Raw genomic sequence first — 140,616 nt, forward strand, 5'->3', positions numbered from 1 at the left:
TCACCGTGAGCGACACAGTTGCAAAGCTGATCAGGGTTGGTTTCCTGATACAATGTGGCATCATCCGTCCCTCTATAGGTGCTCATGTCCCACCACCAATGTCCCCAGCTTCCCTCCCACCCGCCCCCCCCCCACCTCTATGGACAAGCCTTTTATTTATTTATTAATTATTTATTTATTTATTGCTTTTTGGGTCACACCCGGCAATGCACAGGGGTCACTCCTGGCTCTACACTCAGGAATTATCCCTGGAGGTGCTCAGGGGACCATATGGGATGCTGGGAATCAAACCCGGGTCGGCTGCGTGCATGGCAAACACCCTCCCCGCTGTGCTATCACTCCAGCCCCTGGACAAGCCTTTTATAACGTGGCTCACACTGGTGGTTGTTTGGCAGGGGGGAGGAGATTGGGGGGAGTCCCCCATTATTGGTCTCATTGTCTCCCTTTTGCTGATGGACTCTCATCCGTGTCCAGGGCTGAGGACTCGGCCGGGTCACACTGTGTGCTCAGCTCCTACCGCAGAGAAGGTCCGGGAACGGCGGGCGCTGCTCTTGCTCCTTCATCCATTCAGCACAGAGCTTCGAGGGGGCCCCTTTCTCTGTCAGGCCCTGTTCTCTGCCTGGGGTGGCGGGGGGTGGGGAGGGGGAGAGGGGGTGCATCCATGAATCAAAGCAACACAAATTCCTACCCCGAGAAGCAGCGGGCCTGGGAGCGGAGAGACAGACAATGAACATCCTAAATAAGCAAATTGTGTGTTGGAAGGTGATAAGCTCTGTGAAGACCAAGGAGGCAAGAGAGGAAGGGGTCGGCGGGCGGGGGGGCCGCGGTTTCCCAGGGCGTGCTTGGGCCGAAAAAGATGACATTTGAGCAGAGTTATTAAAAAATGGTGCAGGGGGGAGGCCTGCAGATATCTGGGGGAAGGTTGTTCCCAGCGGAGGGAATAATTGTGGGAAGAACTATTAGGAGGGGCTGAAGGGGCTTGTCTGTCTCCCAGATGGCCAGAGGTCCGCAGAGGAGGGGCCTGAGGGAAGGTGGCGAGGGCTTTATTGGGACACCTTTTACCCTTTACCTCCAATAAAGCGCAGTGATTCTTTCTTTTTTGGGGGGAGGGTCATGCCCGGCAATGCACAGGGGTTCCTCCTGGCTCTGCACTCAGGAATCACTCCTGGCGGTGCTCGGGGGACCCTACGGGATGCTGGGAATCGAACCCGGGTCTGCGCGTGCAAGGCAAACGCTCTACCCGCTGTGCTATCGCTCCAGCCACAAGCGCAGTGATTCTTGGTCAGGGCAGAGCCAAGGAGTCGCCCTCATTATCCAGGTTGAGAACATTTATTTTCCCCACTGCAGAAGGCGCCCTCAAGCTAGCGTTTGCAGTGAAACATCACTCCCACAGCGGGCCCCCCGGGACAGGCACTAATCTCCTCTCAGCAGCCGTAGACCACCCATGTCTAGACTTTCTGCCTCACCCCTGTGGGCTTTGCTGCACCTGGCTTCTTTCCTGGGGCCCGGCGGGGTGAGGATGTGTCCAGTGTTGACACCAGCGCCTCTTCATGACTGAGTCGTATTCCTAGGGTGGATGTGCCGTGATCGGTTTCTCCACTTACCCATTGGCTTCCACTCCGGGCCAACTTTGAATCAAGCTGCTGGGAACATTTGCTCCAGTGTCTTTCTCTGGACCTGTATTTTCATTTCTCGTGGTAGATGCCTATAAGTGGAATTATTTGATCGTGTGGTACCTGTAGCGTTAATGTTTGCTTTGTTTTGTTGGGCTCGTACCCAGCAGTGCTCGGGACTGCGCTGGGCTTGGGGCTTGGGGGGAGGGGCTCACTCCTGGCAATGCTCTGGGGACCACATGTCGAGTCTCCTGCATGCAGAGGGTTCAGCCTACTGAAAGATTTCTCTAGCCCAAGTTTAACATTTTTGCTTGTTTTGGGTACCCGATGGTGCTCAGGTCTTACTCCTGGTTTCTGTGCTTGGGGGTCCCTCCTAGTGATGCTGGGGGACCATCTGCTATGCCGGTTATTGACCCTGATTGTCACTGGGCTCAGAGCTACGGCTAGGCAAGTGCTTTACCTCCTGGGTTATTTCTCCAGTCCTTGCTTTGCTTATTTTTTTGTGGGGTGAACTCAAGGACTACTCCTGGCTCTGTGCTCAGGGATCACTCCTGGCAGTGTTTGAGGTATCAGGGCTGGAGTGATAGCACAGCGGGTAGGACGTTTGCCTTGCATGTGGCCGACATGGCCGACTTGAGTTCGATTCCTCCGCCCCTCTCGGAGAGACCGGCAAGCTACCGAGAGTATCTCGCCTGCATGGCAGAGCCTGGCAAGCTCCCCGTGACGTATTTGATATGCCAAACACAGTAACAAGCATCACAATGGAGACGTTACTGGGCCCACACGAGCAAATCGATGAACAACGGGAGGACAGTGTCAGTGCTGAGGTATCAGGGATTTAACCAGGTTTGCAGCTGAAATGGCCACACGCAAGGCACGAGCCTTCCCCGTTATACTACCCCTCCAGACCCCGTCTAACTTTTATTTGTTGGGGCGGGATGGGGCACACACCTGACTCCGTGCTCAGGGATCACTCCTCGCAGTGCTCAGAGGGCCACATGCAGTTCCAGGGACTGACCGAGGGTCGACCACGTGCCGTGACTCCCGGGCTTTCTCTTCAGCACCTCTTTCGTTCCCATTTAACTTTCAAAGGAAACTTCTAAATTGTTTTCCAAATGGGCTGCTGTGTGTCGAATAAGGCTCCACTGAAGCCAGGATGGAAAGGGAGAGACCAGTTGTTTAATTAACATAATCAATTAAATAACCCCCCTGGACCCCAGGGGAAGGGAGTTAGTTTAGGCCCGCCACCAAAGAACCTCACTCACCGAGGCCCGAGGCCAGGCAGCCCCAGCTGCAAACGCCTTTTCCAGCACCGTGAGGGAGTCGCACCTACCTCCCCTCCACCCCTACCCCCCACCTCCTCTCCCTCCGCCCCCACCCTGCCCAATCCCCAGCCGGCTTCCACGCAGCCAAAGCATGAAAATTTCCAGTTTGAGAAGATTCCACATCAGGCATGACCAGTTGGAAGTTCGGAACCCTCTCCCCGCGGGGAGAGCACCAAATTTTCATTGCAATTAAAACTCCTTTGAAATCGGGTCCAAGGAAAATGCAGAGGAAAAAGCTTTTGAGATGAGGGGGAAATGGTCGTCTTAGCAATTACTGTGTGTGGTTCCACCCAGGCTACTTCTCCTCCCCGCTCTTGGTGGCTGCGGGGCTGCCGGTGGACCCTGCCCCACCCCCCACTCGGCTTGCAAGACCCACCCCCCCACCCTCCCTGAGTCTCCGTCCTCCCTTTGCTCTTGCATCTGTCTCCTGTCCCCGGCTTCTGCCAGACCTGGATGTCCATTGTCACTGTCACTTCCTGAGTGCCCTCTTCTCCCCGCACGACTTGTCGGCCACCAGATTCCCTCTTGGGACCCCCCTCCCAGTCCCATCCCAGCCTTCCTTCTCTCTCCGTCCCGCAGAGATCTTGCCCTGTCTCTCTGCACAGCTCACTGAGCTCCAAGCACAGTGCTCTCCCAATGCCGGGGTTGGGGAATGAGCAGGGATGGCGGAGTCGGGCTTCATTTCACTCCTTCCCTCCCCCACCCCCTCAGATCTTTCCGGAGCCATTTCGGCAAGCCAGGCACCCTCGCGCGTGGAGCCCCCGGGGTTAGCGTGCTCTGTGCTGAGAAACAGGAAGTTGGGTTTTTCAGACCAGCCCTTTGGCTGAAAAGAGCTAAGAATGCTAGATAAAATGGAAACGGCATCTTATTAAAGCATCAAAGAGCTGACAAGTAAGCTCTTTGTAAGGAATTACCAGGAATTATTAGGTCAAAACTGAAGGGAAAACAGAAGCCGGGGAAGGGAGAGAGCATCGGATCTGCCTTTGTCCCGAGGGCCCTCGCTGATCTCCGGCATTTTTGGATTTGTTTTTTGATGATCTCACAGAGAGGCCCGGGGTTTGGAAATCAAAGCCTGTGGTCGGCAAGAAAGGGGCCATTAAGTGGGAGACCCCCGGGCTGGAAGGAATGGGAACCCGGACGCTTCACTTTGGGGTGGGAGGGCAGGGTGAGCCACGGAACTCCCCGTCTGGACTGAGGACAGTTTCCTGTCCCATCCCGTGTGCCTGGAACATCCTCCTGAGTCTGTCGAAAGCAGCCAACCCCTGCCTGGGAGTGGGCCAGAGCCAAATGCCGATCTCCTTTTGCGGGAAAATACCTTTATTTGGAGCTTGACATTCTGAGCACAGTAGCCAACGTCGAAGATAACCAGACAGGCCAGGAAACAATGCAAATGAGGGGCGTGCCAGAGGCCAGCCGGCCAGCCGATGACCGCCCTGGCGGGGAGACTGACATCAGCATTCTCATCCAGGATGCAGGTGTCCTCCTTACCCCCCCCTGAGGGAGTCCCGGCCTGGCCTCAGTTTCCTTTGCTTCTCAGCAGTTTTCAGCGTGCTGACCTCCTGATTTCCACAGTGACCACAGCCTCTTGGCTGGCCTCCAGCCTCGCTGCCAGCTCCTTCTCCGGTCCTTCCGCCACCTTCTCTTCTGCTTTGTCTAGGATGTGGTCTTCTAGACCGTTCTGTTCAACTGCCTGTCACCCCTCTCCTTTTGTAGGTTCTGTGCATGGCTCGAATGTCACGTTCTTGGTTTTGTTTTCATTTTTGCTTTTTGGGTCACACCCGGCGATGCTCAGGGGTTCCTCCTGGCTCTACACTCAGGAAATACTCCTGGCGGTACTTGGGGGACCCTATGGGATGCCGGGGATCGAACCCAGGTCAGCCGTGTGCAAGGCAAATGCCCTCCCTGCAGGACTATCGCTCCAGCCCTGAATGTCATGTTCTTTTTTTTTTATATATATTTTGTAATTTTTAGTTTTATTTTTTGCTTTGTGGGTCACACCCAGCAACCCCAGGGCTACTCCTGGCTCTGCAGTCAGGAATTAACCCTGGCAGTGCTTGGGGGAATCATATGGGATGCTGGGAATCGAACCCGGGTTGGCCACATTCAAGGCAAACGCCCTACCTGCTGTGCTATCACTCCAGCCCTGAATGTCACGTTCTTAAAGAGGAACTCTTGAGCCAGAGCAGTGGGACAGGGGTTAAGTCACTTGCCTTGCCCACATCAAATCCCGAGCATCCCCTTGGTCCCCTTAGTGTGGCCAGGAGTGATCCCCGAGCAGGGAGAGCCAGGACTCAGTCCCAGCCCTGCTGTCTGTGTGACCCAGTTCATCTCCCCAGCCCCCAAAAGAAAGAACTCTTCTGCCGTCCCCACTCTTTCCTCCCCGGAGTTTCACCATATGGTAAATGTCACATTAATCTTAGGTGAACCCCCAGATCAAAGGCTCATTTTGAACCCCTGGATCAAATCAGAAGTTTCCTGGAGATGATGCAAAGTGGTGTAGAGAGTTTCTTTTTTGTTTGTTTGTTTGTTTGCTTTTTGGGTCACACCCCGTGATGCATAGGGGTTACTTCTGGCTCATACATTCAGGAATTACTCCTGGCGGTGCTCAGGGGACCCTATGGGATGCCGGGAATTGAATTCGGGTTGGCCACATGCAAGGCAAACACCCTACCCACTGTGCTATCACTCCAGCGCCAGAGTTTCTTTTCTTTTTCTTTCTTTTTTTATTAATGTAGAAGTACTGCTATTTATTCAGCCACTGATTAGCTGATTGAATTGGGCATGAACTCCACCTCCACCTTATTTTTCATTTTTTATAATTTTAGTTATTGAATCACCGTGAGAGCAGTTACAAAGTTTTCGGGTTTAAGTCTCGCTCATACAATGAAACACCCGTACCTTCACCAGTGCCCATTCTCCACCACCAAAAACCCCGGTATACCCCCCTCCCAAACCCTCCCCCTATCTGTGGGGCAGATGATTTCCACATTACTCTCTCTCTCTACTTTGATTACATTCAATATTTTAACACCAGACCCACCATTATTATTTGGAATTTTACCCCAACACTAAGATCTGCTGAAAAGGAAACAGTAGACAATTTGTTTTCTATTGCTCGTTAAGAATAACATATGATGTTGTGTGGCTGCAGTAGGGGCCATACAATTTTGAAATTCCGAAATTTTAACACTTAAATCTGGAGGGATTTTTGCCAAAACCTGCTGAGTTCCGAGATTTGTTCCTGAGTCTCTGGGATCATGACCGTTAAGCAGCTTGATCAGGAGCCAGAGAGGCCGTTCATGGGTGGCGACTTGGAGTCTCATTGGGACGGGGAGGAAAGGGCCGGCTCCACACCCATCCAGTGAGGCCCCGCGTGGCTCATCACTGAGGGCCCAAACCTGACTGTCCAATGGCCTCTGGAAGATGGCAGCCACCAAGCCACCTAGGGGGAGCAGGCAGAGGAACAGCACCCTTTCCCCCCTGGGGTGGCTTGACGACTGTAACCTACTGCGGGTCCGGATGCATTTCTGCCAAAAGCCACTGGATTCCGAGATTTGTTTCTGAGTCTCTGGGATCATGGCCATTAAACGGCTTGATCAGGAGCCAGAGAGGCTGTTCGTGGGCGGTGACTTGGAGTCTCGTTGTGATTGGAAGGAAAGGGCAGGCTCCACACCCATCCCGTGAGGCCCCATGTGTCTTGTCACTGCGGGCCCAAACCTGACTGTCCCGTGGCCTCTGGAGGATGGCAGCCAGTGGGCCACCAGGGGGAACAGACCAAGGCACAAAACCTATTCCCACCTGGGTTGGCCCAGCACCAGTAACCTACTGCAGAGACCGGACGCATTTCTGCCAAAAGCTGCTGGGTTTCGAGATTTGTTTCTGAGTCTCTGGGATCATGGCCGTTAAGCAGTTCGATCAGGAACCAGAGAGGCCATGCCTCCAATTATATAGCTGAGCCCGAGGTGGTTTGTGGGTGTGTCTCCCACATACCTAACTTTTGGCTGTTTACTTTCTTGGTAAACTTTGCCCCAAGATTTTGGGGTCTGGCCAAAGGCACAGCAGCAATTTTGGGGTATCTGGAAGACTGAAGGCGCCATCAGGCTGCTGATGCACTCGCCTCACAGGTACAGATTGACCTGCTGGCAGCACCATGCCCCCAAGGAGTTTCTTTTTTTAAAAAAAATAATTATTTATTTGGTTTTGGGGTCACATCCAACTGTGCTCAGGGCTAACTCTTGGTTCTGTCCTTAAGGATCACTCCCTGTCAGTGCTCGGGAAACCATATGGGATGGCGGAGACCAAACCTGGGTCATCAGTGGGCAAAGCAAGCGCCCTGCCCCCTGGACTACCCCTCCAGCCTGCGGGGTTCTTAGGAAGTAAAGACTTAACCGTTGCTTGTCTAGTGGAGGACTGTCTAACACAACTTCCTCTTTGGCCTGCTGGCCAGGCCGCTGATGGACACAGATACCGTTTCTTGCATGAGGCGGGAGCCGGCCAGAGTGAGGGAGAAGAGTCTGTCTCTGGACACGCTGTTTGGGATTTCTCAGCGGCATCTAAGCGGGGTTGAGGCAAAGTCAGGAGAGGGGCGGTCAGCGTAGAGTTGACAGTTCATTGTCACCATCCTCATAGGTGAGTCTGGGATAGTCTAGGAAGAGGGGGAGGAGTTTCCAGCGGAAGCAGCTGGAAAGGAGGCGCGGACGGCCTGGGAGCCCAGTGTCTGGTGTGGTGGGTGCACCTGGGGCAGCAGATGGAGATTGGGGGGCATCCACCCCAGCATCGGGGCAGGAAGTCAGAGGGCTGGGAGCGGGAGAGCGACACAGGCACCCTGACGACTGGCCTCTGTTCAGCCACGGCCCCCAGGTCCATCAGCACCTTCAAGAATGAAAATATCGAGTAATCAAGATGCCCAGACTCAGAGTTGGAAAGGAGGAAAGTTCATTGGAACGTAGAAGAGAAAGGAAAACGCACTCCCCGGTGTAGGACTACTTAACTAGGGCTCTTTTGGGGGTGGGGGTGGGGGTGGTTATCGGGAAACTGGGTCTTTGTGTTACAGAGAATGTGGGGAAGTTAAAGAGAAGGGTTTTCCTGTAGATCCTTTTAAATGAAAACTGGGCCCTTGGCAAGTGTTAGGGGATGCCAAGATCTAACAGATGCTGGTCTGGCCTTTTGCCTTAGGTATTTCCCATTATTATTATTATTATTATTATTAATTTTTATTGAATCACTGTGAGATAGGCTCTTACGAAGCTGTTCATGATTAGATTTCAGTTCGACAGTGTTCCAACACCTGTCCGTCCACCAGTGCACATTTCACTACCCCCCTAGCCTGCCTCTATCGAAGACACTTTTCTTCTCTCCCTCTCTCTCTCCCTCTCTCTCCCTCCCTCCATTCCTCCCTCCCACCCTCTCTCTCTCTCTTCCCCTCTCCCTTCTTCCCTCTCGCTCTCCCTCTCTCTCCCTTCCTCTTTCTCCCCCCTCCCTCCTTCCCTCCCTCCCTCCCTCCCTCCTTCCATTTCCCTCCCTCCTTCCCTCTCTCTCTCCCTCCCTCCCTCCCTTCCTCCCTCCTACCCTCCCCCTCTCTCCCCCCTCCCTTCTTCCCTCCCACTCTCCCTCTCTCTCTCCCTTCCTCTTTCTCCCCCCTCCCTCCTTCCCTCCCTCCCTCCCTCCCTCCTTCCATTTCCCTCCCTCCTTCCCTCTCTCTCTCCCTCCCTCCCTCCCTTCCTCCCTCCTACCCTCCCCCTCTCTCCCCCCTCCCTTCTTCCCTCCCGCTCTCCCTCTCTCTCTCCCTTCCTCTTTCTCCCCTCCCTCCCTCCTTTCCTCCATCCCTCTCTCCCCCTCTCCCTCCCACTCCTTCTCTCTCTCTTCCTCTCCCTCTCCTTCCTTCTCTCCCTCCCTCCCTTCCTCCCTCCCACCCTCCCTCTCTCTCTCCCTCTCCCTCCTTCTCTCCCTCCCTCCCTTCCTCCCTCCCACCCTCCCCCTCTCTCCCCCTCTCCCTTCTTCCCTCCCGCTCTCCCTCTCTCTCTCCCTTCCTCTTTCTCCCCTCCCTCTCTCCTTTCCTCCATCCCTCTCTCCCCCTCTCCCTCCCACTCCTTCTCTCTCTCTTCCTCTCCCTCTCCTTCCTTCTCTCCCTCCCTCCCTTCCTCCCTCCCACCCTCCCTCTCTCTCTCCCTCCTCTCTCTCCCCCTCCTTCCCTCCCTCCCTCTCTCTGTCCTTTTGGGCACTGTGGTCATTGTGGTTTGCCCTACAGGGGTATTTCCCATTATCTTAGCCTCCCGGTGAGCCTAAGCTCTGGGCCAGAATTTTACGTTGGACAATTGTTCACTCTTGTTTTTTTTATCAGAGGGAGCCCAGGAATTCGCAGGAAGCCCAAAACATAGGATGGGGCCACCAGAAACGGGGCTGCTCCCAGTCTCTAACTTCCTCTTCCCAGGGTACCATCAGCTTTGCGGGAGTTTCGCGCTTCAGGGACAGGCCCGGGGGCTGTGGGGGGCGCGTGTGCCGCTTCTCGGAGGCCAGGGAAGGGGGGATGGAGGGCCCTGGCGAGGCGGGAGAAGGGAGCAGCCCCGTGGGCACTGTCTTACCCGGGCCCGCCCTGGGCACCGTCCTCGGACCTGGGGTGGGGACGTTTTCTCCACGCACAGGCGGGAATAGGAGTTGGGCTCAGTGTGTCCCCCATCTCTTAAATGCGGGTAATGACAGAGCCGAGCCCCAGGGTGGGGCGGGCTCCGGGCCTGCCACGGCTGCCGTAATGGACGAGGCGCGGGGCTAATGGCCAGTGGGAAGCGGCTCACGCAGCACTGCAGTTATTACCTTTCCTTCCGCCCTCACTTGTGGGTAATAATCATCAAACCTCACCTGGTTACAGCACTTGACTTTTTTCCAGAGGCTTCCAGGGCTGATGAGCGTCTCTTCCCGCTTTTCCACCAGCCTGGGAGGATTTGTTTTTCCCCATTCCGCAGAGGGGACACTGAGGCCCAGAGAGGGGAGGAGCCTGGCCCCAGGTCACACAGCAGGAGCCACCGTGAGATCCAACTCTCACCGCCCCCTGACCCCAGCTCCTCCTTCTTCCTTAGAGCCGAAGGGCCCTGGCTCAGGCCCCTAGAACATCACACCTCTTTTTTTTTCTTTTTGGGTCACACCCAGCGATGCTCAGGGGTTACTCCTGGCTCTGCACTCAGGAATGACTCCTGGCAGTGCTCAGGGGACCCTGCGGGATGCTGAGCATCGAACCCGGGTCAGCCGCATGCAAGGCAAACGCCCTCCCTACTGTGCTATCGCTCCAGCCCCCCCCCACCCCGTCGCACCCCTTTATACCCGTTTTCTCCATTCCCTGGGAAGGGAAGGGACCCCGGTGGCCAGCTCCTGTGGCCTCAAATGCAGGAAGGAACGGGTTCAGCGTGGCACCGGGCACCAGGCCCGACTTGCTTTCTCGTCCCAGCCTGAGACAGAGATGGGGGGGGGGAGACCTCGTCATTCTGCTCCGTCGCTTCCTGGGAGGGAGGAGAAAGCAAAACCGGGACCGGAGCCATAGCACAGCGGGGAGGGCGTTTGCCTTGCACGCATCTGACCCAGGTTCGATTCCCAGCATCCCATAGGGTTCCCGAACACCCCCAGGAGTCATTCCTGAGTGCAGAGCCAGGAGCAACCCCTGTGCATTGTCGGGTGTGACCCAGAAAGCAAAAAACAAAAAGAAAAAAAGCAAAACCTCCCCCCTGCAGCCTTGGTGTCCGGTGTCTGCTACCCCGGCTGAGAACAGCTTGTGTCTGGATGGGGGTGGTGTGGCCCATGGGCCCGGCCTGCAGACCCCCAGCCTGGAGGACAAGGGCCCACGAGAGAGAGATGGTCTTCCCGGGCCCTTTTCCGTCCGTTCCCAGGAGCAACCGTAAGGCAGTGCGCGTGGCTGCCGGCCGCCACTGAGCCATCTGGGCCCCAGACATGCCGCCCAGCCCCTTCCCTCCGGCTGCCCTCCGCCCGGCCCCTGCTGTGCCCGCGCTCACACTGTTCCTTTCTCCTCTGAGACTGCAGTTCCCTGTGACTGGCAGCACCTGCCCCCTGGACTCTGGACGGTGAGCCCCTTCTTCTCTGAGAGGCTCAGCCTGGGGGAGGGGACTCCTACCTTCTCTGCCCCCAACCCCGTCTCGGGCACCTGCTCCACACCGATCTCCAAGGATCCGGGACCCGGGGTTGGTGATAAGGAAGAGGGAGGGGCTGGAGCGATAGTACAGCAGGGAGGGCGTTTGCCTTGCATGTGGCCGACCCGGGTTCGATTCCCGGCTTCCCATATGGTTCCCCAAGCACCACCAGGAGTGATTCCTGAGTGCAGAGCCTGGAGCAACCCCTGAGCATCGCCGGGTGTGACCCCAAAAGCAGAAAAAAAGAAAAAAAAGGAAGAGGGGAGGCACTCGCCAGAGTGGGCTGGGGGCGGGTATATGCCGAGCTCTGCAGCAAGGACACGTGACAGTCCCCCACCCCCACCCCATCCCGGGAGCACCGTACCGTACGCTCAGTTTGCTTTCCTCTTGGCTTCCTCCACCTGCTCGGTCGTCCAAGAGCCAGCCGGGCAGGATGGCGAGGAGCAGATGGAGAGGGCACAGGGCCTGTGTGACCTTGGGCAGGTCGCCGGACCTCTCTGGGCCTCTCCTCCGCACAGTGCTGGTAGACCTGCTTTGTGGGGTTCGTCAGGCCGGGAAGTAGCCGAAGGATGAGACGCTCAGAGGAGGGGCCCGCCCGGGGGCAGTGGGCTCCTTTTCCTTCACTGTTCCCATTCGTTTAGGGGTCGGTGACAGAAGGCGTGTGCTCAAACTTAGCCCCTGTGGGCCCTGGGGCAATTCAGCTCCTTGGCGCCCCAGAGGGTTTCCCAGGCGGGAGGAATGGGGAGGAGGCGGGTACGGGCGGGCATGGGGGGCGTCTGAGGAACGAGCCAGCAGAGCGGGGCATGGAGCAGGGCCGGTGGGCACAGGGAGGAAGCAAGTGGACGGGAGAGTGGCCAGCGTCACGGAGCACCATGGAGCAGAGGGGAGTGAGGACGGGCTTCCAGCACTGTGGTTGCCCAGCCTGGCCTTCTGGCCAGAGTCATATCCAGTCCGTGTCCAGGAAGTCTCCCTGGGCATCACTGAGTTCTCTGTGAGCACCCCAACAGCAGAGGGTGGGCCTGAGCCTCTCCCCAGAAGCAGAGTTTGGGGGAGCAGGCCGGCCCAGAGAGCTCAAGAGTCCAGCCCAAGGGACTGGAGCGATAGCACAGCGGGGAGGGCGTTTGCCTTGCACGTGGCCAACCCAGGTTCGATTCCCAGCATCCCATATGGTCCCCTGAGCACCGCCAGGAGTAATTCCTGAGCGCAGAGCCAGGAGTAACCCCTGTGCATCGCCGGGTGTGACCCAAAAAGAAAAAAAAAATTAAAGTCCAGCCCGAGAGGCAACTGCACCTAAGGACGGGTGACCCTGGCAGTTGACCTCAAACTCCTCAGCCCCAATGAGGCCCCTAGAAACGGGGGTGATGGTGATGCTAGTATTGTCTCCAGCGATTTGGAGCAGAAAGGGGTCAGCACAGAGATTGTCCTGGTCACCGAAGCCCTGTGGCTGGGGACACCCCTGATGCGGCCTCTCCCCTCGCCCCCCCCTCCTCCCAAAGGAAGCAACTGCACCGGAGTCCAGCCCCCAGGCCCCAGCCGGCGCCTCCTAGGAGCTCGCCATGGTTACCAGCTGCCCGGGAGAGGCCATAAATCCCCAGCCCCGGGTGGCGGGAGGAGGGACCCGCGCGTGGGGCGGAAGGGGGGCAGCTAAGTGGAATTGAATCTTGTTTAAGGAGGAGGCCCACGCCTCCCCGGGCCTGTAATTTACTGCGAGGTTGACAAGATGAAAGCAGAATTTTCAGCGGCATAATCGCAGGACCTCGGGGAGCCGCGGGAGTGAGCCGCCAGGCGGGCGGGCGGGCGGTGCAGCCTGGCGTTAAGGCCCGCCGTGGCGTGACAGCGGCAGGTGGCAGCCCCGGGCACACACGCGGGAGCGGGGCCGGGGCCTGGTGGGCTGAGCCCTGAGCTCGGGCTGCGTCTCGTGGGCTGTCAGCCGCGGAGCGAAGGTCGGGCCCTGGGTTTTCTGCAAGAGATTTTGATGGAGTGGTGTGCATGGCGGGGGCGGGGGGGGGGGGCAAGACCAGGTGGCCCTGGAGGTGGCCCTGGAGGATTCCCCTGGGGACTTGCTCTGTCCACCCCAGAGCGTGTCCCCTGGAGGCCTGGCTGAGACCGAGGCTCACAGCACTTGTCCTGAACCGCAGCCTTCAGGCCACCCCACTGCGAGCACTTCCCGGGGAGTCCCCGGGCCTCCGCTGAGATTACAGCCAAATCCATCTTCTTCCTCGGCAGGGCCCTGCCATGGGGGTCCCTTCTGTTCTCCTCAATTATCCTCCTGCTGGCAGAGTTCCATCCCCGGGTTCCCAGAGATCTGAGCCTCAGGCCTTTCCCAGGCAGGGGGCTTGTCATATTCCATTTTTTAATTTGGGGCTTTTAGGTTTGGGGCCCACACGCGGCACTGTGGCTTACTCCTGGCGCTGAGCTCAGGGATCACGCTGGCCGTGCTGTGGGGGGAAGTCTTGTATTGGTGCTGGGGATCAACTGGGGGTCAGCCTCGTGCAGGGCAAATGCTGTAACCATGGTCTGTCTCTCAGGCTCGGGACTGTGTTTGGAACAAGCCCCCTGCTGGGTTTGGAGTGGGGGTTGGGCCACACCCAGCAGTTCAGGGCTGACTCCTGGCTCTGTGCTCAGGGCTGACTCCCGGCTCCGTCCCCATGGCTGATTCCTGTGCTTAGGGCCGACTCCTCGCTCTATGCTCAGGGCTGACTCCCGGCTCTGTGCTCAGGACTGACTACCGGCTTCGTCCTCATGGCTGATTCCTGGGTTTGTGCTCAGGGCTGACTCCTTGCTCTGTGCTCAGGGCTGACTCCCGGCTCCATCCTCATGGCTGATTCCTGTGCTCAGGGCTGACTCCTGGCTCTGTGCTCGGGGCTGACTCCTCGCTCTGTGCTCAGGGCTGACTCCTGGCTCTGTGCACAGGGCCTTCTCCTGGCAGCGTGGAGGAGATTGGGGTGCTGAGTATCGACCCCCCAGTCAGCCGTGCGCAAGGCAAGCGCCTTCCAGCTATACCATTGCCCTGCCTCCGCCCCTGCCCCCCGCTCTTGCTGCATTGCCAGTGTGACCCGGGACCTCTGCTGGGCCTGGCCACAGCAATTTGACTTTCCGCTGGGCACGGGAGAGCGGGCAGCGTGGTGCCCAAGGTGACCTAGCAGGGGCGTCAAAGCCCCGCGCCAGCCCGGAGAGCTTCTTCCTGTCCGCCACAGAGGGACGGATCCTTAATGTCAGCTGCTCAGGCTGCAATAAAAATTAACTGCCCTGAATATGGGCATCATCAAGACAGTCCCTGCATGACGGGAGGGACCGAGGGGCGCTGCGGCCACGTCCAGACGGCCCCACGTGGACTCTGTGCAGGGTTCTCGCCAGAGAGGAACCCCCCGCCCAGGGTCTGCTCTGCAGGGTCCCTGTTGCTCAGTACAGAAGGGGACCCGGAAGAGACACGGGGACACTTCCCTTTCCCTGGCTCCTGCCCTTGTCGCCCCGCAAATGGCCCCACTAGGGCTGCCTCTGTTCTCACCCCCCACGGGAAGGAGGCGTCTCACCATCTGGTAACTGTGTGTGGGGGGGAGGGGGTCGCCGCTTCCCCTCTGTAGACTTGCAGGGAACACCTGCTGGGGACCCCAGTTCCTTCCCCCACTGGGACCCTGCCCACCGCCAAGCTTTAGCAGTTGGCATCTGGGGGAGCCCTTCACCAAGAATATGGGGGAGTGGGACAGGTGGAGGGGGGTACATGTGGAGGAGGAGCTGGGTCAGGTGTGTGTGATGGGAATCGAGGTAGTAGCAGACAGAGCCATGGGAGACAGTGAGGACAAACAGGGGGAGGAGAAGATGTGAGGGGAGGGAGGGACTGGCTAGAAGGAAGAGCAAGAGAAAGGAGGTGAGAGAAGGAAAGGGAGAATAAGTAGAATGGATTTTCAGACCTATATCCTAGTGGAGTACTACACAGCAGTGAACAAAACCCAGCTCCAAACGAGAGGTGGAAGGGACACACAGTCTGATTCCATCTGCCTCACCTCGCGTCCAGGAACCAGTGTGAGTGAAGACAGGCATGAGAGCGGGTTACTTTGAGATCCGGACTCAGGGAAGCAGAGGGCTCCAGGCTGGAGGGATGCCAAGGGGCGGGGGGGGGGGGATGCAACTCTGGGATCCGGCACTGAACCCGGGGCGTCATTTTCCAATTATTTGTTCGACTCTGCGTGTGTGGCTTGGACACTCGGCGGCGGCGTGCATGTTAAGTGTCTCCATTTGAACGGATTACCCGGAAAGTTGAGAAAAACAGGAGGAGGGGAGGGGGGAGGAGGCAGCTCGGACGTGCGAGGCGCAAGGCCTCCTGGGGCTCTGCTTGGCTGGCACCACGGCGGGGCCCTGCCCCCCATCCGGCCGCGTTTGTAAAATGGAATAAATATTGACACGGCCAGGATGGTATTCAATTTGTCCTGATCACTGGGCTGCGGTGAGTTCTGACAGGGTGCGGTGTGAAACAGCAGCTCGAGATGTAATTTCTACTGTCAACATGATGTACAACGAGCTCTGCCGGCGGCACGGCGGGCGGGGGCCGGGGCCGGAGCCAGGTGCGGGCTGGGGGGCACCTGGGGCGGGTGCCCCCGGCAGGTAAGCAGAGGACAGCCCCCATGGGTGCACGCGGGTCCGCAGCGTTACGAGCTCATCCCGAAGGCCTTGAGACCTGGGGAGGTGGGGGCTGGGGGCACCCAGTTCAGGTCTGGAGCCAAAGGGAGTCGTGGAGTCGTGTCCCACCCAGCTGCCCCCAAGCACCTCTTCCTCCCTGCCCCCCCACCCCCGCCCACCGCAGCCTACGGACCCACCTGAGCCGGCTGTGTGACCTTGGATGAGTGCCTCAACCTCTCTGCGCGCCGCCCTTTCCTCTGTCCTAGAAACGCTAAGGAGCGTTTCCTGAAGGATTCACTTTCCATCTGGAAAGTGCCCTACCTCAGACGGAAACACGGGTCTCCTTGTGATTAGCTAATCGCATGGCACCCAGCCTGGCACCCGGGAAAAAAGCCCTGGGACTCTTTTCCGTCGTTAGCCTCAGTGACTCAGTGCGCGCCCAGCCCAGGCCTGTCTCCCGCCCTTTGACCCCATGCGTGGTTCTCGGGGATGAAACTGCTGTGCCGACCAAGCCCGTGTGTTGTCTGGCCTGAGTCCTCGGACCCCGGGTTTCCCGTCGCGGTGAGAGGCCGGCGGGAAGAGAGTGGGCTCACGGCAACCGCAGCAGCAAGGCCAGGCGCGGAAAGTGCTAGAAGGGCCCGGCTCTGGGAAGGACGCTGGGGAAGGGGCCCCCCGCACGCAGGACTCGGCCCCGGGCGTCCTGCCCCGGTGCCCACGTCTTGCCCTCACCGGGGCCCGGTCCATTTGGCTTCTGGAGTCTGCCCAGCCGGCTGCGCACAGCCGGCCAGCGCTTCCCATCACGCCAAGCCCGAGCCTCGCCCTGCCCACCTCCCCACTCCCCCTCCCCCTGCCCTGCTCTCCCCTCCCCTCCCCTCCCCCCCTCCTCCTCCCCTCCCCCTCCCTCTCCTGCCTCACCCTGCCCTTCCCCTCCTCGCCCTCCCCCTTGCTCTCTCCTCCCCCTTCCCCCCCCTCCCCAGGCCCTGCTCCAGGTGCCATTTCATCTCCCCACTAAGCTCTCCCAGGCCTTTCCTCTGCACCAGAGGCCTCAGCCAAGCTCTCGGGGTTCCCCGTAGGTCACCTCCAACCCTGGAACCCAAGAACCGTCATGCCCCCTCCCCCCTCCCCTGCCCCTGTCACGTGGCTCTGCATGTTCTCACTTGCTTCCCTCTCAGCTCAGAGCCCCCTTCCTCGGCACTGACCCAAAGGGGAACCCCCACCGTGGGCCGCAGCCTGTGTTCAGTCAGGGTCCCCGTGCTTGCTCTTTGGGGGTCTCGTGAGATTCCTGGATGCGTGGATGGATTGTGGCCCTGACACATGCGCGCGCGAGCGCGCGCGCACACACACACACACACGCGTGCACAGACATGCAGGGTGGGGCCAGGCCGTGCGGGGGACAGAGGCCAGCGTAGAGCAGTGTGGGGAGCAGGTGGTAGCACCCCCTGATCTGCCGTGCTCCATCCAGGTGCTCCCTCTGGGCACTGCGGGGGGACCCCCGAGAACCAGGGAGGAGCCACAAAGGTGCCCTCGCTGGCCAGCGGGGACCGAGCTGAGGGAGAGGCAGTCGGCAGTGGGGCCTCCTGGAGGAGTAGTGGACACGGGCCAGCCCCGAGAAGGGCCCCAGGAACCAAAGGCCAAAGGCAGGAAGGTGTCTCGGGGGAGGCCCCTCTACCTGCCCCCAGGGAAGATGGGAACTGGTCAGGTGACAGCCAGGTGGGTGGCGCCACCACCAGGTAAGACAGACCACAGGTGGGGGGGACCTGCCCAGAGTACGGCTCTTCACACCTCGTTTTTCCTGCTGATGGATCTTGGGCAACACTCGTGACCCCTTTGGCCCCCAGTTTCTGCATGTGTCAGTGGGGGCGGGTGCTGGCAGCCCCCGCAAGGACTTGCCTGGGGGTTGCCGGGACGAGAAAGCTCTTCCTTCTTAGACACAGTGCCAAGACCCAGGCTGGGGCTTCGTCGGGGCGAGAGGAAGCTGAGGAGGTGGATCGGGAAGAAGCTTCCAGAAGGCGCTGAATGAAGGCCCCTCTGGATATCTGCGGCCAGTGTGGCCGGGCAGGCGGGTGGACAGACTGGAGGGGGACCATCATGTCTGTGAAATGTGTCGCTCCCAGTCCTGCTGGTCCGTCTCCCCTCAACCCTCCGCCTTTGCTTCTACGGGAGATGGCCCAGCTCAAAGCCCGGAAGCTTCTGCCGCCCTCTGACCCAGAGACATCATAGTGTCCTCCAGGGGCCCAGGAGCAAGGCAGGCCCGCGTGCAGGGGCCGATCTGAACGTGGGGTGCAGGACACTGTGTGTGTGTGTGTGTGGCGGCATCCGTGATGCAACGTGTGCGGGCAGTCAGGGATCCAGGCTCAGTTGCTGCCCTCTGCTTTAGGACCCTACCTGCCCCCCACCTGGGGAGCTTTCCGGAAATATGAGCAGCCCAGGCGGTTGGCTCTGTGGGGGCGGGGGGCCTGGGGTGTGGAGGGGGAGCGCCAGGCTGGGAGAGATCATCCCCCCGGGGGAGGCCCTCCGGCTCTGTGTCAGCCAAATACCAAGCGCTCTGGGCTCCCGATCCAGTCGGCCCAGTGCCCTGGGGACCTGGCTGGGCAGATGGAGCCACCAGCCAGACACGGCTCCCGCGGGTGGCCCCCGAGCCAGCTGGGCGGCCGACGAGGACGCCCATCTGCCAAGTGCGTGTGCAGAGCGCAAGGAGTGAATGAATGAATTCAGAAGTGAATGAACAGGGGCTGGAGCGATCGCACAGCGGGGAGGGTGTTTATCTTGCACACGGCCAACCCGGTTCGATTCTCAGCATCCCATAGGGTCCCCCGAGCACCGCCAGGAGTGATTCCTAAGTGCAGAGCCAGGAGCAACCCCTTAGAACTGCCAGGCGTGGCCCAAAAATAAGCAGCAAAATAATTATTTTTTAGTTTAAAAAATAAATGAATAGGGGCTGGAGCGATGGCACAGTGGGCAGGGCGTTTCCTTGTACGCGGCTGACCCAGGTTTGATTCCCAGCATCCCATAGGGTCCCCCTGAGCACCGCCAGGAGTAATTCCTGAGTGCATGAGCCAGGAGTAACCCCTGAGCATCGCCGGGTGTGACCCAAAAAGCAAAAAAAAAAAACTTAATCACTTAATCACTTAACTTCCCATTACTCGTCCATTTGCTCGAATGGGCGCCAGTAACGTCTCCATTTGTCCCTGTCGTGTGCTAGTGTAGCCCAATGGCATCTGTTCGCTCCGGGAACATGAAGGGCCTCAAACCGGTCGTTCATGATCTTGACGAAGAAGTCTGACCATCTGGTAGGTGGGCGGGCCACGCGGTCTTTTGACATCCCGTGGAATCCAGTCGGTAACAGCTCTAGTCCAACGGTCGTCTTTAAATCTCATTACGTGACCAGCCCATCTGATTTTGGACACCTTGGCAAATGAGACAGCGTCCCTGATTCTTGATCATCGACGGATGGTCAGAACTCCGGATTCGTTCTCTCATTTGAGTGAAACGTGATATTCCAAGCATAGCTCTTTCTATTCAAAAACAAAAAACAAAACAAAAAAAAAAACAGAAGTGAATGAACAGACCAGCCAGGGAGTTTCTTCCTGCGGTAACCCACACACAGGCACCAGCCTGACACGGGAGCCGGAGGGGCCCCAGCCGCGCTCGGCCCGTCTTCCTGCTTCTGGGAAATGTTTTAGCCACAGTCTCGCAGCAGCTTGTGCATGGACGCGTGAATGCGTGAGGGACCAATGGACAATACCTGTGCGCCACTCTGACCTGGCCACGGGACTTTGCTTCTGTTTGGTTGGTTGGCTGGTTTGGGGACACACTCAGAAGTGCTCAGGGGGGCTGGAGCAATTGCACAGTGGGTAGGGCGTTTGCCTTGCACGTGGCCAACCTGGGTTCAATTCCCAGCATCACATATGTCCCCTGAGCACCTGAGCACAGCCAGGAGTAATTCCTGAGTGCAGAGCCAGGAGCAACCCCTGAACATCTCTGGGTGTGACCCAAAAAGAAAAAAAAAAGTGCTCAGGGCTTACTCCTGATTCTGTGTTCAGGGTCATTCCAGGCGTCCATAGGCAGCTCCAGGGATCAAATCAGAGTCGGCTGAGTGCAAGGCAAGCCCCTCACTCCCGAACCATCTCTCCAGCCCCAAACTGCTTTGTGCATTTAAGTGTCTCTGAGTATTTTCCAGGTGGCCCAAACCTGTAGCGATCCTACCCGTCATTGGCGTCACATTCACGCGCATCCGCCAGGGACCCTTCGCACACATTTATTTCGTCCTCATTTAGCGCTCGCCTTGGGAGGGAAACGCAGCCGACCCTATTTTTTTTTTCTCCCATGAGAAAACCGAGGGTCAGAGAACGCAGCAAATCATCCAGATCAGACAGGCAATAAAACAAAGGAATGCAGATTCAAGGCCAGCCCCGACTTGGAGGAGCTCCGTGTTCTTAGGGCCCGTGATGTGAAACCCCGGCCCAGCTGTAAGCATTAGCAGGAGTCTCAGGAGCTTGGGGGCCAAACTGGGTGAGGAGCTTCCCCAGGCGCTGTCCTCTGGGCTCACTGTGTCCAGGGAAGCCAGGGAACAAACGGGGACAGGAAGGAAAGAAGCCCGTCCTCCGCCCCAGGGAGACGCCAGATAATGACAAGAGCCTGGAGCAGGCAGCTGGCAGGCCACCCCCTTGGCAGCCACAGTCCCAGGGCACTGAGAACCCCAGCAAGGAGATGCCCAGATTCTGCAAGGACACAAGGTGGGCATTGGCAGTGAGGCCCAGAGCCACAGCAAACCAGCAAGGCTGGCAGCTCCTGGATGAGGAGGGAACACAGAGAGGTCACTCAAGTAGCTCCCAAATCAGAGACATCCTCTCCCGAGCCCTTCAGCCCGCATCTCTGGCTTGGCTCTCCGTTGGAAAGCAGGGGAGGAACGGGAGAAGGAAGCGGCCTGGCCTCTGCCCGCCAGGCCTGTGACGACATCACAGCTGACACCACAACAGGAAGACCCAGCTCTGAAAGCTTTCAAAGGGAAAGGCTGAGAGTGTGGAGAAAGTAGAGTTTAATCTCCAGTGCCTGCAGAGCCTTCAGCAACGGCGCAGAGGCTGCTGATAGATTCAGCTTTCCTTGCAGGTGCCTCTGGTTTCTTGGCGTGCCTCTCCTCGTGGCCCCAAAATGGCTGCTGTTGCTCCAGCTAGTACAGCTAGTTTAAAAAAAAAAAAGTTTCTCCCAGTGGCTCTTTAGAAAAAGCAAAAGTGTTTTCTCCAAGGGCTGGAGCGATAGCACAGCAGTAGGGCGTTTGCCTTGCACACAGCCAACATGGCCAACCCGAGTTCGATTCCTCTGCCCCTCTCGGAGAGCCCGGCAAGCTACCGAGAGTATCTCGCCCGCACGGCAGAGCCTGGCAAGCTACCTGTGATGTGTTCGATATGCCGAACACAGTAACAACAAAGTCTCCAATGGAGACATTACTGGGCCCGCTCGAGCAAATTGGTGAACAACGGGAGGACTGTGACCATTTTCTCCAAAGCTTCCTAGCAGATCAGGATCACGATCATCCTATTGTTCGTCGATTGCCTGTCGTTGCAGGCCCCAGTAACGTCTCCTTCATCCTAGCCCTGAGATTTTTTTAAAAAGTGCCTTATTCAAGGCTCTTTCAGGGTTAGGAGAATGAGACCCATCATTGTTACTGGTATTTGGCATATTGGGTACGCCACGGGGAGTTTGCCAGACTCTGTCGTGTGGGCAGGTTACATTCGGTAGCTTGCCAGGTTGTCCAAAGTAAGAATGAGATAATAAGATGTCGCGCTGGCCACAAATGCGGCTGCATGCTTCCTGGAGCTGGGTTTTGTAGTCTCTGGGTCTTGGCCATTGATGGGATTACACGGCGCCAGGGGGTCAGTTGGTGGGTGTGACCCCCGCCTACTGGAAGATGGAGGTTCTGGGTGGAGGATGCTCAGCCCCGATCTGAGCAGGCTTGGAGATCTCAGCCCCAGGACCCACAGATATCCCTCTATAGTCCATTGATCAAACAAGTCTCGGGATATTTTTTTAGGCCAATCATTGGTAAAGAGAGAATGACCCATTATTATTTTTTTTGAAGTAAAACAAATTTTATTTGGAGGGTTTTAAGGTGTGGAGGGAGAGAGAGGGGGAGAGAAAAAGAGGGAGAGAGAGAGGGAGAGGGAGGGAAAGACAGGGAGGGTGAGAGAGAGGAAGAGAGAGAAGAAGAAAGAGAGAGAGAGAGGGAGAGAGAGAGAAATGCACGCAAGAGAGAACGCAGGCTTCCCCAAGGGCGGAGAGAGCCCCTACACACATCCTAGCATTAGACACGAAAGCATGAAAGTCCACATCTCAAGAGCGAAGACGCGGGCGACCCATGTGCTCGGCCACATGGGCACGAGTAGCACATGGACACCTCGGGCAGCATCTGTGCCGAGAATGACCCATTATTGGTTTAGACTAATCACTGTTCACAGGGGCAGCACTGAGCACGTGACCTGGCTGAGGGCAAGTGAATATTGAAACCAAATTAAAACAAGGCAGCAGGAAGGTGGCGGAATGGGGACCCTCCTGCCAAGCTTTTATATTTGCCGCCCCCGTGGACCAGGGAGCCCTGCGAGACCGCGGGGGTCGGGGGCTGGGAAAATGGGGAAAACAAACCATCAACAGTCCCTGGGGGTGTGGCTGGGGGGTTGCTGTCACTCACAGTCCCGGGACTCCACACACTCTCCTCCCTCTCTCTCCGGAAGCCACCCCAGGCTGGCCCTTGCACCCTCCACCCCAGGCCGGCCCCTGCGCCCTCCACTCCATGGCGAGGGTCTCATCATGCCGCTACCAGGCTCCGCGTGGCTAAATTCAAACCCGTCAGTTCAGAGGAGGGGTAGCATAGCGGGTAGGGCGTTTGCCATGCACGCGTCCGACCCGGGTTCGACTCCTCTGTCCCTCTCAGAGAGCCCTGCACGCTACTGAAGAGTATCCCGCCCACCCGCATGGCAGAACCTGGCAAGCTCCCCGATATAGGGCAAACACAGTCACAACAAGTCTCACAATAGAGCCCTTACTGGTGCCCGCGTGAACAAATCGGTGAACAATGGGAGGACAGTGCTACATTGCTACAATTCAGAGCCCAAGTGTGATGGGCGGATCTGTAGGCTGGCAACATTGTTACAGTCTGATCCGGAGGGAAGGGGACTGGACGGGTGAGCAGGATCAGCAGGGTAGCAAGACCAGCCCGCCCCACGCCTGCAGGCACCTCGCGCCTCGGCTCTTCTTCCTGAGCCCCGGCCGCCTCAGCCCTTGGGTGGGGGGGGGGCTTCCTGCCCTGCTCCCCATCTCTGCCTTCCAGGGTGCTGCAGGCTTCTCCGAGCACCCAGCCCAGTCCACGGTGGGCTCTAACTCCCAGTCAGATCCCGCCTTGTGCCTACCCGCCCCTGCTCCCCCTCAGCCCACCCCATCTTCACCCTGCAGGGGCGACTCAGTGGCCCCAGCCCGGTGGCTTGAAGGCGGCACAGCGGGGGCTTTTGTGTCTCTGCCGGAAGAAGCCCCTAGTTCCGAGGGTACAGCCTCGGGCGGGGCTTCCCTGCACTTCTCCCTCCTTGCACCCCGTTTCTGACGGGTCAGCACAAACGGCCGCTCTGCCTCTCCTCCCAGCGCCTCCGCTGAGCCCACTGGGCCCAAGCCACCTTCGCAGTTTGCTGAGCTCTTGAAACAGACCCTCCCTACCCCGCCCCCGCCTCCCGCCTCGGACTCCAACAGAAGGGCCAGCCAGGGCCATCACCTAAAACCGAAGTCAGCTCCCGCTCCTTCTGCCCTCCTTCTCAGGGCTGCATCTCACACACCCACAGACCCAAGGGGGACCCCTTCCCCCCTGTATTTACGCTGCGTCTCCTGCTCACCCACCCCCTGCAGCAGGACTCCACGTCAAGAACCCAGGGCCCGTGTGCGGTCTCCTGCACACAAGATGGACTGACCACAGGGCCTTTGCACATACTGTCCCTCCTACTGCGTGTTCTCCCCTTCCTCTCTCCTTTCCTGGGTTTCAGATCCCTGTTCAAACTGCAACCTGGGGAGAGGTCCCTGGGCAGCTTGTACAAATGTTCATTAACAATCAGAAGGAGGAGCACATCCCCTCCTCCTCTTCCGGTACTTCCCGAGTCCTGTTCCCAGCTTTGTTTTCTTCCATAGCACAGTCTGGACTTGTTTCTTTTTATGGGTTGGGGTCTTGCTAGTTCCCCAGCAGCGCTTAGGGATGACTCCCGTTCTCTCTCACTCCTGGCAGTGCTTGACAGACCCTGCCGTGCCAGGAATCGAACCCAGGCCTCCTGCCTCCAAAGAACGCTGGGGTTGGGTTACTCTGTGCCCCCTGGGCGAAGTCGGTCTCCTCCCTACACCCAGACCGTCTCCTCCCCGTGCCTACACCAGCACAGAGTGGGGACTCACGGAGACCAGTGGAGTAAACGTGCCCCGGAGACACGCATGGGTGCACCCAGGCTGATGCCCGTGATCTAAACACCATCTTGTGCTCAGGGGCCACACCCACATTCATTGCATTCATTGTGTGTGTGGTGGGGGGCACAGTAGGCACGGGTTCAAGGCTTATGGGAGGTAAAGCTAGAGAACGGACCGACCCGGCTGAGGCCCGGCTTCTTATTGAAATGAAACGAGTGTGTGGTAGGTGGCAGAGGCCAGCCAGGCACGTGCCTTGGTGGGTCCCTGCGGAGCTGAGGGCCACGCCTACCTGTCTAGAGGGCTCGGACGCAGCTTGGACCCTGTCGATGGCGCCTGCCCGGGAGAAGCGTCTGGAACAGCTCGGGGAGGAAGGAGGGGAGGAAGGAGGCCGCCGTCCACCCAGCGGCTCTGGCTGGGCTGTGCAGAGCGGCAAAGGGTTGGCGGGCAGCCTGGGCACGGGGCCAACGTCCCCAGGGAGGACCCGGCGGGCTGAGGCCTGAAGGCTCTGCAGGGCGAGAGGGGGAGGGGCTGTGAGCACCGGAATAGGAGTGCACACTGGGCCCAAGACACAGGCAGGGACCCCAGGTCACAGCCAGCCCTTCCTGCCGAGTGTGTCCCTCTGCTCACGGGGCCTGCCAGCCAGGGGGAAGGATCCAGGCCCGGTTTCACACTTCTCTGGACCCTGAGTATTCCATGTGGCTTAAAACATATTTGGGGGGCTGGAGCGATAGCACAGCGGGTAGGGCGTTTGCCTTGCATGCGGCAGACCCGGGTTCGATTCCCAGCATCCCATGTGGTCCCCTGAGCACCGCCAGGAGTCATTCCTGAGTGCAGAGCCAGGAGGAACCCCTGTGCATCGCCAAGTGAGACCCAAAGAGCAAAAAAAAAAAAAAGAAAGAAAAGAAAAGAAAAAGACATATTTGGACCCACCTCTGTCTAAAGACAGTTTGGGAGTAATTGAGCCATGGCTGCAGTGCTGTTCGGGGGGGGGGGCAGCGGTGCTTGGGGGACCCTATGCAGTGGCCAGAGACCGAACCAGGGGCCAGCCAGAGCGTGCCAGGCCAGCACCTTACCCTGGCTCTAGCGGGATTCGGCCTCGGACCTGAGAACGCTCTCTCTCCCCCAGCACCCCCAAATTCCTGCTGATGGCAGCATTTCTTGCACTTGACCCTCAAGCCTCCCTCCTCCGGGCCGCCGGGTTTGGCCCTCCGAAAGGTGCACGCGGTGGATTGCTTCGGAGCTGTCGGCATCTCCCGGGGCTGCTCAAACCTCCCCCGCCTCTTCTGCACACGCAGAATCCAACGGAAATGGCTTCCACCGCCGCTGCCACAGTCACCATGCCCTCCCCGACTCTCACTTAATTTTGCGCCACCCACCGGCTCTGTGTCACCCGCGGTGGCTCTTGGCCTTCCCTCCGCTGATCCGGCCTCTGGACCTTTGCACGGGTTGCTTCCCGCCTTGGTTCCCCCCCCCCCTTCCTCCTTCCCGATCTGCCAAATGTCACCTCCTCCGGGACGCCCTCCCTCGGACCCGCGCAGGAACAGGCGCCGCCAACCTTCGCCCTTCTCTTTCCTCCTCCTCGCTCCTGCCCGACTCTGCCTTTCTCCTTCCGGTCTCTCTCCCTGAAATTACATCGTCGATTTCATTCCTTTGTTACCAGAAGGTCAGCAGCTCCGCCAGGCCCCCCGACTTTATTTTGTTTATCGGTCCCCCCATCCGCCCCCCCCCCCAGTGCTCGGCGCACGGGCTGGCATCATCGGGGAGGCGCTGGTCAACATCGGCGGAGAGAGTAAATAACTAGAAGCATCTCGCTCCCCCTGAGGTAGACCCGCGCGGCTGATTACATCTCGCTGTCTTAGACATGGTTGTCAGGGGCTGCGTGTTGACTGAATGAATGAAGGGCGCCGCTCGGCCTCCACGTAGTAAAGGCTCGTGTTTGCCGAGTGGGCCATCGCCTCCCCGCAGCCTCCCCAATCCCGTCCGAGGGGGCGAGCAAGTGAGCACTAGAAGAGAGACAGAGGGGGAGGAAGAGGTCGGAGAGAGAGAGAGAGAGAGAGAAGAGAGAGAGAGAGAGAGAGAGAGAGAGAGAGAGAGAGAGAGAGAGAGAGCAACAGCTGGCTGCGTGCAGGCAGCACTCGGGTCCCTTGTGCCCCTCACAGAGGATCCCGGGAACCCCGGGAGTCTCCCCCTTCCCGCCCCTCACGCTGCATCCCTGCCAGACTGTGCAGGGAGGGGGTGGGGGGATGGGGGGGGTGGGTGTGCCTGGAACTGCCGGGGCATCTATTGGTCCCCGCCGCGGCTGCAGGGAATTCATAAGCTCCAGGAAATGAAGGCTTCGGCGCGACGCTCCCTCCTCCTCACCCATAACTCCAGCCTCATTACGACCAGCCGGGCCGTGATGTGGGGAATCGAAGCCGGACCCCAGAGGCAGCAGCAGCACCGGCAGATGACAGCGCGGGGCCACGGGGCGGTGGGGGGCGGGGGGGCAGGATGTGCTGGCACATGCCCTGGCTCCCGCAAGAGGGGCAGGTGCCCAAGTGGCCACTGCTGCCCCCTGCTCTGCCCGGGGATTGGGGGTAGCCACTCCTTCCTGCTTCCCTGAAACACTTTTTTTTTTTTTTTTGCTTTTTGAGTCACACCTGACGATGCACAGGGGTTACTCCTGGCTCTGAACTCGGGAATTACCCCTGGCGGTGCTCAGGGGACCACATGGGATGCTGGGAATCGAACCTGGGTCGGCCGCGTGCAAGGCAAACGCCCTCCCTGCTGTGATATCTCTCCAGCCCCCTGAAACGCAGTTTTAACCCCACTCACTGTCCCTCCCACCCGTCGACCCCATCACTCCCTTCCCGAAAGTTAAGAGATTCTGGGGCCGGAGCGAGGGGTCAGCGGGAAAGGTGCTTGCTTAATGCGCAGATGACCTGGGTTCGAGCCCCTGAACGCCGCCAGGAGGGATTCCTGAGTGCAGAGCCAGGAGGAACCCCTGAGCATGCCGAGGGGGGAAGGTGGGGGAACCCAAAACCAAACGAATGAGCCACACTAATGGGGAGGAGCACTGGGAGTCAGAGACCAGAAACGGCAGGAGAACCGACGCTCACATATGACTGCCTGAGTCCCAGCTGCGGCCCGTGTGTGTGTGTCTGTGTGTGTCTATGTGTGGTGAAGGGGAGCTGTGGGGTGGCAGGGGGTGGCACGGCGCCATCCCGGGTTTGACTCCCGCCAACACATGGGCCCCCTGCATTGCGTGCGCAGCCCTGGGGACCCCCCACATCACCGGAGGGGGGCGTCTGAGTAATCCCACACAGCAGCGGACCCTCTGGGCCTCATCTCAAGCCGCGGGCTCAACCGGCTGGGAATCCCCAGTGGCTCCCAGGCCTCCTGAACACCCCCTTGGGAGCCCCCCAAAGGCCTAAGAGTTTCCCTCCACTGCCCTCAAAGGAGGTACTCTGCATTTCTCCTACACGGCCTGCAGGGGGAGCTATCTGGGGCCAGGGCAGACCCCGGACATCCTGTGCCTGGCCCAACTCCCAACATTGGCCAGGTTACCCCAGCCTGCCGGCCTGCGTCCTCTCCAGCCCATACGCCCAGAGGCCTCCCCCTCCAGGGAGCAGCCTGGGTCCCTCTCCTTGGCCCCTGGGCGCCCTGCCTCCCCACGCCCTGTGGGGCTGGGCTAGTGCGCCCCCTCTTGTAGCCGTGGCCACCGGCCATGGAGCTGGTGGCTGGGGTCTGCGGTGCCCTGTGGACAGCAGTCTGCCCTCCCGACCACCCCACATCTGGCTCCGTGGGGGGCGGGGCTCAACAGGGCCGCCGGGTGGGGGGGAGAAGGGGGACTGCTCTGGGGGCAGTGCCACAGCCCCCCCCCCCCAGGTCCCTTCTCTCGCCAGTGCCTGGAACTCCTCCGTTGGAGTGGCGGCATCGCCGTCCCCTGTAAACACCCACATTAAACCATTATTCATCATTATGGCTTGAGTAGGAGTTAGGCCCTCGGATTCTTTCTTGCTGAAAGCAGGAGCCGATGGAGGGAGGGAAGCAGAGATGGATTGATCTGGGCGGCGCTGGTCGGGGCAGTGTGGGGAGGAACTGGCTCCCGGGCTCCTGGGAGGGAGGGTTTTGGGGTGCGGGGAGTCGGGGGAGGGGGACGGAGGGACAGGGAGGCAAGCTGGGGGGGGGGGGATGGCCCCTAGCCCAGCACTCTGGGACATGAGTGTCCCGTCCCTAAGAGGGGCTGGCAGGTGACTCCTGGGGCCCTTCCTATGCCGGACCCCTCTGTGGCCTGGGCTGACCAGGCTGGGAGCTGCTTGAAGACCCTTCTAGAAGGCTCTGCCTCTTGCTGGCGTGGGGGCTTGTGAGCTAGGAGCCGGAGAAGGGCCCAGCCCCCAGAGGGAGAGGATGGAGAGGATGCAGAGGAAATGGTCAGCCTGGTCCTGGGGTAAGGGCCAGGGGCAACCGGAAATTGAGGTCTGGACAGGCAGGACCATGGCGGGTGGGCACTGTCCTCTCCTGCGCCCCAGGACACACAGCCCAGCACCCTGGGCGGTGGGGGGGAGGTGTTAATACCTAGGGGAGGAGTGGGGGGGGACTCGGTGGCGCACCCGGCCCCTAGGACCCCCTCCGATGCTCTGACGGCCCTCGTTTCTCTCCCGCAGGCCCCTGCTCTGGACTGCCCGCGACCCCCGAGGACCAGCCCGACCCCCGCTGCCCGGGAGGCTCGGGAGCTGCAGAGGTGACCGAGGAGCGGCGGCGGCGGCGGCGGCGGCGCGCGGGGGGCGCGGGCGGGGACCCCGGGGGGCCGCCCATGCCCCGGGTGCGGCCGCGCCCCCTCCCCGTGCAGCCGCGCGCCCCCGCGCGCCCCGCCAGGCGGCCGCGGGCCTGTCCGGGTGCCCCGTCGGGGGCCGCGCGCCGGCGGCGGCCGCGCTGAGGCCACCATGTGAGCCGCCACCCCCGGGCGCCCCCGCTCCGTGCTCCTGGACCCCGGCCCCGCGCAGGCCAAGCATGAGGCCCCGGGGGCTCCGGGCCGCGCTGCTGCTGCTGCTGGGTCACCTGTGGGCAGCGGCGACGCCCGCGCCCTCGCCCGCGCCGACGGGGTCCGGGGCGCAGCAGGAGGACGGCGGCGCGCTGGGCCCCGGGCGCGTGAAACGGGGCTGGGTGTGGAACCAGTTCTTCGTGGTGGAGGAGTACACGGGCACAGAGCCGCTGTACGTGGGCAAGGTAACGTGGCACCCCGGGGCCAGCCTGCTTGGGGCCCCGCGGACCTACCTGAGTGGCCCCTGCCGCCCAATCCCCATCCCTGCGCCTCCTCCCCCCACACACCCCTCTCCAGGGCTTCTAAGCACCAGCTCTGCGCTGCCATTTCTGGGGTCCCCGCCCCGCCAGGGAGGAGGGTTTGGGGACCAGCCTCATCCATCTCCTTGCCCGAGGTGCCCAGCGTGCAGCCCGGTCCGTTCCTCAGTGGTTTCCCCCGAGTTCCATCCCATTTCCTGCCCAGATCTGGCTCCCGTCAGCCCCCACTCGGGAACACGCTCCCCACAGCATCCCTGGTCCCTTGGCGCAGTCCTCCGTCCCCAGCCCCAGGGCGTTTTCTTCTCCGTCCTTCTACCGAGTCCGTTAGACTCACACTCAAGTCTGGGGGGCGGAGGGGGAGGGAAGCTGCCCTTGGCCACACCCGGACAGGCCCCTCCCGAGCCTCCCACGGGTGTCCTGACCCCCGCTCGGCTGGCCCGCCCGGCATTTAATCCCCTGTGTGTTTGTTATGCCGTCAGCCCAGGTCTTTCCTATTAGGCCGTGGTTGTTTGGCGTGGCGTGAACTCCCGGGTGCCGGCACAGACACAGCTCACAGGCTGTTCAGTCATTAAATGAGTCACCGGATGGGTGAAGGAATGAATGAAGCCACTGGCTCAGACTCTGAGGAAGCGCTGTCAATCTTGCCTCAGCTCTGCGCCTGCGGGGGGTTAGGGATGGGGGGGTTAGGGACGGGCAGCCCCCCTGAGCTCCTTGTGGGCCCAGGTAGCTCCAGACAGGTGGTGGGGAGAGAGAGAGCGAGAGCGAGTGAGCGAGAGAGAGAGAGAGAGAGAGAGAGAGAGAGAGAGAGAGAGTGTGTCTTTGTTCTCCAGGGGTCCCCAGAATGGTTGGGGACCCGGAGCTTAAAGGCTTCATATGTCAGCGCCAGGCCCTGTGAAGGCACTGAATAGATGGCTAGCTCCGTAGGAGAAGGAACTTCTGAGCTGGGTTTTGATGTATCTGTAGGAGTTCCTGGGGCTGGTGAGAAGAGGGCCTAAGGCAAGAGGAGGCTGGAGAGCTCAGAGACCTGTTGGCAGTGGTGCGAAAGGAGGCGGGTGGAGGTGGGGGGAGCAGGACACTGAACTCTGCTTCTCCTGAAGCCTGCCGACTTTCCAGGAGATCTTGGAGAACAGAGACGGAGGAGACAAACCCTGCAGCTCCCTGGGCACTTCAGGAAGTCAGAGCAAACTGCGCTGGGGAGAATCGGGAATAAGCACGGTTGATGGAGAGAGCGGGGGCCACCCTCTGGGCGCAGAGAGAGAGAGCCCAGGGCCAAGGCCTTCTGTGTAGCCCACTGGATTTGATCCCCGGCACCCCGTATGGTCACCCCAGCCGTGCCAAGGCGTTACTCCTGAGCACAGAGCACTGAGCACTGCTGAGGATGGAGATCCTCCCAATCCCAGCCCCACCCCCCCCAAAAAAAACACATTTCCTTTGGGATTTCCTTGGGCCCAATATACTCCTCCTGGGTTCCTGGCCACTGTAGGCATCCATGGAGCTGGTTAAGCAAGCATGTGCTGGTTAGCGCTCAGAGAGGTTCCTGTTCATATTCCAGGTCGCCCAGCAGGCTGACGGCAGAGCCGAAGCTCCACGTTCTCATTCATGGCACTGGGAGGGCATGGATGGGGGTTGGGGGGAGATGGGGAGGGTGCAGGATGACCAGTGCAGCTGGGCAGTCGCGAAGGGCAGAGACACCCGGAACACAGGCTTTGGGGCCAGATGCACGCAGGTTCGAGTCCTGGTTCCCCCGCCCCAGTCACCGCCTGGCCTTCAGCTAGCTACTTCCCTTCCCAAGGCCTCGGAGTCCTCATCCTGGGTAGCGAGGCCGGGAGGGGCTGGGGGCTGGCATGGCGGGGGGCGGGGGTGGCAGAGATCATGACTGGGAGGCTGGCGTGGGGGGCAACACAGGCCTTGCCTGTGAGAGACCCCTGGTGACCCCGGCATCGCAGGCCATCCCCCCAGCACCACGTGATTCCCCCCCTGAGCTGCATGTCTTTGACAGACCCCTTGGCCCCCACACAGGCCACCAGGAACGATGCTGTGGCACCCTCAGCACTGAGCCCCAAGTTTTTGGAAATGGGGCCTAAGAGTACCACTCCGCCTGGCTGCGGTGAGCCCCGGAAAGCAAGTGCGGGCAGAACGTCAGCACGTGCTGGGGGCCAGGGGTGTTGGTTGCTTCTGCCTCGGCTCCATCAGAGACCCTTGACCCTCAGCTGCAAAGAGCCGATGGGCGTCGAAGGCTGCAGGCGAGGGCAGGCAAGGCGGCTCGATCAGGATTCGAACCCGTGTGGGCTAGCTGCCAGCCCCAGCCTGGTTCCCCAGACTTCTCTGGGCCTCCGGGTCCGAGAGAAGGCTGGGTTCCCGGAAAGCCCTGAACACCAGCACGGGAGGACAGAGCCGATGTCCGCTCCCGGGGCACCACCTCTGGGACCACCTCAGGGCCCACATGGGGCCGCCCAGACCCAGATGCTTCCGTTTCATCTGCGCCCGCCCAGCCCTGAGCATCCCAACAGCTGGAGTCCAACCCCGCCCCAAATGGACCATGGCCATCTTCTTGGGCCATTGTCGGCAGCAGGAGGACCCTAGTATGTCCCTTCATTTCTAAGGAAACTGAGGCATGGCGCCCTGTGGGGGGTGGGGACAGTAATAGCCCCAGGGGCAGCGCTGGCCCTGTGGGATGGCAGGGTCCTTGCACTTCGGTCCCACTGGGCTCCCAGCTGGGTCCCAGTCCAAGGATCTCTCTTGTCTTCACGGAGACCTCTGAGCACCCTGGTCTGTCTCCCCGTCCCAGGTCCCTGGCTCTCTCTGTCTCTGACTCTCTGTCTGTCTCTGTCTCTGTCTCTGTCTCTGTCTCTCTGTATCTGTATCTCTCTGTCATTCTGTCTGTCTCTGCCCCCCCCCCCCCGCCCACCCGGGGCCCTGTCAGGGGAGCAAACTGCCTGTGCTTGGATATTGCAAGCAGCAGGTTCTCCTTCTGACCTCGGGTGCTTTGTGCCTCGGTTCCTCTGCCTGTTGAGTCAGGCTGGAACTGGCACTTCCCCTGTTAGCAGATGTGAAGAAGCCGGAAGACGTCTGGCTCCTGGCTTCTGCTAGGCCAATATTCCCGTCCATTCCTCTAGGCACTGCCTGATGTTTTCACCATCCTCACACCCAGGCACCCTTATCTCCCACCCCGAGCTCTGCTGGGCAAACGGGCGACCTCATTTCTCCAAGCCAAAGCCGGGGCATAAGAGAGAGTTTGGGCTCTTTTTGTCTTGTGGGGCGGCATCTGTGGTGTGGGGGTTTGAACCCGAGCCGGTGGGACACAGGTCCTGTGCTGGCTCTCCAAACCAAGTTTGGGCTTGTGAAAACCTGCTCGTCTGCTTCCCCATGGAGGCCCGTGTGTGTGTGTGTGTGTGTGTGTGTGTGTGTGTGTGTGTGTGTGTGTGTAAGGGGTGCGTGTGTGTACCCAGCACGCAGATGCATGACCCACGTTTGCAGACACCCCCCCCCCCCCATACACACACACCCTACGCTCTCTCTCTGGACATTAGGAAAGACTTCATGGTTTCAGTTAATTCATGGCTTCCCGGTCCCCTGCCCCAGGGAGCCACTGGGAGCATCCGTCCTTGTCGAATTCCAAAGGTAGCTTAGCAACGGCACCGTCGTCGCCGAGTGAACCCTTGCCCAGCGGTCACTTCCTTTACCACCGCCTCCGTCATCACTCTCCACCAGCCTCCAGTTGGCACTCAGAGACCCGTTGTGTCCCTCCGTGGTCGGCACTGCACCCTGGGCAGCCTGGCCTCCCCCAGACGGCCGCTCCTCACCTTCCAGCACAACCCACCCCCCTCCCACCCACCCCTCCAGCCCAGCTCCGATATTTCCATACAATCTGGGTACTTGGGCTAATCCCTTTTCCAAACTGTAATTTCCCCCGAGGCTGCTGTCAGCTGCTGTGGATTTTGTAGGATTTTTAATTTTTTCTTAAAAGATAGAATTATGGGGTCAGCACTTATGGCCAGCTCCTGTGGGCGGTGAGATCTATTTTAGATATACGGCAGGCTTAAAGCAGGGAGGAGAGCAGATTTAATTAAGTTGCTAATATTTAAAGAAAATTGATGAACTCCCAGTTTACGAGGAGCACGGGCGTGAGCCGACACCCCCCCCCCCGCACCCCCCTCATTTTGGGGAGGTTCTTGGTTTGATTTGCTTTCTGTTTAAATCCCGGACTCATTTTATTTGTGTAGTACCACTGTCCGTTTAATTGTCTTTAATAAGGAAAACGTACCTCTGCTCGCATTTAATTTTGATTTAATTAGGAGGAAGTAATTAATGGCCTCGTAAATCCCGTTTTTCAGCCCCCTGGGATGGGGATCCATCATTCTTGTGTTTTCCGTGTTGTTTATAATCAAAGGCTGAGCGCGGGGAGGGGCCGGTGTTCGTTCAGAATCCCCGGAGAGCGTCGTGTGACCGCCTGACGCTAGGTAGGGGCGGCCCGCCCTGGGCCTCAGTGTGCCAGTCTGCACACTGGGGAGAGCATGGTCTCAGGTTGGAGAGTCGAGTAGAAGGTGTCAGTCCTAGAGTGGCCCCGTGTCTGTCTCCCCTTGTGATGTTGCTGTACCTGAGGCTTCACAGAGCGGCCGGATCTGTCAGAAATCCCCACAGACAGCCCAGGAATTCTAATGACTATTGTATTTTTTTTATTATTCATTTATGCAAGATGTTTGGTGCTGTTCCCCGGGCTGGAGGCTGGGGAGATGAAAACCGACAGCCATATGCTTGGTCCTCAAGGAGCGCATAATCTCCCAGCCCTATGTGTGTGCACATGCGCCTACGGACACACGCACGCATGCACGCTTAGGCACCCCCACGCTCAAATGCGCCTGCATACGCACTCGCGCACACAGGCTGTACACGTGTGAGTGCACACACACATGCTTGCATATACATACACGTCACACACTCACATGTGCACACACTTGTGTGTACACACTTTTGCACACACATGCACACACATACACGCACGCACTTCACACACCTGTATACACGTGTGTGCACACATGTTTGCGCACACGTACATGCATGTACGCGCGTGCACACTCACGCGTGCACACACATTCACACACTCATGTGTGCGCACACCTGTGTGTACACACTTTTGCACGCACATGCAGGCACATACGCACACACACGCATTTCACACACCTGTATACACGCGTGTGCACACATGTCCGCGCACACGCACATGCATGTATATGCGTGCACACTCACACGCGTGCACACACGTGCGCACACGCATGCGCGCACATGCACACACATTCACACACTCACGTGTGCACACACGTGCGTGTACACACATTTGCATGCACGTGCAGGCACATACGCACACATGCACGCACTTCACACACGTGTCTATATGTGTGTGCGCACATGTTTGTGCACACACGCATATACATGGCATGTACATGCACACACACTCATACACATGCACACACACATGCACACATACTTGCATACACATACACACACACACACACACACATCTCATTTTCTCTGTCTTTTCCATGCAGACATTTTCAGGGAACCAAGAATGTGTCAGGCCTGGGGAGATCAGACAGAAGAGAAAAGTCTTTGTCCATCCCTGCCCCCCCCAGGCCCACAACAGCTGGGGACACTGAGCAGTGTGTGTGGTGCAGAGAGGTGGGCTCCTGGGGCAGGGACACAGAACAGGAGGAGGACTCTTCATTCCAACGAGAGGGCATCTGAGAGGACTGCCCGGAGGAGGAAGCAGGGGAGCTTGAGAGATGGCTGAGACCGCACGCAGTTGCTCCAATGGGCCAGGATTTGAGCCTGTCTTTGTTTCCCTCGGGAAATGGGGTGGGGGGGGGGCTAGGCGAGGTGACCCGGTCTCCCTCCTCCCGTGTCCAGGCCAGGAAGGGAAATGCCGCTGGGCCGATGACTGTGAGAGCCTTCCGCGTCCCCAGCCCAGTTGTGGACAAGAGCACTGAGGCCTGGGAAGGCAGGGCTGAGCCGCAGTCCCGGCCAGCCCTGCAGCCGTACCCGAGGTCCCCAAGCCGAAAGCCCTGGTTCATGGCCAGAAGCCAGAACGCAGCTGGCCAGGGCCACCCCACGCCCCCTTCTTCCCTCCGCACGAGCCGCAGAGCCCCAGAGGCTGCCAGGGACACCCTGGCACTGCGGAGCCCCCCAGCTGGGCCCTTCTGGTCTACCTGAAAAGGGGGGCACAGCCCACGGGGACCCGAGAAGGCGTCCAGGACACGCCAGCGCCTCCCTCTAGCCTCCTTCCTAGCAGAGTCTAGAAAAATCTCTCCCTGGGTGGAGCCCCAGGTATGCGGCTCCCTACCCCAGCTGCCCGCAATAAATCTCAAGTTCCCGCCTCCACTTGGCTGTGTCCCCCGGGGACCTCCCTCCCTGTGCACTCAGAGGGGCAGCGGTGACGTCACCGCCGGGTTCTGCTCCTTCCTGCGGGCGCCTCATCGATGATCCCTGCCCTGGGTCTGAGCTAATGTCCCTGCAGTGGGTCTCTACAGGCTGCTTAGCTGGGCCCACCTGTGCCCTGGGGGCTGGGTTGGGTTGGGGTGGGGGGACCCAGTCTGATTCCTCAGGTGGGAAAACAGATTCAGAGAGGCCAGATGTGGGGTGGGGGCTGGAGTGATAGCACAGTGGGGAGGGTGTTTGCCTTGCGCACGGCCAACCCGGGTTCGATCACAGCATCCCATATGGTCCTCCAAACAGTGCTAGGAGTGATCTCTGCGTGCAGAGCCAGGAGTAAGCCCTAAGCACTGTTGGGTGTGGCCCCCAAACGAGGGAGAGACAGAGAGACAAAGAGAGACAGAAACAGAGACAGAGAGCGAGAGAAAGAGAGACAGAGACAGAAACAGAGAGAGACAGAGACAAAGACAGAGAGGGACAAACAGAAAGAGAGAGAGAGAGAGAGAGAGAGAGAGAGGAAGAGAGAAGGGGAACAAGCCCCCCACCACACTGGCACACTGGTGAGTGCCTCAATGTTCTTATCTGGGAAATGGGAATTGCCGGTGTTTCACAGAGCAGTGCTGGCGGCCGGCAGGGTCCAGCCAGGAATGGTGTCTGTGCTGACCCACGGTTCGGAAGCGCTTGCCCATGAAAGTCCAGGACTCCGGGGACGAGCCGGCAGAGGGACCCCGAGAGGAAGCCCGCCAGCCGCCTCCTCTCCCCTGCCCGCCGGGCAAAGGTGGCGTCAAGGCTCAAACAGCGACCTGGAGGCCCGTCTCCTCGTCCCGCACCGCCTGTGATTCAGGACCGACGTCTTGAGATAATTTTATTGGGGGCATTAAACTGAGTTATGAGGTTTTTACAATCCAGCCACTTATGAGAAATCTATTAACAGTAACTGGACAGGAAGAAGGCTTCTCCGTGGAGCCCAGGACGGGCATTAATTGGGGCAATCTATAACAGGACGGGGACCCGGGAAGGTTCCACCAGACGCCTCCATTTACTCCCCGCAATTTCTGCTGAGAATCAGCAGACTCGCCAAAAAGAGAGAGATGCCCATTAATCGGCTAATGAAATATGAAAATGTTTATGGGCCATTCAATCTTCCGAATGGCACTTCTATAATCCACCTTTCAGACACCGAGTTCCACCCGCAGAATTTATACCCGAGCTGCTCCTGCGGGGACGTGGGTGGGCTTGCGTCGTCCCCCGACGTGACGGTTCGTAGGGTCCCCAGCTCCTGAGGCGGGGTGGGGGACTCGGGGAGCCCCAGTGACTGTCCCCTCCATAGTCTGTCTCTGCGGCGGCAGCTTAGGCAGGAGCAGGGACCCGCCCAAGGTCCCGGGCTTCTTCCCGAACCCCATCCTCCGCCCGGACGCCCCTCTCTGCTGGGAGAAGAACACTCCGGGGTTTCTGACTGCGGAAATGACCATCCTGCTGGGCCCTGCCCAGAGCCCCGATGCAGGGCAGAGAGCCGGGGGGCCCAGTGCCTCCCAGGCCTGGCTTTGGCCCTGCCCACTCCCAGCTGGGGCACAGTCCGAGGACCACCAGGACAGGCGTCTTTTTTGGATGCTCGTGGTTCTCTGGCCCTGCTGGTTTTCAGCACACCGGGGTGGTACTACCAGTTATAAAGGAGGAATAGTCTCTTCCTGGGACGCACCCTTCCCTCCCCTCCCCTCCCCTTCCCCCTCCTCTCCTCTTTTCTCCCCTCCCCTTTCCTTCCCTCCCCTCTTTTCTCCCCTCCCCTCCCCTCCCCTCCCCTCCTGTTCTCGCTGCAGCACCTTCCGCCCCAGCAGCTAAATGTGCTCAGCTGGGTGGGGGACACAGCTACCCAGGTACTGCTCCGTGGGTGTGGCCAGATGTTGGCGGTTCAATTCCTCGTCCAGTGGCCCTGGGCAGCCGGCAGGGCCTTAGGTGAGGTTCGACCTCCTCCCCCACTTCCCACTGCTGCTCCGGGCAGGGACAAGGCCTGGGCAGAGAACCCCCCCCCCGGGAGGCCATGCTGGGGTCCCCCGTGCTGGGCTGTGATGGATGATGGCACAGGCCACGTAGGAACAAACCATGCACCAGTCGGATCCTCCGTGGGAAAGCAGGGACACAGACTCCAGGGCGAGCATCTGCCTGGCGGGTGGGGCCTGGGTTTGATTCCCGGCACTGCACCGTCCTGATGGCCCCAGGTACTGTTGGACCCACTGCTGAGCGTGATCCCAGCACCTCTCTGAGCACGGATGGAGACCTGCCCCCCCACCAACCCCCCACCACAGTAAATAATGAAAAAGAGAAAACGGGAAGATGTGTACAGAGGATTCTAGGATCTTCCTCCCTCCCTCCCTCCCTCCCTCCCTCCCTCCCTCCCTCCCTCCCTCCCTCCCTTCCTTCTTCTCTCCCTCGTTCTCTTTGGTCTTGTCACACAGGGCAATGCTCAGGGCTTTTTCCTGGCTCTGCACTCAGGAATCACTCCTGGCAGTGCTAGCGGGACCATATGGGATGCCGGGGATTGACCCTGAGTACACCACGTGCAAGGCAAATCCCCCGTTTACCCACTGCATATCTCCAGTTCTCTTTGCTTCGTTTCTTCCTTCTCTCTCTCTTTTTTGGGGGGGAGGGGGGCTTTTTGGGTCATAACCAGTGATGCTCAGGGGTTAATCCTGGCTCTGCACTCAGGAATCACTCATGGTGCTCAGGGGACCACATGGGATGCTGGGGATTGAACCCGGGTCAGGCAAGTGCAGGGCAAACACCCTACCTGCTGTATTATAGCTCTGGCCCCTTCTCTTTCTTTCCTTCTCTCTCTCTCTCTCTCTCTCTCTCTCTCTCTCTCTCTCTCTTTCACTCCCAGCACTGCTCAGGGCTTACTCCCGGCTCTGAGCTCAGGGATCACTCCTGGTGGGCTCCGGGAACCATATGTGGTGCCAGAGATCAAAACCAAGTCGCCTGCGTGTATGACAAGTGCCCTTCCCCCGTCCTGTCTCTGACCCGTCCCGAGGGTCTTCCCAGGAGGCCCCTAAACCAGGCAGGTCTGTGAGTTGCTTAGCAGAGCACCCGGCACCAAGTAGTGTCTTCAACGTGCATTTCCTCTGCTCCCATCCCTGCTGGGCCCTCAGGAGGCGAGAGACCAGCCCAGCCTCTGGGCGCTGAGAGCCTCCTGGCCCTGCAGCTTGGAGCCGTGTTTGGACCCGGCCTGCCAGATCCACGGTGAAGCCTGTCCTTGCTTGCGTGCAAAGGGCCTGTGGAAGGTCCCCAGTTGAGGGATGGTTTCCTGGGCTGAGATAATCGGAGAGCGAGCCTGTGTGTGTGTGTGTGTGTGTGTGTGTGTGTGTGTGTGTGTGTGTGTGTGTGTGGCAGCAGAGGGCCTGTCCCAGAGAGCTTTGGGGTGTGTTGGCATTTGGCTGGGCCTGACTGCATGTGTAGACTTGGGGAGGGCAGAGGGGTCAGGTTGGGGTGCGGGACCAGGTCAAGGGCCGTGGGAGAATTGGGGGGCACAGGAGGTGTGTATCCTCTGCCTGGAGAGGCTGCGGCTTTGTTGGGAGGAGGGAAGGTGAGACCCAGGACAGATCGGGCTGGACCGGGCGGGGGCTAACCCGGCCTTGTCTCCACGGGAGGATGGGCAGCAGGGCCTGTGCTTAGGAGCCCCCTGGGGTCACTGCCCCCTCACCCTCCACCCTCAGACCAGCCGCCCTCCCCGCCCCAGCCCCCCTCCCCGCCTCCCCTCTGCCCCAGCCCCTCACCTGCTGCCCCTCCGCCCCCCAGATCCACTCGGACTCGGACGAGGGCGATGGGGCCATCAAATACACCATCTCGGGCGAGGGCGCCGGCACCATCTTCCTCATCGATGAGCTGACGGGCGACATCCACGCCATGGAGCGGCTGGACCGGGAGCAGAAGCCCCTGTACACGCTGCGGGCGCAGGCCCGGGACCGTGCCACCGACCGCCTGCTGGAGCCCGAGTCCGAGTTCGTCATCAAGGTGCAGGACATCAACGACAGCGAGCCCCGCTTCCTGCACGGCCCCTACATCGGCAGCGTGGCCGAGCTGTCCCCCACAGGTGGGCGGCGGGGAGGGGGGGACGCGGTGGGAGGAGGGATCCGGGAATGGGGACACTGCAGGGAGGGCAGGGGTTGCTATGGGAGGAGGGGGTGGGGGGAGGGGTCGCTGCCGGAGGAGAGACAGGAGCCGAGGCCTGGCACAGAGGGTCCAGCTGGAAGTTCAGAGGTCCCCGCGGGTCTGACACTGACCTGAACGCAGCTCGCTGCACCCCTGACGCAGGCAGACGGCTGACGTCCTCCACGTGCGGCGCCCCCAACTCCCCACGGATGTCGTAGCCACCTACAGGCTCTGCCGGATGCAGCCTCTGACCGATCCCTGCCCCTGGACAAGGCCCCCCACCCCAAGCCTGTGTCCAGGTACAGCTATGGACACAGGCCCTGCCACAACCAGATTAGGCAGGACGGGACACAATGGGAGCAAACCAAGCCCCTGTATGGACATGGCCAGGTGGGGCGGCCACCCCTGGTACAGACATGGCACCAGGGGGAAGGGGGATGTTCTGACCACTTCCGTCCCCCCCTCCCAGAGGAAGCCTCAGCTTACCCAGGCCTGGACCCCTGGGGACACAGCTCCGGGACAGTGGGGCCTGGTGCTGGTGTGGTTGTATCAAGCTGCGGGTGCAAAGCCCCAAGTCCATGGGCGAGAGAGCCCGTCTGCCACCACCCACACCCGCAGGAGGGCCTGGTGCTGTCCAAGCCCACATCCCCAGCAGTGGGGGGGCCCCCTGGAGCTGGCAGTGGGGTGAGCCTGCTTTCAGTCCGGAGACATTGGGACCGATGTAGCCAGGGCTGGTAGAAGCTGGAGCCGGGGTGAGGGCCTTGGCGATCCGATGGTCTTGGCCCCGGGCCCCTGTGGCCAGGCTGGGCAGGAGCAGGGTCCGGCTGCCGAAACACCGGCCCGGGGCTCAGCGCCGCCTCTCGGGGCCTCTCAGCTACAGGCTGGGGTCCAGAACTCTTGGCTTGCTTGGGGGCGGGACATCGTCAAGCTCAGCTTCCCCAGACGGGCCCAGTGGGGCAGGTTGGGGGTCGTGAGCACGGAGGTGGGGATGGGGGAGGGCAGAGAAAAACGGTGGGTGTGAGGAATGGTTCCAGAATGGCAGCGTGGCCGTGCTTGGGGAGCACTGAGTCACCCCTGGACCTGATGCCAGGAGTGCTCCCCAGAGCAATGCCAGGGGTGCTCCTGAGAGTACTGCCAGGGGTGCCCCCCAAGTACTGCCAGGAGTGCTCCTCAGAGCCATGCCAGGAGTGGGTAAATGTGGGTAAGCGTGTAAACACTGAGCAGGCATGCACACGCATGCACCCACCCACTGGCCGGAGGGTCTGAGCAGGGACGGGTGTGCCCGCGGACCCACGCAATGAGAGCTAGAGAGTTGGGCTCTTCTGAAGGGCGCCTGGTCTGCAGAGCGGAAGCGTTGCTGTGTTTTAGGGGTGCCATGCTGCTAGCACGCCACCCCGTTCCCAGCCGAAGCGCCGGGACCCCCTCCTTCCCCTCCCCCACCCCACCCCCAGCTCCGTGGCCTGCGTGTGAGGGCTTGTTGGCCACTGGACCCTGCCCGTCCCTTTGCGCTGAGTCCTCCTTCCCAGCCGGCGCGGGATCCGTTAGTGTTTGTCTTTCTCCTTACGGCTTATTCTCTGCGCGTCAGCCCCTCCCGTTTCATCCGCATCCGAGCGGAAGGCGAGGTTGTGTCTTTCCTTTGAGCCGAGTGTCTCAGGCCAGTGGCTCTCTGCCCCGTCTCCTGCCCGGCTGTCCCTCTGAGGTGGGCGCGGGGTGTGGCTGAGACGGCCCTGCAGTGATCCTCGCATGAGCCCAGCACTTCACACACACAACACACTCCGCCTGCGCGACCGTGTGCACTCGCTCACAGACACGCGTGAGCCCTGCTGTGTGCGCGCCCCGGGCCACCGCGGGGAGAGGCGGGCGGGCCGCCCCTTCTCACAGGAGGCTCCTGGTTGAGGGGGAAATGAGTAGGTCTTTAAATAGACGGCTGTTCAGGGGGGTCTTCTCAGAGGAGAAGCCCCTGACACTGAGCGCGGAAGGACCCCTGGGGAGGCAGAGGCTGAGAGGGGAAGCTGAGAGGGGGGCCGTGCCGGACAGATATGCACGCCAGAGTTGGGGTGGGGGGGCACCTTTCTGCACTGAGCTAACTGGGAAGTCAGACTTCTGTTTGGAAACTGGCATGAGGTCCAGGGGTGACTCAGAGGGCCAGAGCACAGGCTTCACATACCAGAGCCCCACTTCAATTCCTGATTCTATGAGCTTCCCCCCCCCCACTGCCAGGAGTGCTTCCCAAGCACTGCCAGGAGTGCTCCCCAGAGCACTGCCAGGAGTGCACCCCAAGCAGTTCCAGGAGTGCTCCCCAAGCACTGCCCGGAGTGCTCCTGAGTACTGCCAGGGGTACTCCCCAAGTACAGCCAGGAGTGCTCCTCAGAGCAATGCCAGGAGTGCTCCCCTACCACTGCCAGGAGTGCACCTGAGAGTACTTCCAGGAGTGCTCCCCAAGCACTTGCAGGAGTGCTCCCCAGACCAATGCCAGGAGTGCTCCTCAAGCACTACCAGGAGTGATCCCCAGAGCGATGCCAGGAGTGATGCCCCATCACTGCCAGGAGTGTACCTGAGAGTACTTCCAGGAGTGCTCCCCAATCACTGGCAGGGGTGCTTCCCAGAGCAATGCCAGGAGTGCTCCCCAAGCACTACCAGTAGTGATCCCCAGAGCAATGCCAGGAGTGATCCCCTACCACTGCCAGGAGTACTGCCGAGAGCACTGCCAGGGGTGCTCCCTAAGCATTGCCAGGAGTGTTCCCCAAGCACTGCCATGAGTGCTCCCCCCAATCAGATTCACTCAAAAGAATGCCAGGATCAGATTTTTTTTTTTATTAGTGGAACACCATGAGGTACAGTTGTAGATTTACAATTTTTGTGCTTAGGTTTCAATTATACAATGATCAGATACCCATCCCTCCACCAGTGCCCATTTTCCACCACCATGGATAATGTCCCCCCCCACCCCCATCCCCCCATCCCCCCCTGCCTCTGTGGCAGGGCAATCCCCTGTGTTCTCTCTCTCCTTTTGGGTGTTGTGGTCTGCAAAAGAGGCATTGAGTGGCAAACATGTTCAGTCCATAGTCCACTTTCGACATGCATCTCCCCTCCCTCCTGGGAGGGACCACCAAACACCCTTTATTTGGTGTTCCCTTCTCTATCTGAGCTGCCCTTTCCTCTAGAATTTCCGACTGGCCACTAAGCTATGGAGTAATCCTCCTGGTGCTGATCTCAGTTATTCTTGGGTATTAATCTCATATCTTGTTACTTTATATCCCCCAGATGAATGCAATCTTTCTATGTCTATCCCTCTCTTTCTGACTCATTTCGCTTAGCATGATACTTTCCATGTTGTACCACTTGTATGTAAATTTCATGACTTCATCTTTTCTAACAGCTACATAGTACTCCATTGTGTAGATGTACCAAAGTTTCTTTAACCAGTCCTCTGTTCTTGGGCACTCAGGTTTCTTCCAGTTTCTGGCTATTGTAAAGAGTGCTGCAATGAACAAACAAGTGCAGATGTCACTTCGACTATATATTTTTGCCTCTCTGGGATATATTCCCAGGAGTGGTATTGCTGGGTCAAATGGGAGCTCAATTTCTAATTTTTTGAGAATCGTCCATACTGTTTTCCAGAAGGGCTGAACCAGTGGACATTCCCACCAACAGTGAAGGAGTGTCCCTTTCTCGCCACATCCACGCCAGCATCGGTTGCTTTTGTTCTTTTGAATGTGGGCCAGTCTCTGAGGTGTGAGATGGTATCTCATTGTGGTTTTGATCTGCATCTCCCTGATGATTAATGATGTAGAGCATTTTCTCATGTGCTTTTTTGCCATTCGGATTTCTTCTTCGAGAAAGTTTCTGTTCATTTCATTGCCCCATTTTTGGATGGGGTTGGATGTTTTCTTCTTGTGGAGTTTAACCAGTATTTTGTATATCCTGGATATCAGCCCCTTGTCAGATGTGTATTCGGCGAATATCCTTTCCCATTCTGTAGACTGTCTTTTTATTTTGGTCACTGTTTCTTTGGAGGTGCAGAAGCTTCTTAGTTTAAGATAGTCCCATTTATCTATCTCTGTTTTCACTTGCTCGGCCAGTGGCGTGGCATCTTTGAAGATACCATTAGCTTCAATGTCATGGAGGGTTTTGCCAACTTTGTCTTCAATGTACCTTATGGTTTCTGGTCTGATGTTGAGGTCTTTAATCCATTTTGATCTTACTTTTGTACACGGTGTTAGGCAGAGTTCTGAGCCCATTTTTTTGCATGTAGCCATCCAGTGATGCCAGCACAATTTGTTAAAGAGGCTTTCCTTACTCCACTTCACATTACTTGCACCTTTATCAAAGATTAGATGATCATATGATTGAGGGGAGATGTCAGTGTATTCAACCCTGTTCCATTGGTCTGCAGTTCTGCCTTTGTTCCAGTACCATGCTGTTTTAATTATTACTGCTTTGTAGTACAGTTTGAAGTTCGGGAGGTTGATTCCTCCCATTTTCTTTTTCCCAAGAATTGCTTTAGCTATTCGTGGGGGCTTATTGTTCCATATAAATTTCAGGAGTGTTTGCTCCATTTCTTTGAAGAATGTCATGGGTATCTTTATAGGGATTGCATTGAATTTATACAATGCTTTCAGTAGTATTGCCATTTTGACAATGTTAAGTCTCCCGACCCATGAGCAGGGGATATCTTTCCATTTCCTCATGTCCTCTTTTATTTCCTGAAGTAGCGTTTTGTAGTTTTCTTTGTACAGGTCCTTTACTTCCTTAGTTAAGCTGATGCCAGGATCAGATTTGATGTAGTTGGGCACCATATTCCGTGCAGATTAGACAGGCAGGGAGGCAGGGGCAGGAGCAGGGGCCGGTTGAGTCATCTCTGGCTCTGGCCCCGGCAGGCCAGGAACTTGGGATGAGGCGGCACCGGCAGGGGCCTGGGAAGGGGTCGCCTTTGGGGTGTGTTTTGAAAATGGAGGCTGAAAGCACTCTCTAATGTGGTGGGTGTGGGGTGGCGGGGAGGGATTCGGGGAGGCCCGTCACGGCCTGGACCTGGTGATTAAGTAGATGGAATGTCCATTTACTGGGGCGGAAGCGGCCAGCGGGGGCGGCAGCAGAGCGGGTGGGGGGCAGAGGGAGCTCGGAGCTGTCCCCAATTACACAGCCGCGCGGGCACCCCAGAACGCGGCTCCGTGCCGAGCTCCCACAGAAGCTCGGGGGCAGCAGAGACTGGGGGGGGTGTTGTTGGGGGTGGGAACCTTTGGGTTTCAAGGCCCCAAGCGCACTTTGAAGTCAGATCTGCACACAGAGAACGGGCTCAGCAGGGCAGGGATGTGTCCAGGGTCCCAGAGCAAACCGGGGCGGCTCGGGCCCCTGCTCCCCAAGCCCAGAAGCCCCCGACTCTCTCATTTGAGCCCTGACCCAAGAAGGGGCGGGCCTGCTTCCCACCCTGCCCTGAACAACCTTCATATCCCCACCAGGGAAAGGCCAGGAACCAGTGGGAGATAAAGCAGGGTGGGACTCGGGGGCTGGAGCGATAGCACAGAGGGGAGGGCGTTTGCCTTGCACGTGGCCGACCCAGGTTCAATCCCCCGCATCCCATAGGATCCCCTGAGAAACGCCAGGAGTAATTCCTGACTGCAGAGCCAGGAGGAACCCCTGAGCATTGCCAGGTGTGACCCAAAAAGCAAAAAAAAAAAAAAAGGCAGGGTGTGACTGACAGTCTGGTGGCTTGCATTCTAGAATGTTCTCTGGGTGTCTGGCTGTCAGGGATGAGAAGTATGGGCGGGCTGCCTGGGGGCTCCAGTGAGGGTTGCTCATTGCCGTTGGAGCATTGCTCCGTTGCTGCCTCTCTGAAGAGTGGGAGGGCCGGTGGACAGCGGCAGAGAAGGCACAGACCCTCCGTGAGGCTGGAGTGGCGAGGTCCTCCTGGCAGAGCTGGGCAGCCTTAGGCCCGGAGAAAGGAGGGGCTCGTTCAGGCTCCCCCAGAGAGTGGAGGGGTCTGAGCCGGCCCTCCCCCTTGCTTCAGGAGCCCTGGCCCCGCCCTCACCCACCCCTGCCTTCCCCCTCCACTCCCCCCTCCCAGAGCCTCAAATTTCCACATCCCATTCGGGAAAGAATCGGCCACACGGTGTGGCCACGCCGGGGAGGTCAGGCCCGGGCCGGGAGGCGGCAGAAACGGCGGAAACGGAATCCGCTGCGTACGGCCAAGTCCCCTCTGAAGTGGGAGGCTGTCCACGGGGCTCGGAGGACTCCAGGCAGCTTTGAAAATCAGCCCCAATTACAGCTGATCTGGGCTGGGGGGCAGGGGGCGGGGCCTGGGCCACCCAGGAGATCAGAGGGAGCAGGGACGCTACTTGGGACATGAAAGGCCGCGGCTCGGGCAAATTAGACCACTCGGAGCTTAAAAGGGAAGGAAGTGAGCCGGGGGCTCCGAGGAGCAGGCCTACTCCGGAGGGAGGGAGGGGCACGCGCCGGACCCCGGACCCGCAGCCAGCCGTCGGGAAGCAGAGCTGAGAGCCGAGAGCGAGTCTGTGTGCCAGACCCACGCTCTGTAGAATCGGGGAGCTGGGACTTCCACGGGGGGCACACGGGGAGGCCTCTCTCTGTCCCGGAAAGGCCAGAGCCGCCAAGGCTGGCCGGGTTCCAGGGACTGAAGAGAACCGGCAGCCCGGGGAACACAGTGTGCAAGTTTAATTGTGGCTCCACATTACCTGGAGGGCTTGTTAAGACACAGATGGCCGTCCCTGCCTAGGGGTTCTGATTCAGAGGTCTCAGCTATTAGAAATATTTGCATTTCTAACGTATTTCCAGCTGCCGCTTGCTTAAGGGCTTCCCACTGAGAACCACGGAGGTGGAAGTCTGGTCTGGGTCTAGGGTACAGCCAGTGCAAAGGTCCTGGGGTGTGGAGTGTTGGAGGAGTCGCAAGGAGGTCTGTGCCGGAGAGGCGGGGGGGGGGGGGGGACGGGTTTGGTGGGGGCTGCATAATCTCTCCAGGAGGCAGTTTCTATCATGCAGACAAGAGGGCACGGTGGCCTGGGTTTCTGGGGGCAGCGGGGAGATACCAAAAAATGGGACAGATGTCAAAGATAGAACAAAAAAAAAAAAACGGTGAGGGATTGGATGTGGAGAGTGAGGGAGACAAGACAGGGATGATGCTAAATGTTTCTGAGCAACTGGGTAGATGGAGCCGCTGTTGCTGAGATGAGGGATGTTCGGGAAGGGCCAGTTTGCAGCACAAAATTAAGAATCCATTAGAGGCCGAGTTAGGAGTGAGATGTCAGGGCCGAGACATGGCTCAGAGGGTGCGCGAGCGTGCCCTGCATACAGGAGCCAGGAGCACCCTGGGAGGAGCGGCCCTCCCCCCACTGTGCCTGGGGTAGCCCCAGGGCCCTGCCAGGTATACTCCCCCCTCTCCCCGAAAAAAAGAGTAAGATTTCAGGCTGGGGAGAGAGTTCAAGCGAGGTCCTGAGTTTCAGCCCCTCAGCACAAGCCCTTGAACAGTGCTGGAGCAGCTGCACTAAAACCCAAATCAGGAACGATCAGGCCAGGAATGATCTAGTATCACGGGGCGGGTGTTTGCCTTGCCCCCAGCCAACCCGGGTTCGATCCCCGGCATCCCATATGGTTCCCCCGAGCACCGCCAGGAGTCATTCCTGAGTGCAGAGCCAGGAGGAACCCCTGCGCATCGCTGGGTGTGACCCAAAAAAAGCAATTAATAAATAAAATAAAAACCCAAAAGAAATGAGTCCAGGGGCCAGGGAGACAGAGCAGCCGGAAGCCAGGCCCTGCTTTGCGTGTGCCTGACCCCACAGGGACCCCCGGAAGTCCCCACAGCAAGTATCACCAGGTGTGGCCCTCGTGGTTTTCAACACCCGGGGCCCAGTCTCATTCCCCGGGGGGCCCCTGAACCCCCATGTAAGAGAGACAGACAAACAGACAGACGGAGAGTGAGAGTGAGATAGTAGGAGGAGTAAGAGTGAGTGAGAATGAGGGAGAGTGAAAGAGAGGGAGAGGGGCTGGAACCGTAGCACAACGGGGAGGGCGTTTGCCTTGCACACGGCCGGCCCGGGTTTGATTCCCAGCATCCCAGATGGTCCCCCGAGCACCGCCAGGAGTCATTCCTGAGTGCCGAGCCAGGAGCAACCCCTGTGCATCGCCGGGTGTGACCCAAAACGAAAATAAATAAATAAATAAATAAATAAATAAATAAGGTAAGGTAAGGTAAAGGCCCTCCCGTTGATCATCGATTTGCTTGAGCGGGCCCAGTAACGTCTCCATTGGAGACTTTGTTGTTACTGTGTCTGGCAAGCTACCGAGAGTATTCAATATGCCAGACACAGTAACAACAAAGTCTCCAAATAAATAAATAAATAAGTTTTTTTTAAAAAAGAGAGAGAAAGGGAGAGAGACAGACAATGAAAGTAAAAGAGAGAGACTGAGACTCAGTGAGAGAGAGGAGTAAAAAGTGAGTGAAAGTGATTGAGAGTGAAAGAAAGGGAGAGAGAGGGAGAGAGGGAGAGGGAGATCTCCCAAGGTGCCCGCCCGCCTAGCCCCGGGGCACACTGGCAGGCTGCCTCTGAAGGGTAAGGGTGAGGTGGGGTGAGGCTCCCTGCAGCTTGGGGAGGCCCCTCTGCTCGGCGCTGGGTGACACCCTCAAGGCCTGGGTGGGCTCCGGAGGGAGAAGGAGCCCATCGCCGCGTGCCGTAAGGGGGTCAGTCCTCATCTCTCCGGCTCTAGACAGCGGCCAGCAGACAGCAAGCTGTTGACCCACGTCCAGTTCAACCCCACCTACTTATTTATGCCAGCTGTGTCCACGGCGTTCGACTTGGCACTGTCGAGGGACAGAAATGAGAACTTCAATCCGGTGCCTCATCTATTAGCCGCTGCCTTATTCTGGGCACCACGGGGGACGTAAAGATAAGTAATTGAATTAGATCCACAAATGTTTATTAGCACCCATTATAGACAAGGCCTCCGGGGGACTTGGCTCTGAGGGCTTGCAGAGATGAGTCACCAGCTTAGCAATATATATTAACACCTACTTTATATATGTGTGTGTATATATTTGCATGTGTGTATATATATACACACACACACATATATCCTCCAAGGGATTAGAAAAGTAAGTAGCTATTTGTGGGGGGCTGGAAAGATAGTTCAGTGGGTAAAGTTCTTGCCCACACGGCTGACCTGGGTTTGATCCCTGGCACCACCCCAAGTGGCCCCCTGAGCCCTGCCAGGACTGATCCCTGAACGCAAAGGCAGGAGTAAGCGTTGACTACCACTGGGTTTGCCAAAAACAAAAGACACGGTGCAAGAAACATTTATCAGCACCTACTATGTGCAGGAGCGTACAAATCGGATGGAGAGCCGCCCTGGTGTGGAGCGCAGTTTCCTCTCTGCGGTCAGATCGACTGGGAGCGACTGTTGGCTGGGCCATGCAGGGAAGGAATCCAGTGTGACGGGGGGGGGGGGGGGGGGTGTCCCTTTCAGCCTCAGCAGAAAAGAATGCCGCAATCAATTAGTGATGTCTGCCGTGAGCAAAGGCAGCGGAGGGCGGTGGTGTGTGTGCCCGGGAGGGTTGGCACTGCTCGGCTGATCGGGGTTCGACAGACCCGGGTGAGCACGTCCCCGTGTGGGAAGAATCTGTGAGCAATGGATCAGGCCGTTTGTCGGGCAGCCTGCAGTCCTTGGGAGAGTCACTAAGTAATAGCTCTCAGCCAGGCCTGCGCTCACGGGGCTGTTTGTCTTTATCCGCACAGTCCTGGAGAATAAGCAGGTCAGGCACTACTGTCCTCATTTTCCAGGGGAAGAGATTGGGGGGGTGGGGGGAGAGAGAGAGAGAGGGAAAGAGAGGGAGAGGGAGAGAGAGAGGGCAAGGGAGGGAGGGAGAGAGGCCAGGGGCCCTGTCACCAGACCCCAGATCTGGAGCCGGGTGCCAAGCTCCTGGCCTCAGTGCTCTTGAGAATCAGCCACCACGCTGGCCTGTGTTCCCTCGGGACTTCACACCCCTCAGGTCATTTCGTCCCCCCTGGAACTCTCTGAGGCTCTGTTCACCCCCTGTTTGACTGCTGAGGACATTGAGGTGGTCGTGACGGGACAGGAACGGCAGCTGGGAACAGGCGCGGTCCGCTTCCTCAGTCGGGGCCTTGCGGGGACAGAGAGGAACGGAGGAGGACGGAAGGACGGAAGGAGGCCACGCACGCCCCCGGGGCCTCGTTTGGGGTGGGCAGGAGGAGCCGGGGGCCGGGGGCCATCCTCTGCACGGCTGGAGAGAGTACAGCTCAGCAGCCTTTGGGCCCGGCCAGGAATCAATTGCTGGCCTCTGCTGAGACGACTTCTAAAGATGTTTTTAATTAAAGTCCGGGAAGATCTATAGGTGCAATATCTCCTCGCCTGGAACAGCACCGGCGCTCCCGGACTGGGGAGCGGGGGGCAGGACACCGAGAGCGGAGGGGGCCGAGAAGCAGAGGCCCATGGCCCCGGAGATGGCCTGGTGGCCCGGGGCATGTAGACGGGGAGGCGTGGTCCCTGCCAGCCTCCGTCAGTAAGTCACTCAACCAGCCCAAGCATCATCTCCAGCCGGGCCCGACACCCACCTGACGGGAGGCACAGGGTGGACAGCGGCCCCTCCCACCCCCCCGGGCTCTGGCACAGGGTGGGTGCTCCGTAGATGGTGGGGAACCATCTGAGCTGAATTATCCACAATCCGTCCCTTTGCTTTCTGCAACAGGCAAGCAGAGCTGGCCGTGCAGATTCTAAAAATATCGCCATCCCGGACACACCAGGTGACCTGAGGAGTCCCCGGGGGAAGCCCCGTGTCGGTGTGTGAAGGGGATCCCATTCTGGCTGATTGGGGGTGTCTCAGGCTCCCCCCCATACACTGGGGTGCCCGCTGGGGAATTCTACAGCTGGGATCCAAGAGGGCGTGTGGGCTGTGGGGAGAAAGGGGTTCTGAGCCCCGTGCAAACTCTGCACAAGTGTGTTTGCCCCAGGAAGTGGCCCTTGGCCCAGGGGGCCAGAAGTGTCCTTTCTTCTTGCACCCCGCCCATCCCTCATCCATCCACCCTCTCATTGTTTTCAGAGTGTCTCTGGGGGGGGGGGGTCTCTGCTCCTGGGTTTGATTTGGATTTTTATTTTGAGGGGGGACCACCCCCACAGATGCTCAGGGGTGACTCCTGGCTCTGCACTCAGGAATACCCCACCTCCTGAGCCAGGGGGACTGAATGTGACACCGGGAATCAAACCCCAGTGGGCTACATACAAGGCAAGCACCCTAACCACTGCACTATCTCTCCGGCCCCTCTGTGCCTGTTTAACTCAGCTTCCGGGCTTGCTCTCCCTCTTCCTGTCTCTGCTCTGTGCCCCACTTCCTGTCTCTCGGATTTTTGGCCTCTCTGAGCTGCCTCTCTGGCCTCGTTTCTCCCGCTTGAATATCTGAATATCTGTTTCCCCACTTGATCTTGCTGACTCTCTGTCCCTCTGTCCCTCGTCTCTCTGACCCATTTTCTGGCCCATCTCTCTTGGCCACCTTCTCTGTCCCTTGCCATGGGACCGACCCACTCCTCTTCTCCTCCTCTGTCCTGTGCACCCCCCCAGCCCTGAGCATCCACGGTCCCCCGCCTCCTGCATCTCATCCATCAGCATTCTCTGGCCCGGAGTCTCCGCCGGAAGCGAGGTCCAGGCCGGACCAGCACCCCCCCGCGGCCTAAGTGCTGGTCTCGGAGGGCGCAGGGGCCGGCTTGAGCAGGGCCATGTTTCCGGTGTAATCTGAAGATTTGCAGGACGCGACAAGTGGTTTTTAATTTTTAATAGAATGCATTCTGTGCAGTGCTGGCAGCAGCAGGGGGTGGGACTCGATGTTTTTTTCTTTTTCTTTTTTTTTTTTTATAAATGTTTGAGAAGCCAAATGGGAGCCGAGGGTTTTCCCAGGCCCAGCGGGGCGGCAAGGGGAGGTGGGAGAGAGGAAGAATGGTAATTACAAACATCTTCATAATAATGACACTTGGTCACCTAGGTGGCCAACCCTCCAGAGCAGCCTCCTTCCGCTCATTAAGGCCTCTCCTTCATGGGGGACGCAGGGAGGAGGAAGGGCCCGTCTCCACTCTCCAGGAGGGAAACCGAGGCACAGTCCAGTCCGCTGGAGAGCTGGCCTTCACGGCTGGGCTACCCCTCCCCGAGTCAGCTGGGGCTCCCTGGCACCTCGCTGCACCCCAGGTTAGAACAGGAAGGGTGGGGGCTGGAGCAGTAGCACAGCGGGTAGGGCGTTTGCCCTGCATGTGGCTGACCCGGGTTCGATTCCCAGCATCCCACAGGGTCCCCTGAGCACCGCCAGGAGTAATTCCTGAGTGCATGAGCCAGGAGGAACCCCTGTGCATGGCCAGGTGTGACCCAAAAAGAAAAAAAAAACAGGAAGGGTGTACCTTACACTTCCGGCTCCTTGAGGTGCCGTGTCAGAGGCCCAGATAAGGGCTGGGTAGGAGACACGTGGTCTTGCCTGTGTTTGATCCAACCCCAGCACTGCCCGAATAAATCAGCCATGTCAGAAAAAAAAATACAGAGATGTTGACTGTGCAATTCTTCCCTGCCCCCCCCCGAGACACACACACACACACACACACACACACACACACACACACACTGGTACTCGAGAGCCTGGACTCTTAGTTCAGGGGTCCAGGCTCTCGAGTACCAGTACTCAGGGTACTAAGTACTCCGGTGTTAAGTACTCGGATACTAAGGGACCTGGCCTCCCAACAATACTGAGGCCCCCTGCGCGCCTGGCTTCCCCAGCCCAGGCCCCCACCCTCTCTGACCCCGCCCCCCATCAGCATGGCTCAGAGGCAGGGCAGGACTGTCCACATGGCTGAAGGTTACTGATGAGGAGACAGACGGGACAGGGAAAGGCTTGATTGACAGCACAGAACGAGGCAGTGACAACCTTGAGACCAGCCTCTCCTTTGGGGGCATCCAGCTCCTTGGTGGTTTGGCCCGGGAGAAGTCCAACTGGCTCGGTGGCCCCATCTCTCTGGGGTGTCGCATGGCATGCCACCTTCACATCTTTCCCTCCCTCGTGACGCCGTCTTGGGATCCTCGCGGTGCCGCTCTGTGACTCAGTTCCCTCCGGAGTTCAAGCCGGGGTTGGGTCTGAAGCGCTCCTTCCTCATAAGCTGGAGACACGCTTCAGAATTGTTGCAGGAGCTTGGGGGGGGGGGAAATGCCCTTGTGGGTCCTGCGCCCCCAGGGACTCCCCTGGAGCGGGTCTGATCCAGGGCTGAGCGTCGGTTTGGTTTGAAAGCTCCTCGGAGATTCGGGTAGTGCAGCCAGGTGGGGAGCCCCCGGCGCTGAGCTCTCGGAGGACCAGCCCCTCCCACGGCGACACTCCACACAAGCGCTGGGCTCCGAGGGCATCTGACAGGCCTCCCTCTCCAGCCTGGGTGGAAGGCGTTAATGCCGCGAGCAGGGCAGGAAGCACCGGGACAGCAGATGACTCATCCCCTGGAAGGCTGAGCATGAACAGCTCTGGAGGGAGAGAGAAAACCAAACCAGCCCCTGGCTGCTCTCAGACTCGCCCGCCCTGTCCCTTCTCTGGTTCTTGCCACTCTCTCTTGCCTGTCTCCTCATCCTCATCCTCATTCTCATTCTCATTCCTCCTCCTCCTCCTCCTCCTCCTCCTCTTCCCCTCCTCCTGCTCCTCCTCTTCCCCTCCTCCTCTTTCTCTCCATCCTCCTCTTTTCCTCCTCCTCCTCTTCCTCCTCCTTCTCATCCTTGTCCTCGTCCTGCTCATCCTCCTCCTCCTCCTCCTCCTCCTCCTCCTCTTCCACTTCCTCTTCCTCCTCCTCCTCCTTCTCCTCCTCTTCCTCCTCATCCTTGTCCTCGTCCTGCTGATCCTCCTCCTCCTTCTCCTTCTTCTCCTCCTCCACTTCCTTCTCCTCCTCCTCCTCCTCCTCCTCCTCCTCCTCCTCTTCCTCCACCTCATCCTTGTCCTTGTCCTGATCCTCCTCCTCCTCTTCCTCCTCCTTCTACTCCTCCTCCTCCTACATTTCCTCCTCCCTCTCTCTCTCTCTTCTCCTCCTCCTTCTCTTTTATATAGCAAGATACACGTGAAGCTTTGACCTCAGAACAACGCTGGGTTTGAATCTTGCCTGTCCTGTTTATTTCCCAGAGGTGGGGCTGGAGCCTGGTCCTGTCCTTGGTCCTGAACACAGGACTTGATTGGCACAACGATCTGGAGGGTTTGGTGGTGCGATCGCTCCTGTTTCTCCACGGAAGACCTTGAGGCAAAGAAATAGTCATGACTTTCTTTGCTCCCCATCTGTAAGGTGAAAGCTCTCAAGGCTATTCTCGAAGATTTGGGGTGTACGTTCCACTAGGTAGCACAGAACGGGCTCCTATAGCATCCGTCACCAAGTCTTCCCTGGCATCTGCAGTTATCACAAATAATCACATATTGATGAGTGGCATGATTAATCTGCTCCTGTGGCAAGCCTATCTGTTTCTTCATCTGGGAAATGGGAACAGCGGGGAAGGTGCTGACGGAGGTGGGCATCACCCCCACGAGGGCCAGGTACTGACTTCTAGGAGTTTCCTGGGCCACTTCATGTCACATTGGTAACTCGAAATCGGTCATGGAGAGAGTATTGAAACATGGAAATAAAAACCCCACAAACAGGATGTCCCTCCCCACCCCTGCATGCCCGGGAGCGGGCACCCCTGGCACCTGCCTCAGAGAGCCGGTATGAGAGCCGAGGAAGGGAAGGAACGTGGGCAGCTGCTGGACCAGGGCTGGGCGGGGTGGGCATGTCCCCCAGGAGGTCCCATAGTAATCATCCACTGGGTTCCCTTTTTCTGCTGATTCTGGGGAGCTGCTGACTTGTGGAGCTGGGGGGGTGTAGAGGGCCCTTGTGGGGTGGGGTGTGGGGGGAGGCAGTGAATCACTGACCCTTCACCAACCCCACGTGTCGGCATTAACTGTAATGGCTGTAATAAAGAATCCGGGATTGTGGAAATGATTCCATCAGTCCCTCGGGAGTCCCTGGGATGCAGCCAGAGAGAGAGGGAGGAGAGAGAGAGAGAGAGAGAGAGAGAGAGAGAGAGAGAGAGAGAAAGAGAGAGGAGCCCTACCTTCAACCACGTCCCTAGGGAGTCACTCATCTTGCATTGTGCCTCATGCAGTGGGTGAGAGGGGTACGAGGAGGGGTCCACCCAGGAGACCCTCTCCCACCCTTCACAGTGCACCCGTCCTCTCCCATTGCCGCTGTCTGTGAGGGAGGGAGGCGTGGTCGTGCCACTGTATCTGGCCATGCAGCGCCTCCCCCGATGTCAACAATCTGCCTTTCGTAAATGCCGGGCACGGCCCAGGCACCGTGCTCCGTGCTGAATGTGGAACCCGATTTGCATTCTTCCAAGGATGCCCAGAGTTCGGCAGCCATCCTCACCTCCCTGCCGTTTCCGAAGTGAAAACAAAACAGGCGCAAAGGGGAGGGTGACATGCCCGAGGTCACAGCGCTAAGTGGTGGCCACGTGCCATCAGGGATCATGACCCAGGGACCTCGGGTGGCAGGGTCTGTGCGGAGTCGGATCCCGGAAAGACTTTGCCCTGAGTCCTGGGTTCGAGCCCACCACCACTCCCTCGCTCTGTGCTCTCGGCCAGGCCTTGCCGTCCGTGTTCCCCATTTCCTGTCCTGTTATTTGAGGGGCCTCCTGGCCTCTTGGGGACCTTGGGAAGGTCAGAGATGATGGGGTGAGTGGCTGGGGAAGCCACACTTGGGTCGGGTGCCCAGTGGAACGGCCTTCTCATCTCTATGGAGGGTACCACCCGTGTTCCTTAGAAGGGGACCCTTGTCAGGGAGCATGAACTGCGGGTAGGGTTGCAGGCGGTGGGGGCTGGCCCCAACCCTTCCCCAGCCCCCACTCGGGCATGGTTGATGGAGAGGAGGCGCATTGCAGGGGCCGGATTAGGAAGCTCGGGTGGGGAGGGGGAGCTCTGAGAGGGAAGTGAGGAATGCAAAAGAGTGAAAAATAAATACATGTGTCTGTCTGGAATGATGGAGGGCCCCAGGCTGGAGGCGGCGGCAGGCTGGGCTCAGCAGAACCGCCATAGGAGTACTTCAGAGCGCACTCATTAGCCAGGCAGTGAACTGGCCTCTCCTCCCACTCGGCAGCCCTGCAGGCTCTGACTCTCGCAGCGCCCCCCCCCCCCCCCCCCCCGGCAAACCCCCGCCCCCACGGGGGCACACCCAAGAGACAGCCCCTCTCTGAAGCGAGAGGCGAGCCCCGGTACCATCCGGTCAAATTCTGGACCCCCAAGACTGCCTCTTGGAGCTGGCCACCTCACCCCCATTCTTGCTGGAAAGGTTCAGCTGGACACCAGGGCCTGGACCTGCCTCTCCTTCCTGCCTCCCCCCACCTGCCCCCACCTCCATCCTCACGTCCCAAACCCTGCTTTCGTCAAATTGAACATGATGTCAAATTAGAACCATCTCTGGGACAGGCCGAGAGAAGCGCCCAGCTTAATGAGGCAGCGTCGAAAATCAATAACTTAATTGCCGCTGTTTGATGGACTTTTATCCAATTTATACTCTCCCCAGAAGCCGACGTGCAGAGCATGTGGAGAGGCGGGCAGGGGTCTGGGGGCGGGACTGGAGTGGGGGGCAGGGCCCACTCAATCACGTCCCATAGGGAGGCTGGGCAAAGCCAGTGGATCGCCAGGGACAGGTCAGCGTGGCCTCTGGGGCACCAGTGCCCCTCAGTCAACCTTCTGGGCTACCCCGAACCCACCACGGCAGAGCAGGATGGGCAGAAGGGGCAGAAGTCTCTTGAGAAACCGGGGTAGCCTGAGGTGGGTCCAGAGACCCTGCCTTGGGTGGCAGCTGCCCGGCTGCCCGGTCTCCTTTCTCGGACTTCGCAATGGCCTTCCTGTGCCACTTGTGCTGGGCCGGCTGCCGCCCGGGCTGGCTCTGCACCAGCTGTGGAGAATACCATTGCCTTGAGGTGGAGATTCCTCAAGGACTGAGATTCCCAGCCCCCAGTTTGCTGAAGAGGAAACATTCAGAGACGACCTCCCTGCCCTGTCCTGCCGCTGGGGACCACGCCTGGGAAGGTGCAATCCAGAGGCACCCTGGAAAGCAGGGCGGGACTGTTTGGGGACAGGGTGCGGGGGTGGTGGTGAGTGGACTGACCGCAGTTACCTCCAGCCAGCCTGGTGCTTCATTCTCAGCGTCTCCTAGGGCGGGAGCGGGGGCGGAGGGAGCCGGTGGGGAGGACAATTACAGTGGCCCCAGGTAACCCTCGTGTCGCTTGGTCCCCCGGGTCCAGGCACATCGGTGATGCAGGTGATGGCCTCAGATGCAGATGACCCCACTTATGGCAGCAGCGCTCGGCTGGTGTACAGCGTGCTGGACGGAGAGCATCACTTCACCGTGGACCCCAAGACGGGTGAGGGACGGAGCCAGGGTCGAGGGGTGGGACTGGGGTGGCCTGGGGTGGGGACGTAGCTATCCGAGATGTGAGCGTGGCTGTGCCTAGTCAGAATGGGGCGGGGCTGCACCTGCGTGGGTGGGGTAGGGGTGGGGCCTGGGCAGGGCCTGGACTGGACCAGGATGGGGCGGGGCCAGGTCTGGAGTAGGCGGGGCCTGGGAAGGGCGGAGCCTGAACTGGGCCAGGATGGGGCGGGGCCAGGTCTGGAGTGGGCGGGGCCTAGGCAGGGCCTGAACTGGGCCAGGATGGGGTGGAAAGGGGCGGGACCTGGGCTGGGGCGGGGCCAGGTCTGGAGTGGGCGGGGCTGGGCAGGGCGGAGCAGGGCCTGGACTGAGCCAGGATGATGGGGCGGGCTCAGACCGGGAGTGGGCGGGGCCTAGGAAGGGTGAGGCCTGAACTGAACCAGGATGGGGCCGGAAGGAGCGGGACCTGGGCCGGGATGGGGCGGGGCCATGCCTGGAGTGGGCGGGGCCTGGACTGGGCAGGGAGGGGCGGGAAGGGGCGTGGCCTGGGGTGGCAGCTCATCACCTCCTCCTATGGGCTCAGCACCTTTCCAGCTAACAGCCCTGGAAGCAGGTGGCAGTTGCCCAGTCTCTTGTTTCCAGGATGGACATAGGGCAGGCAGTCCGGCTGGCAGCGGGAAGAGGCCTACGAGCAGAATGGGGTGGGAAGACACCTGCAGGACCAGGCGGAAGGCGGCCGGCCAGCCTAGGGACCCTGAAAGGAGTTCAGAGCTACGCATCCCCCCTGGGCGATAAACTGAGGCGAGGCAGGCGTGTCCGCAGCCCTCCCGGCTTTGTTCCTACCGAGTCCTTTTTGCTGGTGAAGGGCACTTTCCCAGCAGCCGTGAGCGCTTTGTTCGGAGGGAAGTTATTGAAGATCTTTTGGAAAGAGAGAGCCCGAGACCTTCAGGGAAGATTGGCTTTGCTGCTTGCTGTCCGCCAGCCCCCGTCTCGCTCCCTTTGAGCTTTGAACGGGATTAGGGCACGAGGGCCCTCTCAGGAGGGGGTGGGGGTGCAGGGAGGGGTCGGCAGAAAGAAGGAGACAGAGGCTGGGAGGTGAGCGATTCACTAGGAGCCACGCAGAGGGGAGTGGCAGCCAATTCCCCGGGCCCTGCTCTCTGCGCCCCCAGAATAGGAAGGAGAGGGAGAGCGCCAGATTGTTCATCAAATGCCTTCACGGGGTTCAGGTTCCCGTGGGGGCAAGAGGACAGACAAGGGAGGGCAGGGATACTGAATGTGCCCGCGCAAAGATTCTCAGGGCGGAAGCCTCAGATCTGCAAGAGGATAAGGTGTTGGCCAGAGAAGGGCATTGCAGGCAGAGGGCACGGTGCATGCAAAAATCGGAGAGGGCCAGAGCAGTCGAAGCATGAGGGGAATTGTAAGCAACCCAGAAGCGCCCACGTGCAGTGCAGGGTTGCAGAGGGCCTGGCCGAGGCCCTGGTGGAAGCCGGCCAGTCTCAGCTTTGTTCTGACGGGAGCAGGCAACAGATTTGAGGTGGGGGCTTTGATTCGTGTTTTTTTTTTCTGTTGGGAGGAGGGGGCTGGGAATTTCAATCCAGGCGCACAGTTATAATTGTATTCTCCGAACATAACATCTTCCTTGTCTTCTTTTTTTTTCCTCCTTGCAAATGTGATGCATGTTAGAAAACATTCAGACATTAAAGAAACATGAAAGAGAGGAGCTGCTTCCCTTACCCCTCCCCTAATTGCAGCTGCGAAGGTAGGGGCTCTCGGCGCACACATCCGGGGAGAGCTCGGAACTCATTGACTTGAAAAAATATTAAGTTTAAAAAAAAACCAGATTATCCATTTCAAGGTTCAAAATTCAGAAAGTCCAAATGGATATGTAGTGTGAATTCTTCACCCCTTCCAGCCTCGGAGGCACCAGCCTGCGTCCCCAAGGCAACCAATGTAATTTTCCTGTGTATCTTTCCAGAGCTCTTCTATGCATGTACAAGGAAATAGGTACATGCATTTGTTTTATTTTTTCCCCCACAAAAATGGTAGCTATAAGCACTCACTAGACACCCTGTTTGCCTTTTTCACTTAACAATACATCTTGAAGATTATTCCGTATCAGTACATAAAGAGCTTCCTCATTCTTTTATTTAACAGCTGTTATGGATACACTAAAATTTATTTCACCAGTCCCCTCTTGATGGGCACTTACGCGGCTTCCAATCTTTGGCTACAGTGAACAATGCTACAGTGAATAACCTCATGCATAGATCACTGTGTGCTTGTGTGAGGGCATCTGCAGGATAATTTTCAGGAAGTAGAAACTCTGGGTCAAAGAGAACTTGCATTTGGAATGTGGATAGATAATGCCGAAATGGAGCCGATTACACTCCCGGGAACGCCTCGGAGCCAGCCCGCTATCCCTCCCCCTCACCAACATGTGGGTTCATTGATGACTTTTAAGCAGGGAAGTGACATGCTCAGGTTTTCATTTTAACAAGCTCCCTCGGGCTGCTTCTGTGTAGCTTGGCTCAGAGGCAGCTGCTGAATTCAGGGAGGCATAGGAACCCGGGGTGGCCATCGGAGAACCCTGGACGACAAAAATCAAAGCCCGGATCCCTTCTTTGCACCCACCCGGACCCCCTAACCTGCTCCATCTGGTTCAGGGTCACGGGAGGAAACGAGATGAGGTGCTGAGAAGGAAGGATGAGGTTTGACGGTGAAGAGGCAAATTAGGTCCTCGGTGAGTGTATAGGACTTGACCATGGGGAGAATCTTGGGGGGAGGTTCTAACTCTGGGGCTGGCATGAAAAGGGGGTGCCAACTCTGGCGATGCAAAGGAGGAAGGTGGGTTAAGAAGTTAAGAAGCGTCCCGGGGCAAAGGGACTGGCAAACAGGTCTCAGGCTCCAGCACACAGCTCAGTGGTTCTGTGTGAGCCACGCAGGGTTCAGGTGCCCGGGGAAGATTCTTCTAGAACTTCTCACGGTCTGACATGTGGGCCTGTTGCTGCAGGGGCACCTTGGGGCATGGTTTTCCCAGGCCCAGGAGAGTGAGGATGGCACCCCGCCTCTGGTGACAGTCGTTGGGAGAGAAGGAGAGAATCTATTCATTCTAATCTTTTTAGGGTTTCTGCTGTGCGTCCCGCTGGCGATTCTAGGAATGTGGCTCCCGGCCAGGCCCACAGGCCCTGCCCACACGGAGCTTGGATTCTAGTCGGGAAGACAGAATAGACTCGTGGGAGCGCACAGCCCTGTGGCAGGGGGAGAGAGGCAGGGCACAGAGGCAGAGCGATAGCAAAGTCGGGAGCCAACTCACGATCAATCCCCGGCATCCCATAGGAGTGATCCCCGAGCCCCTCCGAGCAGTGACCCCTGAGCACCGAGCCAGGAGTCAGACCTGAGCACTGTCGGGTTGGGTCCAAACAAGTAAACAAATAAAAAGAAGGGATTAGTCTGAGAGGAAGCAGCCTTTTGGGACAAGCCTTTTGAGGAGGCGGCCTTGGCCAAGACCTCAGTCCCGTGAGGGCCGGGCTTTTTGGATCTCAGCTGTGATTTTCAGCCCTCTTTTCCTGTGGTTGAGAATCAGGGACTAAGCACAAGCTATGAGACCCGGTCCCTAAAGAGGCTCTGAGGTGACAGTGGTGACGGTGTTATGGAGACAATGATGAGTGTCTTCATTCAGCTGAAGGGATGGTGCTGTTTAGAGTTGAACGTCTCTGGGGGGGAGGCGCACCCTGCCATGTTGAGGAGCTATTCCTGACTCTGTGCTCAAGAGTGACCCCTGAGACTGGAGAGACAGCACAGCGGGGAGGGTGTTTGCCTTGCACGCGGCTGACCCGGGTTCGATTCCCAGCATCCCGTATGGTCTCACGAGCACCGCCAGGAGTCACTCTGAGTGCAGAGCCAGGAGTAATCCCTGCGCATCGCCGGGTGTGACCCAAAAAGGAAAAAAAAAAGAGTGACCCCTGGCAGTGCTCAGGGAACCACGTATGGCGCTGGGGAATGAACCAGAGTCAGCCACATGCGAGGCCAGTGCCACCAGCCATGTTATCGCTCCAGCCCTGTGAGCTGCTCATCTTTGCAGCAAGGAGAGAGAGAAACGGAGCAGAGACACGGGCAGGGTGGGGGTGGGGTGGAGAAGCGGCACGGGATGAGGGTGCCCGCTCTGCATGCCGGGACCTTGTTCTGTCCATAGCAACACACGCCCCACCCCCGTCCAGCATCTCTGGTGGGGCCCAGGGGGTTACTAGGAAGCAAGGTCAGCCGTGAGGTACATCATCCCAGCACCCAGCACTGCATCCTAGCACCCAGCACTGCATCCCAGCACCCAGCACTGCCTCCCAGCACCTAGTACTATGTCCTAGCACCCAGCACTACCTCCCAGCACCTGGTAATGTGTTCTGGCACCCAGTACTGCATCCCAGCACCCAAAATCCTGCACTGTATTCAGCACCCAGCCCTGCCTCCCAGCACCCAGTACTATGTCCTAGACCCAGCACTACCTCCCAGCACCCGGTACTGCATCCTGGCACCCAGTACTGCATCTCAGCACCCAGCTCTGCATCCCAGCACCCAACCCTACATCCCAACACCCAGCACTGCATCCAGTACCCAGTACTACCTCCTGGCACCCGGTACTACATCCTGGCACCCAGTACTGCATCTCAGCACCCAGCACTGCCTCCCAGCACCCAGCACCGCACTATTTAGCACTGTTGGTACAGCATCACTGTGAGTGGCCCCCAGGTCATTTTGGTCGTGCCCAGCACCACGACCCTCCCACATGAAGCAAAAGAGAGCGACCAGGGCTGAGGGGGATGTCCAAGATCTGAGAACAACGCCCCACCCTTCCCACTCCCTCACCCGCAGAGGCGCAGAGGAGTGTGGCCAGTGTGTGTGTGTGTGTGTGTGTGTGTGTGTGTGTGTGTTGGGGGGTGCAGGCATGAAGCCTGGGAGGGCAGGGACAGGCCCCAGGGAGCCAGAAAGTGGCCCTCCGGCTCAGCAGGTGCCAGTGGGGTCCTGGTTCTTGGGCGTCTCAGCTCCTGGGGCCTGAAAGCCCCCCCGCTGGCTTCCCGGGAAGGACCCGCGCCCCCCCCCCCTCCAACCCCACACACCACTCCAGCCCCTGAGCCAGAACCGCCCTGGTGCCATTCCCAGCCCGGCTCTAGTCCCCAGCCAGGAATATTCCGCTGCTGCGGGTCTATATTTAGCAGCCGCGGCGAGGTACAGTCTGTTCTCGCTGTGCAGATCGCAGGGAGCAGAGCCGGAAGGGGCCCGGAGGAAGGTGCGGGGAGGGAGGGCGGCCCCGCGGGCCCGTGCCGGCCGAGGAATTAACTTGTGTGTTTTAAAGGCCAGGCCTGCCAGCGAGCCCCGCACAAGGGCGACAGAGATGGCATTTGCCGACTAATGAGGCATCACTCGGGCCTGGGGTGGGGGCGGGGGGTTCCCAGCGTTGTGGGGCGGGACCGGGACACCCAGGGGGGAGCGAGGGTCCACACTGGCACCCGGCAGGGAGCTGGGCCCGAGAGTTCAGGGTGACCTGCTGCTGATTCTCAGCTGGGCCAAGCGTGTCCCCCTCCTGGATGGGAAGAACTCACACTAAACAGGGGCCCTTCTCTGGGGGGAGAGACGATAGCACAGTGGGCAGGGTCTGTGCCTTCCATGTGGCGGACCAGGGTTCGAGCCCCCGCATCCCATAGAGGCCCCTGAGCCTGCCCAGGAGTAAGCCCTGAACACCCCCGGGTGTGACCCCAAAACAAACATAGAAACAAAATTGGGCCTTTCTAAGTTGTTAGATTCCCATGAAGATGAGGTGTGACCCCCTGGGGCTTCTTGCTCTAACTGAGAAGCCAGGAGCAGACCACCCAGCCCTGAACAGAAGTGGGGGTGGGCCACTCTGTTTCCTGAACGACCTCTCTGGGCCACACCCCAAGATAAGGAGGATGCAAAGGGCCGGAGAGTAGCATCCTCACAGAGCTCATTCGTGGGGTGCTCCCCATAAGCGACTTGAGAAGAAACATCAGTGAAGTGTCACCCCAAAGTGAGCCCGGCCGTCCTCACATAGCCCTCCCTGCTAGGGACTCCCACTTTCCAGAGTGAGGGTGATCAGGGAGGGTCCGGCACTTGCCCACGGTCAGACAGCATGTGGGGGTTGGGGGAAAGGAAGCCTGGAGCCCCTCTCGAGAGCCCCTTCCCTTTGCACAACTTTAATCCAGCCTGGGGGCTGGAGCGATAGCACAGCGGGGAGGGCGTTTGCCTTGCACGGAGCTGATCAGGGTTCGATTCCCAGCGTCCCATAGGGTTCCCTGAGCACTTCCAGGAGTGATTCCTGAGTGCAGAGCCAGGAGTAACCCCTGAGCATCCCCAGGCGTGACCTACAAAGCAAAAAAAAAAAAACAGCTTGGTGGCCCCCTAGAATGCAGGAGGTCCTTTAGGAAGGGTTTGTTCCAGGAGTGAGTGTCGGGATTTGCAGTGTGGAAAGGTTTCACAGCTTCAGAAGCTGACTGGAGAATCCCCCACAGCCCCTGACCCCTCAGGGAACGCCTGGTCTCAGAGGGAACCAGAATCCGTAGCGGGCGGGCAGGCGGGCCCCATGCGTGGGGCTGGGGTTGGGCCTGGCGGGAGGGACCCCAGCAGAGCACAGGGTCAGGGGATGTCGTTGTCCACTTTGCCCTCTGTGGCCCAGATTAAGGGCTCACATCAGTCAGTTTGGCACGGCCCTCAGGGTTCGATGGGCCTTTCTGTCACCGGGTCCTCGCGTGGCAGCCAACGGGCAGCGGGACAGCCTCCCGGACTGGGCCACTCTCTCCTAAACGTCTCTGCAGCACTGTGACCTCGGGGATCCCCAGGGCCGACCCCACACACCCGGCTCATCAAGGCCCGGGTCGGCCTCACTTAGCAGGTGTCCGGGTGAGCTGCGAGGTGGCGGGACCTCGCGAACCCACCGCAGTGGGCACGCTTGGCACCTCCTTGTTCCCTAGGGAGGAGGGCCCCATGCCCCGATGGCAGAGCTGCGGGCGGCAGAGACAGCAAGGCGAGCTCTGTTGGCGGGCAGGCCTCAGCCCGGCCCAGCTCAGAGGCGTAGCAGCCCCCAGGCCCATCAGCAGAGAGAGCTTATGCACAGTGATGGGCCAGAAACTCGGTCCAGAGTAAGTGCCCGGCTGCCCGGGTCCCCTCCCTGCCTTTACCAGGGGTCCCCCAGGGCCCCCCAGCTCGGCCATGTGCTGTGGTCACTCCCCCGACAATCTGTCCTATTCCAGCTGTGTTCTCCAGCCGCCCCCTGGGGAGGATGTTTGCTCTCCCCACCCAGAAGCACTTTGGCTGTTCCTTCCCTCCTTCCCCGTCTCTGTTGGTTTCTCTGGTGTGGGCTCTCTCTTTCTCTCTCTCTACCTCTCTCCCTCCCTCCCTCTTTCTCTCCCTCTCTCCCTCTCTCTCCATCTCTTCATCTCTCCCACCCTCTCTCTCCCTCCCTCTCTCTCCCTCTCCCTCTCTCCCCCCTCTCTCTTTCCCTCTCCCTCCCTCTCTCTCTTCCTCTCTCCCTCTCTCCATCTCTCCCTCTCTCCCTCCCTCTCTTCTTCTCTCCTTCTATTTCCCTCTCCCTCCCTCTCTCCCTTTCCCTCTCTCTCCCTCCCTCTCTCCCTATCTTTCTCTCTCTCCCCTTTCTCACTCTCTCTTCGCTGCTCCCCTCTTTCTCTTCCTGTTCCCTTCACCCGCTCTCCCTCTCCCCCCATGTCTCTCCTTTTCTTTGCTTCTGCGTCTCTCCCCTTGTCTCTTTCTTGCCTGAGTGTCTCTGTGTCTCCATCTGCCTCTGTCTCTGTCTCTGGCCCAGCATTGAGGTGCGGTGCGGGGAGGGGCCCCGGCCGGAGACGGCTGCATGGCTGGTCTGATTCGGCCATGCCAGGAGCAGAGGGCCATGTCCGTCATGTCCTTCGGTCACCCCCCCACACCCTGTGACAGTCCCTCCCAGCCACCCGGAGCTGGGCCTCTGGCCTGGATGCCCACGGTCCCGTCCCTCTGATCTGGCCAGGAGCAGCCTCATTCAGGGAACCTGGGCTCTCTGTGCCTTCATCTCCTGCTCCGCAAAATGGGGCCATCACTGCCTCTTTGGGGGGCTTGCGAGGACCCGCTGAGAATGGGCAGTTCGCAGGGCTGGTGGCGCCATCCTTACTGAGGGCAGTTCTCAAGAACCTGGCTGGACCAAAGGTTCTCGACCGATGTCACCTCTGGGGCCACTCAACAGTTTCTGATGGTCTTCTTGGCACCCGGCATGGCAGGGAGCGGTGTCCCCGAGAGGCGCCAGCCCGTCCAAGTTACCAGTGGGAGGTTCTGTTCTTGGGGGTACTGGCCCGTTCCGTGCCGCAGGTTAGGAAGCAGAAGTGCCAAGTGGGCACTTAACTCGGGCCTCAGGACCCCCACAGGGCCAATCTGGGAGTCACCCCCAAGGTCACCTGCCCCTAGGGACCGATCCCTGGGCTGGGGAAACCAGTCCCGCCACAGAAACGGGGGTGAGAAGCGGCGACCTGCTAGGCCCGGGAGGCTGGCGCTCAGGGCGTTGGTTAGAGACACATTCCATATCCCCCTGCGATGCCGGGAGAGTCACCGCACCTTGGGACTGAAGTTTAACATATTGGCTAAACCAGATTTAACTGCATCCATGCATGCGGCTGTTCTAAAAGTTAATCATTTTCACTGTGTATTTCTGCATTTTGTGTTAAGTTTTTCAGGGGCCAGAGAGATGGTACAGGGTTCAAACCACAAAAGTACAAAGTGGAGAGGGCAACGGGGGGGAGGGGCTGGCCTTGCACGCGGTTGACCTGGGTTCGATCGCCGGCACCTCCTACGGTCCCCCAAGCCTGCCAGGAGTCACCCTGGAAGACAGAGCCAGGAGTCAACCCTGTGTGACCCCAAAACACAAACAAAACGAACAAAACAGAGCCACAGCGCCTCCCAGGTGCCCCCCTTGACAGCCTCTCTCCCTGTTTCATGTCTCATTGCCCTGGGTGCAGTCTGGGGACAATTTGGGGACCTCGGAGGTGGAGATTGGGCTTTATGGGGCGCGTCCTGCACTGCTGGTGCGTGACTCCACCTGCCACTCGGGCCTCGGGCACCACCTGCCACCACCTGGTATGCGGCAGGTTGGAGTCGGGGAGGGGGGGTGCTCTCAACGCCTCATGAACTTCACCAGTTCCAGTCCCCCCCCCAATCTCCTGCTGCTGGGGAGTCAAGGACATCAGCGTTCCCTGGCGCCGGATCCGTGTCCACTGCCGCCACCTGGTGCCTCCCTCCACTGGAGGATCGTTCGCTGGGCGATGAGCAGACTAGGTGCCCCAACCCCCCAGCCGGCCTGGAAGGGGGTGGCGGGAAGGAGGGAGTCGGAGCCGAGTGTGGGTTGAGGCTGTGCATGGGCGTGGGGTGTGTGCTGGGCACGAGACTCCGCGTGAGGGTGAGAGGGAGGCATTGGCGGGGCCACCCCCGGCTCCGTGCCCATCCCTGTACCAAGCCCCACCTGCAGAGGAACCCACACAGGCCAGGCTCCCACTCGCACCCGTGCCGGGGAGATGGACGCCCCCACAGTGCGGCCCACGCAGTGACCGTCTCCCCAGCCGGCTGTCAATGTGTCCCACTGCTTCTGTGCTGTGTGCTGTTGTGTGTCTGAAGTGTGCACGTGTGTTTGAAAGGGGGGTGTGAGCATGGACCTGTGTGGGAGAAAGTTCTGAAAGGGATGCGGGGCATCTGGCAGTGTTCAGGGGCCTGCGCTAACCCCTGGGAGTATTTGGCCAACCAGTCTGGGCGACCGCCCTGGTGTTCAGGGGGCAAGAATTCACTGCACCCTGAGGCTCTGGGGGCCACACGGGCCACACCTGGTGATGTGTGGAGGGCCCTGTGAGGTCAGGGTCCATCCAAGGTCCTGCCCGTGCAAAGCATACACCTGACCCCAGCCCTTAAAAAGGCATCTTTGACATGTGACAGTTGTGTATGTGAGTGTGTGCATGAGTGTGTGAGTGTGTGTCTGTGTCTGCCACCTCCCCATGCACGCATGCACAGATGTTGATATTGGGGTGGAGGGGGCCCTTCCCAGCACACAGGGAACTCTCAGAGCTCCTCCCAACAGTGCTCAGGAGGCCTTATGGTGCCAGACACCCAACCCAGGACCTTGTGTGTGCCGGTATTTGCCTCAACTGTGTGGGCTCTCCCTGGGATTGTGTATGAGGAGATAGGGGTCTGTCCGGAGCATTTGGTATGTGTGAGTGGAGCACTTTTGCACAAGCTTGTATTTGAGTGTGTGTAAGAATGTGAGCGCAGGAATGAAGATGTGTTGAACATGGACACGCTTGAGCACGTGTGTGAGCGTGTATATGAGTGTGGGAATAGAACACTGAGTGGGCGTGAGTGTGGGCATACCTGCATCCTGACATGTGTGCCTGTGTGTGGTACTGAGTCAGCTTGAGTTTGGCCATACTTGCATCATGACATGTGTGCCTGGGCGGATGTGGGCATATTCACATGGTGACGTGTGTGTGTGCGTGTGTGTGAGCCTATCTGTGAGAACACGTGTGGCTTCCACTATCCCTTCCGCTCTGTTCTCTCTCCTGTTCTGGGGCAGGCCGGCAGCTGGCGGCTGCCAGGGCGCCCCCTGACCTCCCCTCCATCCCCCAGGTGTGATCCGGACGGCCGTGCCCGACCTTGACCGGGAGAGCCAGGAGCGCTACGAGGTGGTGATTCAGGCCACAGACATGGCCGGCCAGCTGGGCGGCCTCTCAGGCTCCACGACCGTCACCATCGTGGTCACCGACGTCAACGACAACCCGCCCCGCTTCCCGCAGAGTGAGTGAGCTCGCCCTGAGTGCCTGGAGACCCCAGCCTGGCCCCCAACCTCGCTCTCACTGGCCTTCCCAGCGCGGGTCACCGAGGGCTGTGTCATCCTTGCAACTCACCTATGGCCAAGCTTTTTAAAAAAATTATTAGTGGGGCTGGAGCGATAGCACAGCGGTAGGGCGTTTGCCTTGCACACAGCCAACATGGTCACCACAGGTTCGATTCCCAGCACCCCATATGGTCCCCTGAGCACCGCCAGGAGTGATTCCTGAGTGCATGAGCCAGGAGTAACCCCTGAGCATCGCCGGGTGTGACCCAAAAAGAAAAAAAAATTATCATTAGTTTCGATGGTTGCGTTAGTGCCAGAATGGTCTGGTGTTGTTGGGTCACCGCACCCCGCCACCACCGTGCCCGAGACCCTCCGGTCTGGTGGTTCTTCCTCTGGCCTCTCCCCGCAGGGTGGGTTATTAGCATCGTAAAGCCACAGGGTCTGCCACTGGTCAACACTGTCATTTCCCCTCTTCTGTCTCACTGCACCCCACCCACGGGGCCATCATCTGGTGTTTGTCCTTCCCCTTCCTGTACTTTGCCTGCTGTGACACCCTCCAGTCGGTCCCGTGACCCCACCTTCTCTGAGAGCCGAGCCGTGTTCTGTGTCTCTGTCCCACGACCCCGTCCTTTCTGTGGCTGGCCCCTCAGGCTGTTGCCGTTCCTTGACTGTGGAGCTAAGAGCCCCGTGTTCGAGTCACGGTGCTGGTGTTTAGGGGGGAGGATGCCAAGGGTGGAATGGTTGGGTGCTGTGGGAGTTTTTGCCTTATTCTGGTGGGAGATCTCCAGCTTGTCTCCGTGGGGGTGGAAACAGACGACACCCCCCCTCCCCCAACAGCGGTGGCTGGGGGTTCTTTCGTCGCCACGTTCCCCACCACCCGCCCCCGCCAGCACCAGCTGTTTCCAGTTTTGTTGTTGTTGCTGTTGTTTTTCAGGGCACTCCCAGCAGTGCTCAGGACTGACTCCTGCCTCTGCACTCACTCCTGGTGGGGACCAGGAGACCGTCTGGGGGGTGGGGGTGGGGTGTTGAGTCGACCGTGTGCCAGGCCAGCGCCCTCCCCACTGTCCCAACTCTCCAGCCCCTGTTTCCGGTCTTTTTAAGCGAGCTGCCTTTCTTCCCCGGGGTGAGATGCTCTTATTGTCGTTTCGATTTGCGTTTCCCTGTTGATCGGTGATGATAAACACTTTTCCACACGCCTACTGGCCGTCCATATGTTCTCCTGGGAGAAGTGTCGCCCCCCCCCTCCCGCTTCCCCGTTTCTTGGTGGTCTTCTTCGGCGGAGGCCTGTGCGTGCTCTGTGTCTATTGGACGCTGCCTCTTTGTCGGTTGTACACTGTGCAGATTATTTTCAGATATTATTCAGTAGGGTTGGTTTTTTTTTTATTTTAACCAGAGTTTCTTGTGCTATGTGCAAACTTTTGAGCTGCTTGCAATTCCCAAGCTCCCCTGTAGGCTTCCTACCCAGTGAAGGAGCCCCTCTGCCTACCCCCAGGCCCCCCCAACTCCCCATCCCCTGGCAGGCTTTCTGCCCATTTCCTAGATCGCCACCTCACTCTTCATCACTGGCCTTCCAAGGGTGGGTCGCCCAGGGTCGCGTCGTCCTTGCAATCCAGGTGACCCATTTCCTGCCAGGGTGGTCCAGAGCTGTCTGATCTGTCAGACTCCCCATCACTGTGGTACCCTCCCCCCGCCCCCTCTTCACTACCCATCCCTCGCTGGTTCTGCACACCCCCCTGAGCTGACGGCATTTGCCAGGGAAGGCAGGCAGAGGGCACGTGGGGTCCCGACGGAGACCGTGGCGAAACCCACACCCTGCTGGGGAGTCTGCACCTGCCTCATCCTGCTTTCCTCACCCAGCACCCACAAAGGTGGGGGTCCTGCAGTCCCCCTGGCCACCACCACCCCTGCCCCGCCCCCCCCTTCAGCCTTGCCAGCCCTCGATCCCCTGCTCCGGCCCAGAGGAAGCTGGCCAGGCTGGCAGAGACTAAATGCGGCAGGAGCAGGATCTGATCCCTATCGGGAGAGCCATTACCGCTCCCACATTAGGCGCCGCCACAGGGACTGACCCCGGGAGATAAGGGAGCTGCGAGCGCCACCGTGTTCCGGCCACGCGCTGGGCCCAGCTGCAGCGCCTGCCCGGTGGCCAGTGCCCTGGCTCCCCTCCCCGCACCCCCCCTCGCAGCCCTGTGCCACGTCGTCGCCATGGAGCCCGGCACAGAAGCCCGCCTGGCCCACCCCACCCACAGACGGGCAGGCCTTGAAGCCCTGGCAGAGGGGCGGGGTCCAGGCTGCCCAGGGATGCCAGGCTCTGTGCCAGCTCAGGGCTGGCAGGGGCGGGCAGAGCTGAGAGAAGGGCCCTATTGATGGCCGTTGTGGGCACCCCGGCGCGCTGCATTCCTTTGTCGTGTGAATATTTAAAGGGAAATGTTTGTAGTATGTGTGCGTGCTCACACACACACACACACACACACACACACACTCACACACACGGGCATCAACCAGAAACGTCCAGCTCAACAAGTCATGATGGGGGTGTTGGTTTGTCTGTTTGTTTTTGTTTGCGGGGGGGACCACACCCAGCAATGCTCAGGGGTTACTCCTGGCTCATGCACTCAGGAATCCCTCCTGGTGGGGCTCAGGGGACCGTCTGGGATGCTGAGAATGAAACCCTGGTCAGCTGTGTCCAAGGCAAGCAACTCACCCGCTCTGCTATGGCTCCAGCCTCCTCAACAAGTCATTACAGGGGGGTTGGAGCAATAGCACAGCGGGGAGGGCGTTTGCCTTGCATGCAGCCGACCCAGGTTCAATCCCCAGCATCCCATAGGGTCCCCCGAGCACTGCCAGGAGTGATTCCTGAGTGCAGAGCCAGGAGTAACCCCTGTGCATCGCCAGCTGTGACCCAAAAAGAAAAAAGAAAGCCAAGTCATTGAGAAGCCACACGCCCAGCACCGAGCACGGTGGCCCCCCAGAAGCGTCCAGAAGCCCTTTCCTGAGTGTTCCCCTCCACCCGGGTCCGAGACAAGCTCTTCTGCGTCCGAGGCCCTGGCTGTCACAGCTCAGCTCTGTGTACACGGCCGAGCCTGTCCGTTGCTCTCACCGGCTTCTCACCTTGCAGGACAAACCACCGCGTCGTCGTGTCTTTTCTTGTCTCTCTTCACACATCTGTGAACCGCTTGGGCCTGCTCAGGCTCCGACTCACGTGTCCCTTTCATGGCCAGGGTCTGCTGAGTTTGCTGTGGGTGGGCAAGAGTGCTGCCCCTCCCCCAGGCCGGCCATGCGCTGACCGTGGGCGCGCTCTCGAGCGACATCACAGGCAGTTCCACCGATGCCCAGGAAGCCTCGCTTCAGGGCGCGGGTAGGTTCTGGGTTCTGCCAAGTCCTCCAAGCAGAAGTGGGTGGGCTCTCGGGAACATGAGCCAAATGACGTCACCAAAGCATGTCCCTAATAGCCCCAGCTCGAGGGCCCCAGGGCCCCGGGGGTTTCCTTCTCAACATCATGATGAATCCACAGTGCTATTTGAGGCCTTGCTATTTTCACCCCAGCCTCGCTAAATAAAACCAAAATGCTCCCCCCTACTCGTACCCCATGAAGGAACGCTGGTACGGTGGCACCACCCCCTCGCCGGCGCCTGGCAGTCAGACTTGCCACGACCTCCGGCGGCGGCGTCTTCCCGTTCCCTGACTCACCCCTTCTCACTCCGCTCGTGAGGGTTTGGTTCTGCCTGGCTCTGGGGAGACGTCATGGTGAGGTGCAGTTAGTTCCTGCCTTCGGAGGGGCGTGGGGAGGAGCAGAGGCAGGCAGGAGGGTGTGTAATCCTCACAAGGGGGGCTTCCTGGGGTCCTGGCACTGGGGGGCAGAGCTGGAGGCTGCGATGTTCCCGTCAGCAGGAAACATTCGGGAGGAGCAAAGGCAGCCGGAAGGATGAAGAGAGGAACCAGGGGACGCCCACCGGAGGCAGAGCGTCAGGTTGTAGGAGTTACGAGCTCGAAGCTGGGCTGCGGGAGAGCAGGGGTGTGGGGAGCGGCCGGGGTCGGGGTTTGCAGGGCGGACTCAGAGGCAGCAGGAGACCCTGCAGGGAGGGACGCAGGAAGAGCCGAGCTCAGCTGGCTGCTAGGTGAGGGTGAAGCCCAGGGGGCTGCTACACACCGGGTGGGAACCCACAACACACACACACACTCACACATGCACACATAAACACACATACACCCATATACATACATACACACATGCACACACATACATACACATATGCACATACACACATATACACATATACATTCACACACACATACACACACATAAAAACACATACACACATATACATACACACAAACGCACACACATACACATGTGCGCATACACACGTATACACATATACACTCATACACATACACACTCACACACATATACACATACATACACTCACACATGCACACACATACACACATGCACACACATACATATATACGTTCACACACATACACACATACACACTCATACACACACCCCTCCCCCAGCCCCTGCTTCTTCATTTAGCAAACGACCTTCACCTCGACTTTGGCTTCGGAAGAAGTCCAGGACCTTGCTTCTGTGCCATCTGCCCTCATTCTGTCCTCTTTCGCCGCCGCCACCCCCTTCAGCCACACTGGCCATCTTGCCAGTCTTGAAGACGTGCCAGGCACAGACCCACCCCAGGGCCTTTGCACCTGCCGTTCCCGCTGTCTGCATTGCTCATCCCCGGTCTCTGCTGGCTCACTCCCTCGCCTCCCCGCAGACGTGCAAAGCTGCCCTGCTCTCAGCGAGACCTTTCCGAGACCGTCCTGTTTCAAACTCTGCTCACGCCCTCCTCAGCATCGCTCCCTTCCCTTAGCAGCTTAAGTTTTCTCCGGAGCACCCAGCACCTTTCGACAAGCTGCGCGTTTGGTGCTTTGGTGTCTCTCTCCTTCCACCCGGAGGAAAGCACTGAGGGGTGGGGGGCTGGGCGCTTTGTTCCTTGCTCTCGGCCTGGTGCTCACCACCCCCTCCGGGACCACGCAGGTGCCCGGTCAAGACGGGCAGGCAGAGAGATCGATACCAAGAGTGCCGGTCGCCTCAGAGACAACCCAGAGCCTGGCAGCGTTTGCTCGATTGTTCTGCTGATCCATCTGACCCGTTTGCCCGGTGCAGGCCCTCGTCGCAGCATTTCGTTTCATTTTGTGGCCACACCTGCCAGTGCTCAGGGGACCCTGAGGTGTGCGGGGTCGCACCCAGGCTGCCTGCCCGCACTCCGCTCTTTGAAGCCGACATCCTAAGACTGAGGCACGGGCCGCTGTCTGTGCCCGGCGTCCTTATTCCATTCTGAAGACGAGGCGGCCTCCGGGGAGAGCAGCCTCAGCCCTGAGGCCTGTGTGAGGGGCCGGGACACTGTGCGCTTCTTCCTGGGCCAGTGCGTAGACCCTGACTTTGGCTCTGCACTCAGGACTCGCTCCTGGCAGGGCCCTAGGGACCTTCTGGGGTGCCGGGGATCGAACCCAGGTCAGCTGCGTGCAAGGCCCATGCCCTCCCCCCTCCCCACTCCAGCCCCCATCCCGACCCGGGAGGGAGCAAGGGCAGGAACGCGGGCAGCTGCGTCTTCCCGAAGCCCCCCAGCCTGCTCACCCCACCCCCACTATGCCGCCCTGCAGAGCTGTACCAGTTCACCATCCAGGAGTCGGCCCCCATCGGCACAGCCGTGGGCCGCGTGAAGGCCGAGGACTCGGACGTGGGCGAGAACACGGACATGACCTACCACCTCAAGGAAGAGAGCGGCAGTGGCGGGCACGTGTTCAAGGTCACCACGGACAGCGACACGCAGGAGGCCGTCCTCATTGTCCAGAAGGTGTGGCTGCCTGCTTGGTGCTGGGCGGCGGAGGGGCGGGATCGGCCTCTCAGGAGAGCTGAGAGCTGGCCCAGGTCCCAGCTGGGAAAAGCGACCCACCACTCCTTCGGTTTTTTTTTGCAAAATGTTTTTGTTGAGGCACAGAGAGGGGGAGCCACCTGCCCCGGGCTGCAGAGCGCGTGATCGGAGGCGGGATTCCTGCTGAGACCCCCAGACCCTTACGGGTCCACACTGGGCCCCAACAGCGCACGTTCCCTTTAGCCTTCTAGCATTAATTGTCCGGTGCTGTGGCCGTTTTTAGCAGCGAGAGAACAGAGGCAGTAAGGGCCCAAACTGGCCCTTACCTAGGTCTCATGAGGCCTCGTGGAAGTTGGGACCAAAATTCAGATCTGTTAACCTGAGCTCTTTCCTTCCTCCGCCGACCCTCCCTGGAGGGCCTGGGGCGATAGCACAGGGGGGAGGGTGTTTGCCTTGCATGCAGCTGACCTGGGTTCGATTCTCAGCATCTCATACGGTCCCCCAAGCACCGCCAGAAGTGATTCCTGAGTGCAGAGCCAGAAGGAACCCCTGAGAACTGCCAGGCGTGGTCCAAAATAAGCAGCAAAATAATTATTTTTTAGTTTAAAAAATAAATGAATAGGGGCTGGAGTGATAGCACAGTAGGTAGGGCGTTTGCCTTGCACACAGCCGACCTGGGTTCGATTCCCAGCATCCCATAGGGTCCCCTGAGCACCTCCAGGAGTAATTCCTGAGTGCAGAGCCAGGAGGAACCCCTGTACATCGCTGGGTGTGACCCTCAGCCTGCTCAGACTCCCCACGCTGCCCCCCACACCTCTGCAGTGGTGCCCGTGGGGTCTTTGTGGAGGCCGCCTGGGTTCGTTCAGGGGCCCCCCTCCCAATATCGGTGTCTCCAGAGCTCACCCTTGGTCCCAGGCCAGTGTCCTGCAGCCTCCGGTGCTAGTGATGGGGATTCAGGTGGCAGAGGGGGGTACTTAGGAGAAGGAGAAGGGGGGGTTCCTATACATAGGCCAGTCTTAGCACTCAGCAGCCCACCCAGGGGAGTGGGGTACGCACCCAGCCTTGCAGGGCCATTTCTCCTCAACACAGCCCTGGCCCCTCTGAGGCGGGCTCATTAGCACTGGCCGGCGAGGTCTTAGGTGGGCTTAGCCACGTCTCCCAGGGGGGCTCCAAGGCCGCCCCCCCCCCCCCCCCCCCGCTTCTCCCGGGCAGGGAACTTCTCAGATCCACAGATACACAGCTGGCCCGGCCCGACTCTTTCCTCTGCTGGTTTTGTCCTGGTCCCGCTGAGTGACCCCAGGCAGGGCTCCGAGCCTGGGCAGGGGGTGAGGTGACCCTACAGTCCCTTAGGATGCTTGAAAGCCCAGAGAGGGCCAGAGAGCCGGGACAGCAGGCCAGCGCTTGTCGGGCAAGTGAGCTACCAGGATTCATTCCCTGGCCCCTCTAGGGTCCCCTGAGCTGTGCCAGGAGCCAGCCCTGAGGGCAGAGCCAGGCATGAGCCTTGAGCACCCAGTGCAGCCCCAAAACCCAAAGATGATGGAAGTAGATGACTAGGAAAGTGACCTCAGGGTCCCCGGAGGTGCTGGCGGTGCCTTCCTGGGTGGGGGCTGCCCGGGACTCAGTTTCCCCTCGAGAGCGCGGGGACGGGTCTCCGCCTGCCTCAGTGGGCCGCGCTGTGTCCCGCCCGCAGCGCCTGGATTTCGAGTCCCAGCCGGTGCACACCGTCGTCCTGGAGGCGCTCAACAAGTTCGTGGAGCCGCGCTTCGCCGACCTGGGCACCTTCCGCGACCAGGCCATCGTGCGCGTGGCCGTGACCGACGTGGACGAGCCCCCCGAGTTCCGGCCGCCCTCCGGCCTCCTGGAGGTGCAGGAGGACGCGCAGGTGGGCTCCCTGGTCGGCGTGGTGACGGCGCGGGACCCCGACGCCGCCAACCGGCCCGTCCGGTGAGACCCCCTCGGGGCCACGCCTGCTGCCCGCTGCCCCCCCACCGCCCCTCCGCGCGCACAGACTGGGCAGGGGGGCGGGCGGGTGGGGGGCGCGCCGGGAAGGGGGCTGGGCTCAGGTGGGGGGGAGGAGGCGGAGGCGGAGCCAGAGGGGCCTCGTGGGAGAGACTTGGGACCAGGGCAGGGCAGGGCTGGGCTGGGGACAGGGGACAGGAGCCGGGCGGGGGGGAGGGGCGCCCACCTCAGCCTTCAGCTGGGCAGCCAGCCTCGGCCTGAACTGAAAACCAGGAATAGGGGGGTCTCTCACCTCACTTCTTCTGTGTGGGAGGGGCACAGTCCTCACTTGGCTGTGTCTCCTGCTCTGGCCTCCAGCTAAAATTTATAATCTATAATCTACGATCAATATATAGACTATAATCAACCTATAATCTATAATCTATGATCAATCTACAGGCTATAATCAATCTACAATCTATAGTCTATGATCAATCTGTAGGCTATAATCTATAGTCTATGATCAATCTATAGGCTATAATCAACCTATAATCTATAGTCTGTAATCAATCTTTAGGCTATAATCAGCCTATAACCTATAGTCTATAATCTATAGGCTATAACCAGTCTATGATCAATCTATAGGCTATAATCTATCGTCTATGATCAATTGTAGTCTATAATCAACCTATAATCTATAGTCTATAATCAATCTTTAGGCTATAATCAATCTAAAGTCTATAATCATTCTACAATCAATACAATCAATAATCAGTTGATAATCTATAATCAATCTATAGCCTACAATCTATAGCCTACAATCTATAGGCTGTTGTCTATAGTCCATAATCTACTGTCTATAATCATTCTATAGTCAATAATCAGTTGATAGTCTATAATCAATCCGTTGGCTGTAATCAATCTATAGGCTATAGCTGACCTATGATTTATGGTCTATAATTGATCGATAATCTATAATTAATCTATAATCAAGTCACACTCACCATCCGGGATAAATCAGAGCCTGGCCTCATGGCCAGGCCCTCTGGAGGCTCCTGCAGGCTCCAGACCAAAGGCCAGACCCCCATGTGACCCTGTCCCCCATCCCGAGTGACTGTGTGTCCCCTCTTCAGCCCAGCCTCGCCCGCTCCTTGCAGCTCTGCAAAGCCCCAGACTCTGCCCTGCTCCCGGGTTCCCTGCCCCCTCCGGGAGGTCCCTTTTGTCCCTCCACCCACTTGCCGCCTCACTCTGTCCTGTCGCCCCTCGTGGCCGGCACCAGCTCCTGGCTCCTTCTGCGCGCTCCCTCCCAGCCAGGGGTCCCTGGGGACGGGGCTCCAGCCCCACGAGCTTGGGGGCCACCCATGGAGGGGGCGGATGGAGGCAGAGACAGGCCAGAGAGCGCACGGCATGGGGGCGCAGGCGTGGGTGTCCCTGGGGGTGTGTGAGGCTGCGGGGTTGGGGGTGCTCCGGCCGAGGGGAGGAGGAGAGGTCAGAGCAGAAGCAACTGGCCACTGGCCCGCAGGGTCACTTCCTCCTTGAGCCCCGCACAGGGCAGGTTGGCGTGAATCCCCAGGGGTCAGTCCTGTGTGACTGCCCAGACAAGGGGCTCCCGGAGGAGGGGCACAGACAGACAGTGCAGGGGATCCCGACTCCGGGGGCCAGGCTGCCCCTCCCCTCTCAGTTCACTACCCCCCCCCCGACCCTGGCAGGAAACTGAGGCCCAGTTTGAAGCGGCCTCCCGGGCTCTGGGCTGGAGGAGTCTTGTCTGGGTGCCCGTGCCCGCCCGCCACCAGCCCTCCCCTCCCCCGTGGTCTCTCTCCGAGCCTTTTATCTGCCAACTTTGAAGCCCGCCCCTCACCTCACCTCCTTTCATCTCTCCTTACTCACCCCTTCCCTGGGGCACCTCAGACTGGAGCCGGGTCCGAGTCACTGGCACAGACGTGCCCCCTCCTCCTCCTGCCTCTCCGAGCCAGGCCGGGACCCACAGTCCAGGGCAGAGGGAGTAGGCGACCCGCTGGGGTGGCACCCGCAAGGGTGGGGGGAGAGAGAAAAGGGGCGTCCCAGCCCCCCAACACACACACACCAGCAAGCCTCCCCCCACTGCCCGGAGCCTGGCGCCATCCCAGGTGCGGAGGGCTCGGACCTCAGCTGCTGTCCCCTGCCACTGTGTCCCTGGGTGGCGGGGGCAGGGCAGTGCCCCCTGAGTTTGCCTGTTGATGCTCCCTGTGTAACACTGGTGCCAGTCACAGGACAGTTAGAGGCGAGCACTGTTGTAAGAGCCATGAGGAAAATGGGAAGAAGGCCAGCAGAGAGACGGAGCACAGAGGTTACGGCCCTAGCCTTGCAGGTGGCTGACCCTGTTTCAATCCCCGGCACCCCATAGGGTCCCCTGACAGGACAGATCCCTGAGCACTGAGCCAGGAGTAAGCCCTGAGCATCTCCAGGTGTGCCCCTCCCCCCCAAAAAAAATAAACAACGGAAACAAACCAAAAAAAAAAAATATGCAGAGGGTTTCTTTCCATGATGTGGCCCAGGGCTGATAAATGAGCAGAGACCCAAATGCAGAGAGTCAACAAAGCCAAGAGCATGCCAGGGAGCAGTGGCAGCAAGTGCAAAGGTCCTGAGGCAGGCCCTGGTCCTGAGAGGACAAGCGGAGGAGGGAGGTCTGCGGGTGGACTGTGACCTTCCTGCACCCTCCCTCCCTCTCAGGAGAGTGGAAGGCGCCTCCTCTTGTTACCTTCACTCCGACCCCGCAGGGTGTGGCAATGTCACTGCAGCGTCTGAGCTCGTGCTCCTGAGTGGGGCAGGCTTAGTGGTGGGCACAGAACAGACCCTTAGGAAACGGCGCTGGCGTCTTTCTCAGGGTCTCGCACCCCGTTTCTGCCGTTCTTCTGCGGTTGGTGCTCCCCACACCCCCCCTCCTCCCCTCACCCAGGGCTGCCTTTGCTTTCAGGGACTGGGCGGAAGACGGAACAAGTGGGCGAGCAGAGAGGAATCCCGGTGGGCAGCCTGGCGGGGGCGGCCATGCTCCAGCTGCCGGGATGCGCCGCTGAGCCCGTGCCCAGGGAGCCACAGCCTGCTGGCTTTATGGTGCCCGTGTGAGCCGTAGACGCAGATTTACGGGCGGGGAGCCTCACGCTCGCCCGCCAGCTCCTCCCCACCCCAGCCCGGCAGTAGCGGCATTTCGCAGGGGGCCCCGTGGGTGGGGGGTGCCCGCAGGTGTACTTGGTTGCCCGTAGGAGCATGCCGAGACCCAGGGCCGCGGGCAGACGTGATCTAAACCCCACCACTTGCCCCAGGCCCTCGGACCAGGACCAGGCGCCTGGCTTCTCTGAGTCTCAGTTTCCTCACCTGCAAAATGGGGCTGAAGCCAGACCCCAGGAGCACCAGGGCACCCAGGCACGCACAGCCCGCCCTGCCGCCCAGCGCCGTCCCACCTGGCGGGTAAAGGGAGGCCGGAAGCCAGGTGGCAGGGGCCCAGCGCTATTCTGGGCAGCCTAGTAAGTCACCTTCCCCGACTCACGCACACACTGGCAGATCTCGTCCTGGTTGTTATTAGTCTTGTTGGCCCTTTTCAGGATTTGGGGAGCAGAGAGATGGAGTGCCTGGCCCGAGGTCACACGGCAAGATTTCAGACCTGGGCAGGTGGGCATCGGGCCTGCCCTTCTGACCACCATCCCCAGGCTCTCTCTCTCTTTCTCACACACACACACACACACACACACACACACGTCTGCGTACTCACACACACATGTCTGTGTACTCATGCACACGTCTGTGTACTCACACATACGTCTGCGTGTTCACACACATGTCTGCGTACTCACATGTCTGCGTGTTCACACACATACGTCTGCATACTCACACATACACACACGCACACACGTCTGCGTACTCACACATGTCTGCATACTCACACACACACATCTGCGTACTCACACACACATCTGTGTACTCACACAGACGCCTGCGTACTCACACACACATCTGTGTACTCACACACGTCTGCGTACTCACACAGTCTGCATACTCACACACATGTCTGTGTACTCACACACACATCTGTGTGCTCACACACGTCTGCGTACTCACAGACACATCTGCGTACTCACACACACATCTGCATACTCACACACACATCTGCATACTCACACACACGTCTGTGTACTCACACACGTCTGTGTACTCACACACACGTCTGCGTACTCACACATACACACACGCACACACGTCTGCGTACTCACACATGTCTGCATACTCACACACACACATCTGCGTACTCACACACACATCTGTGTACTCACACAGACGCCTGCGTACTCACACACACATCTGTGTACTCACACACGTCTGCGTACTCACACAGTCTGCATACTCACACACATGTCTGTGTACTCACACACACATCTGTGTGCTCACACACGTCTGCGTACTCACAGACACATCTGCGTACTCACACACACATCTGCATACTCACACACACATCTGCATACTCACACACACGTCTGTGTACTCACACACGTCTGTGTACTCACACACACGTCTGCGTACTCACACACGTCTGCATACTCACACACACACGTCTGTGTACTCACACACGTCTGCGTACTCACACGTCTGCGTACTCATACACATGTCACACCCCCACACACACACACCAGCTGACTCACCTCCACAGTCTCCCCCCCCCGCCCCCCGGCGCCCCACGCGCAGCCCCGCCGCGGCCGCCCCTACCCCAGGCAGGGCCTCGCTTTCCCGGGCACCCCTGCGAGCACCAGCGCCCACACACGCACACGGGCCGCGTCCCGGCTCGGGCCTGCTGCGCCCCGGACATTTCTGAATGCTAATGAGCGGAGCCGGCTTCTTCCTTCCGAACTCATTTTCCTCGAATTCGGCTGAGCACCTTATCCCCCAGCTGGACGCTTAATCCTCCCCAGCAGCTCCGAGGTGGATCAGGGACTCCATTAGGCGGCAAATTAAAACTCAGAGATGGAGGGACTTGGGGGTGGGGGTGTCGGCGGCCCGAAGCTGCACCCCGGACCTGCTGCTGGCGCCTTGGCTTTTCCAGACCCGCAGTGCGCCCGCCCGCCCTCCTCCCTCCCTCCCTCCCTCCCTCCCCCTCCCTCACACACACATCTGCACACTCACATATGTCTGCGTACTCACACACACATCCTCCCTCTCTTCCCTTCCCTCCCACTCCCTTCCCCTCCCCCCCCACAACACCTGCATACTCACACATACACAAATGCACACACACATCTGCATACTCACACAGACACAAATGCATACACACGTGTCTGCGTATTCACACACACACCCTCCCTCTCCTCCCCTCCCTCCCCCTCCCTCCCCCCACAACCGTTCCACACACATATTCTCGGCAGACACACGCTTCCCTCCCACAAGCCAGATCTGACACACAACTCAGGCTCCTACACACGAGGGCCCCCCTCCCCCGTCTCCCGGGGGCGCCCCATGTTGGCCAGGCCCGGGCCCTCGTCACGGGCTGTGTGGCCCTCCCACCCTCCACCCCCCTGGCCCCCTGGAACAATGCCACCTGCGCTCAGCCAGCCTCGGCAACCCGCAGCCCGGCCCTTAGCTGGCTCGTGGCGCCCTCCCCCTCCGTGGCCTTGGGGACAGCTGCAGCCACTTAGATCCGAGCCCCCCCCTTCCCCTCCTGAAGGGAACAAAAGCAAAATCCCGGGAGGAAGGAGCAGAGAGGAGCGAGGCGGGGAGCGGGCGAGGGCGGCGGGCTGGCACGCGCCACAGCCGGCCCTGCCCCGCGCCCGCCGGCACCAGCGTGGTGCCCCCGAGGCCCTGCTGGACTCTGTCCTCCCACCTGTCCAAGCAGGACAGCTCCACGGCCCCTTCCACGCCAGCCAGCACCCCCCTTCTGGTGCTTCCTCCTTTTCCACGCCAACATCTGATGGGACCCCGTGGACGCGAGGGGCCCTGCTCCCAGGCACGGCTGTGCTGGGTGTTTGGACAGCTCAAAGAGCGCTGGGCCAACAGATGGTCAGTGCTAGTCCTGAGCCGCATTTGGGTGCAGAGGAGAAGAGGGTGATGGATGGGTGCACCTCCCCCCCACCACCACCAACACCATGGCCGCCTTCAGCCCCTTTGTGCAGTCTGCAACCTACCCAACCTAACATGGCGACCTGACCTCAGCAGGCCTCTGCTGGCCATTGGAATCTTCTCTAGCAAAGAGGGCAGGGGAGGGGGCTCTTATCAGCCCGGCCGGATGCCCGACAGACACCGCTGTGGGGGGGTGAGGGGTGCCTGCCCAGCTTGGCATCAGCAGCCCCATACACACCTTCACCTGCTAGAAGGCGGCTCGGAGGGCTGGACGGAGCAGCCTAGGGACAGGAGAGAGGGTGGGCTAGGTCGTGGGCAGGCCAGCAGGGGTCCTGCCCCCGCGTGCAGCCCTCCACAGGCTGGCACCAGCCCCCGCAGCGTGGGAGACTGAGCCGGACGGGGCCCAGGTGGCCAAACTCTGCAGCACAGAGGGTGAAGCTCCCCTCGCAGACCAGTCAGGGTGGGGCCTCGGCAGCCCCTGACCTGTCTGGGGTCATCCAGTGGGTCCAGGGGTCACGGAGAAGGACACAGGGTCCCTAGGAGGTTAGCGAGGCCACCGTCAAAAGCTCCCGGCTCCACCAGGGGGCGCTATGGTGTTCTGGTGCCCTGGCCTCAGTTTCCCCCTCTGGGAGGAGGGGAGAGGTCCCCCTTCTGCTCCGGGTAGGGGCCGGGTTCCAGCTCCTTTGTCTCGGCCGCACAATGCGCCTTGCCTGGCATCTGAGGCTGCTCCGAGGGCCCCGCCGCGGCCCGCCCCAGCCCCCCGCCCGCGTTATCGGCTAGAGCGGAAGGGCCTCTGTGGGCCGCGGCCGCCGAGACATGTGTCGGACACGGGCCTTTCAGGGCTGCGGCAGCCGCACAAAGGCCTGGGAAGCGAGCGGAACAAAGGCCTTGTTCACCAGGCAGCTGAAAAACGGAAGATTAGCTCGGTGGGGCGGGCGGGCCGCACGGGGCCGGGAGGGGCTGGCAGCCGCCCCCTCGGGGCTGATCCGCTGGTTTGAGCTCGGCAGGGCAGGGGTCCGGCGCCCATGAGCCCCCTTCACGCCCCTCTGTGGCTCAGACCCCCCACTCCACGCCAAAGCTCTGAATTCCAACTCGCCTACTTCCCAGGTCGAACCATCGGGTACCACGAACATCACCTCTGGGGCGGTGGCCATGGGCCCTGCCCTCCAGCGCCTGTGTCCCCGGCCCTGGGTGACAGCCCTGTCCCCTTCTCAAACACGCTGCCAGGCTCGTCTCCCAGGGGAAAGCAGGACTGGTGCATCAGCGGGTGCCCACTCTTGGCCAGGCGCAGGCCCTCCCTCCGTCCTCGGGATGACTGTGGGTGGGGCCAGCACCCCCTGGGGAAACTGAGGCTCCAGAAGATCAAGAGCTGCCCCTGGGGGAGGGCTGCTGTGCTCCTGGGTCCCCGGGGGGTAGGGCAGGGGCGTCGCACACGGTGCCACCTGGCCCCCCATCAATCAGCCCCGCCCTGCCGCCCGCAGGTACGCCATCGACCGGGACTCGGACGTGGACCAAGTCTTCGATATCGATGCGGACACGGGCGCCATCGTGACGGGCAAGGGGCTGGACCGTGAGACCGCCGGCTGGCACAACATCACAGTGCTGGCCATGGAGGCAGGTGAGGCGGGCGGCCGCGGTGGGAGAGGAGGTGGCCGGGACCGGGACGGCCTCTGCGTTTACTGAGCAGCTGCTAGACAACAAAGCCGCGCTTCGGAGGCTGAATGAGCGCAGGGCGAGACACCGGCAGCCGAAGGAGATGGGGGCATGGGTCGGGGACGCGTCCCGGGCTACCCGTGATGTGCCGGGTGACCCGTGCAGTGTGGAGTGACCTGCAAGGTGGGGGGGGCCGCGGTCCAGGCTCTGAGAGGTGGGGGGGCGGGCGCCTGTGCTTAGGGGGCTTCTCAGCAGCCGTCTCAGCCGTGGGGGCCAGCAGAGGGGACCGGGCGCTCTGTCTGGGGTCCTGCCTGATGAGGTGGGCTGTCCGGGAGGGGCAGAGGAGGGTCGGCGCCTGACTGGGTCCCTGGGCTGCTGCCCTGAGCAGGACTCAGCAGGCCACAAGGCTGGCTGGGGGACAGAGAGGGTCAGGGACCACTCCAGGGGGCTTGGCCCGAGTTTCTGGAAAACTGTGTGTGTGTGTGTGTGTGTGTGTGTGTGTGTGTACAACTATGTACCTGCAGATGTGTCTGTATACAGCTATGTACCTGCAGATGTGTGTGGTGTGCATATGTGTATGTGTGTGGTGCATGTACATGGAGCTGTGTACATGCAAGCATTGTATGTGGTACATGTATGTGGTAAGTGTCACGTGCGTGCTGTGTGGCCATGGGTATCGCATGTGCGTGAATGTGTGCTAGCCTGTGTGGTGCAAGTGTGTACGTTCACGTCTCTGTGTTCCTGTGTGCATGGATGTGAGCAAGTGTGTATGGGTGTGTGTTCAGGTATGCATGTGTGTGGTGTGTACGTGCGTGTGTTCACATCTGTGCTGTGTGCCCGCATGAGTATGTGTGTGCACGTGTGTGCAGGTTCTTTGATGCATAGGTGCTCGTGCTCTGTGTTGCATGCATGGGTGTATACGTGAATTCCTGTGTACACGTATGGGTGCGGTGTGTGCATGTGTGCCCACACGTGTGCAGGTGTGGCGTGCCTATGTGCTTGTGCATGCGTGTGTGTGTGTGTGTGGTGCATGTTTGTGTGCAGGTGTGTGTGGTGTGTATGTGTGTATTTGTGCATGTGAATATACGTGTGTATGCAGGTGTGTGGTACGTGTGTGCACATGTTTGTGCATGTGTGTGTGTGCGTTCATGTGTGCACATCTGTGTGCAGACAGGCAGCGTCACTTGTGAACATGAGCCGGGGAGAAAGGGGCGCCCTGAGATGAGTCAGGCCACGCACCGGTGAGCACTCAGCACAGAGTCCCGGGCATCAGGAGGGGGGCAGAGTTGCGAAGGCCTCCTGGTCGCCGGCGCCCGCGGGCAGCTCTCAGCCAGCAGAGGAAGCAGCGGTGGCCACAGCAGGAGCCCCAGAGTGTCTGCGCCCCGGCAGCCGCACTCCCTCACCTCTGCACACTTGGCCCAGCCCTCCCCCCTCAGCCCTGCGGCCAGCCTCTCTCTCCGGGCTGGCTGGCGCCCTCCCACTCGGCCGCCCACCCCGGCGCTGGCCAAGGAAGTCCCCAGGCTGAAGTTCCCTTCGTCTCTTTCAACTTCGCTTTAAAGGAAAAACAAAGCTGGCTCAGCCCAGAGCGCCTTTGAATCCAGTCCGCGGCGCACGCAGGCAGATAACAAAGGTGGCTGGAGAGGACGAGGCGCTGGACTCGGGAAGAGTGCTCCCCCTCCCCGCCTCAGCCCGGGGGACGGCCTCCTCTCCACCCCCCTCCTGCCGCCGTCCACACCGCCTGCTCCCGCCACCCACAGGGCCCTGCTCAGTCGTGGTGAGTCCCCGTCCCCACCGAGTCAGAAAAGGATCAAGAAGGTGCAGTGTGGCCACCGCAGCCTGACCGCCACAGGGTGACAGGGAGCAGAGCCGCCCCCTTGAAGGGGGCCCGTGGAAGGGCAGTGGGTTCCAACACCCGCCGCCAGCTGTCGGCCACAGCACCTGCCGCTGTCCCCTCCCCTGCACTTGGGGAAGGAGACAGACACGTGTCCAGGTGGCTGGGTGAGTGGCTAGAGACCCCCGTCCTGCCTATACCCGTCAGGGGCCACAGATGCGTGGGCCTACCCCGAACGTGGGGATCCCTCGAGGGTTCAAGTTGCACGGTGGATACCTGCTGGGTGCTGAGGAAGACTCCAGCTCCTCTGCCAGCATATGCAGTGCTCACTGAGCCTCCCCACCCCCAACAGGTGTCAGTTCTGCCCCTGTGCCCTGTGTTTGAGCAGCGCATCACAAATGACCGGCCCCGCTCTGCCTGACTCCAGAGGCCCCCCTGTCACCCCCACTCTGCATGGCAAGGGGACAGAAGCGAGGGTAGAAGCCACCTTGGCCCCGAGGTCCCAGGGCGAGGTCCCAGGGCGAGGTCCCGGAACCCAGCGCTCCTGCCACCGGCCTCCCGCCAGCCCAGACACCCCCCCAGCAATGCCAGGGCCCCCCCCGCAGCCAGACCACCCCACTAAGGCCAGGGGTCCCCGCGGCGTCCCCACCCACCCCAGGTGCAACAAATGGGAGGTGACAAGAATCAGAGGGGGGATATTTAGACCCAGTGGCAGCGCCTGACCCTCTCGGAGCGCGGAACCCCACTCCCCACCCCGGGGCCGGGAGCCGCCTGTCAGCCCGGATTACCTCAAAGACTCCCCGGCCACTTGGTATGCTGGCTCCCCCGCTCCCGAACCTCTGAGTCATCCATTCCACCCGTGCTCACGCGCCCGCCACTGACATTATCTTTAACGTTTTGTAATCATGAAATATTAATGACCAATATTGAATTTAAAGTACAATTTGCGTCTGAATCCAGCGGTGGAAAGGGCAGTTGTAAAGGGACAGTCTTTAAAGACGAGGGGGAGGCCATGAGAAGCTGTTGGGGGGGGGGTGCGGCTTGAAATGGCAGCGCTGGGGGAGGGGTTCGAGGGCTGGGCTAAGCCCCTCCTGCGGCGTCTCCTCTCCAGGCCTTGAGCCCCCCGCCCCCCCCCCCCGTGAGGGCGCTGCCTGGCGAGCGAAGAGTTAACCCGTGATGCTCAGCATCACCCCCCCAGCCCACAGCACCCCACTTTTCGCTCTTCTCCGGGTTATACATCAGACTTCGTGATTTCCCTGTGTGTCCTGGTGATCCTGACTCGGGGCGTCCGTCTCTTGTGCCTGGGATGGGGACGGGGTCGCCTCAGAGTGGCCAGGCTGGACGCAGGCTCCCCTGTTTGAGAAGCAGCTGTCGGTGGCTGCGGGGGTGCTCGGACCCCCTTGGCTGTGACTGTGGCTGGCCACGGAGCAGATGAACTGTCATTGCCGTTGTGCTGCTCCTGTGGCAGCTTCCATGCCTGACCACGGGCCCCGGGTCCACCTGCGCCTGCCTAGATGAGACCCTGCAGGCTCCTGGCCGGCACGCCGGGGCCCGCAGGCAGAGCAAGAAGCTGGGGCGAGGGGCTGGAGCGATAGCACCGCAGGGAGGGCGTTTCCCTGGCATGTGGCCGACCTGGGTTCGATTCCCGGCATCCCATAGGGTCCCCCCGAACACCGCCAGGAGTGATTCCTGAGTGCAGAGCCAGGAGGAACCCCTGAGAACTGCCAGGCGTGGCCCAAAATAAGCAGCAAAATAATTATTTTTTAGTTTAAAAAATAAATGAATAGGGGCTGGAGCGATAGCACAGCGAGTAGGGCGTTTGCCTTGCACGCGGCTGACCCAGGTTCGATTCCCGGCATCCCAAATGGTCCCCTGAGCACCGCCAGGAGTAATTCCTGAGTGCATGAGCCAGGAGGAACCCCTGTGCGTCGCCGGGTGTGACTCAAAAAGAAAAAAAAAATCTGAGTTGAGGGCACAGTTGAGATTGGGGCTCCTGTGCCCCCTCCTTCCGACTGGACAATGAGTGGAGGAAGAAGGCGACTTGTCTCGTCTGCCCAGACTCCTGCCCGCTGAGCGCCTTCAGGGAGCACTGTGAGCTCCCAGTAGTGTGGGACCTGGGGAGCACGGTGAGGCAGCAGGAGGAGGAGCAGGGAGGGGGCATGGGGGGAGGACCCCGACAGCTCAGCGGGATCCACCCCCACCCCGCGAGTTTGCCCTCAGCCCGTGTTCTCTTCTCCTACCTCCTTCCCTCCGCCCTGACCGGGCTGAGGCAGTGACGTGGGTCGCCCACACTCAGTGGCCCTGCTGACCTGGCGGCCTGGAGGTCGGGGCCAGCACCTGAGTCACAGTGCTCACACAGTGCTCCTGGCTTGCATGCTGGTGCTCCTGCCCCTCAAAGCTGACTTCATGCCCCTCAGGGCTGGCGTTAGACCTCAGGCCTGTGGTGTTGGCTGGAGATTGCCATGACACTGGTACACACTCCCCAGGTCCCGCACCCCCTGTGAGCTCACAGTGCTCCCCACACCCGGCTGTGAGATCACAGTGTGCTCTTCATGCCTGAATGTGAATTCACAGTGCTCCCCAGACCCCCACACCTGCTGTGTGGTCATAGTGCTCCCCAAGTCCCATGCCTGCTGTGTGGTCACAGTGCTCCCGGGTCCCACACCTGCTTTGTGCTCACAGTGCTCCTCACACCCACTGTGCGCTCACAGTGCTCCGGGTCCCACACCTACTATGTGCTCACAGTGCTCCCCAGGTCCCACACCCACTGTGTGCTCACAGTGCTCCTGGCTCCCACACCTACCATGTGCTCACAGTGCTCCTCGGGTCCACACCTACTGTGTGCTCAAAGTGCTCCCCAGGTCCCACTCCCGAATGTGTGCTCGTATGTCAGTGACTCGCTCACCCCTGGTTCCGGAGTGCCCGCTCTCTGCCCTGGCATGGGGGTCCCATGGCAGAGCTCGGGGGCGTGCTCCTGTCTGTGGGTGGCTGCAGGGGTCCAGCTTGTGGCGGGCGCCGCTGTGCTCTGACGGTGTCTCATCGCCTGCCACCCGCCACCTGGTCTGCAATGTGCTTCTCTGAGGCCCTGCCAGGATGTGGACAGGCTCGAGTAGGACAGCAGAGAGGATGCGGGCAGGGAGCGAGACAGAGGCGAAGAGGCAGAGGAGGGGTCGCTGGGCAGGGCCCAGAAAGTGGGGGAAAGGGGCTGGGCGCTGCGGGCAGGGAAAGGCGCGGTTCACGTCTACACCGGCTGAGGTGGGAGCGGGCTGGGCCTGAGGCAGCGAGACTGGATGTGAGATTGGGCTGAGCCCACCAGGAAACTGGGCCGAGACTGGGCTGGCTGAGGCTGCCTGGGCTGAGGCTGGGCTGACTGGGCTGACTGGACTGACTGGGCTGACTGGACTAACTGGGCTGACTGGGCTGACTACACTGAGGCTGGACTGACTGGGCTGACTACACTGAAGCTGGACTGACTGGACTGACTGGGCTGATGCTGGGCTGACTGGGCTGAGGCTGAACTAACTGGGCTGACTGGACTGACTGGGCTGATGCTGGGCTGACTGGACTGACTGGGATGATGCTGGGCTGACTCGGCTGAGGCTGGACTAACTGGACTGACTGGACTGACTGGGCTGATGCTGGGCTGACTGGGCTGAGGCTGGACTAACTAGGCTGACTGGACTGACTGGGCTTATGCTGGGCTAACTGGGCTGACTGGACTGACTGGGCTGATGCTGGCCTGACTGGACTGAGGCTGGACTAACTGGGCTGACTGGACTGACTGGGCTGATGCTGGGCTGACTGGGCTGAGGCTGGACTAACTGGGCTGACTGGACTGACTGGGCTGATGCTGGACTAACTGGGCTGACTGGACTGACTGGGCTGATGCTGGGCTGACTGGGCTGACGCTGGACTAACTGGGCTGACTATGCTGACTACACTGAGGCTGGTCTGACTGGGCTGACTGTGCTGAGACTGGTCTGACTGGGCTGAGGCTGGGCTGACTGGGCCAAGACTGGGCCGACTGGGCTCACTGGACTCACTGGGTTGACTGGGCCGAGACTGGGCTGACTGGGCCAGTGAGGGACGTGCAGCTGCTCCTGGCCTGTGCTGACGGTCCCCGCATGTCCTGTGGGCGCACAGCCTGCAGGGCCCCGAGCAGAACGGGCCATGGTCAGCTGTGTGTTCACAGGGGAGAGGACTGGCTGAGGGCAGGACAGACGGACCCGTCTGCTGGGGGTGCCACCAGGGCAGCATTGGGACTGGAAAGGTGACTCACAGGGTAGCTGCAGACAAGCCCGGGTCACAGGAGGCATGTAGGGCCCTGCATGGAAGGGGCGGCCCATCACCCCCGCGCCAGCCAGTCCTGCTCAGGCTCCCGGGGGACTGGCCAGTTCCAGACACCTAGGCCAGCCGAGCACCTCAGAGGTCACCAAGAGGGAGGAGTCCCTGGGGCTCCGCGTGGCCAAGCCTGGAACATGGGTCCCAGCTGGGTCCGGGGAGGAAAACTTTCTCCCCATGCCCAGGCAGGAGGAGAGACCAGAGCGGGTCAGTGTCTGCAGCAAGGGTGGCCACCTCCCGTCCATCCCTGCACCCGCCTGCTCCTCCCGGGAGCACCCCACCTGCGCGCCCCCCTCCCCCACCATCCGGCTGCCTGTCGCGGCCGCCTGGTAATTGCAGTGATAGATCACCCTGCCCAGTTGGCCAGCGCTAATCAGAGCCTGGCGCGCGGAGGCGGCCTCATTCCCTGGGGACCGGCAGCAGCGGGGGCTGGGGGGCGCGTGGGGAAGAGTCTCTCCACTCCGCACCCCCACCTCAGCGAGGCTGCGTTCCCACCTCCCCACTTCTCTCTCCCCGCCCACTCTGGTGGTCCCCAGCCTCTCTCCGCCACAGCCAAGGGGAACTACCGCATGCGGCTTCGTTAGCTTCACTGATGAGCAAACCTTGGTCCCCAGAGCAGGGGGGTGGGGTGGGGAGGGAAGCAGGGACCCACAGCCAGATGCTGCCCTCCTGCCCGCCCCCCCCCACCCCCTGGGCCAGAGAGGTCAGGGATGCCACACACAGTGGAACTGGACCCCCAGGGAAGTCTGAGCGTCCCACGTCTGTCGGAGGCTGCCCTGAGAGCAGGAAGGGGCGTCCTGCTGCTTTCTTGTGAGGAAACATTCCAGATGGTCATCAGGAGAGGTGCCCCAGGAGATGGGAAGGAGGGAATGGAGCAAGTTGGGAGCAGAGCTGAAGGGAGAGAGCGGGAGGGACGAAGCCAAAGAGGGAAATCTCGTGGTCCTCCCGGAGGGCAAACCAAGGCAAGCTTCCGGGAGGAGGTGAGGGCCTATGTGAGGGGGCTGTGACTTGAAGGAAGACGCTGGCCACGAAAGAGGATCCGCAAGGCAGGATGGGGGCTAGAAACGCCGGCTTGGGAACCAGCCCCAGGCTCGAGCTGTTCTCTCGGAGACCCTGGGCATGCTCTCTGCCGTCTCTGCACTGGTTCCCTCCTCTGCAGAGTGACGCTCAGTCATGCAGGGGAAACAGGATGAGCCGGGCAGCACCCCCCCCCCCGCCCCCGTCCCACTCACACACACACCTGGCCCAGGTGCTGATGAGTCCTTGTCGCTGTCCTTGGAGAAGGAGACGTTCCCGGGGTGCCTGCCAGTGGCCCTCAGCCAGGCTCCTCATTTTGCCCTGATCCCCAAAGTTGGCTCAAGCCCCGTTTGGACCCGGTGCCAGGGGAAAGATTCCCAGGGGCGAGGGGCTTCCCCACCTCCTCCCGCTCGCCCTGGAAGCTTTGCTCAGGCAGCTCCTGCTCCCCCCTCCCCGCCCCCCGCCCAGGGCCCCTCCCCCCCATCCCCATCAAAGGCCACTTCCCCCAGGGGAGACAGCTCCCAGCTCCTGAACTTGCTTCTCTCAAATCGCCTCGCAGACTGGAGTCATTAATCCCTGTCCCAGCCCAAGACCGATGGCCCTGGCAGGGGCACACACTCTGCTGTGTCCTTGGCACAGACGAGGCAATCCGGCCGGATCATCCGTCAAGACCGGAAGTGGGGGCTGGAGCAATAGCACAGCGGGGAGGGCGTTTGCCTTGCACACAGCCGACCCGGGTTCGATCCCCGGCAACCCATAGGGTCCCCCGAGCACCACTAGGAGTGATTCCTGAGTGCATGAGCCAGAAGGAACCCCTGTGCATCGCCGGGTATGACCCAAAAAGAAAAAGGAAAAAAACAACCGGAAGTGTCCATTTCTCATGCCTCAGTCCAAGCCCCGTCTCTTGGAGATTCTCCCGGAGGCCCCAAGGAGATGTGACACCCACTCTGAGCACCAGTCCCCCGTGCAGGTCTGAGCTTCCGTCCCTCCGTGCCGCCTGGCCCCTCGGGACCCCTGGGGCCTCCCTGCCCCCTCCCCGGAGGCAGGGCCAGCGAGCGGGCACGGAGCAGCAGGCCCAGGCTCTCTCGGCTTTCATTTCAGAAAGCGCTGAAGGCTGCAGGCCTGCTCAGCCCGGGGCTGTCAATCAGCCTTCCTCAAGGCTGCATCAATTAGTTTAAAAATATTGAATGTAATTTTGCCTGACACAACATATTGCAGCTACTGCAAAATATAATTTATTTTAGAAGAAGAAATAATTAAACTAATTTGCATGTCAGTCAGCTGAACTGAGATGCCAAGGCACGGAGTGGGGCCTGGGTTGGGGGGGCCCGTCCCCCCAGACGGGGTACCTGCTGGCCAGGCTTGGGGTGAGGGCCGTCTGGGCGTGGGTCTGAGCACGGTGTGCTACTCGGTGGACACGTCTCCTGGCCGCAGGAGGGCTTCCCGGCCTTGTGGGCGGACCCAGGCAGAGTCAGGAGACCACCAGACGGCCCCAGCCCTCCTCTGGCTTTTGCGCCCTCACTGGGCCTCAGTTACCTCATCTACAAAACGGGCTCAATGCTGTTGCCTCATGGGTTGCTTGGTGGCACCCAAGAAGAAAATCAGAGATAAGAATGTTACATGGGGCCAGAGCGATTGTCCAGCGGGCAGGGAGCTGGCCTTGCATGCAGCCAAACCAGGCTCGATCCCCGGCATCCCATAGGGTCCCCCAAGCACCACCAGGAGTAATTCCTGAGTGCAGAGCCAGGAGTGACCCCTGAGCATCACCAGGTGTGACCCAAAAAGCCAACAATAATAGATAAGTAAATAAAAGAATGTTCGTTATGAATTAGAAAGTCCAGTACAGAGACACACGGAATAATTCACAGATTTGTGCCAGAGACCTTTAATGTGGTGGATGTGAATTCCAGTGGTCAGTTAACGTCTTTCATGTGAACAGCACTCAGGAGAGGGTCGGCGGAGGCCAGTCAGTTGTGAGACGGCATGTGCCAATAGTTTTTGGCTCCGCGGTTGGAAGCCTGGGGTTGGTCTGCAATTTTTTTTTCTCCTTTTGGGTCACACCTGGCGATGCACAGGGGTTCCTCCTGGCTCTGCACTCAGGAATCACTCCTGGCGGTGCTCGGGGAACCACATGGGATGCTGGGAATCGAACTCGGGTCGATCACGTGCAAGGCAAACGCCCTCCCCGCTGTGCTGTTGCTCCAGTCCCTGGCCTGCGATCGAGGAGGTTGTTCACACATGTGAGGGGTTGGGGGCAGAAATTGTCGGGACTTAAGGCCTTGCATGTGCCCGACCCTGGTCCAGTCCCCAGAATCAGTGGCCCCCCACCATCTACAGGTGCCACCCCGGGGACCCCTGAACAATGCTGAGCATACCCTCAGAGACCCCTGAACCCCCCCCCCCCCACATTGCAGCGGCTCACCAAGGGTCACCTGGAGCGGTCCCCAGCTCCGCTGAGCACCATTGGCGAGGTCACACAGGATGGTGGCCCGGCCTCGACACTTAGATATTCCAGAGAGTTCTGGGTGGTTCTGAGAGCAGCCACGTCCACGTGCCATGGCCCAGGGTGCTGATTCAGAGCCTGTCCTCAAGCCCTGGGCTCAAGGCAGCCCCCAACACAGGCATCCCGGGGGCCATCTGTGTAAGGTCAGTTTTGGTGACCCCAGACAGGGGCTCCCCCCTCACTTCCGATCCGAGCACCTTATGCTGCCCTGAAAGGGCCCCCTCAGGGGTGCCTGTACCATTTCCTAAGAGGATGTAGGGGGAGAAAATAGGACTGATGAGGTGTGAGGTCTGGTTACTCACCCAACAGTGCTCAACACTCCAAAACACTGGTGAATCTCCAGCCTGGAGTCCAAGGTTCCAAGTCTGTGATCTCAGCCATCCCAGCAAGGGCGCTGAGAGGCCCAGCGGGGTGCAGAGGAACACTTGGTGCGGGAATTGGGGGGCTCCCAGCAGCAGCAGGCCAGCCCCCCCCCACCCCACCTGCTCCACCTCCCTGCAGCCCTGCCCCGGCCCTGGCCGCCCCGCCTCCTCCTAGAAGCCCACGCCATCTGTCTGTGGAATTCCTCCTGCCACGCGCTCTTAAAAATAACAGCTCCCAGCCACAGCCAGTCACGACTCCGCGCCCCCAGGAAGGCCCCTGAAGCCCGAAGCGGCAGATCTGGGTGAGCTGAGAAGCTCCGGTGCTCCTGGTTCACGGGGGCTCCAGCAGGGGGGGCAGGGTTAATTAAGGACTCGACCCCCCTCTGGGTCCTGAACCCCGCAGTTGGGGCCCCCTTCTCCCTCCAGTTTCCTTTCTCGAAGGCCAAGCTGCCAATGTGTCGTGGACACTGAGATGAAGGGGCAGCCTACCGCCCCCCCAAAACTCCAGGGAGCCCCAAAATAGCTCCTGCTAACAAGCTCCTGGTCAGAAGAGAGTGGTCAGCCCCCCCCCCAGGGGAGGCCCGAGGGTCTCCAGTGATTGGACCACCAGGCTCTGGGTCCGGGCTAAGAGAGATGAGGGGGCAGGGCCGGAGGATGGGGCAGCGGGGAGGGCGCTGGCCTGGTGCGCAGCTGACCCGGGTTTGATTCCCGGCACCTCATATGCACCCCCAGGGCACCGCCAGGAGTGATGCTTGAGCACTGACAGGTGTGGTCCAAAATAGAGAGAGGGAGAGAGAGAGAGAGAGGGAGAGGGAGAGAGGGAGGGAGAGAGGGTGGGAGAGGGAGAGGGAGGGAGAGAGGGAGAGGGAGAGAGAGGTGGGAGTTGCAGGGGCCAGGTCAGCACGTGAGCACTGTTTGGAAGGGTCTACTAGGAAGAGACACCCCCGTCAGTCTGGACCCCTTTCCTGCCACTTCAGGTGTTTGTTCAGTTAACAAATGCTTCCAGCCCCTGGCTGTGTTGAGGCCCACACTGGGGGTTTTAGCCGATGTTTGTTTGTTTTTCAGGCACCACGATCTCAACACGCTAATACCAATGCTTCAGGCAGACTGCGCGCTGGGTCCCACCAGAGTGTCAGCCCCCCTCCCCCCGTGCCCCCAGCACAGCACACTCAGTTCTGGGTCTGTTAACCCGGCCACACCACCGAGAGATCCTTCCAAGCATGTCCCTCCTGCTACTCAGCACTCCGGTTCCCTCGGGATTCCATCCTTTCTCCTAGCTGAATAGTATTCCACTGCGAGTGTCTGCGACAGACTCTATCCACGTGTCTGATCTCGGCCCCTGGGTGGTTTCCAGATCTTGACTGCTGTGAACAGAGCCGCAGTGCACACAGGGGCGCAAATGTCTTTTCAAAATATTGTTCGTGGCCTCTTTGGGGTAGATGCCAAGAAATTAGAAGGCACTCTCCTCCTTTTCTGCAGGGTTGTTTATTTTGTTGTTGTGACTGGTTTTATGAACGCCTTATAAATCTTGGATTTGTCCGATGTGTGCTGTAGGGAGATCCTTCTTCTGTGCTTTGTGGATATTAATCCAGTCTTTCCTTGTAGCCAGTCTGCCTGTCACTAGGAGCTCCATTTTGCAGGTGAGAAAACCGAGGCGTAACAGAACAAGCAGTTTGCCACGTGTCTCACAGCCAGAGCTGAGATCGGAATTATTTAGCTCCAGGGGCTGGAGCAATAGCACAGCGGGGAGGGCATTTGCCTTGCATGCGGCCAACCTGGGTTCGATTCCCAGCATCCCATTGGGTCCCCTGAGCACCGCCAGGGGTAATTCCTGAGTGCAGAGCCAGGAGCAACCCCTGTGCATGGCCAGGTGTGACCCAAAAATCAAAAAAACAAAACAAAACAAAATTATTTATCTCCAGAGGTTTTTTGTTTTGTTCTGTTTTGTTCCTAATCACGATGCCATGTTTACTTTCCAGGTGGGGAAATTGATATCACCGAGGAAAAGATCTTATTCAAGATCAAATATTGCACCAAGGACAGATCCAAGCCCGGAATTTCAGCTTCTTTTGCTCTTGGTCCTTCTGGGCTCCACGCATTCATGCATTCGACTAATGTATTTGCATCTTCTCTCTCTAGTACATCCCAGTGCATTCGACTCTATCACACAAGTTAGAGGTGCAGGGAGAAAAAAGGTGGCATTCAGATAACCACAACTGCAGGAAGGGGACTTTGCCAAATGGCCGAGAACCCGAACCAAAACCCACATCCGAGGGGCTTCTCCTGCTGTCCTACGAATGGGTCTGGCAAACTCAGAGATTTTTGTGTCCACCTCCCAGTTTTACATTTAAATGCTTTAAATGTTCTCTTGCTTCAGCTTCTCCTCCGGACTTGAGGACGAGCAGAGGTCGCAGACCCCAGGATTTCTGCGCGCGTGTCTGAAATTGTGGGTGCCATGCTCCCTGCAACCTGCGTCGTGGCATTAAGATGAAGAGGGCCGTGGCAAGTTGCTGGAGGTGGGGGTGGGGGATGGTGATGGAACAGCGCTATGGGGTCGTAACGGCGCAGGTGGGGGCTGTGGCCGACGTGGATTTGCTGCTGCTGATGGTGATGTTGGTGGTGCTGGTGGTGCCAATGGTAAGGTTGGTGATAGTGACAAGTCTTAGCATGTGTCATGATGGTGGCAAAGGCAAATGCAGTACTACTGTGTAACCTTGTGACAGCGGTGGGAATTTGGTGGTGGTGGGAATTTGTTGGTGTTGGTCGTGGTGGGAATTTGGTGGTGGTGGTGGTGGGAATTTGGTGGTGGTGGGAATTTGGTGGTGATGGTGGGAATTTGGTGGTGGTGGTGGGAATTTGGTGGTGGTGGTGGTGGGAATTTGGTGGTGGTGGTGGTGGTGGGAATTTGGTGGTGGTAGTGGTAGGAATTTGGTGGTGGTGGGAATTTAGTGGTGGTGATAATTTGGTGGTGGTGGTGGGAATTTTGTGGTAATGGGAATTTGGTGGTGGTGGTAATTTGGTGGTGATGGTGAGAATTTGACGCTGGTGGGAATTTGGTGGTGGTGGTGTTGGTGGTGGGAATTTGGTGGTGGTGGTAATATTTGGTGGTGGTGGTGGTGGTAATTTGGCAGTGGTGGGAATTTGGTGTTGGTGGGAATTTGGTGGTGGTGGTGGTGGTGGTGGGAATTTGGCAGTGGTGGGAATTTGGTGGTGGTGGTGGTGGTGGTGGTGATAGTGGGAATTTGGCAGTGGTGGGAATTTGGTGTTGGTGGGAATTTGGTGGTGATGGTGGGAATTTAGTGGTGGTAGGAATTTGGTGGTGATGGTGAGAATTTGGCGCTGGTGGGAATTTGGTGGTGGTGGTGGTGGTAAGAATTTGGCAGTGGTGGGAATTTGGTGGTGGTGGGAATTTGGTGGTGGTGGTGGTGGGAATTTAGTGGTGGTGGGAATATGGTGGTGGTGGTGGTGGTGGAAATGTGGTGGGAATTTGCTGGTGGTGGGAATTTAGTGGTGGTGGGAATTTAGTGGTGGTGGGAATTTAATGGTGGTGGGAATTGGTGGTGGTGAGAATTTGGTGGTGGTGGTGATGATGGTGGGAATTTGGCGATAATCTCATGGTCTGCTTGTGGTGGGAATAGAGTAGAGGGGTGGTGAGGGCTTTGAGGAAGATCTCGGTGACACCGATGATAACAGTGACACCGATGGTGGTAGTCACAGAGTTGTGCCAGCAAAAGCCACGGTTGAATGGTGATGGTGGAGGTGGTTGTGGCCAAGAGGGTTACGATGGTGATGACAATGCAATGGTGTAGACAGTGGTATTTGTGATGTTGCTGCTGGGGCCATGATGATGGGAATGGTGGCCCCGGTGACTGTGCCAGTCCTGGTGATGAGCTCATGCTGCCCGCGGCCATCGCCATGGCCGTGTGGATGGTTATGGTGACACGCTCCAATTCTATTGTCCAGTCTTGGTCCTGGTACCAGCTCCCAGGTGACCCCAGGGAGCGGGGGATAACCTGCCAAGATCTGGCCTTCGAGATCTGGCAATAGTGGCCTTGACGGTGATGGCCAGTCCTGTGCTCTCTTCCAGACAACCACGCCCAGCTGTCCCGCGCCTCCCTCCGGATCCGCATCCTGGACGTGAACGACAATCCCCCGGAGCTAGCCACACCCTACGAGGCGGCTGTGTGTGAAGACGCCAAGCCAGGCCAGGTAGGGAGGGGCCGGCGCCGAGGGGCCGGGACAGGGGGCCCAGCCTGCCCCTCGCCCTCTGACCTCTCCCCCATCCAGCTCATCCAGACCATCAGCGTGGTGGACAGGGACGAGCCCCAGGGCGGCCACCGCTTCTACTTCCGCCTCGTGCCAGAGGCTCCCAGCAGCCCTCATTTCTCTCTCCTCGACATCCAAGGTGAGTCACCTCTGAACCAGCAGGTTCCAGAATCCCCGAGCAGGAGGGAAGGGCCTGGGGTCCCCTTGCCACATGGCCGACGGAGCAAGAGGGACACCAGCAGGTTTCGTCTTGGGTCCAAGACCACGCGGCAAGCTCAGCTCAGGTCAGCCCGGCTGGCCAAACCAGGGGCAGAGGGCAGCCCCCGAGTGGAGTTTGGGGGAGCGCAGGGGGGCATCTGATTGGAGTGGACAGAGATGATGAAGAAGGGTCGGCAGGAAGAAGTGGGTTAAGCAGACTCTGGGGTGGAAGACGCCTCTGATATAAGTAAAGGTCAAATCACCCGCAGGATGCGATTCCCAGCCCGCAGGTGGGAACGGCTTAATCCCACTCACGCTTCCCTCGCCAGTAGCAGCCTTCCAGCCCTGCCGTTTGCAGGTGGAGACAAGAAAGGCCCAGCCAGGCTCCGAAAGGGAGGCAGAGAGCGGCTAGGCCTCGAACCCGACCCGCCCCCCAGCTCAGACCCTGAGCTTCCTGTTTAACCCCATACCTTCAAAGCAAATAACCTCCACCCCCGGGGCCCCCACTGCCCCACACAGGGGCCCCAAGAACTTTTTTTTTTTTTTTTTTGCTTTTTGAGTCACACCCGGCTATGCTCAGGGGTTACTCTTGGCTCGTGCACTCAGGAATTACTCCTGGCGGTGCTCAGGGAACCCTATGAGATGCTGGGAATCGAACCCGGGTCAGCCGCATGCAAGGCAAACGCCCTCCCTGCTGTGCTATCGCTCCAGCCCTCCCCAAGAACTTGAGTCCGCCCCTTACCTTTGAGGAATACAGGGGCAGGGGTCCAGGTTATGCTCAGGTTCATGTCCTCAGACAGTCAAGGTTGAAAGCAGAGGACCAGGGACGAGATGACTACATTCAGCAGGGACCTCATCTGAGAGAAGGAAGGGCTGGCAGGAAGCAGGGGCCGGAGTCTCCTTAAGTAGGATGCCCGGAAAAGGTGGCAAACCTTTTCTAGCTTAACTAGGGAGAAAAGTGAGCACCTTGCACTGGATTTAAGACAAAGGGGTTGGGAAAGAGGGAGCAGGACTGGGCTGGAGCGATAGCACAGTGGGGAGGGCTCTTGCCTGCTTGCAGATGATCTGGGTTTGATCCCCAGCATCCCATATGGTCCCCTGGGCACTGCCAGGAGCGATCCCTGAGCACAGAGCCAGGAGTAACCCCTGAACATTGATGGGTGAGGTTCAAAATCAATGAGGGGGAAAGAGAGAGACAGAAAGAGACAGAGAGAGGAGAGAGAAAGAGAGAGAGAGAGAGAGAGAGAGAGAGAGAGGGAGGGAGAGGGACAGGCATTTGAGATGACCATCTTCTCTACACCCGGGACATACTCTAGGCCTGTTCTCTTCCTACCCATTTCGTCCATGCCTGCTTTAATGCAAAAGCAGCAGATGTAAGGAGCTGGACCCAGTCTCCCATCGTAGCGCTCTAGACCTCAGTCTCATCACCTGTGAAATGGGTCTGTCACGGCTCCCTCAGGAATCCAGGAACTTGCTTTGCATGCCGCCAGGGTCAGTCCCCAGCACCACATCTGCCTGCCCCCATCACAGCCCCCCAGCCTAGCCAGGAGAGAGCCCAAGCACAGAGCCAGGAGTAAGTGGACAGGGCCTTTACGGGCACCAAGGGAAGTGAGCCGGGAGGGTCGCTAGGGAACGGATGGTGTGCAGGAAGCAGCTGCAAGTACAAAGGCCCTGACCCCTCAGAACAGGAGAGCGGGGGGTTGGGGCGATGACTTCTGGCCTGTGCTCGGTCCTGAGATTTGTCCCCAGCACCGCGTGGCCTCCCCAAGCACCCCCAGGCTGGCCCTGAAGCACCGAGCCCCCGGCCCCAGTACTGAATGCCCAGGCTGGGTATGGCCGGGACCACACTGCAGGAGTGACCCCTACAGCGAGGGGCCGGAGTGATGGCACAGTGACCAGGACACTCCCTTGCATGTGGCAGACCCATTGTCCATCCCAGCACCACACAGGGTCTCCCAGGCCCCGCCAGGAGTGGTCCTTGAGCACAGAACCCAGAGAGTCAGCCCCGAGCACCACCAGGTATGTCTCTGCCACCCTCATAACCCCCCCACAAAAAAGAAAGAAATGAAAGAACAGAAGCCACGTGTTGGCTGACCGTCCTCAGAGCCCCGGGGGCCATGTCATGCAGGGGTCCAGCCCGGGGGCAGCCTGAGATCCCCACCAAACCCTTTACCTCTCCACCCTCCAAACAGAGCGCCTGGTGACCCCCGAGGCCAGCCCCCAGGTGTATTTCTGTGCCTGGTGAAACATAATTAACAACCAAGACTGTTTTGAGCATCAGGAAGCACAAGGGACCAGGACCTGGCGCGGCCCTGGGCCGGACCCTGTTGGGCCTTTGCCCTCCACGGCCTGGAGTGCTTGGTGGGACTTGGAGGGGAGGGGAGTGGAGGGCAGGTCAAGGCAACAGGGACGGACCTGGGGGACTCCGACCTCACCCTTCAAACCTCATCACGCGCCTTCGGTATTTTAATAAGAGGGCCGGGCCTGCTCGGAATTCATGTGCTGGTCGCGCCCCTCCAGGGAGACTCCGAGGGCCCAGCCTGACCTCCCCGAAACCCGCAGTCTCCCAGCCCTGGAGCTCCCGGGGCAGGGGGTGGCAGGGGAGGGGGCGTGCAGCCAGCCCGGGTCAGCACAGCCCCGCAAGGTCTCCGCCCCCCTCGCCGCCCCCCTCCCCGCCTCGTCATATAAATACCCTGGCGACAGCGGCTACCCCAGCCCATCTGTTTCTTTGTACAAATTTGTAGCCAGTTTGGAAATGTGATTTATAAATATTGCTTCTGCAGCCAGGGACTGACGCTGATGGATGTCAGGCCAGATGGATGGATGCAGAGCTGGGCTCCGCTCCCACCTCCGGGGTGGGCTGGGGGCTGGCGCGGCGCGGCCGGCAGAGCCAGCAGGGCTGCGGGGACGCTGCCCAGGGATTCCCTTTCCGGGGAGTGGCAGGGCGCAGCTCTGTCCGAACATATGGCTCCGTGGCCGGAGACGGCCACCCCCGAGAGGCAGACCTCGCCTCTCCTCCCCTCTCCGGCGGGTGCCGGGGAATTGAGGCTCAGCCCAGCCAGCCACTCATTTTTCAAATCTGTCTGCTCCTCGCCGCTCCCTCCCACTGTTATCTCACACCCAAAACACACCAGAGCTTCCCGCGGCGTCTCCACGCCCACTCTCCGCATTCCACATGCCCGCGTGAGCCCAGGCGAGCTCCATTCGTCCGTCCGGTCGTCCGTCCATCCTGCTTCTGCCCTGACTCTCTGGGGCTGGTATAGTCCTGGAGCTGCAGGGGCTCACTTAGTATTGGCCAATGGATGGATGGGTGGATGGATGGATGATAGGTTTCTTCTTTGCTAAAAGGAAGAAGAGGAAGGAGAAGTGAAGAAGAAGCATTAGGTTAGAGTCATAGTACAGCTCTAAGGCGCTTGCCTTCCAGCTGCCGACCCAGGTTCAACCCCGGGCATCCCACAGGGTCCCCCAGACCCCGCCAGAAGTGATCTCTGAGTGCAGAGCTAGGAGTAAGCCTTGAGCACTGCCAATGTGGGCCTCGCCACTGTCCCCCGGAAAAAAATGAAGGTTATGGGGGTAAAATGGGGTTAGAGAGATAATATAGCAGGTAAGGCATTTGCTGACCGGGGTTTGATCTCGGCATCGCCTATGGTTCCTCGTGCACTGCCAGGAGTAATTCCTGAGCACAGAGACAGGAGTAAGTCCTGAGCATTGCTGGGTGTGGCCAAAAACCTAAAAGGAAGGAAGGAAGGAAGGAAGGAAGGAAGGGAGGGAGGGAGGGAGGGAGGGAAGAAGGGAGGGAGGTAGAAAGGGAGGAAGGGAAGGAGGGAGGAAGGAAGGGAGGAAGGAAGGGAGGGAGGGAAGGGAGGGAGAAAGGGAGGGAGGGAAGGAGGGAGGAAGGAAAGGAATGAGGAAGGAGTAAGGGAGGGAGAAGGGAGGGAGGGAGGGAGGGAGGAAGGAAGGAAGGAAGGAAGGAAGGAAGGAAGGAAGGAAGGAAGGAAGGGAGGGAGGGAGGGAGGGAGGGAGGTAGAAAGGGAGGAAGGGAAGGAGGGAGGAAGAAAGGGAGGAAGGAAGGAAGGGAGGAAGGAAGGAAGGGAGGGAGGAAGGAAGGAAGGGAGGGAGGGAGGGAAGGGAGGGAGAAAGGGAGGGAGAAAGGGAGGGATGAAGAAAAGCAATGAGGGAAGGAGGGAGGGAGGGAGAGAGAAGGAAGGGAGGAAGGAAGGAGAGGAAGGGCAGGAGGTGGGGAGGAGAGAGGAGAGAAGAGGAGGGCAGAGGAGGGGAGAGGAGAGGAGAGCTTAGTTCCCAATGCTTGCTGTGGCCGTAAGACTTCATCCATGGTGGACCCCTGCCCTGTCCAGCCTCATTCTTAACTCACTGTAACCTTGCACCTCATCCCTCTCATCCTAGAGGACTTTCGGTCTGTGCCAGCTCCAGCCTCAGGGCCTTTGCACAAACCCTTTGCTCTCCTTGAGCTCATCGTTCAGGGCTGTCATTATGTCGCTTCTCCCAAGAAGGTGGCCCGGACGCCCCCGCCTGGGCCCTGCCCTCCGCCAGGCCCTCTTCCTGGCTCTTCCTTCACAGCACTCCCCACGGTTCCTAACTGTAGACTGGAGTCTGGGCTTCTCTGATCAACGTTTGTCTCTCTCCTGTGGTTGATTGAATATTTGCTGTTTTCCCCCAGTGACTGGCATGACGCCTGGTCCTAGTAGTTGCTCAGTAAAGACTGATGAGTTAGGTAGGGGGAGAAGAAGATGGGTTGGTGCGCGGATGGATGGTCGTCCATGCATAGACGACAGATGGACGGCTGGCGGAGGATGGCTGGATGGATAAACAAGGGTGGGTGGCAGGCAGATGGACACGTGGATAACTTGATGCGTGTGTAGAAAAGGGAGTTAGGCCACCAACTCTCCAGATCCATGTATCAAGCCACTCTGGGCCTCGACCTCCACCCACGTAAAATGGCACCAATATCATGACTCTCCGTGCTGTGAGGTTCAAGGATTGTTTGTTTAATGGTGTTACTGGGGGGGGGGGGGGCAGCACCGCCCTGGATGCAGGAGAAGGAGACTCCACAGACATGCTGGCACTCTTTCCCTAGAGCCTCCTTCCTTCCCAGGGGGAGGCAAGAATTTCTTTTTTTAAAAAATTAGGGGGGGGGCGTTGGAGCTATAGCACAGCGGGGAGGGCGTTTGCCTTTCACACAGCTGACTCGGGTTCGATTCCCAGCATCCCATATGGTCCCCCAAGCACCGCCAGGAGTAATTCCTGAGTGCAGAGCCAGGAGTAACCCCTGAGCATTGCCGGGTGTGACCCAAAAAGCAAAAAGAAAAAAAAAAGAAAAGAAAATTGGGTGGGGGGTGGTGCGGTCCAGTGGGTAGGGCATTTGCCTTGCATGTGGCCGACCCGGGTTCAATCCCTGGCATCCCATATGGTCCCCCGAGCACCACCAGGAGTAATTCCTGGGTTCAGAGCCAGGAGGAACCCCTGAGCATCGCTGAGTGTGACCCAAAAAATAAAAGCAAAAATAAAATTGGGTGGAGGGCATTGGGGCCACAACCCAGCAATGTTCAGGACTGGTTCCTGACTCTGCACTTGGGAATCACTCCTAGTGGTGCTTGGGGGACCATATGGGATGTCGGGGATCGAACCCGGGTTGGCCGCGTGCAAGACACATGCTTTACCTGCCGCATTATCTCTCGGCCCACAGTGGCATTTCCGCTGCAGGAACCATCCTGCCCCTTGACAGGACATCGGGAGCTCAAGCCTGAGTTTGAGGGGTTCGCCCAGGACCACCTGCTACCCTCCCAAAAAAATAGTGCTGAGCTGCAGCCTTGTTCTCCAGGACGGGCTCAGTGTGGGTGCGGGCTGACTTAAGGCGTCAGGACAAGCTCCTTGAGGCGGCCCGGAGCCTGCGTGAGGAGTGGGAGCGGAGGGAGCCATAAATCCTTCCCGGGAAGCTGAGGAAGGAGGTGACATTTAGCTGGAGCATGACAGATGAGGGATTGGCCCCGCAGGGAAGTGGGGGTGCCACTGCCACAGTGAGTCTGGGCCTGGGCCGGAAGGCCAAAGGGGGCAGGGGCGTGCCCCATCTGGGGGTATGCAGAAAGCCCTGCCCCATGCCCCATGAGGGGTTGGAGTGCCGGGACCATTCTCGGGGCCGAGGAAGCCACTGTTTAACCCCCACAGGCCCAGAGCCTGTTGGTCTGTCACAAGTGAGCCCCCCAAGCTGGTCAGAAATCCAATCAGAACTGTTTCTGGTTCGTTCTGGAGTTGGGGGGACCCACCCCGGGGTTCTTGGGAGCAATTCCAGGCTCTGTGCTCAAGAATGACCCCTCTGGTCATATGTGCAGGACCGTGTGTGTTGGTCATATGTGGAGGACCGTGTGTGTTGGTCAGAATCGAACCCAGGTCACGGCCCGAGTGGCTGATGCGAGGCCCTTTCCCTCTCCTGCCCTTTCTCTCTCCAACCCCCCCAACTCGGTGTGATTTCAAGCGGATTTTTTTTAAAGCACAGTGATAAAAACATTTACAAAGTTGTTCACGGCTGGGTTTCAGTGATACAATGTTTCAACACCCATCCCTTCACCAGTATACATTTCCCACCACCAATGGTCCCCGTTTCCCTCCCTCCCTCCCTCCCCTGTCCCCCGCTTCTCTCTCTCCCCCCCTTCTTTCTCTCTCCTTCCTTTTGGGCCTTATGGTTTGCAAACTAGATACTAAAACGTTATCCGGTGTATCCATTGCCTACTTCCAAGGCTCAACTCCTGCTCAGAATGACCGTTTCCAACTATGACCGACATGCTGTTCCCTTGAGTGGGTGTTTCAGGCAGGGGACACCCAGACGCTGGGAGCCCTGCCCGTGATTTTCAGGCAGTAGAGTCATGGGTACAGACAGCACAAGGCCCCCAGGACATGAGGCTTCTCAGGCCCTGTGGTGTCAGGAATTGAACCCAGGTCAGGCAGATTCTGTCGTTGCTTCCAGCCCCTAGTGGTAACACTTTTATGGAAAGTGAGGGACAGCGACAGCATGATGACTTGTGTGAGTTCCCGCCCGCTCCGAGCACACAGGTCAAAGGGACAGAGTGTGAGTGAGACCCTGGCATGAGGGGGGGCTCTCATCGGCCCCCAGGGCCGTGCCCCCCATCTCCCCCTGGAGCTCTTAGCCAGCGACCCCTGGCAAGAAGCTTCTTTTTGCACAGCGGGCGCCAGCCAGAGTCACCCAGCTCCTGTCAGACGCAGCGTGGGCGCGGGGACCCCAGGGTCGGGGGCCTGGGCGGGGGGGTGGGGGGGTGGGGCTGGAATGCAAAGCAGGCCGTTGGAACAAATGCCAGAGAAAGGAAAAGGGACAGTAAGGCAAAGGAGCAAATGACAGCCGGGGACAGGACCTTGGCGCCACTGGGGACACAATCTTGGAACAGCTGAAGGGAAACGTTGAGGAGCTGCGGGGAGCGACGCCAGGGACAGCTGAGGACAAAACGGGCTCTGGGGGGCTGGAGCAATGGCACAGCGGGGAGGGCGTTGGCCTTGCACGCGGCCGACCCGGGTTCGATTCCCAGCATCCCATAGGGTCCCCTGAGCACTGCCAGGAGTAACTCCTGAGTGCAGAGCCAGGAGCAACCCCTGAGAACTGCCAGGCGTGGCCCAAAATAAGCAACAAAATAATTATGTTCTAGTTTAAAAAATAAATGAATAGGAGCTGGAGTGATAGCACAGCGGGGAGGGCATTTGCCTTGCACGCGGCCGACCCGGGTTCGATTCCCAGCATCTCATAGGGTCCCCGAGCACCGCCAGGAGTGATTCCTGAGTGCAGAGCCAGGAGCAACCCCTGAGCATCGCCGGGTGGGACCCAAAAAGCAAAAATAAATAAATAAAAATAACGGACTCTGGGACCGCACACAGCCTGTCGGGGGCAGAAGCAGGGGAGAGGGCAGGGGTGGGGGTCACCATCCCTGGGGAGATTCGGGACTGGACTCCTGGACCAGCTGGGAGGCGCCGCGGGGCCAAGGAGAGCGAGGGCCCGGGGGCGGGGGGTGGGGAGATTGGGAGGGGCCGGGTGGTCCCAGCCTGTCCCATGCCGCCCCCTCTTCCCGCCCAGACAACACGGCGGCCGTGCGCACGCAGCACCCGGGCTTCAACCGACAGGAGCAGGACGTGTTTCTGCTGCCCATCCTGGTGATGGACCGCGGGCCGCCCTCGCTGAGCAGCACAGGCACCCTCACCATCCGCGTCTGCGGCTGCGACAGTGCCGGTGCCATCCTGTCCTGCAACACCACCGCCTTCGTCATGGCCGCCTCGCTGAGCCCTGGGGCGCTCATCGCCCTGCTGGTGTGTGTCCTCATCCTGGTCGGTGAGTCCCCCGCGGGGCCCCAGGGGTCCTTCCCCAGACGCCCCCACCAGGACACTGGGGCATCTCTCCTCACCCAGGCCAGGGCACCCCGCCCCCGCCCACCAACTCCGAGTGGGGGGTCCTACCTCTGACTGACTTCCTGGGTGCCCACCCCCACCTAGCCCCTGACTTCCTGCTCGTGTAAGCCCCAGCATTTGCTCCTTCTGGTGCCTGTGGTCCAATTTTATTCTCATAGTGACTCTTGGGAGCCGGCTCTTGGGAGCCGCCCCCCAAACACACACACACACACACACACACACACACACACACACCCTCAGCCTGGGGTGTCAGACCCTTGTTTGAAGGCGTCAAGGCTCTGTGAGGTTGGGGGGCTTGAATGCGGGGTGCCCCGAGCTCCTGATCTTCACCCCCCCACACACACACACACTTGCTAGGAATCCACGCTGGGACAGGGCCTCAGAGAAAGCTGGGGCAGACGCTGAAAACCCTGGGGACGGAAGGACTGGAGTGATAGCACAGCGGGGAGAGCGTTTGCCTTGCATGCAGCCGACCCAGGTTCGATTTCCAGCATCCCATAGGGTCCCCCAAGCAGCGCCAGGAGTGATTCCTGAGTGCAGAGCCAGGAGTAACCCCTTTGCATTGCCGGGTGAGAACCAAAAAGAAAAAAGAGAAAGAAAGGAAGGAAGGAAGGAAGGAAGGAAGGAAGGAAGGAAGGAAGGAAGAAAACCCTGGGGGGGCAATATCCACTCTGCTCCCCACTCTATCAGCTGCCTGCTGAACCCCCAAGGACCCCCAGGAAAAAAATGGTCCATTTCTGTCCATTTCCTGGGAACCAGACGACACTCAAGGGGCCAAAAACCGCTTCTTCGGCCCAGTCCAGGCCGCAGAACTTGGAGGCACAGGAGTGAGCTGGCTCCCCACGGAGCCCCTCAGGACAGGGCAGCCCCCTCTTGTGGAGAGGACGCAGGGGCTGGGGCTCCCCCGAGCAAGGAGGCCAGCCCCCCCCCACTCCAGCCCGTGGCTCGGAGCCCTTTTTCCAGAGGGTGCACTTTACAGCGGTTTCATTTTCCGAGGCAGTGCAAACAAATTTCTGCCTAATTGCCCACAAATGAAGAAAGTGCACATCAGTGCTCCAAAGGTGACGGGCGGAATCGCTGATCAGGCCCGCCACATCTGTCCCCGCCATCTGCTCTCACGGGCACCCCCCTCGGCGGCTCCCGGCCTCCGAGCTCCTTCCCAAAGCATCCATCCATCTTCCCGCCTCTCCCGACACCCCCCACCCCCCAACCCCGGGCCCGCCTCTACCTCCACCCGCCTCTCTGTCAGCAACACCTTGTTAGGTCACTGGCAGCAGCCTGGCTGATGGCCCTCGCAGCCGGCTCTGGTCACTGACCCGGGGAAGCTGTCTGCAGCGACCAGGCGGGCCCAGGCCTGGCACGGTGCCCAGGCACTCATCTGTCCATCCCTCCACGCCCCCTGCCAGTGAGGTCTCCTCCCATTTGATCAGCGGTTTCATCTCACCCATCCAGAAGTGGATGCTGGGGTATCGTGAGTGGACGCTGAGTCTGGAGCCCTGGGAGGGTGGGTCCATCACTGGGCATCGGGGGACCAGTTAAGGGTGGGGACAGGTTAAGGCCTGGAGAGTCCCCGGGGCCAGCCTAAAGGGTCTAGTAGGGAGGAATCCGGCCGGATTCCAGAGCGCAGGCCAGGTTGGGGGTGCAGACGCAGGAGTTTCCATCTTCCGGAAGGATGCAGAGACCAGTACTAGACACCTCTCCCCCCCATCCCCCTGCATCCTAGGGCCTTAACACACTGGAGTTCAGGGAGATAATACCATGGTTGGGCGCGTGCCTGGCATGCCCCTGACCCCGGGGGGGGGGGGGGAGGGCCTGAGCATCAGCGGGTACAGCCTTGGGGGCCTCAAATATGGCCCTGGAGACCCCAGCACTGCCACCGCGGCCCCTGTTCCCGATAGTGGGGGGGAGGGGCCTCAACAGCATTGTACCGCAGGCTCTTGTGCGGAAGGAGCAGACCCCCTGACTGAGTATTGTCAGCGGGGTCCCCAGGCTCCTGAGCACCCCAGGAGGTCATGTCCTCAAACAGGAAGTTGGTGATGGGAGGCACAGTCCACTCAGAAGGCTTAGGGAGTCATCAGTGAGGTGGGTGGAAGGAAGGTCAGGTGAGAAAGGCCACGCAGGCCACTCATTCATTCATTCGCTCACCATTATTCGTTCACCATTCATTCATTCTCAGCATTCACTCATTCATTCGTTCATTCACTCTAAAGGTAAAGGTAAAGGCCCTTCCGTTGATCGTTGATTTGCTCGAGCGGGCCCAGTAACGTCTCCATTGGAGACTTTGTTGTTACTGTGTCTGGCATATCGAATACTCTCGGTAGCTTGCTGGGCTCTCCCAGAGGGACAGAGGAATCGAACTTGGGTCGGCCATGTTGGCTGCGTGAAAGGCAAATGCCCTACCGCTGTGCTATTGCTCCAGCCCCCCTATTACCATTAATTCACACACTCTTCATTCTGACCATTCATCCACCGTTCATCCACTATCCACCATTTGTTCACTCACCATTCGGTCTTTCACCATTCATTCATTCATTCACTCACCATTCACTCAATTACCATTCATTCACACACTGTTCTTTCTGACCATCACGCACCACTCATTCATTCTCTCACCATTCATTCAATCATTCCTTGCTATTCATTCACTCACTCACCATTCATTCATTCCTGCCATTCCTACATTCTCAGTCGCCGCAGGTCCCCACTCTTCATTCACTTATTCACCCGACCTGCCTTAGGGGCTGCCACAAGCCCGCCGGGCAGGAAGCACTTCCCAGATCCTCCACTTAGCTTAGTGGATGCCTTGAGGTGTGGGGGGCAAACGTTAACTAAGCAGAGCCTCTGTAGTGGCGGACAGCAGCCCCCAAGCTGCCTGGCACCCCCAGAGCCTTCTGGAAACAGCCGTGCTTGACACCCAGCACTAGAGGGGGTGCCCGTGCCCTGATGCCCACCACTGGGGATACTCATGCCTGATGCCCGCTGAGGGTGCCCTGCCCTGACGCCCACTAGAGGTGCCCAACCCTGATGCCCACTGGGGGTGCCCATGCCCAACGCCCAGCATGGGGTGCTGGCCTGACGCCCACTGGGGTGCCCTGCCTTGGCACCAGCACTGGGAGTGCCCTGTCCTGATGCCCACTGTGGGTACCCTACCTGATGCCTACTGGGGGTGCCCTGCCCTGATGCCCAGCACTGGGGGTGCCCTGATGCCCACTGGGGGTGCCCTGCCCTGATGCCCAGCACTGGGGGTGCCCTGATGCCCACTAGGGGTGCCCTGCCCTGATGCCCAGCACTGGGGGTGCCCTGATGCCCACTAGGGGTGCCCTGCCCTGATACCCAGCACTTGGGGTGCCCTGATGCCCACTAGGGGTGCCCTGCCCTGATGCCCACTGGGGGTGCCCTGCCTTGGAACCCAGCACTGGGAGTTCCCTGCCCTGATGCCCACTAGGGGTGCCCTACCTGATGCCTACTGGGGGTGCCCTACCTGATGCCTACTGGGGGTGCCCTACCTGATGCCTACTGGGAGTGCCCTGTCCTGATGCCCACTAGGGGTGCCCTACCCTTATGCCCATCACTGGGGGTGCCCTGATGCCCACTGGGGGTGCCCTGCCCTGATGCCCAGCACTGGGGGTGCCCTGAGGCCCACCACTGGGAGGTGCCCTGCCCTGATGCCCAGCACTGGGGGTGCCCGTGCCCGACGCCCACCCTGGGGTGCCGGCCTGACGCCCCTCCCCTCCCCCGCAGTGCTGGTGCTGCTGATCCTCACCCTGCGGCGCCACCACAAGAGCCACCTGAGCCCGGACGAGGACGAGGACATGCGCGACAACGTCATCAAGTACAACGACGAGGGCGGCGGCGAGCAGGACACGGAGGCCTACGACATGTCGGCGCTGCGCAGCCTGTACGACCCGGGCGAGCTCAAGGGCGGCGGCGGCGGCGGCGCGGGCGGGCCGGGCGGGCCGGGCGGACCCGGCGGCGGCGCGGGGGGCGCACCCGGGGGCGCCCCCGGCGGCCACTCGCTGCCGCGGGCGCCGCACAGCCCCGGGCCCGACTTCGCGGCCTTCCGGGACTTCCTCGGCCGCCAGGTGGCGCTGGCGGACGCCGACCCCGCCGTGCCGCCCTACGACGCCTTCCAGACCTACGCCTTCGAGGGCGCGGGCTCGCCCGCCGCCTCGCTCAGCCCCCTGCACAGCGCCTCCTCCTCCTCCGAGCTGGACTTCGCGGGCCTGGGCGCCTGGGGCCCGCGCTTCCGCCCGCTGGCCGCGCTCTACGCCGCGCCGCCGCCGCCGCCGGGCAACGCCTCCTCCGGGCAGGCCTCCTAGCTGGCACGCCCGCCCGCCCGCCCGCCCGCCCGCCCGGGACTCTGCACCCCCGGCCTCCCCGCGCCCTGCCCGGTCCCCCTCCCCTCCCGGGTGGACGGGGCACTCGCGCCGCCTGGCCCCGGCTGCGCTGGGCACTGGGCACGTGCAGGGCGGAGGGATGGGGGCACCCCCACCCCACCCCCGGCTGCAGCGGGGACCACCCGGGCCTCGTGCAAACTGCAAGCAGGACCGAGCCGGGTGCGTGGCCCTCCACCCACCCCCGGGGGGGACGCGTGGGGGAGAGGCCGGTTTCTCTCTCCGGGCGGGGGCGCTGCTGGGGGCTCCCCCCCTCACCCCCGTCGGAGGGCAGAGGAGAGAGACGGGCTGTTCATTTACTAAGCACCTACTGTGCGCTGGGACGCTGCTGCGCCCACGGTCTTGGTTGTCCCCTGGACGGCGGGCGAGGTGGGCCCTGTGGGTAGCCGCGGAGAGGTCCCCAGAGAAGCGGTGGGGACGCCCCCGCACCCCCCAATAAGGACTCGGCAGTCACCCCCCCCCCCACTTCTCTGGGCCTCTCAGTTTCCTCATCTGTCAAATGAGGTTAATAACAGAAGCTACCTCGAAGCATTGTGAGGATTCAAGGGTTCACGCGGGAGCGAGTGGCGAGGGCCGTGCCCGGCACAGAGTAGATGTTCAATAAATGCCGGCCTTTGATACGCCCTGCATCCTTGTTGTTATTGGCAGACCCCGCCGGGGCCCTCCCCGTTGGCCCTGCGCCCCCGAGAGCGACTTCCTCCTCTCATCCTGTAGTCCTGCAGTCACCCTCCCCCCCCCCCACCCAAATCCCTCACCCAGCAGATAATGGTGATAGGAAAAGCAGATATGCTTTTCGGTTGGCTGGTTGTTTCTGGACCACACCTGGCGATGCTCAGGGCTGACTCCTGGCTCTGCACTCAGGAATCACTCCTGACAGTGCTCAGAGGGACCGTCACACAGGATGTCAGGGATCGAACCCGAGTCGGCTATGTGCACAGTAAAGGCCCTCCCCTCTGTACTATCACCCCAGCCCTCGTGCTATCCGCTAAGTCCAGGGGTTCATGGAGGACAAGGTCAGGCGCCCATAGTTCCCCCTGCTTCGGCCCAGGGGCAGAGCACACTGGCTGTCCCTGGAGGTCCCTGCACCCACCAGGGAGTGGAACCCACAGAGCCCAGCCCCTTGGCCAGTCCCGTGAAGGCCAAGCATTCGGTGGCCTTCGTCCCCGCTCATGAACCGGGGTCTTCCGCGGAGTGTGTCTCTCCCTCGGCTCCCACCCATCCCCCCACCCCAACCTCTGTCCTCTTGACGCGGTCTCCCGGCCGTGCCCAGTTCCCTGCCACATCTGCCCTGCTGCCTGCCTTCACCGTCACCTTGAGGGGCACCAGGGGAAAGAAATGTGAGAACGTCCCCTTTCCTGGGCGTTGCCTTCCTCTCCCGAGTCACATGACCAGAGGCTCGGGGTCACACTCGGGGTCATGCGCTAGGGCGGAGGAATAGCAGGCACAGAGCATCAGCACCAGGGACTTGGCCTCAGCGACCACGACGGTGTCAGCGGCCGAGCACAGCACACTCCCCACGCGCGACCCTGACTGCCCACTGCTGACCCACGCATGTGTGGGCCCTGCCCGGTGGTGCTCAAGGGCTCCCCCTGCTACAGTGCTCCGAGGTCACTCTGGGTGGTGCCAGGAGTCCATGCAGTTGCGAGCATCAAACCCAGGGCTGGTGCGTGCCCACCAGTCTGGGCTCTGGTCCTTGGCGTCATCTCCCTGCTGTCTACCTCCGCCTTCCTTCCAAGCACATCTGCTCATGGACCCTAGTGGATGGGATCGGGATACAGTGCTCACGGGAAGAGAAACAGTGCGGAAGGGCCACGGGCAGGCCCAGACACCCAATGTCTGCACAAAACCGGCACAACTCGGATTCTGGGCAGCTTCTGGCGAGGTAGGGAGAGGAGAAAAGTGATCTCCTCTCAAAAGGGGGAGAGGCTAGGCGGGACAGAGGCTTGGGTCCCAGTGAACAGTGAGCCTCTGGGCTATAAGTGTGTGTGTGTGTGTGTGTGTGTGTGTGTGTGTGTGTGCGAGCGCGCGCACGTACGCATGCGTGCTTGCATGTGTGTTGTGTGGACTTCTGTGCCTGTGGCTCTGGGCAGGCCCCCGGGCAGTGGGAAACGAACAGCAAAAGCACTCGGGTCGAGAAGGACCCTTCCACCCCGTGACGCAGTCAGCGCGGAGGGCGGGCTGCTGTCAGGAAGGGCAGCCGAGCGCCCGCAGCCGTCAGCCAGCCGTCAGCGCGGCCCACCCCCGGGGTCACGAATCAGCGGCTCCACTTACCTCCTGCCAGCCAGCACGCGCGGGCCAGCTCTGTCACTGACCGCTGAGCCTTTGGAAAAATGTAGCCCTGTCAGCCCGCGCTCCGAGGCAGGCGCGGGGAACTCACGCTCCAGTGCCCGCGTGTAGTGGCCCGAGCACGCCCCCTCACACACACATACACACACACACACCCCTGCCCGCGCCCCCTCGGACCAGCTGCCCCGGCCTGGCACGTGCACGGCACACGTGACCACGGGACCAGCTTAGCCCGTGGCTCAGCCGCCGTGGCCACGCAGGCTACACGGGTGAGCGCGTGTTTGACACTGGTACCAGCTCAGTGTCCACTGAGACTGTTCCCTGCCGAAATCTATTTTCCCATCCGGGCATAGCGTCCAGCCCATCCTTGGGTGCTCGTGTGCCCCCCGGAGACGCCCCACAGATGTGGGCATGTGACTGCGTAGAGACATCTGCGTCTGCAAGCACGAGATGGCACAGTCAGCTTGGGGACAGACGGTGGCAAGTTGAGACCACATGTGTGATCACTTACGTGCATCGTCACACAGGCACATGTGACAAGCGCCCGGATCCACACCCAGTGAGAGCCACACCGTGACACAGACACCCCCCCCCCAGGGGCCTGCTCACGCAACTCGGGCACCAGCCACCCTGTGGGGATGCTAACAGTCCCTCACCATGACCACGCGAGCTTAACTCCCCCAGAAACGCGTACACAGCCACACACTTCCAGAACCGCCTTCTACCCAGCCGGGCCCACCCCCGTGAGTGCACACCTACCACTCCCACCCCCGGGTGCCGCCTGCCCCCGCCCCAGATGGTCAGGTGTGCCGGGGACGGCGAGAACGGGGCCCGCATGCAGAAATCGCCACTCACGCAGAATTGCATCTGCCGCAAAGTTCTCATCTGCTGTGCAAATGATGATTAAATGTTATTGTGCGAGAGAAAACGGCAAGGAGGGACTCATTAGCTTTATTGTCAGGCAGGACTCCGTGGACTCCAGCTCCCAACTCCGAGTCTGGCTTAACCCCCTGTGTACTAGGGCGGCCCGAGAAGGGAGACTCAGATCTCGCCAGCCCACCGGCAAGAGCACTGTGGAGAGAGTCAGGAGTCCGAGTGACTGCCCTGCCTTGTCCCGCCTCTCCTGTGCAGCTTGGTCTGTTGTCTCACACCTCCAGTGATCTCTCGGCCCTCCGTGTCTCTGAGACGCAGAGTCAGAGGCCACGGGCGCTGGCTCCCACGGGCCTTCTCAGACGGAGGGTCAGGCCAGGCCCGCAGGACGACTTAGGAGCTGCTTGGGGCTTGTCTGGGCGGCACAGAGCCCAGGTCAGATGAAGGACGCGTGTGAAGGGGCCTCTAAACCCTCCCAAAGAGAGTGTAGGCTGTTCCCTGAGCATAAAGGATGGCGCTGACGGGTAAAGTCCTGGGGAGTCCTGTTCCGTTTGGAGCCCAGATAAATCACGAATGCCTGTTTGAGCAGCATGAGAGCCTGAACAGGGCACACACCACATATATATCTTGTATTGGAGGGCTGGAGCGATAGCACAGCGGGGAGGGCGTTTGCCTTGCACGCAGCTGACTTGGGTTCGATTCCCAGCATCTCATATGATGGTCCCCTGAGCACCGCCAGGAGTAATTCCTGAGTGCAGAGCCAGGAGGAACCCCTGTGCATCGCCGGGTGAAACCAAAAATAAATTAAATAAATAAAAATGAAACAGGTATTTGTTGGGGCAGGAGCTATAGTTCAGCGGGAAGAGCGTTTGCCTTGCACAAGGCTGATCAGGTTTGATTCCCGGCATCCCATACGATAGCACAGCGGGTAGGGCGTTCGCCTTACACGCGGCCAACATGGCCGACCCGAGTTCGATTCCTCCGCCCCTCTCGGAGAGCCCGGCAAGCTACCGAGAGTATTGGATATGCCAGACACAGTAACAACAAAGTCTCCAATGGAGACGTTACTGGGCCCGCTCGAGCAAATCGACGATCAACGGGAGGGCCTTTACCTTTACCTTTACCTTACCCATATGAACACCGAGGCCTACTAGGAGTAATCCCTGAGCACAGAGCCAGGAGCTAGCCCTGTACTGCTAGGTGTGCCCCCCATCCCCATCTACACACACACACACACACACACACACACACACACACACACGCACATATGACACGTATTTGTTATTTGTCTGAAATATACATTAAATGGGCTGGAGCGATAGCACAGCAGTAGGGCGTTTGCCTTGCGCGCAGCTGGCCCTGCCGAGCTGGGTTCAATTCCTCCGCCCCTCTCAGAGAGCCCGGCAAGCTACCGAGAGTATCTCGCCCTCACGGCAAAGCCTGGCAAGCTCCCTGTGATGTATTCGATATACCAAACATAGTAACAACAAAGTCTCACAATGGAAACAGTTACCAAACATAGTAAAAACAAAGTCTCACTATGGAAACAGTTACTGGGCCCGCTCAAGCAAATCGATGAACAATGGGAGGACAGTCCTACAGTGCATACATTAAATAGTGGATTCTATATTTTTGTTGACTGAATCTGGCATTTCAGAAAGGGGACTCTGGCCACGCTGTGGAGGGCACATCAGAGGTGAGAGGAGAGAGAGGGAGACGAGTGCAGGGATGGGGCTGTCGCAGAGAGCAGATGCATCCGTTCCAAGAATCCTGCTGTCTCACCTCCATCTGAATCCCTCCCAGCACGGAACACTCCTAGCCAACGCCATCTCAGCAGTGCTGTTCTGTGACAACTCCGGGGACACCTTCGGAAATAACGGTTGACCCAGGCCTTTTGCTCCTTCCCGGTTCCCACTCAGCTGGCTGAGCACAGCTGAGATGGCAGGGGCCCAAGCAGCCATCGTGGGCCGTGAGGCCCAATGCCATACCCTCTGGAGTGCCAAACCAGCAGCTAGAAGGAGACTTAGGTTCTGTTGGGTCTCATGGAGCCACCACAGCAGTCAAAACCGCCCACCTGGGCACTGGTTTGCACGAGCAACAAACTTTCAGCTGATTCATCACTCTTCCGTTTAGTTTAGTTTGGGTTTGGTTATCATGTTTTTTACCCCCAAAGGGCTGGAGCGATAGCACAGCGGTAGGGCGTTTGCCTTACAAGCAGCCAACATGGCCGACCCAAGTTCAATTCCTCCGCCCCTCTCGAAGAGCCCGGCAAGCTACCGAGAGTATCTCGCCCGCACAGCAGAGCCTGGCAAGCTCCCCGTGACGTATTCGAGATGCCAAACACAGTAACAACAAGTCTCATGATGGAGACGTTACTGGGCCCGCCCGAGCAAATCGATGAACAACGGGAGGACCGTGACCATGACCGTGACCCCCAAAGAGTCAGCCTGGTTTGATCTGTCCTGTTGGGGAGGAGGGCACGACCAGCAGCAATGCGGGGGTCCGGAGGTAGCCCACAGTGCTGGGGTTCGAACCCAGGCACCCAGATACACAATCCCTGGAACCATCTTCCTCACCAAAGACAGATCTTCCCCTCCACTCCCCCCTCACTGTGGGTTGAACCCAGGACCTCGTGCATGCAAGGCCCGGCCTGTCTCTGAACCACATGCTTCGCCCTCACATAATTTGAGGAGTTGACAGAATCTCAGCAGAACACGGAGACTTAAAACTGGGTCAGCAACAGTGGATGTGAGAAACCCTTAAGAAGACGGCCCGGAGGAGCCAGCCTCTCGCTGGCGGCGGGGAAGGCAGCAGAGAAGGTCAAAGGCTTCCGTCTTGAGTGACAGGAGCCGCCGCGGAGAGCCAGGGCGCCCAGAAGAAGAAGAAGAAGCCTTGGATGTGGGATCAAGGGGAGTCAGCTTGGCTTGGGATGCGTTGAACTTGGGGGCGCCCGCAGGCTTGGTACCCCAAGTGTGGGGATGTTGGGGGGCGGGGCGTGAGAGCTCAGGTTGGCTACCGCGGCATTCTGCAGAAGAAGAGAGGAATCAGGGGTGGGTAGTGGTGGGATCTGAGGGTCTGGGCATGTGGTTGGGGCGGCGGGGGGGGGGAGTGGGAGTCAGTACCACTCGGGGGCCGAGGAGAAGGGTCACCCGTCTGATCACCTTTCCTGCTAACACTCACCAAATTCGAAAATGCGATGATCTGCGAACATTTATTTCTCCTCCCCGTGATTCAATTTCCTCTTTGGAAAAATGGGGCTAAAAATAGTTCCTACCTTACAGGGTTGTGTGGAGGACAGAGTGACCCAGGCCGGCGCCCGGCTCAACCCCCAGATAACCAGCAGCAGCTGTCGGAAGGGCCAGGGCTGTCGCGCTCGCAGGACGGGCCGTCCACACTCTTTCCCTCTCGGGGGGCCCAGGAAGGGGCGGGGTGCTGGGGTCCCTAGCTGAGGCCTCCCGTGGGCCCCTGCTGTGTGCAGAGCCCGGAGCCAGGCCTGAGGAAGGGGAAAGAGGAGCAGAGACGAGAGCCCAAGACAGAGGAACACGAGGAAGCCAAGACGGGCCCTGGCGGTCAGGGGCAGGTTGGCAGCCCGGAGGAGGGGGCCACAGCGGAGGGCAGAGCCGGGAGCCAGGCGGAGAATCGAGGCAGAGAGAAGAGCCGGCTGCATCCTGCCACGGCCCAGGGCCCGAGAAATGGGTCCTGGGGGAGCAGAAGGAGTTGATGGAAATCCTCGGAGAAACTCCCGGCCCCGAGTCGGCGGGCGCAGGCGCAGACAGGGGAAGCCCGTGGCCCGCCTGGCCGGCGTGGGCAGACAAGGCTCCTTCTGAGGTTGCCGGGGCCTCTGCGGGTCTGGGACTGGCAAGGAGCCTCTTGTCTAACCCCTCTCTGCCCTTGGTTCTCTGAGCCAGATTCCAGCCTCTCAGGACCGAGCAGGGCTGGATCGGGGGTGGGGTGGGGTGGGGTGTGGAGGGCTGGAGGGGTGCCGCTTCCTCCTCTGAACAGAGCCCCCTGACAAGACCCCCGTTTCCAAAGATCGAAGTTCTGAAGTACTGCAGGTTGGTGCCCCAACGTGTAAGAAATTCAGCCCCAGGCACGGCCCCCTCCCACGGGGGCCACAGACGCTCACACAGTCTGAGGGAGGAGGCCAGGGAGCTTGAGCCCCAGCTAGGATGGGAGGGGATGGGGCACGGGGGCCACCTTCCCTCTCCCTCTCCTATGCACACACACACACGTACACATGCATAGGCAGAGACCCCTCCCCATGTGCATGCAGGCACCCACGAACACACACACAAAGACACACACAGTCCCACATGCTCCCGTGAGCACCCCCAGGAGCACACGGGAGCACAGACAGCCCCGCGCCCCCCAACCCTCAGGAACAGGAGCGTGCCAGCACCCCACGGACACACCAACCACACAAGGACTCTCTGTGACCCACAGTCAAACCCATTACAGGCCAGCCGTGTCCCTCTTCGGGACCCATAAGCCCACACACGCATGCACGCACACCGCACACGCATGCACACAGACATGCACACGCATGTACGCACACCCGCACTCGTGTGGGGGGATGGGGGCACTGGCTGTGTCCGCAGGCCGTGCGAGCCCGCCGTGACTGGCAGATCTTGGCACACGCACCGTCCCTCCGGCCTCACAGCTCACGGCTCCCTCCCCGGTAATCAGAAGCAATTTCATCCCCGCGGAGTGGAGCCAATCACGGGCTCCACGGAGCAGGGGATCCAAACGCGCCCGCCCCCTCCCCCCCCACACACACACGTGGGCGGCCGGCAGAGCCCCTCCCGCCCCGGCTCCCTGTCCACCTTGGAGTGGGGATTGGCTCTGCACACACACACACTCACACACACACTCACACATGCACTTACACACACATATGCATACGTGCGCAAACACTCACGCACACACGTTTATCTACACACACACTCATAGACACTCACACAGATAAGCACACAAGAGTGGGGGCCCAAGACCATACGTGCACACACACCATCACACAGACACGGAAACACACACACACACACGCACACACGCACACACGCACACAGACACTCACACAGGTAAGCATACAAGAATGGAGGCCCAAAACTTATATGCACACACCATCACACAGACATGGAAACACACACACACACACACACACACACACACACTACACACCCAGGGATGGGGCTCACCACAGAGGCATCACTGGAGGGACTGAAGCAATAGAATAGAGGTCAGGCACTTGTCTTGCATGGGACTGACTGACCCGAGTTCGATCCCCGGGCACCCCACATGGTCCCTCCAACCTCCCTGGAGTGGTCCCTGAGCACAGAGGCAGGAGTAAGCCCCGAGCCCTGCCAGGACTGGCAAAGACAACTGAAAGGAGGTGGAGAGGCGTGCCCGAACCACCGAGAGCCTCACGGAGGGCGCGAGTGGGTGTGTGCCAGGAGAGAGGGTCTGAGAGGGCGAGTGGGTGCTGAGACACAGTGACACCTGGGGTGCTGGACAGTGCACCCGGGGCCACTGCACATGTAGGGCCGAATGTATGAGCATGACGAAGGCAGGGCTCACGCCCGCACACCCTCGCACCCCAGGCTCGGGTCCCCCACTGGCCTCCGCCTGCCCCCGCAGAGACCCATGTCCTCACCTAGGGGACTGGGGCGGGGCCTCTACAGCGCTCGCTCCCGGCAGGGTGAGTCTCCCGGAGCCGGGAGCCGCCGTCCCACCTGCCAAGCTGCCGTTTGTCACTCCATCACAGCCCGGGACGCTGACATTCAGCGCCCGGCAGCAGATGATCGCATTTAGCCGTAATGTAGCACAGACTGCGCTGACATTTGGAAAATACTCCACCTTGGGACCCATTCAGCTTCCAACTTCTTTCCTGGAAGAGGAGAGATGCTGGAGACTGGGGCGGGGGCTGGGGGGCATGGGCGTCACGAGGACCGGCGAGGTTCCGTATAGGAGCCACTGCCCAGCCTGGCCCTGTCCAGAGAATGAGCAGGTCCCGGGCAGGGAGCATGTGGAAGCCTGTGGAAGCGTGTGGACGCGTGTAGTAGCATGTGAAAACGTGACCACGACTGCAATCAGAAGGGGCTCCGAGACACGTGAGAGACGGATGTCACCTCCTCTGGATGATGAAGCGCAGAGAAGGAAAGCCACTTCCCCAAGGTGACACAGCCCAGTCCAAGTCAGCCTTCCCCCCCTTAGCACCTGCTCAAGGTGACTTGTAGGGGGCGCCATCGAGTCGGTCGAGCTGGGGCTGGTCCAGGCCCTCCGCGTCCCTTCCTCCGGGCTCTGCGTCTCTAAGCAGAACCAGCGTGATGGAGCGGAGGAGCTGCCGTCTGGGCCGGCTTCCTGGAGGGAGGGGCTGAGCTGCACCTGGCCGCCCCGAGGAGAGGGTGGGCAGGACGGACATCTGCAGGATGGATTGCAAGCCTCGCAGAAATGCCTCGGAGGCGCTGAAAGGCGCTTAGAGAGGAGCTGGCTCCTTCCTCTGACAGCTGCAGACAGCGGGTCTGGGCACGGGCGACCGGCCCGGGGTGGGCCCCCTGGAGGCTGTGCCCAGGCGGGCATCAGGCAACAAGACCCCCTCACCCGCCGGGTAACCCAACAGCCGCCAGACCTGTGTCCACTGGCTGCCCAAGAGTCACCGCTCAAGTTCCCTGTGAAGGGAAGTGGGGGCGGAGGGGCACACAGGCAGGACAGGGGGGAGGTGGGAGGGGGGAAGGGTGTGAGTGTGGACAGGCAGCAGGAAAATGGTCCCCGCGAAGCCCGGGAGCGGCCGCAGAACTCGGGAGACTCTGTTCTCTGATGAGCTGATTAATCTCCTTAAATAACGTGGAGTCCCACTTCCCAAAAGGCAAAAGAAAGTTAGGTTAATCTACTCTAAATGATTCCTGGGCTTCTCGGGGGTAGTAATCAATACCCACACACATGCCCGCTCGCTCTCCTCATAAGTAATTCTCGGTAATTGCAAGAAAGAGAGGAGAGAGAGAGAGAGAGAGAGAAAGAGAGAGGTGTGTGGTGTGTGTGTGTGTGTGTGTGTGTGTGTGTGTGTGTGTGTGTGTGTGTGTAAAATGAAATCGAAATCGTAGCCCCCGAGAGAAACCCAGGCACAGGATCAGTGGGCCTCCAGTCAGGAGTCAGTCCTGCCAGAGGGCGGAGGTGGTGGCACAGTCCCGGCACACCAGGCGGCGGCCCTCAGGGTCAGCGGAGGCCTGTCTGCCTACGGGAGCTTTAATTAACTGCAGGCAGGGAGGGAGACTGCAGGGCGGAGATGAGCCGAGATCTTCAGCAGAGGCAAGCCGTGGCCTTCCTGGTGCCATCCCTGATGACATCAGAGACACTGCAAGGCACCTGGGAACACATAAATATCTAGCCCCAGTACCCAGAGGGCTTGAACAGTGCTCCCCAGAGGTGGCACCATCCAGACACCCCCAGTGTCCAGCAGACCAACATCCAGTGTCCAGCACAAAGCCCAGCACCAACACCCACACTGCTGCCCCAGGCATGGGGACCATGTCCTGATTGATGATCACTCTATCCCACTTGCCAAGGTGCCTGGCACATGACGGGATCATGTGAACACGTGACTAGTTGAGTGAGTATTCTGGGGAGAGTAGTATCGTCTTGGCCCTGTTTGCCACCCTGTCCTCAGGGAACTGCCCAGAGCCTGGCCCAGGAGAGTGCTCCAGGCGCATCTGTCGGTGGAGGAGTGGATGCGTGGGTGGTTAGATGAGAGATGAATGGTGATGGATGGTAAGATAGACAGAGGAGGGATCGATGATGGATGGATAGATGGTGGGCAGAGGGGTGATGGTGGACACATGGGTGGATGGATGGATGGATGGATGGATGGATGGATGGATGGGTGAATGGGTGGGTGGGTAGGTGGATGGGTGGGTGGGTGGGTAGGTGGATGGGTAGATGGGTGGGTGGGTGGGTGGGTGGGTGGGTGGGTGGATGGATGGATGGATGGATGGGTGGATGGGTGGATGGATGGATGGGTGGATGGGTGGATGGATGGATAGGTGGATGGGTGGATGGGTGGATGGATGGATGGGTGGATGGATGGATAGATGGATGGGTGGATGGGTGGATGGATGGATGGGTGGATGGATGGGTGGGTGGGTGGGTGGGTGGATGGGTGGATGGGTGGGTGGGTGGATGGATGGATGGATGGATGGGTGGATGGGTGGGTGGGTGGATGGGTGGATAGATGGATGGGTGGGTGGGTGGATGAATGGATGGGTGGATGGATGGATAGATGGGTGGATGGATGGATGGATGGGTGGGTGGGTGGGTGGGTGGGTGGGTGGATGGGTGGGTGGGTGGGTGGGTGGATGGATGGATAGATGGGTGGATGGATGAATGGATGGGTGGGTGGGTGGATGGATGGATGGATGGATGGGTGAAGGGACAGATGGTGGATACATGGATAGATGGGTAGATGGATGGATGAATGGACGATGGACAGATGGATGAAGTGTGGATGGACATATGGGTTGATGAATGGCCGATGGGCAGGTAGATGGATGGATGGATGGATGGATGGTGATGGCATATATGCTGGAAGAAATAACAACCTTGGGGAAATAGTGCCATCAGCCTCCAGACAAGAGCTCAGCACAAAGTAACTGAGACAGACAAGGCCAAGGCCACTCTGGTAGCCGCAGCCCCTGTGGCCCCGTCTCTCCCCAGTTCTCTCCTATGCAGGGGACAAAGGAAGGAGGCAGAGACGGGTAGGCAAGAAGCACTTTTCCCTTCTGACCAACTCCTCTGCAGAAGGCTGCCAGCGTGGCCCCCGGTGACTTTGGCCGCGCTGACTCCCCCGGGACTCCCAGAAGCCCCCAAGACAAGGAAGGTGGCCTCCTGCCCTTGATCCCACCCTCTGTGCACCTCCTAGCCCGCCCCACCCAACCCCTGCCAGGCCCAGGCCTCCAGAGCCCCATCGTCTCTGAGCTGGGGAGACCCAAAGAGTGGTGAGATCTACGGGGACGTGGACGGGTCAAAGGGCAAACCCACGCAGCACTGGGGTCAGCCGTGACCATAGCACCACTGTGAGACCAGCCTCCAGTAGGCCGGGCTGACCACCTACACCCGGCCACGTCTAGTCTGGCCACCCGCCATCACCTGGCCGTGTCCAGGATGGCAGGCCCGTCCGTGGACCAACCTCTCGGGAGGATGGTGATGGGGACCCAGCCCCATGTGACTTAGAAAGTGTGGCCATGGGCTGGAGCGATAGCACAGTGGGGAGGGCATTTGCCTCGCACACGGCCGCCCCGGGTTCGATTCCCAGCATCCCGTAGAGTCCCCTGGGCACCACCAGGAGTAATACCTGAGTGCAGAGCCAGGAGTTAGGCCTGAGCATTGCTGGGTGTGACCCAAAAAGCACACACACACAAAAATAGTGTGGCCACGCAGAGCAGGACGAGCCGGCCAGCTCAGGCTCAGGCTGGCCAACACCACCGTCTCCACAGCCCCTCGCAACTCCCCTGGCCAGTGAGTCCTGCTCCAATGTCACAGCACCCGGGAGCCTCAGCATCAGCAGCGTGCCGGGATCGATGCATTTCGCCCCCCCCCCCCCCGCCTGCCCCGCGCCACCATCCAAAAACCATCTTCCAGCTTCCTGCCAGCTTCCCGTGTGTCCCAGACTATTATTTACCAAATGATTTTCTCCCAGTCGCCGCCTTTTTGTATTTAATTTTATTTTGAAAGTGAATGTTACATCAATACCTTAAGTGGAAAAACAGTAACCCAGGATAGCACAGCCCTGGGAAAATACGCCGGCCAGTCCAGGGGAACGGTGGTGGCCGAATCCCCGCTCCCGGAAGCCGCTGACGCCTAGGGCTTCTGGGCTTAGAGGGATGATACTGTGGTCAGCCCAGAGTTCTGCAGGACAGAGAGTGGACAGGGTGCTGACCACGGCCTGCACAGAGGTTCTCTGGGTGGGTGGGTCCGGGCCAGCGCTAAGTCTGGGAGCCAGCCGGCCCGCTCTCTCCACATCCACCCGGACCCAAGCTGAGGCTCCTTTGTGCTTGCTGTGTGTCCTTGGGCCACTCCCTTCACCTCTCTGAGCCTCCAGGGGCACCATGTTGTCTGCATGTGGATATGAGATCTCAAGCGGGGAGCTTATCTAGTCCAGGGTTGGCCAACTTTCCCAGGGAAGCTCCAGAGAGTTGTTTGGGCAGCGCGGAGAGTCACACAGTGCAGTCCTCCCGGCCAGGAACAAGGGCAATGACACAGAACCCAGTGGGTGGGTGTGCCCTGGGAGGGTATGGACCGGAATGATAGGCTTCCCCGCCCCAGAGCTGAGTCTGTCTTGGAGGAGGCCCCAGGCAGGGGACACCCCCAGGGTCTGCCTTGATCTCCTGGGAGGCGTCGGCAACCCCCAGGACAGAACCCCCACTTCGCAACATGGAAGTGGGAAAAAATATCCGAGTCTTGTTGGGGATAAACACCTGGCCTCTGCAGAGCTGGTTGGACACTGGGGCCCCAAGCAGATGACCTCCACCCCCCCACCCCCGTGGGGCAGTACTAGCCTCCAGAGCAACTGTGGGGCATGTTCTGATGTTCACTTTAAGAAGGCAGATTTCATTGAGCTCCCATTTGACCCAGCGATACCACTCCTGGGAATATATCCCAGAGAGGCAAAAATGTATAGTCGAAGTGACATCTGCACTTGTTTGTTCATTGCAGCACTCTTTACAATAGCCAGAAACTGGAAGAAACCTGAATGCCCAAGAACAGAGGACTGGTTAAAGAAACTTTGGTACATCTACACAATGGAGTACTATGTAGCTCTTAGAAAAGATGAAGTCATGAACTTTACATACAAGTGGTACAACATGGAAAGTATCATGCTAAGCGAAATGAGTCAGAAAGAGAGGGATAGACATAGAAAGATTGCATTCATCTGGGGAATATAAAGTAACAAAATATGAGATTAATACCCAAGAATAGCTGAGATCAGGAGGATTACTCCATAGCTTAGAGGCCAGCCGGGCATTCTAGGGGAAAGGGCAGCTCAGATAGAGAAGGGAGCACCAAATAAAGGGTGTTTGGAGGATCCTCCCAGGACGGGAGATGTATGTTGAAAGTAGACTATGGACTGAACATGATTGCCACTCAATGCCTCTTTTGCAGACCACAACACCCAAAAGGAGAGAAAGAACACAAGGGATTGCCCTGCCACAGAGGCAGGGTGGGATGGGGGGGATGGGGGTGGGAGGGATATTATCCATGGTGGTGGAAAATGGGCACTGGTGGAGGGATGGGTATTTGATCATTGTGTAATCGAAACCCAAGCACAAAAAATTGTATATCTACAACTGTACCTTATGGTGTTTCACTAATAAAAATTAAAAAAAAAAAAGAAGGCAGATTTCAGGGGCCAGAGCGATAGCACAGCAGGTAGGGCATTTGCCTTGCACGTGGCCGACCTGGGTTCGATTCCCAACATCCCATATGGTCCCCCAAGCACCGCCAGGAGTAATTCCTGAATGCAGAGCCAGGAGTAATCCCCGTGCATCACCGGATGGAACCCAAAAAAGAAAAAAAAAAACAGGGCAGATTTCAGGGGCAGGGAGTAGGATTTTTTTTCCCTACAAATGGGCAATGCCAAGACTCATCTGGGCTGCCCTGGGTGGAGCCCAGCACACTGCAGGCAGGGGCCGCACTCCTGCATCTGGGGGGACACGCCCCCCATCCCCGAGCGCGTCCCCCTCGGCTGCTTGTGTCCCTGAGAAATAAGGCTTTGCTCCACGGACCTTCACCAGGATGAGCAGCCCAGGCACTCCGCCCCGTGACAGCCAGAAATTTGAATGACACCAGGGACAGCTCAGGGGGGCGTCCTTGTTCCCCCCACTCCCAGGCCCCCTTCCCACTGCCCAGTCACGACCCTCTGTCTCTTAGCGACCATTTAAGGTGGAGGAGGGGGTGATTTTTTGTTTAGTTGCATTTTTTTCTTTGTTTGGGGGCTTCCTCCCAGCTTGGTGCCAGGGGGCTGCTCCCTGAGGTGCCAGGGGACCAGGCAGGGCCAGGGAGAGGTCAAACCCAGGCCGCCTGTGTGCAAAGCTGTGCTCAGCCCACGGCAGGAGCTGTCTGTCTCCCTGATCCTTTAGTTCCCTTCAATTTGGGTTTACTCTGACCCTGACTGGCGGGAGGGCGGTGAGGCGTGGGGGTCCTGGTCCTTCCCAGCCCTTCTCGTCCCACTTTCCAGCCCTCGATGCCCCCCCCCATCCCAGCCCACCTCTGAGGACTGGCGTAACCTGCCCCTTGGCCCAAAGTCATTGGCACCCAGGACCCCTGCTCTGCCTGAGACAGGAGAAGGGGCTGGAGTCAACGAGGGGCTGGGACCCCCCGGCAGCATCCCCTGTCCCCCAGACTCCTCTGGCCCAAGTCCCAGCCAGGACCCCCGGGCCTCCCTTCACCCCCCCCAAGTCCCGCCCTGGCAGCTCTCCCGACTGCAGTGCCCGTAACAGCCTGAGACTTCTTTCCTTCGTTCCATCCGTCCACTCTTCCTTCTTTCCTTCTTTCTCTCCTTCCTCCTTTTTTCTTCCTTCCTTCTTTCTTTCCTTCCTTTTTTCTTTCCTTCTTTCTTTCCTTTCCTCCCACCCTCTTTCCCCCTCTTCCTTCCCTCCTCTTTCTTTCTTTCTTTCTTTCTTTCTTTCTTTCTTTCTTTCTTTTTCTTTCTTTCTTTCCTTCTCTCTCTCTCTCTTTTTCTCCTTATTTTTCTCTTTCTCTCTCCTTTCTGTGGAAGGGACTTTGGGGCCACATCCAGCAGGGGTCAGGGACTCCTCCTGGCTCTACACTCAGAAATCACTCCTGTTGGTGCTCAGGGGACCCTACGGGATGCCGGGATCCAACCAGGTCACCTGTGTGCAAGGCAAACGCCCTCCCTGCTGGACTATGGTTCCGGCTCCCCTGGGCCTGTTTCTGCCTCCCAGCCTGGGACAGGGCTGCTGCCTGGGGTGTAGGGGCTTCTCGAGGCCCCACGATGCCCCTGCATGCCTGTGGCACGGGCTGCTGGCTCAGGCGGGCCCCGACACTCCCGCTGAGTACGGCCAGCTCCAAGAAACGGTGGAAACGGTGCTGCTGCCACTCGGCTACGACCCAGCTGGGACCCACTGACAACATCTTCATCTCAGCCCAAGCTCTTTTCCAGACGGGCTGCTAATTAGGGCTAATGGGCAGCTCTCCCTGCTGGCTCCCCGGCCGCCGCCGCCTCCGTGAGAACAGGCTCACTTGAAGCATCCCTGGTGCCCCCACGGGCCAGTTGGGCCTCTGGGTAGAGCACTGTCCTCCGAGTCTCTTGGCCAAGGTGAGATTTTTGTTTCTTTCTCACCTGGAAATGAGGAGAGGCACTTGGGAAGATGGGACCACTTTCATCTGTCCAGGCAGGTACAGTTCCATGACACAAGGACCCTCACCTTACTTTGTGCCAGGCCTCTGGGGACCACCAAAGACACACAGTGAAGCTCAACCAGGAACCGGAAACTCCTGGAGTCCGATCCTTTAACTTTGCCCTGGCTGTGTGACGTTGGGGAAGTCACTGCCCCTCTCTGAACCCAAGACTCCACACTTATGAATCAGCCCCTGCCCCACTCCCACCCCCAAGGATGTCGTGAGGACAAACTGAGCCATGGGCTGAGCACAGTGGCCAGCAGCCCAGCCAGGAAGCCGGCAGGAGCCAGAGGGATCATAAAGTGATTGGGACCCATCTCGAGAAGCTGCAACTTCCTGCCAAGAGCACAATAAACAGGAACTATCATTCTCCCCACGTTGGAGCTGCTGCTTGCTGCTTTCTAAGCACCTGCAAAGTGCTGTGAATACGATAATAGCTGCACTTATACAGCGCTTACTGCATGCCGAGCACCGAGCGCGAGCACCGTGCTAGGTGCTGATTTACCCCACCTCAAGCTCGATGCAGTTCTCACTCCATTTCACAATCAAACTAGGAAAGATCCGGGACCTTGTCCCTGACCCCCAGCCCACAGTCTGGTTTCTTATCTACAGCTATGCAACAAATTAACCCAAAACTTAGGGAAGGGACCGCTCAGACAACGAGAGAGGAAACACCCTCCCACTCTGGGTCACGACCAGGTGCTGAGGTGAGGAGACACGCAGGATCCCCCCGCAGCCTTGGAAGCCACAGTGCCCGCAAGAGGCAGCGGGAGAATAAGACACTGGCAAAAAGAAGGGGACCCTGGTGACGGGGGGAGTGTTGGAACCCTGGATGCCTGAAACTCCGTCTTGAATAACTTTGGAATTCATGGTGGTTCAATGAAGAAATTTAAATTAAAAAAAAACAATTGTCATCTCACATACTTTGCAGATCAACAATTCAAACCCAGGGCCAGAGAGATAGTACAGCCGGGTGATGGTCTTGCAGGCGGGCAGCCCAGATTAGACCCCCAGCATCCCACGTGGTTTCCGAGCACCGCCAAGTGTGACCCCTGAGCATTGTGGGGTGTGACCCAAAAACCAAAACTTTTTTTTAAAAGTTTACAAGAAAAGGAGGGGGCTGGAGCGATAGCACAGTCAGTAGGGCGTTTGCCTTGCACACGGCCGACCCGTGTTCGATTCATGGCATCCCATAGGGTCCCCTGAGCACTGCCAGAAGTAATTCCTAAGTGCAGAGCCAGGAGTAAGCCCTGTGCATCTCCAGGTGTGACCCCCAAAAAAAAATTTACAAGAAAAGGGGCCGGAACAATAGTACAGCGGGGAGGGCGTTTGCCTTGCACATGGCCAACCCACGTTCGATCCCCAGCTTCCCATATGGTCCCTGAGCACTGCCAGGAGTAATTCCTTAGTGCAGAGCCAGGAGTAATCCCTGAGCATCACTGGGTGTGACCCAAAAAGCAAAAAAAAAAAAAAAAATTACAAGAAAAATCCAAACCCAGGATAGCCGGTGCTCCTTGGGAAGGCGCACAGCCTGGTCAGCACCCACAGCCTCATCAGTGTCCCTTGGGGGAGCCCACTGAAGGGCCGAGGCGCCAGTCCAGCTCTGTGCTCTGCGGTGGTGGCCCGTCACTTAGAGAGGCTGTGTTTGTTGGCAGTGAGGAACTGGCTGCAACCACCCCCTCATGAGAAGATGCCATCCAAAAGCAGGAACGTCAGATCCGGCCACCCCCGGGAGAATCAATCCGTGGGAGTCTATCCTGGCCACTGAAGAGGCTGCTGAAGTCTGAGCCCAGGTAGGCCAGATGCACAGTCCAGCTCTTCATCCAGATTCTTTTTTTTTCTTTTTGGGTCACATCCAGCGATGCTCAGGGGTTGCTCCTGCCTCTGCACTCAGGAATTACTCCTGGCGGTACTCAGGGGACCCTATGGGATGCTGGGAATCGAACCCGGGTCGGTCGTGTGCAAGGCAAACGCCCTCCCTGCTGTGCTATCGCTCTGGCCCCTTCATCCAGATACTTGACCTCGTTCTCCGCTGCAGAAGTATGGTTGACGGACAGAGGAATGCTTTTACAAGATACATGGAGGGATCATGGAGCAATAGGACAGTGGGGAGGGAGTTTGCCATGCATGCCTCTGGCCCACGTTCAATCCCCGGCACCCCATATGGTCCCTGAGCACTACTAGGAGTAATTCTTTTTTTTCTTTTTTTCTTTTTTTTTTTTGCTTTTTGGGTCACACCGGTTACTCCTGGCTCATGCACTCAGGAATTACTCCTGGCTGTGCTCGGGGAACCATATGGGATTCTGGGAATTGAACCAGGGTCAGCCATGTTGGCTATGAGCAAGGCAAAAGCCCTACCTGCTGTGCTATCGCTCCAGCCCCCAGGAGTAATTCTTGAGTGCAGAACCAGGAGTAACTCCTGAGAGTCCCACCCTCCCTCCCCCAAAAATGCAAGGTACATGGAGGAGACCAGAAAGACAGTGCAGTGGGTAAGGTACTCGCCTTGCATGCAGCGCACCTGGGTTTGGTCCCCAGCATCCCATAGGGTCCCCTGAGCATGGCCAGAAGTGGTTCCCGAGCACAGAGCTGGGAGTAACCCCTAAGCACCAACCCAACAATAAATAGAAGATGCACAGAAATACACGGTGAATGGCCAAGGGTGGCTGAGGACGAGGAGAGCACAAAGGCGGCTCCTCCCTTCCCCATTCCCGGGACCCACCGAGGCATCATTCCAACCGTCCAAGAGAATCGGAAAGATTATCAAAGTATGATGCTTCTATATTTCTAATAAAGCAGGGTCATGTTAAAAACAATGTGACTGGGTCAGGGAAGGGGGCACTGAGCTGAAATCAGGATGATGAAAATGAATTGGCCCTGGAGACACAGGCAGAGACAGCTGGTGCAAAGGTCCTGTGGTCGAGCGGGTCTGGAAGGAGGTCCCAACAGCAGAGGCATCCTGGCAGAGGGATGAGAACCGGAAGAGAAGCTGTGCAAGCACTCTCAGTCCTAACCGAACTTTGGCCGGAGGTTCTTGGAAACGGACCTGAGGTGAAGCTGTGGAACAAAACCAGACTTACCAGGTGCTCCTGGATGGGAAGGAGCATGCTGTTTCAGCAGCATTGGTCTGGTCACAGTTCAGTGACATACTGCGTCACTAAATCACAGTTCAGAGATGCACTGAACCGCTAAATAAACACCCAAAATGCTGCTGTTGGTTTCAATTGGGGGGGGGGGTCACACTCAATGGTGTTCAGGAGCAGCTCCTGGCTCTGTGCTCAGGAATCACTCCTGGCTTTGTGCTCGGGGCTGACTCCTGGCTCTGTGCTTGGGGCTCACTCCTGGCTCTGTGCGCGGGACTGACTCCTGGCTCTTTGCTCGGGCTGACTCCTGGCTCTGTGCTCAGGGATCACTCAGGGATGTGCTCAGGGATCACTCCTGGCTCTGTGCTCAGAGATGACTCCTGGCTCTGTGCTCGGGGCTGACTCCTGGCTCTGTGCTCGGGCTGACTCCTGGCTCTGTGCTTGGGGCTCACTCCTGGCTCTGTGCGCGGGACTGACTCCTGGCTCTTTGCTCGGGCTGACTCCTGGCTCTGTGCTCAGGGATCACTCAGGGATGTGCTCAGGGATCACTCCTGGCTCTGTGCTCAGAGATGACTCCTGGCTCTGTGCTCGGGGCTGACTCCTGGCTCTGTGCTCAGAACTGACTCCTGGCTCTGTGCTCGAGGCTCACTCCTGGCTCTGTGCTCCGAGCTGACTCCTGGCTCTGTGCTCGGGGCTGACTCCTGGCTCTTTGCTCGGGCTGACTCCTGGCTCTGTGCTTGGGGCTCACTCCTGGCTCTGTGCGTGGCTCTTTGCTCGGGCTGACTCCTGGCTCTGTGCTCAGGGATCACTCAGGGATGTGCTCAGGGATCACTCCTGGCTCTGTGCTCAGAGCTGACTCCTGGCTCTGTGCTCGAGGCTGACTCCTGGCTCTGTGCTCAGAGCTGACTCCTGGCTCTGTGCTCGGGGCTGACTCCTGGCTCTTTGCTCGGGCTGACTCCTGGCTCTGTGCTTGGGGCTCACTCCTGGCTCTGTGCGTGGCTCTTTGCTCGGGCTGACTCCTGGCTCTGTGCTCAGGGATCACTCAGGGATGTGCTCAGGGATCACTCCTGGCTCTGTGCTCAGAGCTGACTCCTGGCTCTGTGCTCGGGGCTGACTCCTGGCTCTGTGCTCAGAGCTGACTCCTGGCTCTGTGCTCGGGGCTCACTCCTGGCTCTGTGCTCAGAGCTGACTCCTGACTCTGTGCTCGGGGCTCACTCCTGGCTCTGTGCTCCGAGCTGACTCCTGGCTCTGTGCTCGGGGCTAACTCCTGGCTCTTTGCTCGGGCTGACTCCTGGCTCTGTGCTTGGGGCTCACTCCTGGCTCTGTGCGTGGCTCTTTGCTCGGGCTGACTCCTGGCTCTGTGCTCAGGGATCACTCAGGGATGTGCTCAGGGATCACTCCTGGCTCTGTGCTCAGAGCTGACTCCTGGCTCTGTGCTCGGGGCTGACTCCTGGCTCTGTGCTCAGAGCTGACTCCTGGCTCTGTGCTCGGGGCTGACTCCTGGCTCTGTGCTCGGGCTGACTCCTGGCTCTGTGCTTGGGGCTCACTCCTGGCTCTGTGCGTGGCTCTTTGCTCGGGCTGACTCCTGGCTCTGTGCTCAGGGATCACTCAGGGATGTGCTCAGGGATCACTCCTGGCTCTGTGCTCAGAGCTGACTCCTGGCTCTGTGCTCGGGGCTGACTCCTGGCTCTGTGCTCAGAGCTGACTCCTGGCTCTGTGCTCGGGGCTCACTCCTGGCTCTGTGCTCAGAGCTGACTCCTGGCTCTGTGCTCGGGGCTCACTCCTGGCTCTGTGCTCCGAGCTGACTCCTGGCTCTGTGCTCGGGGCTAACTCCTGGCTCTTTGCTCGGGCTGACTCCTGGCTCTGTGCTTGGGGCTCACTCCTGGCTCTGTGCGTGGCTCTTTGCTCGGGCTGACTCCTGGCTCTGTGCTCAGGGATCACTCAGGGATGTGCTCAGGGATCACTCCTGGCTCTGTGCTCAGAGCTGACTCCTGGCTCTGTGCTCGGGGCTGACTCCTGGCTCTGTGCTCAGAGCTGACTCCTGGCTCTGTGCTCGGGGCTGACTCCTGGCTCTGTGCTCGGGCTGACTCCTGGCTCTGTGCTTGGGGCTCACTCCTGGCTCTGTGCGTGGCTCTTTGCTCGGGCTGACTCCTGGCTCTGTGCTCAGGGATCACTCAGGGATGTGCTCAGGGATCACTCCTGGCTCTGTGCTCAGAGCTGACTCCTGGCTCTGTGCTCGAGGCTGACTCCTGGCTCTGTGCTCAGAGCTGACTCCTGGCTCTGTGCTCGGGGCTGACTCCTGGCTCTGTGCTCGGGCTGACTCCTGGCTCTGTGCTTGGGGCTCACTCCTGGCTCTGTGCGTGGCTCTTTGCTCGGGCTGACTCCTGGCTCTGTGCTCAGGGATCACTCAGGGATGTGCTCAGGGATCACTCCTGGCTCTGTGCTCAGAGCTGACTCCTGGCTCTGTGCTCGGGGCTGACTCCTGGCTCTGTGCTCAGAGCTGACTCCTGGCTCTGTGCTCGGGGCTCACTCCTGGCTCTGTGCTCAGAGCTGACTCCTGGCTCTGTGCTCGGGGCTCACTCCTGGCTCTGTGCTCCGAGCTGACTCCTGGCTCTGTGCTCGGGGCTAACTCCTGGCTCTTTGCTCGGGCTGACTCCTGGCTCTGTGCTTGGGGCTCACTCCTGGCTCTGTGCGTGGCTCTTTGCTCGGGCTGACTCCTGGCTCTGTGCTCAGGGATCACTCAGGGATGTGCTCAGGGATCACTCCTGGCTCTGTGCTCAGAGCTGACTCCTGGCTCTGTGCTTGGGGCTGACTCCTGGCTCTGTGCTCGGGCTGACTCCTGGCTCTGTGCTCAGGGATTACTCCTGGCTCTGTGCTTGGGGCAGACTCCTGGCTCTGTGCTCGGGGCTGACTCCTGGCTCTGTGCTTGGGGCAGACTCCTGGCTCTGTGCTCGGGGCTGATTCCTGGCTCTGTGCTTGGGGATGACTCCTGGCTCTGTGCTCGGGCTGACTCCTGACTCTGTGCTCAGGGCTCACTCCTGGCTCTGTGCTCGGGCTGACTCCTGACTCTGTGCTTGGGGCTCACTCCTGGCTCTGTGCTCGGGACTGTCTCCTGGCTCTGTGCTCAGGGATCACTCAGGGATGTGCTCGGGGCTCACTCCTGGCTCTGTGCTCGGGCTGACTCCTGGCTCTGTGCTCGGGGCTCACTCCTGGCTCTGTGCTCGGGCTGACTGACTCCTGGCTCTGTGCTCAGGGATTACTCCTGGCTCTGTGCTTGGGGCAGACTCCTGGCTCTGTGCTCGGGGCTGACTCCTGGCTCTGTGCTTGGGGATGACTCCTGGCTCTGTGCTCGGGCTGACTCCTGACTCTGTGCTCGGGGCTCACTCCTGGCTCTGTGCTCGGGACTGACTCCTGGCTCTGTGCTTGGGGATGACTCCTGGCTCTGTGCTCAGGGCTGCTCCAGATGATGCTCTGGAGAACGTCCAGTGCCAGGGATCGAACCGGGGTTGGCCGCATGCCTTAACCCCTGTCCCTAGGGTCCCACCCACACTTCAGCTGCTATTTGTAGGCATTTGCTCAGCCAGATTCTTGCCTGATGAGGTTCAGGCAGGCCATAGGAGGCTGGCGCTTACCCAAGCAGCTCAAGGTACAGGGCAATACCCAATGGGGACACACCCTCCACCCTGCATGCACAACGTGCTTGGGATGGGGGAGGGGAAGGGGGTGCCCGTGCTGGGAAGCCGCTTGTCCCACCACCTCGGCAGGGGCCCTGGCAGGAGGCCTGACGCTCTGGTCCAGGTTCCGTGAAAACAATGTTATTGTGGCTGGAGAGACAGCACAGTCGGGGAGAGCGTTTGCCTTGCACGTGGCTGACCCAGGTTCGATTCCCAGCATCCCATAGGGCCCCCCGCCAGCACCGCCAGGAGTAACTCCTGAGTGCAGAGCCAGGAGGAACCCCTGTGCATCACCAGGTGTGACCCAAAAAGGAAAAAAAAAAAGAAAGAAAATGATGTTATCTGTGGCCCGTTGTAAACAGAACAAGCGGGAGCAAGCAGCCGGGCATCTCAGCCCCCGGACCCGGGGAGGGCCCGCGGGGCCACCAAGGGGACACCGAGGTGAAGAAAATACAACCAGCCATGGCCAAGCCCACGGGGTGATGCGGCTGCGGCTCCCGTGGACCAGGGGGGCGACGGCAGCGGGGGAGGCGGAGGGGCCGCCCGCTGCAGCCCACTTTGCGCCCTCCCCGGGGGACGGGCGCCGATTAACATCCTCCCCACGGCAGACCGCAGCCGGCGCGGAAGCATTTGCATATTTGTTTAATAAAAAGTTATGGATGTACAAAGACGGGTAATTAATTACCCGGCATATTTTCCCTCCGCTTCCCCGCCCCCGCCCCACGCTGCCACGGCGCGGCCCCAGTCACTCGCGGCTCCTCCGGCTGACTCAGCACATGGGGTCCTCGGAGGGGCCGGGCCCACGAACCACGCGCTTATTAAGTGCTCACTGCGCAGCCCGGCCAGCCGCAGGCTGAAGACCAGGGCCATTCCGCCTCAAGTATTTATGTGCGCACCTAGGGCCACGTTAGCTCTATTTATTTTTGCAGAGAAATTAAGTTAGATCGTTTGATAGCTTTCCGTGTAATTATGAAGGAAATTTACATGCGATGTTTAATGAGAAGGCGTCTGAAGGCCATTAGATATCTGGACCCCCAAAATAGCCAGGACTTGGGGTCTCTCCCGGATTTGCCTCCCCAACTGGTACCAGTGCAGTGGAGAGGGGTCCCCTCCTGGGAGAGTCCCAGAGGGAGGTTCTCAGTGCTGGGCCGTGCGCCCCCAGAGGTTGGCCGCGTTTCAGCAGAGGGCTGGCATGGTGGGCGCCCAGACAGAGCTCTGACTGCAGGGCTGGCTGGAGACGCACGCAAACGCCCAATCTCGTACCACCAGGCCTCGCTGGGCCTCAGTTTCCTCAAAGAAGCCTTTCAGTTGTCCTCTGCGATCATGTCTCCCTTGCCAAGTGCTCTGAGTATTAAATGCAACAAAGAGAGCAAAAAGCCTAAACGTAGGGGTTGGATAGAGCGATAGCACAGCAGGTAAGGCGTTTGCTTTGCATGTGACCGACCCAGGTTCGATTCCCAGCATCCCCCGAGCTGGGTCCCCTGAGAACCGCCAGGGGTAATTCCTGAGTGCAGAACCAGCAGTAACCCCTGTGCAACGCCGGGTGTGACCCAAAAAGGAAAAAAAATCTAAACGCAGATTTGTGGGGGGGGGCGGTGCTCGCCAGATGCCAGGACCGGCTCGGGTACGAGTTGAATCCCCATCCCAACCTGTTTAAATGGGTGTTTGTCGGTGGGGACAGTGAGAGGGGCCAGCCAGCCCGCTGGGCTGAATCTCTCCTGGGAGCCAGCACCTCACCTTCCCTTTGTGCTCAGTTAAAGACTCGCTGCCTTCACCCACGCCTCAGCACAATCAGAGCAGCCGGACCCCGAAAGGAAGAGCTCGGTGCCAACGTCCCACTGAGCAGGCGGGCTGGAACCCTCCTGGCAAGGCGAGGCGCTTCCCTCCCCACGGGCTGAGTAATTAGCCAGGGCTGATTAGCGCTGATTGCGGGCCCCCTGCAGGGCAGAGGCGGGAGCCCCCCCACGGCCCAGCCTGGAGCAGGGCCCGAGGGCTGGGGGTCGTGTGGGGTGCTGGGTGTGCTGGTGGGTGCCTCTCACCCGCCTCCTGCTCTGCCCACCTACCTTGGCTGACAGCCAGCGCTGGAGCTGGTCGGAGCCCCGGGCTCAGGAGAAGCACACCGGCACCCCAAACCGACACAGGGTGCTGGGTGGTGGGACCCCAGGCTCAAGCCCCTTGAACTCTCCAATTCTGCCGGCTACGTGGCACATGGTACTTCCCTGAGCCTCAGTCTCTCCATCCGTGAAAAGGGTTGTCGGGACACAGACCTGGGGTGCAGCAGACTGCCCTTCCCAGAGGGGGCGCACAGACCCTAGGGCACCTCAGTGTTGGAGTTACGGGAATCCCAGACAGCGGAGAACTCGGGGCTGGGGTCCACGAACTCAGAGGCTGGATGGTGGGCAGAACAAGAAGGGAGCTCTTTCCAGGGGGAGAGGAGGCCACAGGGGCAGCAGAGGGCGCCCCTCATTCTACCCTGGGAAAGCAGGACCCCCAAACTGGGGAGGGAATTGAGGAAGAAAGCCGTGTATTGGGGCTGGAGTGATAGCACAGCAGGTAAGGCGTTTGCCTTCCACGCAGCCAACCCGAGTTTGATTCCGAGCATCCCATATGGTCCCCCGAGCACCGCCAGGAGTAATTCCTGAGTGCATGAGCCAGGAATAACCCCTGTGCATCGCAGGGTGTGACCCAAAAAGCAAAAAAATAAAAAAAGAAAGAAAAAAAGAAAGCCGTGTATTGATGGGCGTGAGTGCCCAGGAGATGGAGCAGACAGACACGCACGAACCACCCCAGGGGGCAGAGCCAAGTGCCCCCCCCCCCCAAGCCTCCAGGAGGGCGCCCTGGCCACCCCAGGCCCTGCCCAGAGCAGATCCTGGCTGAGCAGAGCGCAGAGGGCTTAATGGAGGAAGCTAATCAGGAGTCCGAGAGAGGCCGCCAGACAAGATCCAATTAAAACGCCAGCCTCGGCGAGCTCCCCGTTTTAATTTTCCACAAATTAGCTTAAAGGGGGGGAGGGTGGAAATGAAGAGATTCGTTGTGGTGGGTTTTTTTTTTTTTCAGTGCCAAGAGGGAAACTCCTTTGAGGATTATCTTACTCGGTTCTGGTTTTAAAAAAATAAACTCCCTCTCAGCCCAGGGACCTGGGTTCCAGCTCTTCCACCCCCGGAGGCAGCTTCCAGAGCCTGCTGGTCACTGCTGGCCAGGCAGTGGAGTGGCTTTCTCCGCTCTCGGCCCCCGGCCGGCGTCTCTGCAACTGGCCACTCCGAGAGTGGTGACACAGCTGGGATGTCTATTCCCTTCCCACCCTGTCTGTGCCCTGCGGTGGGGCTCTTGCCCCGGTTCAGAACTCGCTTCCGGAAAGCAGGAGGGCAGGGGGGTCCAGCCGGCCTGACCACACTCTGCGGGACCTGCCAGGAGTCATGGATATTCCAGAGGGTCCCCGAACTTCCTGGCCTTTGCCCAAGTGGACCCCTGTGCTGGCTTTTCCAGGAGAACACACACACACACACACACACACACACACACACACACACACCGTGCACACCCCGTGAACTGAATCTCCACTTGCCCTTCGGCACCCCGGGCCTGAGACCCAGGCCATCATCCATCACCATCTCCTGGCCAAGGCCAGCTCTGCCGCCCGCCAGCCTCCCCTGCCCAGCCCGGCCTCCCATGCCCTTGGTCTGGGCCTTCTCCACTCCCCAGCCCACTCGAGCAAATTGATGAACAACGGGAGGACAGTGCAGTGCAGTGCTTTTTGGGTCACCCCTGGCAGTGCTCGGGGGTTCCTCCTGGCTCTGCACTCAGGAATTACTCCTGGTGGTGCTCAGGGGATGCTGGGAATCGAAACCGGGTCAGCCACGTGCAAAGCAAACGCCTTACCTGCTGTGCTCTATCCGACCCCTGCATTTAGGCTTTTGCTCTCTTTGTTGCATTTAATCCTCAGAGCACTTGGCAAGGGAGGCATGCTTGCAGAGGACAACTGGAAGGCTTCTTTGAGGAAACTGAGGCCCAGTGAGCCCTGGGGGCACGGGGTGGGTGTTTGTGTCTCCCACCAGCCCTGCACTCGGAGCTCTGTCTGGGCGCCCACCATGCCAGCGCTCTGCTGAAATGCTGCCATCCTCTGAGGGCACACGGCCCAGCACTCAGAACCTCCCTCCCCCTGCTGGGAACCCTTCCCTCTCTGCAAGGGCAGGAACGAAATCCACCCAGACACAGTAACACAGGCCCCCAAACCTGGCGCATACCCCCACACACATCTCGGGCAGAATCCCGCAAGAAAACAGGCTCCATGCTCCCGGGCTGTGTGCCCTCGGACTGATGGCTCGGCCTCTCTGTGCCTACCTGTTCCTCCACAGAATGGACTCTATGGTGAGCATTGGTGGGGACCACCACCGCACAGGCCTGGCATGCAGACAGGGTTCACCACACGCCACCCTCTTCCTTCCAACCCCCAGGAGGAAGAGGGGAGACAGGTGGGAAGTGGTCCAGCCTCCTGGAAGCCCCAAGTCCACTTGGCCCCAAAGAAAGGACCAGGACAGACCAAAAGGTTTCCGTGTCCGTCCCAGTGAGACCACCGCGATGCCCGAGGCTCAGGGAGAGAAATGCCTGAATCTTGGGGCGACCTCTCAAACCCCAGCGGGAGACCCAGCTGCAGCAGGTGGTGAGTCTAAGGAACCGTCTGCACCCAGGTGCGAGCCAGGCACAGGCGTCAGGCCTGGAGACGGAATCTGGAGCTGTCTGTGGCTGGGCCGCCCATGTGGGCGGCAAGTAAACAGGCTCCATGCTCCCGCCTCTGTCTGAGGTCCCCGACAGAGGCTTGGGACCTCAGACAGAGAAGAAGGTGCGTGCCTCGCCCACAGGTGTGTCCGCGAGCCTGGTCCCCGTCCAGGCACTACAGAAAGTCCTGGCACAGGCCCAGAGCAGCCTCTGCAAGCAGAACCATGAGCACTGCTGCCGGGGCCCAGACAGAACCACAGGATGAAACCCCCAGGGGTGGCCGTGAACTGGAGACTCAGGGCCCCAGGCCTGTGGGCGCCATCCTGAGTGGACCTGCCCAGGACCCTCGCACACTTGGGTGGGGGGTGGCTGGGAGAGAGCCGGGCTATGGGATCGAAGGTCTGGAGTAGTGGGGCCCCGAATTCAACCCCCAGATCACACAGAGCCCCCAAGCCCCCCCCCCAGTGTGTGACCCAAGCATTGACCCCGCCAACCAGGTTGGAGAAGTACCACTGGGAAAAGCCCTGGACCCCCTGAGTATTGCTGGGAGCACTCCCCAAAGGGAGTCCTAGATAGGTTGGAAACCGATTTAAAGGGCGACACACGTGATCATCACGCGTGGGAGCCTGAGTGCAAACCCCATCGCCATGTGGACCCCCAGCTCCATCAGGGATAACCACGGTGGACCCCAACATCGCAGGGCTGGATCTGCGTTGCCTGCCACCCATCCCCATCAGTTGGGGTGGGGCTGGGGGCCCCTTAAAATTCTTTTTTGTGGGCTGGAGTGATAGTACAGCGGGGAGGGCATTTGCCTTGCAAACAGCCGACCTGGGTTCGGTTCCCTGCTTCCCAAATGGTCTCTCGAGCACCGCCAGGAATAATTCCTGAGTGCATGAGCCAGGAGTAATCCCTGTGCATCGCCAGGTATGACCCAAAAAGCCTAAATAAATAAATAAAATTTTAAAAAAATCCTTTTTATGGGCTGTAGCAATGATACAGCAGGTAGGGTGTTTGCTTTGCATGCGACCAACCAAGGTTCAATCCCCGGCATCCCATATGGTCCCCCAAGCACTGCCAGGAGTAATTTCTGAGTGCATGAGCCAGGAGGAACCCCTGAGCATCGCCGGGTGTGATCGAAAAATAAAAAAAATTCTTTTTTGTTTTTCTTCTTTTCAATTTTATTTTTATAAAGCTGTTCACAATATTTGATTACATTTACTGTTCGAACACCAAGCCCGCCACCATTACACCTTCCCATCACCATATTTTCATCCCGAACCCTGAACCCTGCCCCCAAGGCAAAACAACAATAATTTATTTTATATTACTTGTAGGACTGGACTGACTGGAGCGATAGCACAGCGAGTAGGGCATTTACCTTGCATGCAGCCAACCTGGCTGACCCGATTTCGATTCCTCCGCCCCTCTCGGAGAGCCCGGCAAGCTACCAAGAGTATC

The 140,616-nt window shown here is 59.5% G+C and overlaps 1 protein-coding gene across 1 annotated transcript; it reads left to right on the forward strand.

Moving 5' to 3' along the window:
* The first annotated feature begins 29,106 nt into the window (after window positions 1–29,106).
* On the forward strand, window positions 29,107–111,050 carry CDH22 (cadherin 22). The gene is made up of 11 exons (XM_056121470.1): window positions 29,107–29,322; window positions 39,610–39,904; window positions 57,262–57,381; window positions 68,040–68,207; window positions 73,912–74,105; window positions 75,814–76,067; window positions 83,621–83,757; window positions 97,934–98,055; window positions 98,134–98,251; window positions 106,403–106,654; window positions 110,473–111,050. The coding sequence occupies exons 1-11, from the start codon at window positions 29,107–29,109 to the stop codon at window positions 111,048–111,050; spliced, it is 2,454 nt and encodes an 817-aa protein (XP_055977445.1).
* The last annotated feature ends 29,566 nt before the right edge of the window (window positions 111,051–140,616 follow it).

This window comes from Sorex fumeus, unplaced genomic scaffold (assembly GCF_029834395.1).
Source record: "Sorex fumeus unplaced genomic scaffold, SorFum_2.1 ptg000044l, whole genome shotgun sequence".
NCBI lineage: Eukaryota > Metazoa > Chordata > Mammalia > Eulipotyphla > Soricidae > Sorex > Sorex fumeus.

Coding starts and splice junctions, on each gene's coding strand:
- CDH22 (XM_056121470.1), top strand. CDS start 29,107: ATGAGGCCCCGGGGGCTCCGGGCCGCGCTGCTGCTGCTGCTGGGTCAC. Junction 29,323..39,609: donor AGCCGCTGTACGTGGGCAAG/GTAACGTGGCAC, acceptor TCCGCCCCCCAG/ATCCACTCGGACTCGGACGA. Junction 98,252..106,402: donor CTCTCTCCTCGACATCCAAG/GTGAGTCACCTC, acceptor CTTCCCGCCCAG/ACAACACGGCGGCCGTGCGC.